Source organism: Salvelinus alpinus, chromosome 28 (assembly GCF_045679555.1).
Source record: "Salvelinus alpinus chromosome 28, SLU_Salpinus.1, whole genome shotgun sequence".
In the NCBI taxonomy this organism is placed as follows: Eukaryota; Metazoa; Chordata; class Actinopteri; order Salmoniformes; family Salmonidae; genus Salvelinus; species Salvelinus alpinus.
This window is the reverse complement of record NC_092113.1, coordinates 29,483,630-29,603,005: the sequence shown is the minus strand read 5'-3', so window position 1 is coordinate 29,603,005 and position 119,376 is coordinate 29,483,630. Positions and strand designations below refer to the sequence as shown.

General features: G+C 41.7%; 5 protein-coding genes across 6 annotated transcripts; 3 read left to right on the top strand and 2 right to left on the bottom strand.

Annotated features, from left to right (window-relative positions):
* Positions 1–382: 382 nt before the first annotated feature.
* ints11 (integrator complex subunit 11) lies at positions 383–9,664 on the bottom strand. The gene is made up of 17 exons (XM_071372707.1): positions 9,304–9,664; positions 8,968–9,065; positions 8,777–8,850; positions 8,373–8,601; positions 7,979–8,077; positions 7,847–7,881; positions 7,616–7,754; positions 7,459–7,523; positions 7,134–7,323; positions 6,197–6,280; positions 6,017–6,106; positions 5,711–5,873; positions 2,198–2,308; positions 2,044–2,105; positions 1,661–1,803; positions 1,319–1,448; positions 383–713 (listed from the first exon to the last, which is right to left on the bottom strand). The coding sequence occupies exons 1-17, from the start codon at positions 9,329–9,331 to the stop codon at positions 642–644; spliced, it is 1,812 nt and encodes a 603-aa protein (XP_071228808.1). The 5' UTR covers positions 9,332–9,664; the 3' UTR covers positions 383–641.
* LOC139557647 (ceramide-1-phosphate transfer protein-like) lies at positions 9,665–13,109 on the top strand. The gene is made up of 2 exons (XM_071372711.1): positions 9,665–10,044; positions 11,870–13,109. The coding sequence occupies exons 1-2, from the start codon at positions 9,917–9,919 to the stop codon at positions 12,390–12,392; spliced, it is 651 nt and encodes a 216-aa protein (XP_071228812.1). The 5' UTR covers positions 9,665–9,916; the 3' UTR covers positions 12,393–13,109.
* Positions 13,110–13,761: 652 nt separating this feature from the next.
* Positions 13,762–17,335, top strand: ubxn10 (UBX domain protein 10). The gene is given in 6 exon segments (XM_071370968.1): positions 13,762–14,026; positions 14,029–14,257; positions 14,260–14,430; positions 14,433–14,468; positions 17,148–17,178; positions 17,180–17,335. Coding segments are annotated over 6 exon segments (687 nt in total). The 5' UTR covers positions 13,762–13,867; the 3' UTR covers positions 17,241–17,335.
* Positions 17,336–19,439: 2,104 nt separating this feature from the next.
* Positions 19,440–38,457, bottom strand: ddx19a (DEAD-box helicase 19a). Of its 2 annotated transcripts, none has more exons than XM_071372709.1 (12): positions 37,967–38,457; positions 37,533–37,599; positions 37,380–37,424; positions 37,148–37,283; positions 36,857–36,949; positions 36,269–36,371; positions 35,755–35,869; positions 35,338–35,515; positions 21,586–21,823; positions 21,270–21,432; positions 20,966–21,157; positions 19,440–20,874 (listed from the first exon to the last, which is right to left on the bottom strand). In XM_071372709.1, the coding sequence occupies exons 1-12, from the start codon at positions 38,021–38,023 to the stop codon at positions 20,813–20,815; spliced, it is 1,449 nt and encodes a 482-aa protein (XP_071228810.1). In that variant the 5' UTR covers positions 38,024–38,457; the 3' UTR covers positions 19,440–20,812. The 2 variants fall into 2 exon arrangements, with proteins under 2 accessions (XP_071228810.1, XP_071228809.1); XM_071372708.1 differs by having other exon boundaries at positions 36,269–36,395; positions 37,967–38,160.
* A 667-nt stretch (positions 38,458–39,124) lies between these two features.
* vwa5b1 (von Willebrand factor A domain containing 5B1) lies at positions 39,125–107,662 on the top strand. Its single transcript, XM_071372666.1, has 22 exons — positions 39,125–39,418; positions 42,634–42,781; positions 43,020–43,181; positions 43,456–43,678; positions 44,836–44,993; positions 45,220–45,351; positions 48,213–48,337; positions 50,172–50,348; positions 56,851–56,961; positions 57,459–57,661; positions 63,299–63,413; positions 64,035–64,220; positions 73,582–73,789; positions 77,818–78,020; positions 80,797–81,064; positions 81,314–81,622; positions 81,872–82,009; positions 82,245–82,367; positions 85,898–85,969; positions 86,285–86,348; positions 90,616–90,739; positions 105,352–107,662. Exons 2-22 carry the CDS (start codon positions 42,643–42,645, stop codon positions 106,117–106,119), a joined length of 4,008 nt encoding a protein of 1,335 aa, XP_071228767.1. The 5' UTR covers positions 39,125–39,418; positions 42,634–42,642; the 3' UTR covers positions 106,120–107,662.
* Positions 107,663–119,376: the final 11,714 nt, after the last annotated feature.

The window sequence follows — 119,376 nt, the reverse complement described above, 5'->3', positions numbered from 1 at the left end:
TATATTTTTTTTTTATCTGCCATTTCCAGCTACAATAGTCATTTACAACATTACAATGTATCTCTGATCAATTTGATGTTATTTTAATGGATTTTTTTTGTTGCTTTTCTTTAAAAAACAAGGACACTTCTAAGTGACTCCAAACTTGCTTGCTTGAGAAATTGCTCTTTGCTAAGAAGCTATTTTTGTTTATTTTTTACCATTTTAATTGAAAACATTCACACGAAGGTACTTTATTATTACCCAGAAATTATTTGATATCGAGATAACTGCTGCATTGGACCTTTAAGAGCTCACATAATGACAATGCAATTACTTGATTGTTGCGTATTAACAATTAGTGACTTGGATTATATCAATATAAATAGAGTTCAGTAACACCTTCTTATAAAAAGATTTATTCAAATCAGCTTTGTACAACATTGAGACTAACCTTTACAGTAAGCTACACATTGGGATAGTTTACATTTGAGTCATTTAGCAGACACTCTTATCCAGAGCGATTTACAGGAGCAATTAGGGTTAAGTGCCTTGCTCAAGGGCACAGAAAACTTTTTCACCTACTCGGCTCAAGGATTCAAACCAGCGACCTTTCGATTACTGGCCCAACGCTCTGCCTCCTGCCACCGATCTGAACTACGTCACATTGAAGACAGCCCTGATGGAAGTCCTTTCTTCAGCAGAGTAGACAGAAAGCTCCCCAGATCTTCATCCTACAAATAACACAAGGTAGACATAATTTGTGTTGAAATAAACATTGGATAAAAGGATGGTGCAACTTGAGTCAAGTAAATCTATAGGGTATGTTTATTTTGATCAAATCATTGACATTTTAGATATTGTTGATATGTAAAAAGGTGTAGATTTTAGAAAGAACATGGCTTGTGGTTGCTACATACTCCTCTAAATAGACTTACTTGACGCCATCGCTAGCTGGTGGTTTTGGTTAACTAGAAGCGCGTCACAAGACATGGTGACTGACTTGTGCCACACAGTATAGAAACCCACCCACAGGCCCTCCAAGGGTGTGGGCTACACCTTAGTGTGTATAGTGTTACATACTGTAGTTCAGATCGGACCGTAAGCTCACTCCACAGCTTGAAATGCCTTCCCTCCTCACTGAATTGCTAGCTTTTCAGTGGAGCAAATGGCTAGTATGTTGTTGAATGTGTAGTCACGTGCGTTTGTTAGGCAGAGGACCCTAGTTCGATCCGTTGTACGGACAGTGTACCCAGACAGGGAGGAAGCTATACTGCTAAGCAGACACTGTGGTCCGTCACAATAGCTCACACTCATTTTCAACAGCCGCCCTCCTTACCTGGTAGCTCCAGGACAGCAGCAGCACCTTGGTGTTGGGCTCTTCAGCTGAGGAGGACACCTTGATCACAATAGACTCCACCATGACAGTCCCGTCTGGGAGGTGCTGGATGGTATAACCTTTCAGCACACTAGAACAGAGACAGAGAAGAAATAGTCATTAATATTATTATATGAAGGTGTGTTAGTGGATCAGACCTGAGTAGTGACTACCTCTTTTTGTGAATACAAATTATAATTTTTTTGCAGAAGACCAAACAAACTATGTGCCTTTTACGCCCATGCCTTGACCAAATAAGAACTTGAAAACACAATAAAAATTGTAAACTCGGTCTTACTGTACCTCTTGAGGTGTGTGTAGATTCTGCTGAGAGTGTCGGGGTCACTGTGTGGGTCCTGGAGCTGTACTCGGCAGGTGAAGCGGAGCTGGTGCTCGTTGAGGCCCAACTCCTTGAGAGCCTGTTCTGGAGAGACCAGCCGAAGACTCTACACCCAGGAGGAACACAGGAGGGAAAGGGGAGAACACGGGGTGAGAGAGAGAGAGCGGAACACAGGGCAACAAGAGGTCACTCACAAGGCAAGGCCAAAGGCAGAGAAAAAATAACTTGAATTACTAGCATATCTGAATTAGCTAGGCAAGGCCATAGTTAAGTTTTCTATCATAAATATATAAATCAGAGTATCACTACGTTGTATGAACGGCAGTTGGTGGAATTCAGAACTTACATTATCCTTCATGATCAGGGTCCCGTGCATGGTACGAGGCTTTTTCGGGTCAGGTAAGGGGCCTGTGGTGCATAGCAGTCAAACAGTGAATAACACACACATCAACTGGGAGAGTGGGCTAGATCAAGAATGACTAAGATGTACTGAACAATACCTCCAAGGGCCATCTCCCTCTTGAGCAGGTTGAGTGAGATGTCCACTGGGACACTGGGGTTGGTGATCACAGTGGTGGTCTCACCGTTGGCTGGCATGAAGCAGTTGATGGCTGTCATTCACAAAGAAAGACGAATGAGGCATAATACCAGAGCTGTGTTCAGTAGGGAGATTGTTTTTTTCAAATGGAGTTAAAACGAGGGAGGTTGAACATGCACTTGTCCAATAAGAAGACAGATTTTCGTTTTCTGTTGCATAACACTTTGCTACACTGTGTCCTACTGAACACTACCCAGTGCTCCTGACAAGATCCTCAAACACATTCCACATTTCTCCTTTGCCAGGATAATTCATCCACCTGACAGGTGTGGCATATCAAGAAGCTGATTAACAGCATGATTATTACACAGGTGCACCTTGTGCTGGGAACAATAAAAGGCCACTCTAAAATGTGAATTTGTGTCACATAACACAATGCCACAGATGTTTCAAGTTTTGAGGGAGTGTGCAATTGGCGTGTTGACTGCAGGAATGTCTAACAGAGCTGTTGCCAGAGAATTGTATGTTAATTTCTCTACCATAAGGGGGGAATGGTGCTGAGGAATATTTCTGTCTGTAATAAAGCCCTTTTGTGGGGAATAACTCATTCTGATTGGCTGGGCCTGGCTCCCCAGTGGGTGGGCCTATGTCCTCCCAGGCCCACCCATGGCTGCGCCCATTGCTCACTCAGGTGAAATAACAACACAATGTCATGGGGCGGCAGGTAGCTTAGTAGTTAGAGCATTGGGCCAGTAACCGAAAAGGTTGCTATATCGAATCCCGAAGCTGACAATATAAAAATGTGTTGTTCTGCCCCTGAACAAGGCAGTTCCTAGGCTGCCATTGTAAATAAGAATTTGTTCTAACTGACTTGCCTAGTTAAATAAAGGTAAAAATAAATAAATAATAATAATAATATCCCCAGGGTTACGCACAATGCCGTTGGGGGTACGCCAAATAAAAATGTGATTCACTTTTTTTCCAAGTTAAAAAATATTCACATTTTAAAAACGGTCTATTTAGATTTTCCCAATGGGGCTATACATTTGGATTCATTTTTTCTCTCTCACCTGAGCAGCCTCGTTTCACTGCTAAAAACAAAATAAAATCATAGTGTTCAGTGAAATAACAACACAATGTCAAATACAGGTAGCCTAGTCAAATAATTAACATCCAATCACATTAACCATTACTATCTCGCGGGAATTACACTAACACTGTAGCCAAACGTAGCTGCTGCTCATTCCGTTTACTCGAAATTGGATTTTTAAAAAGTACTACCAGCAGTCGACGACAAGTTGTTCTGCTTCCACGAGCACATCCAATGCTAGCATCAGTAATTCTACATTTGTTGTTAGCCCAGCTAGCATGGACACTGACAGTGAATCTGATGCAGCCAAAGAGCAACTGCCCCCTTACCCAGGAAAGCAACGAACAATCGACAGGGACGTTGGACCATCGAAGAGGCGCAAATATGATGAGAACTACATTGATTTGGGGTTCACTTATATTGGGAGTAGTGCCTTTCCTCAGCCACATTGTGTTATGTGCAAAAGTATTATCTCACAACTCGATGGGAAAAAAAACACTCTTGCGCAGACAAGAAACAAAACATGTCAATTTGAAAAACAAGCCACAGGAGTTTTTGGAGCGAGAATTAAGACACCTTTCCAGTAGTAAGACATGTATAAAAGCAACAGATATCATTAATAAGAAGGGTCTAGAAGCATCTTATATGGTGAGCTACCGAGTGGCTTGGACAGGCAAGCCCCATGCTATTTCACGATGCATCAGTGACATGGCAGGAGATGTTTTGAAACAATTACTGCTTTGCATACAAGCCAGTGAATTCTATGCGTTACAGCTGGATGACTCAACAGATGTGGCGGACCTGGCAAGGCTCCTGGTATATGTCTGTTATGTTTATGGGGGGTCAATTAAGGAAGACATCCTCTTCTGCAAACCAGGAGAGAATATTTTAAAAGTACTGGACAGCTTTGTGACATCAAATGGACTTTGGTGGTCAAGATGTGTTGGTATCTGTACTGATGGCGCAAAAGCCATGACAGGGAAACATAGTGGAGTGGTAACGCGCGTGCAAGCATTTGCTCCCGATGCCACTTGGGAACACTGCAGCATCCACCGAGAGGCTCTTGTTGCCTGACAGCTTGAAAGACGTTTTGGACACTAAAGTGAAAATGGTTAACTTTGTTAAAGCAAGGCCCATGTACTCTCGTGTATTTTCTGCACTATGCAATGATATGGGAAGCGACCATGTAGCACTTTTACAACATACAGAAGTGCGCTGGTTATCAAGGGGCAAAGTATTGACACGTTTTTTTCAATTGACAGACAAGCTTCAAGTTATTTTTTACGGACCATCATTTTCCACTTGTCTGACAGCTTGCATGATGATGAGTTTCTCACACGACTGGCCTATCTGGGTGATGTTTTTTCCTCGCCTGAACAATCTAAATCTAGGATTACAGGGACTCTCCGCAACTATATTCAATGTGAGGCTATGATTAAGAAGTTGGAGCTCTTCTCTGTCTGCATTAACAAGGACAACACACAGGTCTTTCCATCATTGTATGATATTGTGTGCAAATGAACTCAAGCTTACGGACAATGTCAAATGTGATATAGCGAAGCACCTGGGTGAGCTGGGTACGCAATTACGCAGGTACTGTCCCGAAATGGATGACACAAACAACTGGATTCGTTATCCCTTTCATGCCCTGCCTCCAATCCACTGACCGATATCTGAACAAGAGAGACTCATCGAAATTGCAACAAGCAGTTCTGTGAAAATGTTATTTAATCAGAAGCCACTGCCAGATTTCAGGATCGGGCTGCGCTCCGAGTATCCTGCCTTGGCAAATCGCGCTGTTAAGACACTGATGCCCTTTGCAACCACGTACCTATGTGAGAGTTGATTCTCGGCCCTCACTAGCATAAACTAAATACAGGCACAGACTGTGTGTGGAAAATGATTTAAGGCAGACTCTTTCCAATACAATATTTCAGAGTTATGTGCATCCTTTCAAGCACACCCATCTCATTAACCTGTGGTGAGTTATTCACAATTTTTGATGAACAAATAAGGTTTTATATGTAAGATGGTTAAATAAAGAGCAAAATGATTGATTATTATGATATTATTATTTGTGCCATGGTCCTATAAGAGCTCTTTGTCACTTCCCATGAGCTGGGTTGTGACAAAAACACAAATTCTTATGTTTAATAAATGTATCGTATAGTGTGTGTGTGGCAGGCTTACAATGATGGCAAAAAACATTTGAGAGTGCGCTGACCCTGGTGCTAGAGGAGGTACGCAGCTGGAGGTTGAATGTTTGAAGGGGTACGGTACTATAAAAAGTTAGGGAACCACTGGTACAGTATATATATCCTTCTCTCTGAAGCCCTAACATTCTTGAAGTAAATATTGTTACAAGGACATCCAGGTGTCACTCACTGAACTCCTGCTCGATCTTGTCCTTGAGGAACTCCATCTTCTTGGCCTCTCCGTGCACCAGCAGCATGTTGCGAGGCTCTGCCATGCGGATGAGCTGCATGATGCCCTTAGCGTCTGCATGGGCGCTGAACGACATGTACTCCACCTGCAGCTTCACCTCCAACTGTAGGGGTCACAGATGGCAAAGGTCAGCAGACAAACGACAACAGGCCGGCTCACATCTCTCAATTTCACTTTATCCATTTGATATCTGTTACTGCAGTAAAATCATGATTATACATGAAGTTAAATACAATCTTGCAATACCGTTTGTCTATTCTCCATCTCCAGTTTCTTTTGACCATTCAGGATCTTGTGTCCGATGGTGCCTTGCACACAATACCCAGGCATAATGATCTGATTAACAGAAAATGAAAAGTAGAATTGATTTTCGCCCAAATTCACAAAAACACACTCCGCAACTGACATATCTCAAATGGGACTTACCATATTCTTCTCGTTGCCAGCCCACTTCTTGAATATCTGTAGAGACTGACCAGCATGCAGCATTCCTGGGGTGGCAAAGACCACCTGACAGAACACACACATTTCAGTAGTGTTATTTCAACAATGCAATTCATAAAAACTATACAAATCAATAAAGTCACACACTCTACACTGAGTGTAGAAAACATTAGTAACACCTTCCTAATATTGAGTTGCACCCTCTTTTGCCTTTCGTAGGGGCATGAACTCTGTGTCGAAAGAGTTCCACAGAGATGCTGGCCCATGTTGACTCCTATGCTTCCCACAGTTGTGTCAAGTTGGCTGGATGTCCTTTGGGTGGTGAACCATACTTGACACACGGGAAACTGTTGAACGTGAAAAACCCAGCAGCGTTGCAGTTCTTGACACACTCAAACCAGTGCGCCTGGCACCTACTACCATATCCCATTCAAAGGCACTTAAATCTTTTGTGTTGCCCATTCACCCTCTGAATGGCACACCACAATCCATGTCTCAAGGCTTAAAAATCTTTCTTTAACCTGTCTTCTACACTAATTGAAGTGGATTTAACAGGTGACATCAATAACGGATCATAGCTTTCACCTGGATACACCTGTTTAAAAAAAAAAAAAAATTAGGTTTACCCATTACATTTTTGGGAGAATATAGTATGCTCTGGATTTTTATATAGTATACTCTCCATTAGTCAGCATCTTCACAAACATTTTTGGGTGTGCGTCAGATGTTTTACTTTTAGACAACGGGTCTCCAGTGACTATGTAGAATATTCACTGGGATAAGAAGAATAGCATCTATAATGGACAAATCATTGGACTTGTCTGTATCTAAAGCATATCAATGCCTAAACATAAAACTGTTCCAACTGTAAACAAGGTTTTAGTAGTAGCATGCAAAGATGATGGTGATGTTTCTCCACCATTGGTCCAGGGTTGTCTGCGTAGGAGCGATCAAAGGCCTTAATGTGTTTGAACTCAAACATGTTTCTCTGTACAAAGGTTTTTCTGATCTTCTGATTGGTCCAGGTGATGAAGAGTTTGTAGTAGTGATTGGCTTTCTCTGTGAGCCCCGTGGAGAAGTAGATGGGGGCCTTCATGTTCATCCGCTCCCTGTGGAAGGAGAGGAGAGGCTTTTACATCATTCCCTGATTGCTTATCCAGTCATCAAGACACAAAATGAACATCATCTTAACAAAAGAACATTAGCTAGACTAATGCTAATCGAATTTGGAATAGAAACCTTACCAGAATGTTTCCAATAGAATGCACAGTTCCTGAGCTCTACCCAGGGCAAAGACCGGAATCAGAACCTGAGAGCACAACATTTAATCCTTTAGGACACGAGTACTGGAGAGACAGAATGAGCTATAGGGACAGAAAAAACCTGTGTGGTGGCCCTCACCTTCCCCCCTCTCTCCACTGTCTCGTGTACTTTCTTCAGGAAGTCCCTCTCCCTGCACCTCTTGGAGTCACGGATGGTGGTGGCGTAGGTAGACTCTGAGATGAGGATGTCTGGCCGACACTTATCGATCCACGCAGCCCTATGACAACAAAATAAAAATGGTTTATTATAGAACACATAGGCATTGATCTAAATCATGTTACATGAAACACAAAATAAATCACCACTTACCCTAAATGTCTGTCTGGCGTCATGTTATAGTCACCCTGCAAAAGCAAGTAAGGATAAGTTACTTCAAGGAAATCACATGATTCATGCATTGATCAATAATAAGACCAGTTCTATTAATAGGCTAATACTCACAGTGTAGACCACAGACTCAGATCCTACTTTGATCTGCACCATAGCAGCTCCTAGGACGTGGCCTGCATAGTAAGCCTTGATCTCCAGCTCATCATCTACCTAAGAAACCATGATAGAATCAACGCAATACATCATTCCATACACTAATACTACCTCCAAATGTGGTTTCTTGGCCATCATTGAGAAAGTAATGCACTATATGTTATACCCTTGGAGTAGCCTGGTTCCAGGTCTGTTTGTTCTGTCTTGCCAACTGCTACGATCATTGTCATACCAAACAATGACCATGGGAGTTGGCAAGACCACACAAATAGATATGGAACCAGGCTACACTTGGAGTACTTCTAAGACCTGACTTTATCAATTAAAAAAGGTACATATCAGGACTGTATACCTGGACAGTCTGGTGGAGGTTCAAAGGGACTACTTTCTTCATGCAATCCTTGATCATCTGGGATGTGAAGAAGTTGGTTTCGCCCTTCTTGTCCACAGTGATCTTCCTGAAGTCTTCCAGCAAGATAGGGCAGATGGCCTTGGTGGGGTGGGTCATGTAGATGGGGCCATCGTAGCCCACCATCTCACTCATGTACGGCAGAGCACCACAGTGGTCCAAGTGGAAATGACTAGGAGAGTTAGTGTGAGTAATCAGTTAAAATATAGAAGATAAAATCAATCAAAAGATAGAATGCCCTTGAGTGGGAGAAAGCTCTTTCTCTTTGTGTGGAGTCTGATAAGGTTGTTTCTCTTGCTGAAGAGTAGTACCTAGATATAGCTAAGTGCCATAAAAAGACCACAAACCTGATAATTACACAGTCCAAGAATTCTGTCAGGCGTCCTTGTTGTGTTATGTAAGAGAAATCTGGGAATCTTCTCTGAAAAGAACAATGGCACAATAACGGAACCTAAAGTGTATTTGACTGTCAAATTGAGAACAGTGGATCTACTGACATATAATTGCATAATTCTTAGCACCCTGTGGATCTACTTACGTCATCATTGAAGCCCATGTGCATCCCACAGTCAAGCATAATGTTTTTGCCCCCAATAGAGACAAGGATACAGCTACGGCCAACATCTTGTCCAGCACCTGAGAGGAAACAATAGGACGAGATACACAAATGAACATCTCATCCATGCTAATTTCACAACATGTCATTTAGCTGACCTTCAAGATTGGAAGTTCTTCATGTAACGTTCCCGTTATAATCAAAGAGAGTACCACCATAGATCTGCTCTAAGATATTGTATGCATGCGCAACAAAGTCATTATTTCGTGTTTGGGAGAAATGTCTGCCCGTGCATGCAGATAAAAATGTGATACTTACCCAGTGGTGTAACTTTTATCTCAGGCATCCTGGCTGGGTATTCAAACTAATGTGGTCGATAAAGTAGCTACCTAGAAATCTAAAGTTAGCCAACTTTACTAACGTTAGCTAGTTCAAGTAGCTACTAGCTAGCTGGTTAGTTAGCTAGCTAGAAATTAAAACGTAGACGTGCCAACTAGGTGACACTAGCGGCTAAATTGTGGTGGATAAAGCCTCCTCTGTAAAGTATATAATAAATATATATATATTTAGCTCGCTGGATAAATGGCTGCCAGAAGCTGATTTGTTTTTGAACGATGGGATAGCAGCGTGTGTTTTTGCTAGTGCTACTAGTGACTGTTCTTCTACTGTTTCACAACGCACTTCACGCGCCATTATCGACTCTCTTTGGAACTGCAGTTCTCACGCGCTTCGGACCTGCGCAGACCTGCGCACTGTGGTTTGGTTATCTGGACAAACAGGGTCTGCAAGGGGTTATCAGAATGCATAATTTTGGTAGAAATGTGTTATTATGATCGGTTATCAAAGATCAGAGGTTAAATAGAACCCAGTCAAGCTTCTAAAATCGCTACTGTTTATTATTGATCATTTTTAGACGTACTTCCGGGTAGCCATGGCTGTAGCATCGGAGGATCTGAAATTCACTTTACAAGAGGTTCTTGACACTTTTAAGTCATGCCTCTCTGAACACAAAGAAGTATTCCTTGAACATTACGTAGCAGGGTGGCGTGGTCTCGTAAGGTAAGTCGTTTAAATGCTACAGTAAGCCTAGATGCTCAGGTAATTACTGGTAGCTGGTAAACTACCTACCCTCCAGGACATCTAATGTTACAGCACCCGGTGTCACAGCAAGGCCAAGAAGATCCCTAAGGAGGACCTTGGGCACCCGAGCCATGGCCTGGAGACAGTAGAGGTGCATCAAAGCTGGGACCAAAAGACTGATAAACAGCTTCTATCTCCAGGCCATCCGACTGTTAAACAGTCACCACTAGCCGGCCTGCGCCCAGTAACCTGCCATGCACCTTAGACACGCACTAACCGTCTACTACCCTGTACTTTACCCTGGAACTTAGACTGCTGCCCTATGCACCTAGAGCCATTGAACACTGCTCACTTTTGTTTTACCCACTTTATATGTATATACTGTATTTTATTCATGACTCATCCTATATAACTACTTATATCCACACCTTTTTATTCACATACTGTTTATTCACATACATTTGCACTACCGTTCAAAAGTTTGGGGTCACTTATAAATGTCCTTCTTTATGAAAGAAAAGCAATTTTTTTTGTCCATTAAAATAACATCAAATTGATCAGAAATACAGTGTAGACATTGTTAATGTTGTAAATCACTATTGTAGCTGGAAACGGCTGATTAAAAAAATAAAATAATAATATCTACATAGGCGTACAGAGGCCCATTATCAGCAACCATCACTCCTGTGTTCCAATGGCACGTTGTGTTAGCTAATCCAAGTTTATAATTTTAAAAGGCTAATTGATCATTAGAAAACCCTTTTGCAATTATGTTAGCACAGCTGAAAACTGTGGTTCTGATTAAAGAAGCAATAAAACTGGCCTTCTGGCCTTCTTTAGACTAGTTGAGTATCTGGAGCATCAGCATTTGTGGGTTCGATTACAGTCTCAAAATAGCTAGAAACAAACTTGTCAGTCTATTCTTGTTCTGAGAAATGAAGGCTATTCCATGCGAGAAATTGCAAAGAAACTGAAGATCTTGTACAACGCTGTGTACTACTCCCTTCACAGAACAGCGCAAACGGGCTCTAACCAGAATAGACAGAAGAGTGGGAGGCCCCGGTGCACAACTGAGCAAGAGGACAAGTACATTAGAGTGTCTAGATTGAGAGACAGACACCTCACAAGTCCTCAACTGGCAGCTTCATTAAATAGTACCCGCAAAACACCAGTCTCAACGTCAACAGTGAAGAGGCAACTCCGGGATCCTGGCCTTTGGGTTGTTAATTGGATTCATTCTTACATTTCTTGATTTTATTTAAAAAAAAATACTTTTTGTGTACTTGTCGCTCGGAGCTAGTAACATAAGCATTTTGCTGCACCTCCTATAACATCTGCTAAACTGTGTACGTGACCAATAAACTTTGATTTGGACACTTCCAGTTTCATTTATACAGTTTTTCACAATGTGTATTCATATATGTCTACTGTATTCTCACATAGCTAATTTTAATATACTGTATCTACTACTGTACATTGCATTTTTGTTACACTGTTTATACACACAATAAACTTTAATTTGATTTAGCCTTGGCATTGGGCTAATGTAAATAAATCCTTGATTCTGGCATAGTTGGCAAGCCGTACTAATCAGTTTATGCACATAATCTAGTTAAATTATGACTTTTTCTAAGGATACTTATCTCAATGTAAATGACTGGTTGTTTCAAAATAAAGCCGTTTAGAATAATGACATATTTGAAGACTTGGGTTGGGTAGGCTAATATAAGAATGCATCATGGTAGTCCAATAAAATGGCTTTTATGTGTCTGATTAAAATGTGTTTATTGTCCTTTATTTCCAGATTCATGAACTGCCTGGGGAGTGTGTTTTCCTTCATCTCCAAGGATGCTGTCAACAAGATCCAAATCCTGGTCAACCATCTGAATGGTGAGAATGGGGCCCACTACGTCACCATCCAGTCTATGGTCAAGTATGAACTGGACAGCCAACTGGTGGACCTGACTAAGAGAGGCAGTTTCCCAGAGTCCGGCTGCCGCACCCTCCTGAGGCTGCACCGTGCCCTACGCTGGCTGGAGCTATTCCTGGAGAGGCTACGAACCAGCACTGAGGACAGCAATACCTCGGTCATGTGCTCTGAGGCCTATAATGAGTCCCTCGCCCAACACCATGCATGGATCATCCGCAAGGCTGCCGGCACAGCGTTCTGGGCTCTCCCAGGTCGTGCTACGTTCTTTGATGTGTTGAATGTAGGTAGCCCAGAGCAGGTGATGGCTGTGCTAGGGGACACACTGCCTCTCATCTCTGAGGTATACAAAGTGACAGAGGACCTCTATGCCCAGAACAACATACTGGAGTTGCCCTAGTAGGCAGAAAGTACTGTAGTAGTAGCCTGGTGGTCCTAGATCTGTTTGTGTCTTACCAACTCCAATGGAATTGTTCATAGGAGTTGGTAAGACTGCATGAACCGATCTGTGACCACCAAGCTACTGTAGCTCTAGTGGTCCAACCAGCACATCAATGCTGGCAAGCCATGCTGCTCTCGTTCTTTTCTTGGTGACCATTTATAGTGTATAAGGAGGGGATTATTATTGTATATAATATGTACATTATACATTATGATATAAGGCAACATTACCCATATGTTTCTTTCTAAATGTAATTCTATGGCTTCCAGTGCTGTTTTTGTTCAACACACGTTTCTGGCATTACATTTTCTCCTTAATGTACTTTAATTATGCATCATAGTTTATCTCTCAAAGTAGGTTTTGTATCATTACAAATGCACTAGCAGATTTAAAAGTTGTGTGCCTGTCTTGTTAAATCTCAAGATAGACATTTTATTTTTAGAAATATAATCCAGTTATTTTACAGTTTTAAATGTTTTCTGTTGACTATGAATTAAGTTAAACATTATACACTGTGACATGATAGGCCTAAGCTATGTTGTTTTTGTTCTATTTCTGCAATGATTGATGTATCTCTATCATTTTGTCGTGATGTTATATAACCTAAGATTGAAGAAGGATATTAGTGTTAAATCTGGTGTAATGTTTCAATTACAGTTCTTGCACAGTGCAAAACATCTCTGTTTGGACTGGAGGCAGTTGTGATAGAAATGGAATGGATGCTACTGATTCTGCACGCTCCTTGGCTTGCACCAGGGGGCACCTTTTGATGTGGGAGCGTGCGAGGCGAGCAGCGTTGTCAAGGTAACGATAGCTGTGTTGATAGTTTGAGTGACGCTGCCTGCTGAAAAAGCCTCAACTTCCCGCTGGAGTGTTGACAAACAAAAGCGAGACTTATCTATCTGCTAAAATGCAAGGTATGCTGCAGATATGTTTGCTATTATTCCTATCTTGCACTGTTATTCTAGAGGCAAGTATGTCCCCTCTTTGTTAGCTACTTGGATCTGACAGCTTAGCTAGCTAACACTAGCTAATTTGCTAGCTACTGTTACTGGTCAACAAGGAAATCAAGTGCAGTAACGTTACATGTTCTCTCACTAGCATGTCAATACGATTAGCTAGCTCAGCTTGCAAGTTGGCCAGTGCTCTCAAAAGGGGTGGCCAGTCTCCTCCTGAGCAGCTACCGGGTATGAAGACTTTTGCTCCAACCCTGAGGAGCAGACATATAGTTAGCTAGCTAGCCATGTTTTATTTCACCAGTGATTGTACAAAAGTCTGAACACCCAGTGGCTTTCTGCAAGAATGCCATCACAGTGACTATGATGAGAAAGAATGTAGAGGAATAACTTCAATGTATTTTCAGGTCTCTCTTGACTATCTCCCATCTTTCAGAGTTGAGTCGCATATAAACCATTCTACTCCTGTGGAGAAGAATGCATTTGACCAGGCCAAAGTCCTCGAAAGGGCGTTGTCAACCCAGTTTGAGCCACACTCCAAACGTGGACGTGGCTGCCAGCTTCCACGACACACCAATGATCCCCAAGCCTCCTTCAATGGGCTACAACAGGTCAGATCGCTGCCTCCTTCTTGCTATCACAGCCAGCTGAGTGTGGACGAAGTCCCATACTACCTAGATAATGTTCCTGAGCTACCCTCTCTTCCCTTCCCTTGGAACAAATACAAGCCCCTCCCCTCAATTGAGAAGAAGGCGTCAGAGGAGGGTGTCTGAGTGGTGTGGAGGAGAAGAAATCCAAGCTGTCTGTCCGACAACCAACTGTCCTCAGTGAGGACCCGGGCATCATCCCAGAGCAACCCGGAGATAGGCAAGGTCTGCCCCACCCCAACCCTCTGGACCTCAGTGTGATGGCCACAACCCCAGAGACCGAAAGCCCACCAGTATTCCCCCCTGGCACTCCCGATCCTAGGAGTTTACTCCTTGCCATCCGAGCCCCATGTGGGAGGAGGTTTGAGCACCACTTCCTGCCCACAGACACCCTGCTGCAGAGGCCAGATATGGATCCAGATATAAGCATGGTTACAAATCAAAGTTTATTTGTCACGTGCGCCGAATACAACAGGTGTAGGTAGACTTTACAGTGAAATGCTTACTTACAGGCTCTAACCAATAGTGCAAAAAAGGTGTTAGGTGAACAATAGGTAAGTAAAGAAATAAAAACAACAGTAAAAAGAGGGACTATATATATACAGTAGCGAGGCTATAAAAGTAGCAAGGCTACATACAGACACCGGTTAGTCAGGCTGATTGAGGTAGTATGTAGATATGGGTAAAGTGACTATCCATATATGATGAACAGAGTGTAGCAGTAGCGTAAAAGAGGGGTTGGCGGGACACAATGCAGGTAGCCCGGTTAACCAATGTGTGGGAGCACTGGTTGGTCGGCCCAATTGAGGTAGTATGTACATGAATGTATAGTTAAAGTGACTATGCATATATGATAAACAGAGAGTAGCAGCAATGTAAAAAGAGGGGTTGGGGGGGGGGGCACACAATGCAAATAGTCCGGGTAGCCATTTGATTACCTGTTCAGGAGTCTTATGGCTTGGGGGTAAAAACTGTTGAGAAGCCTTTTTGTTCTAGACTTGGCACTCCGGTACCGCTTGCCATGCGGTAGTAGAGAGAACAGTCTGGGGTGGATGGGGTCTTTGATAATTTTTAGGGCCTTTCTCTGACACCGCCTGGTGTAGAGGTCCTGGATGGCAGGCAGCTTAGCCCCAGTGATGTACTGGGCCATACGCACTACTCTCTGTAGTGCCTTGCAGTCAGAGGCTGAGCAATTGCCGTACCAGGCAGTGATGCAACCAGTCAGGATGCTCTCGATGTTGCAGCTGTAGAACCTTTTGAGGATCTCAGGACCCATGCCAAATCTTTTTAGTTTCCTAAGGGGGAATAGGCTTTGTCGTGCCCTCTTCACGACTGTCTTGGTGTGTTTGGACCATTCTAGTTCGTTGTTGATGTGGACACCGAGGAACTTGAAGCTCTCAACCTGCTCCACTACAGCCCCGTCGATGAGAATGGGGGCGTGCTCGGTCCTCCTTTTCCTGTAGTCCACAATCATCTCCTTAGTCTTGGTTACGTTGAGGGATAGGTTGTTATTCTGGCACCACACGGCCAGGTCTCTGACCTCCTCCCTATATGCTGTCTCGTCGTTATCGGTGATCAGACACTGTTGTGTCGTCTGCAAACTTAATGATGGTGTTGGAGTCATGCCTGGCCATGCTGTCGTGGGTGAACAGGGAGTACAGGAGGGGACTGAGCACGCACCCCTGTGGAGCTCCAGTGTTGAGGATCAGCATGGCAGATGTGTTGCTACCTACCCTCACCACCTGAGCTTTTATGTAGCTTTTGATTGTTTCATCGTGTCATATTTGATTTTTTATTCGTTTTATTTTTTTTCCCAGGATCCAGTTGCAGAGGGAGGTGTTTAGAACCAAGATCCTTAGCTTAGTGATGAGCTTTGAGGGTACTATGGTGTTGAACGCTGAGTAGTCAATGAATAGCATTCTCACATAAGTGTTCCTTTTGTCCAGGTGGGAAAGGGCAGTGTAGAGTGCAATAGAGATGGCATCATCTGTGGATCTGTTTGGGCGGTATGCAAATTGGAGTGGGTCTAGGGTTTCTGGGATAATGGTGTTGATGTGAGCCATGACCAACCTTTCAAAGCACTTCATGGCTACGGACGTGAGTGCTACGGGTCTGTAGTCATTTAGGCAGGTTGCCTTTGTGTTCTTGGGCACAGGCACTATTGTGGTCTGCTTGAAACATGTTGGTATTAGAGACTCAATCAGGGACATGTTAAAAATGTCAGTGAAGACACCTGCCAGTTCGTCAGCACATGCCCGGAGCACACGTCCTGGTAATCCGTCTGGCCCCGCATCCTTGTGTATGTTGACCTTTTTAAAGGTCTTACTCATGTCGGCTACAGAGAGCGTGATCACACAGTCGTCCGGAACAGCTGATACTCTCATGCATCCCTCAGTGTTGCTTGCCTCGAAGCGAGAATAGAAGTGATTAAGCTCGTCTGGTAGGCTCATGTCACTGGGCAGCTCGCAGCTGTGCTTCCCTTTGTAGTCTGTAATAGTTTGCAAGCCCTGCCACATAAGACGAGCGTCGGAGCCGGTGCAGTATGATTCAATCTTAGCCCTGTATTGACGCTTTGCATGTTTGATGGTTCGTCGCAGGGCATAGCAGGATTTCTTGTAAGCTTCCAGGTTAGAGTCCCGCACCTTGAAAGCGTCAGCTCTACCCTTTAGCTCAGTGTGAATGTTGCCTGTAATCCATGGCTTCTGGTTGGGGTATGTACGTACAGTCACTGTGGGGACGACGTCCTCTATGCACTTATTGATAAAGCCAGTGACTGATGTGGTGTACTCCTCAATGCCATCGGAAGAATCCCGGAACATGTTCCAGTCTGTGATAGCAAAACAGTCCTGTAGTTAAGCATCTGCTTCATCTGACCACTTTTTTATAGACTGGTGCTTCCTGCTTTAATTTTTGCTTGTAAGCAGGAATCAGAAGGATAGAGTTGTGGTCGGATTTACCAAATGGAGGGCGAGGGAGAGCTTTGTACGCGTCTCTGTGTGTGGAGTACAGGTAATCCAGAATTTTTTTCCCTCTGGTTGCACATTTAACATGTTGATAGAAATTTGGTAGAACTGATTTAAGTCCGTGGATGGTTACATCGAGGTGACCCCTCCGCAGAACATTCACGGACCTGAACATGACTTTGTGGCATCTTGAATAGATCAGTACTGTGCATCTTTCAGGAGGACATGGACTCTGCCTAAGCTCAGATGAAAGACAGAATAACAAACAACAGTGTTTTTATCCGAAAAATATACACTGAGTATACCAAACATTAGGACCCCTCCAGAACCGCCTTAATTCGTCAGGGCATAGACTCTACAAGGTGTTCGAAAGCGTTCCACAGGGATACTGGCCTATGTTGACTCCAATGCTTCCCACAGTTTTGAAGTTGGCTGGATGACCTTTGGGTGGTGGGACATTCTTGATCACACAGGACACTGAGTGTGAAAGACCCAGCAGCATTGCACTTCTTGACAGAAACCGGTGCGTCTGGCACCTACTACCATACCCCGTTCAAAGGCACTTATATTTTTTGTATTGCACATGCACGCTCTGAATGGCACACATACATATTTCACGTCTCAAGGCTTACAAATCATTCTTTATCCTCTCCTTCCTTTCATCTAAATTGATTGAAGTTGATTTATCAAGTGACATCAAAAAGGGATCATAGCTTTCACTTGGTCAGTCATGGAAAGAGCACGTGTTTTTTATGTTTTGTATACTATATATATATATGTATTATATAGATAGTACCAGTCAAAAGTTTGGACACATCTACTCATTCCAGGGTTCTTCACAATTTTTTACATTGTAGAATAATAGTGAAGACATCAAAACTATGAAATAACACATATGGAATCATGTCGTAACCAAAAAAGTGTTAATTCAAAATATATTTTATATTTGAGATTCTTCAAAGTAGCCACCCTTTGCTTTGATGACAGCTTTGCACACTCTTGGCATTCTCTCAACCAACTACACGAGGCAGCGTTTCAATTAACAGGTGTGCCTTGTTAAAAGTTCATTTGTGGAATTCTTTCCTTAATGCGTTTGAGCCAATCAGTTGTATTGTTACAAGGAAGGGGTCGTACACAGAAGATAGCCCTATTTGGTAAAAGGCCAAGTCCATATTATGGCAAGAACAGCTCAAAAAACAAAGAGAAATTACAGTCCATCATTACTTAACATGAAGGTCAGTCAATCTGGAACATTTTGAAAGTTTCTTTAAGTGCAGTCGCAAAAAACATCAAGCACTATGATGAAACTGGCTCTCATGAGGACTGCCACAGGAAAGGAGGACCCAGAATTACCTCTGCTGCAGAGGATACGTTCATTAGAGTTACCAGCTTCTAACAGCCCAAATAAATGCTTCACACAGTTCAAGTAACACACACATCTCAACATCAACTGTTCAGAGGAGACTGCGTGAATCAGGCCTTCGTGGTCAAATTTCTGCAAAGAAACCACTACTAAAGGAAACCAATAAGAAGAAGAGACTTGCTTGGGCCAAGAAACACGAGCAATGGGCATTAGACCGGTGGAGTCCAAATCTGAGATTTTTGGTTCCAACCACCGTGTCTTTGTGAGACGCAGAGTAGGTAAACAGATGACTTTGTGGCATCTCCTCCGTTATGTGTGGTTCCCACCGTGAAGCATGGAGATGGTGTGGGGTGCTTTGCTGGTGACACTGTCAGTGATTTATTTAGAATTCAAGGCACACTTAACCAGCATGGCTACCACAGCATTCTGCAGCAATACACCATCCCATCTGGTTTGCGCTTAATGGGACTATAATTTGTTTTTCAAAAGCACAATGACCCAAAACACTCCTCCAGGCTGTGTAAGGGCTATTTGACCAAGGAAAGTGATGGAGTGCTGCATCAGATTACCTGGCCCCCACAATCACCTGACTTCAACCCAATTGAGATGGTTTGGGATGAGTTGGACCGTAAAGTGAAGGAAAAGCAGCCAACAAGTGCTCAGCTGTGGGAATTCCTTCAAGACTGTTGGAAAAGAATTCCAGGTGAAGCTGGTTGAGAGAATGCCAAGTGTGCAAAGCTGTCATCAAGGCAAAGGGTGGCTACTTTGAAGAATATAAAATATATTTTATTTGACACTTTTTTGGTTACTACATGATTCCATGTGTTATTTCAGTTTTAGTGAACACAAATAAAAAATAAAAAACTTGAATGAGTAGGTGTGTCCAAACTTTTGCCTGGTACTTATATAGTTTTTTTTAATTATTATTACTAAAATAGTGCTTGTTTCCATTGTTCAACGGCAATTTGTAAAGAACCTTTGGCTCGATCGGGTCTGGCAAGATGTGTTTTACATTTTCAATCAACCATGTATATTGCAAGGGAAAACAAACCTGAATAATGACCAGACAGACATACTTTAGGTAGGTAATCTTTATTGCGGCAATTTAGAACAATAAAACCAAAAAGTGCAGACAAGTATAAGAGAATAGATTCAGCAGAGGCTATGTATTGCTTCCATAGCCAAGGTAAACACTCTAAACACTTAAGTTTAGTTCAAGCACAGTCCAAATATAAATAACATTCACTAAGGTACAAAAAACATTATTAAATGGTGTTTTGCTCAATAAAGCTTGTTTCTCTATAAATAAATCTATTCCTAACAATTTAGGTACATTCCATACAATCTTATTTTACTTGGTAAAAGTGCCCAATTTGTCAGTTGACAGAATAAGCATGCCAATAGTTTAAGGAAAATATTAACCAATCAATTCTGACACAAACCTTCATGTTAGTTTCAAACTAATTGAATGTGACTGGAAACAAGTTTTGTTCACCGAAACAACCTCCCATCAGAGATTTGCAGAGCCTTATTGGGAAAACTTAAAATACAAGATGGTGCAACCGCTCTAATACTCACAGTATTATTACAATGGAATCTTAGGATTACCGTGAAACACCCGTGTATCCAAACTATCAAGAATGTATTTAGTGTTGCAATACTGAAATTCTGTAAATCTCTCAAGGATTGTAGGTCGACTAGATTGATCATGAGTTGCCTTCTCATTAATAAGGAATGGACATTTCTCCAGTTTAGTTAGTACAGTACTTCTCATTTGCTCAACTTCAAATCACATTACCTTTCCACTCTTATGATTCTATAAAATAAAGGGTTTTAAGACAAATCAGCACAGCAAACTTCTCCCATTAGTCTAACTTTTGCAAAGTGTTCTCTGTTTTATTCAATATACTGTATAATGCTGCAAACAACCATATGGCCAATGCGTACACCTATGCATTCCTCTGAGGAGAGCACCTGATCAAGAGGGTAAAATATTAGTTTAGTGTAACCCCTCGATGAAAACCAACTGTAATCCTAATAGTCTCAAAGAGCAGAATCTATGAAATCTAAATGCTTAAGGCATGGCTAACATATACTGTCATTTCATGTAAACTGTAAGGCTGTTGTGTAAAACACCTGTCTCCGTATTACATCTTAAAACTAAGGCAACCATGGCATCCGTGACAGAGGGAGAAGCATCCATCCATGTATATGGGTAAGAGAGTCTAGCTAGTTACATTTTCAGATATCATTATTTCTAATTTTGTCAGAAAGTTGTTTTCATTTCAAGTTAAAGTTTATTGTTAGCTAGCTAGCGAACATTAGCTGGCTGGCTCGCTAGCTAACCTTACGTGTATGATCTGTCTAGTAATATTAATGTGAGGCAACAGTCCCACCTGCATAAATATTAGATGCATTCAATTATGATTTATAAAGGATAGCATCCTCTTCAGTTGCTGATTTTCTCGATTTCATCCAGATCGTCAGTGTCAAGTTTGTTTATCTTCTTATCTGTGGGGAAAAAACGAGACGAAAGGTTAGGTTACTAATGAGATATATAGATCAATATGTACAATTAATTGTTCTAGAGACAGAAACGTACTAAAATGCTCCTCGATTTGGTTGAGAATGTTCATGCTTTGTTTGCTGTCAATCATATTGACGGCAAGCCCCCTCTTGCCGAAACGTCCTGTTCGGCCAATCCGGTGAAGGTATGTCTCGTTGTCAGCGTTTCCGTCTTTGTCCATGGGCAGGTCAAAGTTGATCACCACGGAAACTTGCTCAACATCAATGCCTATTGAAAAAGAAAAGCATGTTATAATCTAAAATGTTCAATGTCAAAGCGAATCTTCCTACATAAATACAATTGGTTACATTTATCATGCTTTAATTTTCTTGATGTTCACCTCTGGAGCATACGTTGGTGGTCACAAGGACTTTCTCTTTGCCCTCCCTGAAGCGTTCAATGATGGCCGCTCTCTGCTCAACAGTCATCTCCCCACTCAGCAGTGCAACCACATGGCCCTCTTTGGTCAGCTCAGCAGACAGCCAGCCAGCTGTCCTTCGGGTCTACAAAGGCAAAGACCATTGACCATTATTTCTGTTACTTTATGTACCATACAAACACCTTTATTTCTTTACTTTATTAGGCTAGTTCATGTACCATATCAACCCAAATCCCCCAGAAATGTAATTCCTATGATACGTTGAGGACAGACTCACATGACAGAAGATCATAGCCTGGGCGATGGTGATGGCTCCGTAGATATTACAGAGGGCTGTGAACTTCTCGTCCTTATCATTGCAGAGCACGTAATACTGCTTGATGGTGTCCAGAGTCTCCTCTTCACGTTTCAGCTTGATGATGTTGGGGTCTGGCACAACCCTCTCGGCAAACTTCCAGACTGAGTCCTCAAACGTGGCCGAAAACAGCAGCATCTGACATTCATTTGGCAACATTCTGCGTGGGGTGGGGAGGGAAAAGTCAGAGTTTCTCCAGGTGGATAATGAATAGATGCTTAGTATTAGCCGTCATCATTTAGTTAGCTAAGAACACAGTTTATTAGCATCAGAAAAAGACATCACAACAGGAAAAGTCCTCAAGATAACCAGCTGAAGAAGCTAAGGTAACTAATCACCATCAGTGGTCATTAAAGCGATGCACCAGTACTTTTTTTTGGAAATACTTTGTTTTTATTGTAGGAACACAAAGAAAGTACAAATAAAGAAAAATAAAAGAACAAAAAAGATCTGGCAGTTAGTGCACGTCATACCTTCATCATATTAGTTACATTGACATCTTTGAATTAGACCTTTTCAAGTACAAAACCCATTTTCCCAGTATTCCTGACCTCCTCGTGTTCTTAAAGCAAAGGTCATATGCTCCATGTGGTGTATTTCTTTTACAATGTCTATCCATTGTGTCACTGTGAGAGGGTCTTTTGTAGCCATTTCCTAGTGATAGCCTTTTTACTGGCTGCCAGTAGGACCTTCAAGAGGTACTTTCTCTTAAGTCATCAGGTATTTCACCCAAGTACAAAGAAATTTATGTTTGTTCTATGTCCAATCCCATTATTTTTTCCAATGTTAGATCTTATTTCTCCCCAGTAAGTTTCGATTGCGGGGCAAGTCCAAAAGATATGAGAGTGATCCACCCTCAATAGACCGCATTCTCTCCAACAAGGGTGTAGTGAGCCAGCCTGTTTTGATTTCAGTTTAGGTGTTATGAAGAAACGTATAACATTCTTCCAACAGAATTCTCTCCATGACCTTGAGTTGGTGGAGCTTTGTTGAGTCTCTAATATGTTCAACCATGTTTCATCAGTTATTTCAATGTTAAGTTCCTCCTCCCATTTCTTTTTAATATAGTTTGTAGAATGTTTCTTTGAGGATTGAATACCCAAGTAGAGATTTGAAGTTGTTTTTTTGTTACTCCAAGTTGTATGCGTTAGTGAATACTTGGATTAATTTTGGAGGTGCTCGAGGGTCAGTCACTTTTATCTCCCTTAAGAAATAGTGTCGAACTTGTAGGTATCTGTAAAAATCTTGTTTATCCAAGCCATGTTTTTTTTACTTAGGTCCTGGAAGTTATCTAGGTCCCCATTCCTTATAATTGTACTGAATGATGTGATGCCTTTCTGCGTCCATTGTTTAAATCTGCTGTCCTGAGTTGCAGGGATGAAGCTATGCGGGCCAACTCAGCAGTTTGATCTCTCTGTCTAAATTATTTCGCTTAACTACCCTAAACCATGTCTTCAGAGAGAAATTAATCCACTGATTTTGTCTACTGTATATTTCTATTACCATGTCCTTATTTCCCAAAACTGACTGTATGGGTATCTCTGTCAAAGTAGTCTCAATGTCTTTCCATTTGGATTCGTATTCTGAATTGCACCAACACACCAGAGGTCTCATTGGGCTGACACAAAATAATCTTTTAGGTTTGGTAAGGCCACACCCCCACAGTTGTTTGGTAATTGTAATGTTGTATATCTAGTTCTTGGTCTCTTACTGTTCCAGATAAACCTTTTTTTTCTCCCGTTTATCCCATTCACTAAACTGTTTAGGTAGTATTTCTATGATTGGAACAAATACAGAAAAAACCTTGGCAGGATGTTCATTTTGATTGTTTCAATTCTACTATTAAGATCTAAGGGAAGTGAATTCCACCTGTCTAGGTCATCATTTATTTTCTTGTTGATGTGATCGTAATTCATGCAATAAAGTTTGGGTGTATCTTTTGGTAGATATACTCCAAGATATTTAATGGATGAAGAGGTCCAGTGGAGGTTATACCTACTCTTCAGCTCTTCCTGTGCGGTATAATTATATACCAGGGCTTGGGTCTTGTGTACGTTAAGCACATGCTCTGAATATGTTCCAAATGTTTGTAAAACATCCATCAATCTAGGTACACTTGAGCCTGGATCTTTAAGGAATAACAGAACATCATCAGCATACATGCATATCTTATGTTCACTGCCTCTCATTGTTATTCCCTCTAAGGTTGGGTCTTTTCTTATTGCCTGTGCTAATGGTTCGAGGTACAAGGAGAAGAGCGTGGGTGAAAGATTACAGCCGTGTCTTGCTGCTCGCTCTAATTTGATCATTTGTGACAAATGTCCATTTATCTTTATTCTAGCGGTCGGACATGAATACAGTGTTTTGATGCACTGTATCACTTCTTTGTTGAAACCAAATCCTTCCATAACTTGGAATAGATAATCCCATCCCACTGAATCAAATGCTTTTTCTGCATCTAGACGGATTAATATTGCACTTGTCTTATTCTGAGTAATGTGGTCCATGACATGTAGTGTTCTCCTTATAATTGTCCTGTGTCTGCCTATTTTGTATGAAACCAGTTAGATCTCCGTCAATCAATTCTGGGATTATGTTCTCCATTCTTTTGGCTATTATTGATGCTTATAGTTTATAATCCGTGTTAAGAATTGCGATAGGTCTATATGAACTGCATTCCTTCTTATGTTTACCCTCTTTTGGGATTACAGATATGATGGCCTCTCTCCATGACGGTGGGAGACCACCCTCCCGCAATGTCCAGTTAAAACAGGCCTTAAGTCGAGGTGTTAGTTGTTCTCTGAAGGTCTTGAACCATTCTGAAGGGAAGCCATCAGGGCCTAGAGACTTGTTTACTTTTAGATTAGATATTGCTTTATTAATTTCTTCGGTGGATATTTCTAAAGTTAGTCTATCATCATTTTGCTCTGTCCCAATTGAGGGGAGATCAAGTGAGTTCAAAAAATGCTCTATTGTCTGTGCATCTGCCTTCTCTGGTTGCTTGTATAGATGTGTAATATGATTCAAATGCATTCTGTATTTCATCTAATTTGCATGTGATCTTCTTTGTTTTGGGGTCTTTTATTTTGAAAATGGTATTCTGTGCTTGTTGTTTCCTGAGTTTCCAGGCTAGTAATTTGGTTGCCTTTGAGCCTGCTTCATAATATTGTTGTTTCAGGAACCTGAGCTTTTTCTTTACTTCTTCTCTATAAATCTGGTCAATTTCCTGTTTTACCTTTTGATTCTCTAATAATATAAGAGGGTCTTGTATTGACTATGAGATCATTCTAAGTTTCTTAATGTTTCCTGTAATTTCAGCAGTTTCTGTGCTTTAATCTTTTTCTTGAGAGATGATGTGGCTATGATCTTCCCTCTAATAACCGCCGTAGCTGCATCCCACAATGTAGCAGGAGATACTTCCCCATTATCATTATTCTCCAGATAGATGTTCAATTCTGTCTTTATTGATTCCTTGAATGCTGGATCATTCAGCATGCTTGTATTTATTTGTATTTATTTATTTCACCAGGTAGGCAAGTTGAGAACAAGTTCTCATTTACAATTGCAACCTGGCCAAGATAAAGCAAAGCAGTTCGACACATACAACAACACAGAGTTACACATGGAGTAAAACAAACATACAGTCAATAATACAGTAGAAAAATAACTCTACATACAATGTGAGCAAATAAGGTGAGATAAGGGAGGTAAAGGCAAAAAAGGGCCATGGTGGCGAAGTAAATAGAATATAGCAAGTAAAACACTGGAATGGTAGATTTGCAGTGGAAGAATGTGCAAAGTAGAAATAGAAATAATGGGGTGGAAAGGAGCAAAATAAATAAATACAGTAGTGGAAGAGGTAATAGTTTGAGCTAAATTATAGATGGGCTATGTACAGGTGCAGTAATCTGTGAGCTGCTCTGACAGTTGGTGCTTAAAGCTAGTGAGGGAGATAAGTGTTTCCAGTTTCAGAGATTTTTGGAGTTCGTTCCAGTCAGTAGCAGCAGAGAACTGGAAGGAGAGGCAGCCAAAGGAGGAATTGCTTTTGGGGGTGACCAGAGAGATATACCTGCTGGAGCACGTGCTACGGGTGGGTGCTGCTATGGTGACCAGCAAGCTGAGATAAGGGGGGACTTTACCTAGCAGGGTCTTGTAGATGACCTGGAGCCAGTGGGTTTGGCGACGAGTATGAAGCGAGGGCCAGCCAACGAGAGCGTACAGGTCGCAGTGGTGGGTAGTATATGGGGCTTTGGTGACAAAACGGATGGCACTGTGATAGACTGCATCCAATTTATTGAGTAGGGTATTGGAGGCTATTTTGTAAATGACATCGCCGAAGTCGAGGATCAGTAGGATGGTCAGTTTTACGAGGGTATGTTTGGCAGCATGAGTGAAGGATGCTTTGTTGCGAAATAGGAAGCCAATTCTAGATTTAACTTTGGATTGGAGATGTTTGATGTGAGTCTGGAGAGTTTACAATCTAACCAGACACCTAGGTATTTGTAGTTGTCCACATATTCTAAGTCAGAACTCTGGACGGGCGGGCAGGTGCAGGCAGCGATCAGTTGAATAGCATGCATTTAGTTTTACTTGTATTTAAGAGTAGTCGGAGGCCACGGAAGGAGAGTTGTATGGCATTGAAGCTCGTCTGGAGGGTTGTTAACACAGTGTCCAAAGAAGGGCCAGAAGTATACAGAATGGTGTCGTCTGCGTAGAGGTGGATCAGAGACTCACCAGCAGCAAGAGCGACATCATTGATGTATTAAGTCTCCATATAGTATTTCTTGGTTTGCTATCAAGGTGTAGAGTAAGGTAAACTCCATTATGATCTGATAAGTCGCTCTGCCCGATCCTACACTCCTTAAGCCTGTATCTATCTGCACTGTACATGAAAAAGTAGTCTAACCGTGAGTATTCAGTGTGGCGGGCTGAGTAAAAAGTATATTCCTTATCGGTCTTGTCGGTGTCACGCCATACATCGAGCAGTCCTAGATCCTGCAATATCCTATTGATCTTTTTAGCAACTAGACTCATTTTCCTATTTTGATTTGTGCTGTCCAATTTTGAGTTTAAAATTGTGTTCAAATCCCCTCCACATAAAAGAGTGCCAGAGGTTTCTGTGGCAATTAAATCAAACACCTTCCTGTAGAAGACCATGTCACTCCCTGGGGGTGCGTATACATTAAATAATGTAACTTCCTTGTTATCCAGTTTACATTTAACAAGTATATATCTACCCTCCTTGTCTTTTATTTCTGACAAACTCAAAATTAACTGCATTTGGGATCAAGATTGCAACTCCCCTTCTACCCCTTTTGTAAGAAAAAAAAGTGTTCCTATATACCATTTACTTTAGTTTCTCGTGTTCAGGTGTGGATAAGTGAGTTTCCTGCCAGAATAGTATGTCAACTCTCCCGTTTCATCTTTGCTATTACCTTACTTCTCTTGATGGCACTCCCCAGTCCGTTTACATTGAGACTTATGACCTTAAATTCCCGATGATGCATCGATATAAATAAAAAAACCTGTGCACCATATCTGCCTGCTTATCATGAGCCTAAAAATGAACAAAAAATCAAGAACGATAATTAAGTAAACCAAAGTGGGAAAATACTTTGGTATTTGGACTCCCATGTCAGAGGACTGTCTCTTGCCTCTGGGGATTGAGGGGATGAGCCTGTCCGCAGGAGGGACCCCTCGCTCAGATATGAAAATGCGTGATGTAGTCACAAACAAGACCTGTTGGAACCGAAAATAATAAGGGCGCCTATTCTGTCGCTTATACACATCGGTTAATTACAAGTGAAAACTATATTGGTCATGCGTGCATGTCATGAATCCTCCCCTTGATATGCCCTTCTGTCATTAATCCTTAGCTAATATATATGTTATTAACGTGACGCTTAGTTTGTTCATAAAGAACACATACCTTTGGCTACTCACCCTTGTTTAGCATTGGGGGAAAATAGGGGAGATATTTTACCTATTGGAATGTCAACCGTAACAACCCAACGTCTTAACAGCTCGCGATAACTATTAATTCTGTTAAATCCAATTCAGTGTCTTCCATCTTCCCGTTGGAAATGCCCGAGTCTCTCTCGGATGTGAACGTCCTCTCGCCGAGGTGGTTTCCATCTTTGTCCATGACTCTGCTTGTCGACAACAATCCATGGGAGAGCCTGCTCGAGTCTCCGCCGGTGATGTCGCCTTTCTCCTGGCGGTATACTCCACTGGGAAGCCCCTTGACTTCAGGTCCTCAGCCGCCTCGTCTGCATGCTCGTATGTAACCGGGCCATTTTCCAGAAATACCCACATTTTTACTGGGAATGGTGTTTGGAAGCGAATACCCTTCTCTTTAAGTGCTTGGGGGTGTGGGGGGGGGGGTGAATGGGGGTGTATTCTTTCCTTCTTTTCAGTATCTCTCCCGCGTAGTCATGATCAAAGAACACTCATTGGCCTTGGAAGTTAACAGGCTTTTTCCAGGTTGCATGTAAGATTTTCTCTTTGACTGAGAATTTTAGGAACCATACTACTATGGATCTTGGAGGGGCACCGCTGGGGTGTTTTGGGGCCAGAGCTCGGTGTGCTCTCTCGATTCCCAGGTCAGTGTCATCTTCAAGTATGTCTTTGAATAGACCCTCCACGAATTTGGGCATAGAGTATTTTTCTGCGCCCTCTACTACGTTATAAAGTCTAATGTTGTTTCGACGTGAAAAACTGTCACTTTTGCCTGTAGTGCGTGTTGGCTTTTCAGTGACTTCAAGTATTTCCTTGACTGGAGTTCCATGTGTCCGTTTCCCCAATGTGCTGTTCTGCATCCCCCATTCTTGTAGATATGCTGTGAAGTTCTTCTTTGTTTTCTTCAAGTTTCTGGTTAATGTCCTTCTTGAACTCATTTTAGTTATTTTCTTACATCTTCTCGAAGTTCCTCTCGTAAGCCTGTGAGCGCCTCGAGCAATTCCTCCATTATCACCTCACGAAATGAGGGTTCTTTTGCTGCTGCTATCTTATTTGCGCTAGCATTAGCCATCTCGGGTTCATCGACGATTATATCTTCTGCGGTCTTGTTACGGGCTGTTGTTGTAGCTCCGTGACCTTTTCCTATTTTCCCCTTTTCCGTAAGTTATTACAATGCTCTGAGTAAATACTTGAATTTAGGGGGGGAAATACCCAACCGATGTGCAGTACGAAAAACTAGGCAGCCATTTCCTAAGTTACGTCACCGGAAGCCGATGCTCCATTACTTTTGTATACTTTTCAGACAGTAGTTCTGAAAGTAGTGCTCACAAGATAAGTGGTCCCCGAAAATTGCTTACTAGGTCACATGTGCAGATACAGTATGTGCACCACGTCATTGCTCTCCCTCTCGTTCTACTGTGTGTGCGTCTTCCTAGCTGTCACTCAAATGGCGAGGGGCTGAAGCTCTTTGGTTGAACTTTAATTGCTAGGGGGCTGGCCGACGTGGGGCAAAATGTTGGGAAAATGGTGCAGTATTTTCTGGCCTATCCAGGCAAAGGAACAATTTCCTGTGCCTGTGAAACTCACAGCTATGCTTCCAATAGCACATATGAAGTGGGAGACTAGCGGATACAATATAACTTCTATCTCGCTGTGATATTCTCAGACAGATTGAGCTCTCAACATGAAAAAAATACCAAATCATGTCATAGAATTTAAACAAGACCACTTTCTATAGGTCACAGACAAGCGGAAGTTGTAACGAGTCTGCACAAATTTGAATGGTGTCTCTGTGCCCCTCAGTGGACATTTAGAATTCTTGTCAGTTTTGTAAAATAGTGCCAATATTGTACTGTCACTAAGTACGATCATATTTATATGACAGTTATAAGAAAAGGTGAAATCTATAGTAAGTTGTTTACAAAGTACTTTATTTAGAAAGTATCATATCAAGCCCTATTGCCCCACTTTTGTTGAATAGAAAAAATAGATTTTTCATATTTTCCTAATATATTTGTACTATGTACTTGAGGTTGTGTCCTCAAAAGTGAGTACACCTCAACAATTTGTAACTATTTTTACCAGAAAGGTGAGTTCCCAAACTTTCTAAAACTATGCAACATTACCAGTTATTGTTTATGGACATCTCATGAAAGAATGTATTTGCATATGTATATTTAGGCAGAAATGGCAGTTGCTTGTATAGATGTGTAATATGATTCAAATGCATTCTGTATTTCATCTAATTTGCATGTGATCTTCTTTGTTTTGGGGTCTTTTATTTTGAAAATGGTATTCTGTGCTTGTTGTTTCCTGAGTTTCCAGGCTAGTAATTTGGTTGCCTTTGAGCCTGCTTCATAATATTGTTGTTTCAGGAACCTGAGCTTTTTCTTTACTTCTTCTCTATAAATCTGGTCAATTTCCTGTTTTACCTTTTGATTCTCTAATAATATAAGAGGGTCTTGTATTGACTATGAGATCATTCTAAGTTTCTTAATGTTTCCTGTAATTTCAGCAGTTTCTGTGCTTTAATCTTTTTCTTGAGAGATGATGTGGCTATGATCTTCCCTCTAATAACCGCCGTAGCTGCATCCCACAATGTAGCAGGAGATACTTCCCCATTATCATTATTCTCCAGATAGATGTTCAATTCTGTCTTTATTGATTCCTTGAATGCTGGATCATTCAGCATGCTTGTATTTATTTGTATTTATTTATTTCACCAGGTAGGCAAGTTGAGAACAAGTTCTCATTTACAATTGCAACCTGGCCAAGATAAAGCAAAGCAGTTCGACACATACAACAACACAGAGTTACACATGGAGTAAAACAAACATACAGTCAATAATACAGTAGAAAAATAACTCTACATACAATGTGAGCAAATAAGGTGAGATAAGGGAGGTAAAGGCAAAAAAGGGCCATGGTGGCGAAGTAAATAGAATATAGCAAGTAAAACACTGGAATGGTAGATTTGCAGTGGAAGAATGTGCAAAGTAGAAATAGAAATAATGGGGTGGAAAGGAGCAAGATAAATAAATACAGTAGTGGAAGAGGTAATAGTTTGAGCTAAATTATAGATGGGCTATGTACAGGTGCAGTAATCTGTGAGCTGCTCTGACAGTTGGTGCTTAAAGCTAGTGAGGGAGATAAGTGTTTCCAGTTTCAGAGATTTTTGGAGTTCGTTCCAGTCAGTAGCAGCAGAGAACTGGAAGGAGAGGCAGCCAAAGGAGGAATTGCTTTTGGGGGTGACCAGAGAGATATACCTGCTGGAGCACGTGCTACGGGTGGGTGCTGCTATGGTGACCAGCAAGCTGAGATAAGGGGGGACTTTACCTAGCAGGGTCTTGTAGATGACCTGGAGCCAGTGGGTTTGGCGACGAGTATGAAGCGAGGGCCAGCCAACGAGAGCGTACAGGTCGCAGTGGTGGGTAGTATATGGGGCTTTGGTGACAAAACGGATGGCACTGTGATAGACTGCATCCAATTTATTGAGTAGGGTATTGGAGGCTATTTTGTAAATGACATCGCCGAAGTCGAGGATCAGTAGGATGGTCAGTTTTACGAGGGTATGTTTGGCAGCATGAGTGAAGGATGCTTTGTTGCGAAATAGGAAGCCAATTCTAGATTTAACTTTGGATTGGAGATGTTTGATGTGAGTCTGGAGAGTTTACAATCTAACCAGACACCTAGGTATTTGTAGTTGTCCACATATTCTAAGTCAGAACTCTGGACGGGCGGGCAGGTGCAGGCAGCGATCAGTTGAATAGCATGCATTTAGTTTTACTTGTATTTAAGAGTAGTCGGAGGCCACGGAAGGAGAGTTGTATGGCATTGAAGCTCGTCTGGAGGGTTGTTAACACAGTGTCCAAAGAAGGGCCAGAAGTATACAGAATGGTGTCGTCTGCGTAGAGGTGGATCAGAGACTCACCAGCAGCAAGAGCGACATCATTGATGTATTAAGTCTCCATATAGTATTTCTTGGTTTGCTATCAAGGTGTAGAGTAAGGTAAACTCCATTATGATCTGATAAGTCGCTCTGCCCGATCCTACACTCCTTAAGCCTGTATCTATCTGCACTGTACATGAAAAAGTAGTCTAACCGTGAGTATTCAGTGTGGCGGGCTGAGTAAAAAGTATATTCCTTATCGGTCTTGTCGGTGTCACGCCATACATCGAGCAGTCCTAGATCCTGCAATATCCTATTGATCTTTTTAGCAACTAGACTCATTTTCCTATTTTGATTTGTGCTGTCCAATTTTGAGTTTAAAATTGTGTTCAAATCCCCTCCACATAAAAGAGTGCCAGAGGTTTCTGTGGCAATTAAATCAAACACCTTCCTGTAGAAGACCATGTCACTCCCTGGGGGTGCGTATACATTAAATAATGTAACTTCCTTGTTATCCAGTTTACATTTAACAAGTATATATCTACCCTCCTTGTCTTTTATTTCTGACAAACTCAAAATTAACTGCATTTGGGATCAAGATTGCAACTCCCCTTCTACCCCTTTTGTAAGAAAAAAAAGTGTTCCTATATACCATTTACTTTAGTTTCTCGTGTTCAGGTGTGGATAAGTGAGTTTCCTGCCAGAATAGTATGTCAACTCTCCCGTTTCATCTTTGCTATTACCTTACTTCTCTTGATGGCACTCCCCAGTCCGTTTACATTGAGACTTATGACCTTAAATTCCCGATGATGCATCGATATAAATAAAAAAACCTGTGCACCATATCTGCCTGCTTATCATGAGCCTAAAAATGAACAAAAAATCAAGAACGATAATTAAGTAAACCAAAGTGGGAAAATACTTTGGTATTTGGACTCCCATGTCAGAGGACTGTCTCTTGCCTCTGGGGATTGAGGGGATGAGCCTGTCCGCAGGAGGGACCCCTCGCTCAGATATGAAAATGCGTGATGTAGTCACAAACAAGACCTGTTGGAACCGAAAATAATAAGGGCGCCTATTCTGTCGCTTATACACATCGGTTAATTACAAGTGAAAACTATATTGGTCATGCGTGCATGTCATGAATCCTCCCCTTGATATGCCCTTCTGTCATTAATCCTTAGCTAATATATATGTTATTAACGTGACGCTTAGTTTGTTCATAAAGAACACATACCTTTGGCTACTCACCCTTGTTTAGCATTGGGGGAAAATAGGGGAGATATTTTACCTATTGGAATGTCAACCGTAACAACCCAACGTCTTAACAGCTCGCGATAACTATTAATTCTGTTAAATCCAATTCAGTGTCTTCCATCTTCCCGTTGGAAATGCCCGAGTCTCTCTCGGATGTGAACGTCCTCTCGCCGAGGTGGTTTCCATCTTTGTCCATGACTCTGCTTGTCGACAACAATCCATGGGAGAGCCTGCTCGAGTCTCCGCCGGTGATGTCGCCTTTCTCCTGGCGGTATACTCCACTGGGAAGCCCCTTGACTTCAGGTCCTCAGCCGCCTCGTCTGCATGCTCGTATGTAACCGGGCCATTTTCCAGAAATACCCACATTTTTACTGGGAATGGTGTTTGGAAGCGAATACCCTTCTCTTTAAGTGCTTGGGGGTGTGGGGGGGGGTGAATGGGGGTGTATTCTTTCCTTCTTTTCAGTATCTCTCCCGCGTAGTCATGATCAAAGAACACTCATTGGCCTTGGAAGTTAACAGGCTTTTTCCAGGTTGCATGTAAGATTTTCTCTTTGACTGAGAATTTTAGGAACCATACTACTATGGATCTTGGAGGGGCACCGCTGGGGTGTTTTGGGGCCAGAGCTCGGTGTGCTCTCTCGATTCCCAGGTCAGTGTCATCTTCAAGTATGTCTTTGAATAGACCCTCCACGAATTTGGGCATAGAGTATTTTTCTGCGCCCTCTACTACGTTATAAAGTCTAATGTTGTTTCGACGTGAAAAACTGTCACTTTTGCCTGTAGTGCGTGTTGGCTTTTCAGTGACTTCAAGTATTTCCTTGACTGGAGTTCCATGTGTCCGTTTCCCCAATGTGCTGTTCTGCATCCCCCATTCTTGTAGATATGCTGTGAAGTTCTTCTTTGTTTTCTTCAAGTTTCTGGTTAATGTCCTTCTTGAACTCATTTTAGTTATTTTCTTACATCTTCTCGAAGTTCCTCTCGTAAGCCTGTGAGCGCCTCGAGCAATTCCTCCATTATCACCTCACGAAATGAGGGTTCTTTTGCTGCTGCTATCTTATTTGCGCTAGCATTAGCCATCTCGGGTTCATCGACGATTATATCTTCTGCGGTCTTGTTACGGGCTGTTGTTGTAGCTCCGTGACCTTTTCCTATTTTCCCCTTTTCCGTAAGTTATTACAATGCTCTGAGTAAATACTTGAATTTAGGGGGGGAAATACCCAACCGATGTGCAGTACGAAAAACTAGGCAGCCATTTCCTAAGTTACGTCACCGGAAGCCGATGCTCCATTACTTTTGTATACTTTTCAGACAGTAGTTCTGAAAGTAGTGCTCACAAGATAAGTGGTCCCCGAAAATTGCTTACTAGGTCACATGTGCAGATACAGTATGTGCACCACGTCATTGCTCTCCCTCTCGTTCTACTGTGTGTGCGTCTTCCTAGCTGTCACTCAAATGGCGAGGGGCTGAAGCTCTTTGGTTGAACTTTAATTGCTAGGGGGCTGGCCGACGTGGGGCAAAATGTTGGGAAAATGGTGCAGTATTTTCTGGCCTATCCAGGCAAAGGAACAATTTCCTGTGCCTGTGAAACTCACAGCTATGCTTCCAATAGCACATATGAAGTGGGAGACTAGCGGATACAATATAACTTCTATCTCGCTGTGATATTCTCAGACAGATTGAGCTCTCAACATGAAAAAAATACCAAATCATGTCATAGAATTTAAACAAGACCACTTTCTATAGGTCACAGACAAGCGGAAGTTGTAACGAGTCTGCACAAATTTGAATGGTGTCTCTGTGCCCCTCAGTGGACATTTAGAATTCTTGTCAGTTTTGTAAAATAGTGCCAATATTGTACTGTCACTAAGTACGATCATATTTATATGACAGTTATAAGAAAAGGTGAAATCTATAGTAAGTTGTTTACAAAGTACTTTATTTAGAAAGTATCATATCAAGCCCTATTGCCCCACTTTTGTTGAATAGAAAAAATAGATTTTTCATATTTTCCTAATATATTTGTACTATGTACTTGAGGTTGTGTCCTCAAAAGTGAGTACACCTCAACAATTTGTAACTATTTTTACCAGAAAGGTGAGTTCCCAAACTTTCTAAAACTATGCAACATTACCAGTTATTGTTTATGGACATCTCATGAAAGAATGTATTTGCATATGTATATTTAGGCAGAAATAAAAATGTTGCCCTATCATTCAAGAGGTTAATGTTTTATTTTATTTAACTAGGCAAGTCAGTTAAGAAGAAATTCTTATTTACAGTGACGGGCTACCCCGACCAAACCCTAACGCGCTGGGCCAATTGTGCGCCGCCCTATGGGACTTCCAATCACGGCCGGTTGTGATACAGCCTGGAATTAAACCAGGGTCTGTAGCGACGCCTCTAGCACTGTGATGCAGTGCCTTAGACCACTGCTCCACTCGGGAGCAATACTTAATAGCAACACTCATGTAATTACTGGCCTGCAAGACGAGCTTGTCTTGTAGAACTTAGGTTATGCTAGATGAGAGTACTGTACATTTACAACTTTCAACTTATGAGAAAACTCACCTTTGGATCCGGATGCTCTGGTCCTGGTGACCTTGTGTGGCAATCATGACGTCAGCCTCGTCCAGGACGAAGACGCTGATCTTCTTGGGGTCGATGATCTTCAGTTTGGAGCACCAGTCTAGGACCGTGCCAGGTGTCCCGATGACAATTTGCTCCTGAATCTTCGTCCCTCGGTCCACTGCTCAGCACCCAGAGACATATAGGGCAGTTAATTATGATTCTCATTAGCATCTTTTACAGAACATCCACTTTATAATACAACTTAAGATGTGGCATTCGCTTCATTGAAAGTTATGCTTCCGCCATGACATTTGTGTGAGAGCACCGGCATTGATTACAATTTCCCCAGTGAAATTATGCACCATAACATTACAGATTGTATTCAGAATAAAAAAGCATGAATGTTTTGACACTTACATTTATTGCCACGAATGGCATATGCCAATTTGACCTCAGGATAGAATTTCCCCATCTGTTCAATGACTTTACCAGTCTGCAAGGCTAGCTCGTACGTTGGGGCAATGCAAAGACACTGAGGGGGCAAAATAAGGAGTTTCAGTAATATGAGGCTTTTATCTACAAAATCAACAAACTAAAAAAGCAACACACTGTGATGGAAGTGTTCTATACTAAGGCACTTTCCTTTTACCTGCTACCCTGATCTGCAGTCGCTCTTAATAAAACAAACCCATGAAAACTCTTTCTGAACTTGCTGATTACCTGACCGCTGAGTACCTGTATCAGAGGTCTAGCTTCTTAAAGCTAAGACCATAGCCTGAGTAATGCTAATGGCACTATTGTAAAGTGGTTGTTCCACTGGATATCATAAGGTGAATGCACCAATTTGTAAGTCGCTCTGGATAAGAGCGTCTGCTAAATGACGTAAATGTAAATGTATATATCAGTGCTGAAGATGGAGATGTCAACTCACCTGAGTCCATTTGTTAGCTGGGTCAACATGGCTGAGCATGGCCAGCGCAAAGGCAGCTGTTTTACCTGTGCCGGACTGTGATTGGGCAATCAGGTTCTGAGGTCTGGAACCAGAGGGATAATACACGCTGAAGAGAGAACAATGGGGGACTAAAAGGTAGATCATGTAGATTCCATTAATTTCACATCAAAATCCAATCAAACAACTATATTACTGTATACATAACGTGATAATTGTTAATAACTAGTTTGACTACATCTGACTGAAGGTTAAAATGAAATGTTTAATATCAGAACACACAACCCCTTCAAATATGCAGAATATCTAGGCTATTTCCTCTATTAATGAGCTTAATCACAAGGAGCATTGCGCTAAATGGGGCGGCAGCGTAGCCTAGTGGTTGGACTAGTAACCGAAAGGTTGCAAGTTCAAATCCCTGAGCTGACAAGCTACAAATCTGTCGTTCTGCCCCTGAACAAGGCAGTTAACCCACTGTTCCTAGGCCGTCATTGAAAATAAGAATTTGTTCTTAACTGACTTGCCTAGTTAAATAAAGGTTAAAAAAAAAAGAATGAAATGGGTACTCACGGCTCTGCCAGCATCATGGGCAGGGCATTCTCCTGGATCTTAGAGGGTCTGTTGAAACCCATGTAATACACTCCTCTTAGCAGCTCATCTTTCCTGAGATGGAAGAACATTTAAAAGACCACATAAAAAAAGGCCAACCAAACATGTTGAACACGATACTGTAAAAAAGTGATGTTGTAGATCCTAACTCGGGTTAAAATACACTTTATAGTGTAGGTTTCATGTGAGGTAGGCCTACACACATTTGTAAATTAGTAAGCAATGGTGAATTTGAACACCGAGATAACGCACAGTCTCAGCTCTTCAAATGTCTTGACCGAGTAAAGAGGAGAGTTTGGATCCCTCTGAAGAACCTCTACTTGATTGGTAGTGTTCACAAGGCTGGTGTGGATCATCTTATTCAACAACGACTGGGCCGCTTTGTCCTCTACAAGGCAAGAGTGACAGGTGAATGGCCTGTTGTAGTAACTGAATGGAGACATGATGATGGGGAGATTAAAATAAACCCTGGGAAATCACACACCTTTTTCTTCCCCTTCGGTGCCATTCTCCACTTGTTTTGTGGTACCTGAAGGAACAACAAAAACTCATCACCCCATTTTATCACAAAAAGGTCATAAACAATAATACATGGATATCACGTGCAAAGTTTTATTATTGATAACAGTGATTTTACCTTTTGCCTTTCTAGGTGCAGCATCACCTCCACCTCGAGGTGGAGATCTTATCACCAAGGAGCCGAACTTGTAAAATAAACATGTTGTTAGTACGCAAATATCTACGTTTTCCCTCATCAAATATAGGCAAGTAACGTGACGTGTGTCTGCACTGAAGTGTCAAATTATGCCAACAACTTCAAAGGCATAACAAACACCGCTACAGTCATTCAGAAGGTGTGTCAGTTAACAGTTGCACACCATCAGCACATGGTTAGCTAGCTAACCTCTGACAGTTCAGTAGCTAACCTCTGACAGTTCAGCCACAAATTGCCTCAGCTACAGTTGGCTGCGCTAGCAAGCTTGCTAGGTAGCAGCATAAAGTCTGATGCTTTTCGTCATGCATGGTTGGGAATTCAACTAGCTAATGAGCTAGCGAAACATTTAAACTTACAGAGTCAGTCGTAGATTCCTGTTTATCGACAGCCAGAGCCCAGGAGTCAGTAGCCATTGTTCACGTTTAATGTATATTATTTTACACCAATTTTCAGCTACAGAACAAACTATGAAATGAAGCTGGGCGTCGAAAGGGATGCTGCTGCCTGCTAAGCAAAAGAAGCTGCCGCTGTTGCGCACCTAGCTGCACTCTTTCTGATGGGAACTCGGAAGTGGAATTCTGAGTTCCCATGAACTTTGTTTACCCCATTAGTTTGTGTAGGCCTTCGTTGAAAATGTGCAATACTACAGGCTCTATTATAATAATACATTCTGTTATCAGATAAACAGGTTTGGCTATTGTTTTGTTTATTAATCGTCCACTTATTACAGCTATAAAGGATGTGTAATTTCTAGCTAATTTGGCTTTTTCTTTTGATTTGTCATCTGGTCCCAGAAAATCTGAGTAGGAGAAGAGATGGCGGTCCTGATGAGTGACCCAGCCAGGTAGAAGAGACCTGTCAGTCCACATAAAGAGAGAGGGTGAGATGAGGCTGGGGGGAGGGGATTGATTAATTGTGGAGCGGATGCAGCTTCAGCCAATAACTCCCACCCACATCATCCCTCCCTCACAAATGTGTTTTAAAATGCCATTAGAGGTCTACATCGATTGTCGTGGTTACGTCCTCAGTAAAAACAACACCAAAAAAACAGGTGGATCAGATTAACAGTGGCCACAACGCAGACAGCCAAAATCCTATCAACCACATTAGAATCTAAACATTATAGGCTTTGCAATAAAGCAGAGACAGAGCACTGGACTGGTGAGGGGGAAGGTTGATGCCTGGATGGAGGCGAGACGAGCTTTATGTTCCCCCCTCCCACTATTTATTGTTCTCCACGCCTGGCGTTGCATTTAATTTAGTCTGATCCCCCAGCTATCAAAAAGGATGCATGAATGGGGTCTCTCGTCATCGATTGCAGGGAAGAAGGAGAGTGGGTGGTGCTGATGCTATGAATGCAGAGGGGAGGAGTAGTAGGGGAAGGGGAGGGCGGAATGCTAATCTGTTACACAGGTTTCTCGCTCTGTATCTCTGTCTGTCTCTCTCTCTCTCTCTCCCTTTCTTTCCCCGTCAGTGAAAACCTCTAACTCCAGCCACAGGGAGGGGGGAGAGACTGAGCTGAGATACTTTGTATAACCACATGTTGCTGTGCTGACTATATTGCTGCCAAGGTTGCTGCCTAGTGTCCACTGTCCTTCTCTGTTTTTGTTTAGTTCCTCTGTGAAAAGCCAGAGACATTTAATTAATAGTTTATTTCCCCACCTCTGGTAGCTGGCATTTTCCACATACTCTAGAGGAAAGAAAAAAGGGATGGAAAAGAAATAGAGGCGAAAAGGACATATTTCATGAAAAGTGGGTATCCAAAAGACAGAAATCATCATCTCACCCCCAAATTACACAAATGAAAGGTAAGACTTCAGTATTTCTGTAGTTGTTGCTGAATATTGTGCATGTATATTGTATATTGGCATTGATATGTTTGCAATTATATCAGCCAGCAATGAAATCCAGCAATAGCAATACAAACCATTCTGTATTATCAACAGATGGTTATTTCTGACCTGTTTCCTTGGAAAGCTGCTGTTATTGTGGTGTTATCATGACTGTACTGTATGGTGACTATGTGGATGATATTAGGCTATGTTTGGATGAGCCTTTCTGAAGAGCTCAAGACAATTCATACGACAAGGAGAGGGTCTCATGGGGTCTGTCACTTGGACACACTCATTATCACAGCCTGTCAGACTGAAAAAAAAAACTCCCATTAAGAGACAAACACTAATGGATTACCTTTAGGATTTTGCCATTATTGAAAAGGGCATAATATCAATCAACTTAATTGTGAACATTTTATGATTTTGCCCCAACATTTTTATTCCTCTTCTCATTTTTGGATATATTATATTATTTTTTAAAGTAGATTTAGGTTATTAATCACGGTTATTAATTATAGGTTATTAATCAATATGAGGCTGAATAATCTGATTGCACAATGCATTTCTGTATTGTCACAGCTAAAACAGTTTACAGTCCAGTTATGCTGTTCAATTTGTTTTTAGAATAAGGGAAGAATAATGGCATTGTGATGTGAGAGATGTTGCATTTTAGAGGAACAAGACACTGCATCTGCTTGTTCCCATCTTGTGTCCCTTAGGACACGTGGTGGCACTGTTGACACTGATTGCAGAGCAGGTGTGCGCAGTGAGCACTGTGGGTGCATCTGTCTGGCCTATTCCTTTTCACTAAATGACAACCCTGTGCCGGGCCAGCCAAAACCTCCTTTTGATTAATTAGTATGAGGAGGTGGCACACTTAAAATATATTTTTTAAATGAATTATGGATCCTGTAAATTGTGGATGCATTATGACAGCAGACAGTCATCTTGTCCAGGCAGGGAGTCAGGAAGACCAATGATCTTGAGATCCATCATGTAGATAATTCACAAAAATACTATTTGGCTGAAGGAGCAGTTTGGAGTTTTTCACTCTGTCTAAGTATTGTACTGTATGTAGTCTTACAGCCACTAATATTGGCATATTAGTTTGGAGAGTCTCTATGGAAATTTGCTGTCGTCACAACACCACGCATAAAGGCTGTGTTAGAGGCTCAGGGTATGGCTCTCTGAACACAACAGAAACCCAGGACACCACAACATAATAAAGTCTGGGTTGCTATATACAGTGCCTTTGGAAAGTATTCACACCCCTTGACTTTTTCCACATTTTGTTAAGTTAAATCAAATCAAATCAAATTACAGCCTTATTCTACAATCTATTAAATATTATATTTTTCTGAGCAATCTACACACAATACCCCATTATGACAAAACAAAAACAGGTTTTTAGATTTTAAAAATATAAGTGCATCCTGTTTCCATTGATCATCCTTGAGATGTTTCCACAACGTCATTGGAGTCCACCTGTGGTAAATTAAATTGATTGTACATGATTTGGAAAGGCACACACCTGTCTATATAAGGTCCCACAGTTGACAGTGCATGTCAGAGTAAAAACCAGGCCATGAGGTTGAAGGAATTTTCCGTAGAGCTCCGAGACAGGATTGTGTCGAGGCACAGATCTGGGGAAGAATACCAAAACATTTCTGCAGCATTGAAGGTCCCCAAGAACACAGTGGCCTCCATCCTTCGTTTGGAACCACCAAGACTCTCCTAGAGCTGGCCAACCAAGGCCGGACGGAAGCCACTTCTCAGTGAAAGGCACATGACAGCTCACTTGGAGTTTGCCAAAAGGCACCTAAAGACTCTTAGACCATGAGAACTCTTTGGCCTGAATGCGTAGCGTCACGTCTGGAGAAAACCTGGCACCATCCCTACGGTGAAACATGGTGGTGGCAGCATCATGCTATGGGGATGTTTTTCAGCGGCAGGGACTGGGAGATTAGTCAGGATCAAGGCAAAGATGAACGGAGCAAAGTACAGAGAGATTCTTGATGAAAACCTGTTCCAGAGCACTCAGGACCTCAGACTGGAGCGAAGGTTCACCTTCCTACAGGAGTGGCTTCGGGACAAGTCTCTGTCTTTGAGTGGCCCAGACTTGAACCCGATCGAACATCTCTGGAAGAGACCTGAAAATAGCTGTGCAGCAACGCTCCCCATCCAGACGGACAGAGCTTAAGAGGATCTGCAGAGAGGAATGGGAGAAACTCCCCAAATATAGGTATACCAAGCTTGTAGCGTCCTACCCAATGAAGACTCAAGGCTGTAATCTCTGCCAAAGGTGCTTTAACAAAGTACTGAGTAAAGGGTCTGAATACTTATGTAAATGTGATATTTCAGTTTTTTTTATATATACATTTGCAGAAATGTCTGAAAACCTATTTTTGCTTTGTCATTATGGGTTATTGTGTGTAGATTGATGAGGGGAAAAAACGATCTTACCAATTTTAGAACAAGGCTGTAATGTAACACAATGTGGAAAAAGTCAAGGGGTCTGAATACTTTCCGAATGCACTGTAGGATGACATTTGCATGAAAATACAGGTCGGCCATAAGCATTGTCCACTTCTCACAGCCCAATCTCATCTCGCACCCTCATTCATGCAATATTCTACCAGACCAGTGCACCTTTGGTGTTGATCATCTGTTTGATGGATGAGTCATGCTTTTTCTATAGTGGGAATTTGAAATGTTGTGTCCTGAATATAACCTTGAAAAATGTATATGTCTTCACTTGCTGCCTTTGCCTTGCATGTACAGTAGATCAGAGGCCCCCAACCATACTACATTAAAAATATCTCTCTCTAATGTTTTTGTTTTCATTTTCACCAATCACCTTTGTAGTCTAAGCATAGTCTAAGCATGCAAGGACTGAACTGATAGTTTAAATTCTCCTGTGGTTTTATTGTCTGGGCCTGCCCTGCAGGGATGTAATGTTTTTGCTGATCAGAATTCTGGACAGCAAAAGACATGATTCTACTTCAAAGGCACTACAAAGGCCCTTACTGTTGTCTTTGATGTTATTGCTGGACAACAATGCAAGGGTGAGGATATCAGAGCTAGACTTATACTGATGTTTGCTTGTTTGTTGAATTATTGTACAAGTTATTCAAAAAGATTCTGAACATGATGTTTTTTACCCTCTGTCTATGATTGGCAATGAAAAGAAACTCACCATGCCAGGCCTGATCAACAAGGGGAGTCAGAATGCTCTGCCTCTCAGTGTCTGCGAGATCACTTCCTGTGTCAGAGGTTACACCCTGGCCCTGACAGCATCCATGACCTACAATAACTTCGAGGACAATCCTATTGAGGGTGAGAACCTCATTTGTTATTACAAATATAAAAGTTATCATGAACATTCTCTGGGGGCCTTATACAAGTGTGTTTAGAATTATGATTCTGAATTTCCTTCCCTTGTCTCTGAGGTAGCCTCCAGAGCTTCCACAGTGCTTCTCAATATCAATCATTACTTTTAGTTAGTTTAGTTAGTTAGTTTGTTTTACTTAATTGCCTGTTTGTCTCTGGTTAATGTTAACTGTATTTGATGTAGGTGTCTTCATTTACCCGCTGGAAGAATGCTCTACCGTGGTGGGATTTGAAGCTATGATCTCCAACCAGATAATAACCGTGCAAATCAAAGACAAGTCCAAGATTGATGACTGTTACTTTGATTGCTGCACTACAACTAATGGTGCCCTTCAGAGTGGCAGTGGTAAGGATGGGTCTCATGTGAAGTGCTGTGGTCAGTGGTTGTGTAGTTTGGTCCCAGATCTGTTTGCACTGTCTTGCCAACTCCTATGGTCATTTGTATGACAATGACAGTAGGAGATGGAAAGACAGCACAAACAGAGACCAGGCTAGTGGTTTTGGGTCCAACTATCTTGATTCCTAGTCTAATCAATAAGGATAACATTTCTCTGAAAAATACAAAACATTACCATTTATGTGAGTTGTTCATTTATGTGAGTTGTTCTGTCCTCATCCAGGACATATTGTGCTGGATGAGGACTTGGAGAGGACAGTTTTGGTGGTGAACCTGGGGGTCATCCCCCCTCTGGAGACGGTCAACGTGTTGGTCAGCACCTCCTCTGAGCTGCCCACCCTGCCCAATGGGGGTATCCGGGTCACCTCACCCACCGTGTGCACCCCCAGGGTCCAGAGGACCATCAACGAGGAGCAGGGACTCTCCCCAAACTTCCACAACAGAGCGTAAGAATACCGTGACAGAGTGTCATCATCATAACCACAACTGAATATCATCACTGTGCCACAGCTGAATGTCAATGCTGTCTTGTCCAAATTAAATATCTATAGTGCCATTTTGATCTTTAAAGGAAACTTGAACTTTAACTGGTAACTTGGAGGTAAGTTATTCACAGCATGCATGCATGCATCAGACATCAATTATTTCAAATGTTGGGCTCCCGAGTGGCACAGCGGTCTAAGGCACTGCATCTCAGTGCTAGAGGCGTCACTACAGACACCCTGGTTCGAATCCAGGCTGTATTACATTTTACATTTAAGTCATTTAGCAGACGCTCTTATCCAGAGCGACTTACAAATTGGTGCATTCACCTTATGATATCCAGTGGAACAACCACTTACAATAGTGCATCTAACTCTTTTAAGGGGGGGGGGGTTAGAAGGATTACTTTATGCTATCCTAGGTATTCCTTAAAGAGGTGGGGTTTCAGGTGTCTCCGGAAGGTGGTGATTGACTCCGCTGACCTGGCGTCGTGAGGGAGTTTGTTCCACCATTGGGGTGCCAGAGCAGCGAACAGTTTTGACTGGGCTGAGCGGGAACTGTACTTCCTCAGAGGTAGGGAGGCGAGCTGCTCTCTGTATCACAACCGGCCGTGATTGGGAGTCCCATAGGGCGGCGCACAATTGGCCCAGCGTCGTCCCAGCGTCGCCCAGCGTCATTGTAAATAAGAATATGTTCTTAACTGACTTGCCTAGTTAAATAAAGGTTCAATAAAAAAATATATAATAACACAGACAGAGAGATAGCCGATTGGTGGACAAGTGTAACGTAGACGCTGGGAGTTGAGAAGCAGGTGGTAAGTTTAATATAAAAAACATGGAATGATACAACATAGGAGTAGCATCTAGACATGAACAACAGAAACAATAATGCCTGGGGAAAGAACCTAAGTCAGTGTCAGATAAAGGGGAGGTAATGAGTGAGGTAATGGAGTCCAGGTGTGCTTAATGATGAATGCCAGGTCCGTGTAATGATGGTTCCCAGGACCGGTGGTTAGTAAACCGGCAACGTTGAAGCCGGAGGGGAGGAGCGGGAGTAGATGTGACAACAAGACTATGAATTAAATGACTATGATTTTCTATTGTGGTATTTTCTGGCACAGGAGGGACAGCAGGCATAATTGTGCCCTGGATCCAAATGAGCAGACTCCTATCACCCCCCAGCTGTACATGGCTCAGCTGCTGGAGGAAGAGGCCATCAACTCCATTGACTATGAGTTTAGCTTCCAGCTGGAAATCAGAGCCCCGTATCTCCTTGCAGGTCAGAGACACAACATACAACCATCTACACATTGCAGTTTATTTGTACTATATTACAATTTATGTTCCACTGACCAACAGACATCTTTCCTCTATGAGTACAAAGCTACCTCTGTTCACACAAACAAGATTAATTTGAGTTTTTTTGTGATATCTTGTTCTAGTATTTTCATGTGATTCCACTGTTTATTCTACACTGTAGATGCTTTAGAGGTGTCTTTGTGCAGGTGTGGAAAGCCCCTCTCATGCCATCCGGGCCGACGCAGACCCCCTGGCCCGCTCAGCCACCAGCGTCGTCATCACACTGGCTGACAAGTACACCTACGACTGCCCTGTGGAGATCATCATCTACCCCAGTGGTGGGTACTGTACTGTTGTGGACACACCACCCACCATTCAGCCTGCCAGGGACTACCATTACTCACGCCTCTTCAAATACAATATCACATACACAGAATAGGCCAGTGTTACATTTTACGTTTTAGTCATTTAGCAGATGCTCTTATACAGAGCGACTGGATAGCTAAGTGAGACAATGACACATCACAATCGTATCATGTACATTTTCCCTCAACAAAGTATTCATCAGCAAAGTCAGTGCTAGTGGGAAAATCATTGACTATCCGCTGCAAACAATTCGCCCTGTTATTTATATGTGGACAGTTCATCAGATCACACGGGAGTTGAGTCATCAGCCTTCGTCTGAGGGCATAGCGGGATTTCTTATAAGTGTCCGGATTAGTGTCCCGCTCTTTGAAAGCGGCAGCTCTAGCCTTTAGCTCGATGTGGATGTTGCCTGTAATCCATGGCTTCTGGTTGGGATATGTACGTACGGTCACTGTGGGGATGATGTCGTTGAGGCACTTATTGATGAAGCCGATGACTGAGGTGGTATACTCCTCAACGCCATTGGATGAATCCCGGAACATATTCCAGTCTGTGCTAGCAAAACAGTCCTGTAGCATAGCATCCGCGTCATCTGACCACTTCCGTATTGAGCGAGTCACTGGTGCTTCCTGCTTTAGTTTTTGCTTGTAAGCAGGAATCAGGAGGATAGAATTATGGTCAGATTTGCCAAATGGAGGGTGAGGGAGAGCTTTGTACGTGTCTCTGTGTGTGGAGTGAAGGTGGTCTAGAGTTTTTTCCCCTCTGGCTGCACATGTGACATGCTAGTAGAAATGTGGTAAACATGATTTAAGTTTGCCTGCATTAAAGTCCCCGGCCACTAGGAGCGCCGCTTCTGGATGAGCTTTTTCTTATTTGATTATGGCTTTATAGAGTTGGTTGAGTGCGGTCTTAGTGCCAGCATCGGTCTGCGGTTGTAAATAGACGGCTACGAATAATATAGATGAGAACTCTCTTGGTAGATAGATGTCTAATACTAGACATCGCGCACCAGCTGTTATTGACAAATAGACACACACCCCCACCCCTCGTCTTACCAGACGTAGCTTCTCTGTTCTGCCTGTGCATGGAAAATCCCGCCAGCTCTATATTATCTGTGTCGTCGTTCAGCCACGACTCGATGAAACATAATATATTACAGTTTTTAATGTCCCGTTGGTAGGATAATCTTAATCGTAGGTCATACATTTTATTTTCGATATGATTGCACGTTAGCCAATAGAACGGATGGCAGTGGGAGTTTACTCGTTCGCCTACGGATTCTCAGAAGGCAGCCCGACCTGCGACCCTTTTTCCTCCGTCTTTTCTTCACGGAAATGACAGTGATTTGGGCCTGTTCTGGGGAAAGCAGTATATCCTTCTTGTCGGACTCATTAAAGGAAAAAGGAAAAAGCTTCTTCCAGTTCGAGGTGAGTAATCGCTGTTCTGATGTTCAGAAGTTATTTTCGGTCATAAGAGATGGTAGCAGAAACATTTTGTACAAAATAAGTAAAAAAACAAGTTACAAACAACGCAGAAAAACTAACAAAATAGCACAGTTGGTAAAACATCATCCATCCTCTTTGGCGCTATCTTATCATGATTCCATATGTTATTTCATAGTTTTGATGTCTAAACTACTACAATAAAAAAAATTGTAAAAATAAAGAAAAACCCTTGAATGAGTAGGTGTTATAAAACTTTTGACCGGTAGTGTATATTTACAGTATATACTGTATATATCTCTCTCTCTATCCTTATTTTCTTCTCTCTCTCTCTTTCTTTAAACCCCCATCCTCCCTTCTCTCTCTTTCTCTATCTTAGTCCTCTCCTGGTTGTCTTAATCTCTGCCTGAGCCAGTTGTCTCCCAGAGACAGGAATGAGTCCCCAGATTGCTTGTCCAATAAGGCTCTAAAGAGAGGGCTTTGTTTACAAACGGCCCTGGGGACAGTGGCTTGCTGTGCAATTCAATTCAGTCCACTGTGGGACTGGGGTTTCAATCTCATCAAGGAGACTGCTGAGCACAACCAGATGGCCATGGCAATAGAGAGATGTATGGAGTGCTTGCCGGAAGCAGTTTTCCCTCAGTATAGTGAAATTAACTTAAAATGATTTTGAAAAGTGACTGTTGGACGGTTTTCATCAAAAGCTTGATTTACTAAATGGTCAATAAAAACAGCTCGCCATGAACTTCACTGCAGAGAGATGTATTGATGGATGCCTGTGGAGAGAAGAATATGAGCAGAAAATAGCAAAGCACTTTCAATCACAGTAGTGGAGCTGGCATATTGACTTGACAGCCACAGCATTTCTCTGGAATCAAAATCCAAGAGGGACCTCAGTCTGTGACTAATCACTCATGGACAGACTACGTAAGCATAAATGGTACCATATATCTGTCATGATAAAACGGGATGCGTGAGATAACAAGCAGCATTGTTCCTGTGCTCAGGACATATCACGATTTCGCAAGTATTAGCATTTTTTTTTATTTTGGAAGGGGAGGGGACATTTGGCCCATAGACTTGCCCGTAACTTGCAAAGAGAGTGGGAGGAGCTCTTCGTTACGGTTCCGCTCCTCGTTCTATCACTTCTTTTAACACCCAGAACTTAATTGAGCACCTGACCAATTACGCAAGACTTTAGTTATGGGTTAACCGAGATTAGTCTGTGACAGAAATATATACTACTTGGCCACGTCTGCCTTTTCTCTGACAGGTGTTTGCAGGAATTGCGTATTGTACCCTTCTATCAGTGTTATGGCTCATACTGAAACCTGCTTGTTGTCAAGGTGATACTGTACCATATTAGTCTAGTGTCCATTGTTTCCTACTAGATCCTCATCTGCCTCTTGTGCTGATTGAGGATGGAGACATGACACTGGAGGAGTATGATGAACACCTCACAGGGAAGAGTGACTACATCAAGGCCATGAAGAAGGACTCCAGTAATGAAAAGAAAGTGAGTGCTGCATCTGATCTGATGTGATCTGTGTCTTACCCAGTAGCCTTATTGAGTGACAAAGAGGCAGCTGTCTGAGAGGACTCATATAGATTAAAGAGGCTTTGTAAAATGGCAAGATGCTGCTTATAATTAGAGGAGACAAGCATATAGCATCATGAATATTCAATAACAACAGATAATGAGACCTCTCTTATAAGAAAAGATAGCAGTTTTGAAACTAAAGTAAAAGTGCAGTAACTGCAGTCGACTGTGGTATTTTGGATGCAGTAATTGCAGAATACTGCAAAATAAACTGTGTTATTTTCGACGCAGTACTTGAAGCATACTGCAAAATAAACTGTTATTTTGGACGCAGTACTTGAAGTATACTGCAGTTATACTGCGCGCTGACTACAGTTATTCTACAGTGTACAGCAGTCATACTGCACTCTGACTACAGTTATACAACAGTGTACTGCAGTTATACTGCACACTGACTACAGTTGTACTACAGTGTACTGCAGTTATTCTGAACATTAACTACAGTTATACTAGTGTACTGCAGTTATACTACAGTATACTGAAGGTATACTGCACACTAACTACAGTCATACTACAGTGTACTGCAGTTATACTGCACTCTGACTGCAATTTATTTTTCGTAAGGGCTGCGTATCCACACCTTTTGCCAGTTTTGTGTGATTTGTTAGACCTGGTTTGGCCTGTATTAGTAGTGCATTCCAGTATTCCTGTGTCCATTATTATTATATGAAAGCAATTTATTTATTTCAACCTCTCTGAGATCATTTTAAAACCACACATGAATGATACACATTGGAGTTACAGTATGTTGTTTGAATGGTGAGTTTATTATTTTTCTTGAGGTGAAATCGTGTCGGTACAGATTGTACCTTATTCTCCACATGTCTGAATGGCACTACGGTGGTAGATACAATTACATCCTTAAGTGACCAGTAGACCTCAATGGGAGGGAGAGAGAGGACACTTAGCCTAAAATGATGTGTGGGATTAAAAGGGGTTACTATGGAAACCACAAAAGGTCCTCAGTGTTCTGCTTGGAATTTCTACCTGCAAGAACACATGCACCAGTTGACTGAGTGTCCTTTCTCTTTCAAATCATTTGGGTGTCATTAAAAACAAATTCCCAACCGTAACTTCCTTGAATTGTACATTTCTATTTAAGAAGCATAGCTGAAATCAGCTTATCAAAAACGTTCCGTATGGAGAATATTTTAGTGTTAGATCTACGTATCTAATGGATCTTAGCATGAAGGAAACAGCTGTGTTGTAGTTTAGGGGAACGCTGCCTTGTAGAGCTATAGCTAATTTTAATAAAATTATAATTATTTTCTTATCAGATGTGATATGTAAGATATGTATAAAAAAATGACATGTACAAAGTCATTGCTGTATGTGAATATTGCTTTTATTCAAAGCTTGCATGATGTGATCTCATTCTCTTTCTTTAATACTGTTCTTACTGTATCCTCTGACCATGTTATCCTCTCACCATGTTATCCTCTCACCATGTTATGCTCTGACCATGTTATTGTCTGACCATGTTATCCTCTGACCATGTTATCCTCTGACCATGTTATCCTCTCACCATGTTATCCTCTCACCATGTTATGCTCTGACCATGTTATTGTCTGACCATGTTATCCTCTGACCATGTTATCCTCTGACCATGTTATCCTCTCACCATGTTATGCTCTGACCACATTATCCTCTCACCATGTTATCCTCTGACCATGTTATTCTCTGACCATGTTATCTTCTGGTCATGGTATCCTCTCACCATGTTATCCTCTGACCATGTGGCAAAGTGAAGGTGGATATCATTCGTAAGCGTCTCCACAAGGACATCCTCCACAACCCTGCGGTTATGCTCAACTTCTGCCCAGACCTCAAGTCCATGACCTCTGACCTGAGGAAGGTGCATGGAGAGTTCATCTTCCTCATCGACCGCAGTGGGAGCATGAGCGGGGTCAACATCAGCTGTGTCAAGGTACTGTCATGACTTCATAACACATTGAAAACCCATTCGTAATCTATTCTTAATAAGGGCATAAACATAATGAACTGAGTAGTTTCGCAAAACTAAACCTGGAGGATGGAGACTTATGGACAACTAAAGTAATGGAATGAATTATGAAGGAATAACATAGTTTACTAATTAGATATGTAAGATGTGCTATTAATGACTCAATGACTCACTGGTAATTTGATGGAAAGGTCAATGGAAACTCATCTCAGCTCAGCCTTTATTTCCAGTGCATCTGACTGTAATGTTACATGATTGGACTGGGCTGAGAGTGGTGATGTTTGACTAACCCCTGTTGGTCTGTCACGCACAGCAGGGAAGCGTGACTCATACTCAGAAATCTTCTGATTGGGGAGAGATGGGCATCCTCTCCCTCTGACACCCCAAAGCCTGACTTAAATCAAATTGTATTTGTCACATGAGCCGAATACAACAGGTGTAGACCTTACAGTGAAATGCTTACAAGCCCTTAACCAATGATGCAGTTTTAGGAAAATACCTAAAAAATAAAAAGTAAAAAAAAGTAAGAGATAAGATTTTTTTTTTTTTTAAGAGCAGCAGTAAATAACAATGGCGGGGCTATATACAGGGGGTACCGGTACAGAGTCAATGTGTCAATGTGCGGGTGCACCGGTGTCGAGGTATTTGAGATAAATATGTACATGCAGGTAGGGTTGTTAAAGTGGCTATGCATAGATAATAACAGAGAGTAGCAGCAGTGTAGTGGGGCGGTGCAAATAGTCTGGGTAGCCATTTGATTAGCTGTTCAGGAGTCTAATGGCTTGGGGGTAGAAGCTGTTTAGAAGCCTCTTGGACCTAGACTTGGCGCTCCGGTACCGCTTGCCGTGCGGTAGTAGAGAGAACAGTCTATGACTAGGGTGGCTGGAGTCTTTGACGATTTTTAGGGCCTTCCTCTGACACCGCCTGGTATAGAGGTCCTGGATGGCAGGAAGCTTGGCCCCGATGATGTACTGGGCCTTACGCACTACCCTCTGTAGTGCCTTGTGGTCAGAGGCCGAGCAGTTGCCATTCCAGGCAGTGATGCAGCCCGTCAGGATGCTCTCGGGTGCAGCTGTAAAATCTTTTGAGGATCTGAGGACCCATGACAAATCTTTTTACTCTCCTGAGGGGGGATCGATCTGACCTGACCTGGCCCAGCCAGTCCGATGATGATGAAATCATTTCTCCTCGGTTTCTTTGATCTGCCAGAAACTCCCCCAAAATGCCAGGCCCCAATTTGATAGCATCTTTGACTGAATATAAGGAGAAAGAGAGATTTCTATGACACCAAAATGCCAGTGACCCCAAAATGCTAGCGAGCACCAATTTGATAGCACCTTTGAAAATGGGAGAAAGAGCAGTGGAGATTTTCTATGACACAACGACTTGAAATTGACACGTTTCCTGTGAGCTGACTCTCTAATCAATCTCTGCAATAACATGCAGCAACAATCTCTGTATTGTTGCATGTCATGAAGAAAGTCCATTACATATAACAAGTGCTTCATACGTGCATGCTTTATGACAGAGAAAATGCCATTACTGTTACTCAATGGGTCAGAGGAGGATTGTAAAAGAAAGGAAATCATGTAATTTCTGTCAACTTTTTGTCATAGCAACACAGAAATGACAGGATTTACTTTCTCTTCACCATTATACACTGAGTGTAAATAAAACATGACATAGACTGACCAGGTGAATTCATATAAAAGCTATGATACCTTATTGATGTCACCTGTTAAATCCACTTCAATCAGTGTAGATGAAGGGGAGGAGATGGGTTTAAGAAGGATTTTTAAGCCTTGAGACAATTGAAACATGGATTGTGTAGGTGTGCCGTTCAGAGGGTAAATGGGCAAAACAGTATGCAGTATGAGAAAATTCAAAGTAGCCACCTGTCACGACATAATTGACCGACTCCCACCACGGTAAAGGAGGTGCAGCGGTTCTTAGTGTTTGCCAACTACTACCGGAGGTTTATCCAGCGTTTTGGTCAGGTGGCGGCTCCCATTACCTCACTGCTGAAGGGGGGCTCGGTGTGCTTGCAGTGATCAGCTGAGGCGGACAGGGCTTTTAGTCACCTGAGGGCTCTGTTTACCTCGGCTCCCGTGTTGGCCCATCCGGATCCCTCTTTGGCGTTCATAGTGGACGCGTCCAAGGCTGGGATAGGAGCGGTGCTCTCTCAGCGCTCGGGTACGCCACATAAGCTCCGCCCCTGTGCATTCTTCTCGAAGAAGCTCAGCCCGGCGGAGCGAAACTATGATGTGGGGGACCGGGAGCTGTTGGCTGTCGTCAAGGCCTTGAAGGCGTGGAGACATTGGCTTGAGGGGGCTAAACACCCTTTTCTCATCTGGATTGACCACCGCAATCTGGAGTACATCCGGGCGGTGAGGAGACTGAACCCTCGCCAGGCAAGGTTTTTCACCCGTTTTGTGTTTACCCTTTCCTACCGACCAGGCTCTCAGAACGTTAAGGCAGATGCATTGTCCCGGCTGTATGACACAGAGGAGCGGCCCATGGATCTCACTCCCATACTCCCGGCCTCTTGCCTGGTGGCACCGGTAGTGTGGGAGCTGGACGCGGACATTGAGCAGGCGTTGTGTAAAGAGCCCGCTCCCCTTCAGTGTCCGACTGGGCATCTGTACGTTCCGTCTGCTGTCCGCGACCGGCTGATCTATTGGGCCCATACGTCACCCTCCTCTGGTCATCCTGGTATCGGTGGGACGGTGCACTGTCTTAGTGGGAAGTACTGGTGGCCCACTTTAGCTAAGAACATGAGGGTTTATGTTTCCTCCTGCTCGGTGTGCGCCCAGTGCAAGGCTCCTAGACACCTGCCCAGAGGTAAGTTACAACCCTTACCCGTTCCACAACGGCCATGGTCGCAACTGTCGGTGGATTTCCTGACTGATCTTCCTCCTTCACAGGGTAACACCACGATCCTGGTCGTTGTGGATTGTTTTTCTAAGTTCTGTTGTCCCCTCCCGTTGCCCGGTCTCCCTACGGCCCTACAGACTGCGGAGGCTCTATTTACACACGTCTTCCGGCACTACGGGGTGCCTGAGGATATAGTGTCTGATCGGGGTCCCCAGTTCATGTTGAGGGTCTGGAAGGCGTTCATGGAACGTCTGGGGGTCTCGGTCAGCCTTACCTCAGGTTTTCACCCCGAGAGTAACGGGCAGTTGGAGAGAGTTAATCAGGATGTGGGTAGGTTTCTGCGGTCTCATTGCCAGGACCGGCCGGGGGAGTGGGCAGCGTTTGTGCCCTGGGCAGAGATGTCCCAGAACTCACTCCACCACTCCTCCACTAACCTTTCTCCCTTCCAGTGTGTATTGGGGTATCAGCCGGTTCTGGCTCCTTGGCATCAGAGTCAGGATGAGACTCCTGTGGTGGACGACTGGTTCCGGCGCGTGGAGGAAACATGGGAGGCCGCCCATGTCCACCTTCAGCGCGCCGTACTTCGCCAGAAAGTGGGCGCAGACCGTCACCACAGTGAGGACCGGGTCTGGCTCTCGACCCGAAACCTGCACCTCCGCCTGCCCTGTTGGAAGCTGGGTCCGCGGTTTGTGGGGCCATTTAAAGTCCTGAGGAGAGTGAACGAAGTATGTTACAGGTTACAGCTTCCCCCCAATTACCGCATTAACCCCTCGTTCCATGTGTCTCTCCTCAGGCCGGTGGTGGCTGGCCCGCTCCAGGAGTCTGAGGTACGGGAGGTTCCTCTGCCCGAGGGGGCCCCGGCATACTTTCGTTCATTCCATACTGGATTCGAGATGTCGGGCGAGGGGCCTTCAGTACCTCGTGGACTGGGAGGGGTATGGTCCGGAGGAGATATGCTGGGTTCCGGTGGAGGACGTGTTGGATCCTTCTATGCTGCGAGATTTCCACCGTCTCCATCCGGATTGCCCTGCGCCTCGCCCTCCGGGGCGTCCCCGAGGTCGGTGCCGACTTCCGCCGAAGTCGGTCCCTCTCCTTGTTCGGGCGGTGTTTGGCGGTCGACGTCACCGATCTTCTTGCCATCACTGATCCATTTTTTATTTTCCATTGGTTTTGTCTTGTCTTCCTTCACACCTGGTTCCAATCCCATCAATTACATGTTGTGTATTTAACCCTCTGTTTCCCCTCATGTCCTTGTCGGAGATAATTTTATTGTATGTGATTGTGCTAGTATGTGTTGGTGTGCGACGGGTTTTGTACCCACTTTGTTATTTTTTATATATTTTGGTTTTTGAAACGCTAATAGTCACTCGCTCTGAGACGTGAAGTAGTTGTTCCCCTTGGCTTTTTTGGCACGATGGGTAACGAAGCTTCGTGGGTGACTGTTGTCTGTGTGCAGAGGGTCCCTGGTTTAAGCCCAGGTAGGGGCGAGGAGAGGGACAGAAGCTATACTGTTACATTGATGCTGTTGACCCGGATCACTGGTTGCTGCGGAAAAGGAGGAGGTCAAAAGGGAGGTGAGTGTAGCCGATGTGAAATGGCTAGCTAGTTAGCGGTGGTGCGCGCTAATAGCGTTTCAATCGGTTACGTCACGCGCTCTGAGACCTTGAAGTAGTTGTTTCCCTTGCTCTGTAAGGGCCGTGGCTTTTGTGGCGCGATGGGTAACGATGCTTCGTGGGTGTCAGTTGTTGATGTGTGCAAAGGGTCCCTGGCGAGAAGAGCACTTATTAAACGACTCCGTTTATACCAAGTTCGTTCTCCTGAGCCTGACTTCCCTGCAGCCAACACACACCCATTAAACACCCCTTTGCCTTGATGACAGCTTTGCACACTCTTGGCATTCTCTCAACCAGCTTCACCTGGAATGCTTTTCCAACAGTCTTGAAGGAGTTCTCACATACGCTGAGCACTTGTTGACTGCTTTTCCTTCACTCTGCGGTCCACCTCATCCCAAACTATCTCAATTGATTGATAGATCTCCCGGGTGGCGCAGTGGTCTAGGGCACTGCATCGCAGTGCTAGCTGCGCCACCAGAGTCTCTGGGTTCGCGCCCAGGCTCTGTCGCAGCCGGCCGCAACCGGGAGATCCGTGGGGCGACGCACAATTGGCATAGCGTCGTCCGGGTTAGGGAGGGTTTGGCCGGTAGGGAGGGTTTGGCCGGTAGGGATATCCTTGTCTCAGTATGTAAAAAAAAAAATGTAATAAAAATGTATGCACTCTACTGTAAGTCGCTCTGGATAAGAGCGTCTGCTAAATGACTCAAATGTAAAATGTAAATGTAATTGGGTCATTGTGGAGGCCAGGTCATCTGATGCAGCACTCCATCCCTCTCCTTCTTGTTCAAATAGCCCTTACATAGCCTGGAGGTTTGTTGGGTGATTGTCCTGTTGAAAACAAATGATAGTCCCACTAAGCGCAAACCAGGTGGGATGGCGTATCACTGCAGAATGCTGTGGTAGCCATGCTGGTTAAGTGTGCCTTGAATTAAAAAAAAGAATCACTGACAGTGGCACCAGCAAAGCACCATCACACCTCCTCCTCCCTTCATCACGATTGGAACCACACATGCTGAGATCATCCTTTCACCTACTCTGCATCTCACAAAGACACGGCGGTTGGAACAAAAAATCTCAAATTTTGACTCATCAGATTTCCACCGGTCTAACATCCATTGCTCGTGTTTCTTTGCCCAAGCAAGTCTCTTCTTCTGATTGGTGTCCTTTAGTAGTGGTTTCTTTGCAGCAATTCGACCATGAAGGCCTGATTCACGCAGTCTCCTCTGAACAGTTGATGTTGAGATGTGTCTGTTACTTGAACTGTGTGAAGCATTTATTTGGGCTGCAATTTCTTGTAACTTTAATGAACTTATCCTCTGCAGCAGAGGTAACGCTGTGTCTTCTTTTCCTGTGGAGGTCCTCATGAGAGCCAGTTTCATCATAACGCTTGATGATTTTTGCGACTGCACTTGAAGAAACTTTCAGTTCTTGAAATGACCAATAAACTTTGATTAGATTTTTTTCAGTCATAAATAAATGAAACATTCACAAAGAAAAGGTATTAAATACACAATTTGGTGTAAAAAAACAACAACATAATACAGTGAAATATTATTACAGCCAAACTTGAAATAAATGGTTGTTATTGAGCATACTCTTTCTAATAATACACTGGCCCGTCCCTCTGTCACAAAGAGATAATAATAATAATAACACAATGGATTATGTTGCACTTCTCTAGTGCACCACAAAGATGCTCTCCAGTGTATAGTAACTAGCCTGCTGACAGAGAAGATGGAGATAAAGTTGTAATCTGGTCATACTGCCGCAGCCGAAAATGTTTAAAGGTCAAGAATGACACTTGCAGCCAGGTGAACAAGGCTGGTTGTTAGAGAGTGTCTTAAAGATTGACCGCCTTGTCTGCCTGTCTTGTTCTTTTTCCTTTTCATTTCCAGCTCTCTCCCTCTCTTTCCCTCTTTTCTCATTCTCCTCTCCTTCGTATTGACGTTGTGTTTCTATCATTTCTGTTATGTTCCCAGGATGCCATGGTGGTGATCCTGAAGAGCATTGTGCCTGCCAGCCTCTTCAACATCATCGGCTTTGGCTCCACATTCAAAACACTGTTTTCTACCAGTCAGAGCTATGATGAGGCAAGCAGAACATAGTGTTTCTTTTTTCAGGTCAATATTATTGAACTGCATGTCAGTGATAAAATCTCTATTAGTAAATGCTTCATCTTGCGTGACAGATTTCACAGCTACAGGTAGTACAGGTAGGGGTGACAGGTAGCATAGTGATTAAGAGCGGCGGGTCAGTAACCCAAAAAATAGCTGTTTCGAAAAATCTGTTGATGTGCCCTTGAGCAAGGCTCTTAACCCTAATTGCTCCAGTAAGTCGTTCTGGATAAGAGCGTCTGCTATATGACAAAAAGTTAAAAAAAAAAGTAAATGTAGTCGGAGTACGACTATAATTCACAGACACACTTGTCTGCCTCTGTTAGATGACTAAATGTTATTGTGTGTATTCTTATAATAAATGCTGCTATAATATGCTTCCCCCCTGTCTTTTCTCTGGGCAGCTACAAGTGTCTGTCACAAGAGACTCAAGACTAGTAAAATGCTTCTCTCCTGTCATCTCCATGCTTCAGGAAACAGTAACCATGGCTTGTGAGTACATCAGAAAGATCCGAGCTGACATGGGCGGCACCAACATCCTGGCACCACTCAACTGGATCCTGAGGCAGCCCATGCACGCGGGTCATCCACGCATACTCTTCCTGCTCACAGATGGGTCCGTCAGCAACACAGGGAAGGTCATCGAGCTGGTCCGCAGCCATGCCCGCTACACCAGGTTAACACACCATCAACTTACTTAACTTGTCTCCAATTGCTATGGACTACCGTATTCAAAATTATGGTATTTCCATGTAAAAGATCCCATGAGCACCAACATGTGAAGTTCATAGGAGCATATTAAAGTGGGTGTCAAATGAAAGCTAAGAGTCTATATTTTGGGGAAATTAAGATCCATTTTCCATCTTATGTAAAGGCTTTGATTTCTGGATAAACATACAGAAAAAGGGGTCTTAGATAACATCTACCAGAAAAAGTCTTAAAAGGTATTAGAAATTCTTCAAAATACAATAATGTTTAAGTAGAGATCCCTGCCCACTAATATCAACACAAATGTTTGCCATCTGTAAGTTTAAGAAACATTGCCTTGTGCCTTGAAATTCCGTTACCAAAAATCCACATATCTTTAAGATATTTTCTAATTTCTCTCCCTTGTGAGGTGGGAGGATAATGAAAGTTCACAGAAGTAACAAGTAATGATAGACATAATTATATTTAATGCTATCAATCTAGTTTATGAATTATTAAGTGATTAAAACTCGTAATTCCATTGCCAAATTGGTAACTGAATTACCCAAAAATCAGTAACGGAATTACTGCAACTGAATTGGCTACAATGGGAAATCATAATAATACTCACAGTTGGGTCTCCTGATACTGTCCTCCCTTCCACTGGCATACTGTTATGTTCAGCTCATAGGGTCTCCTGATACTGTCCTCCCTTCCACTGGCATACTGTTATGTTCAGCTCACAGGGTCTCCAGCTACTGTCCTCCATTCCACTGGCATACTGTTATGTTCAGCTCATAGGGTCTCCTGCTACTGTCCTCCATTTCACTGGCATACTGTTATGTTCAGCTCATAGGGTCTCCTGCTACTGTCCTCCATTTCACTGGCATACTGTTATGTTCAGCTCATAGTGTCTCCTGCTACTGTCCTCCATTCCACTGGCATACTGTTATGTTCAGCTCATAGTGTCTCCTGTTACTGTCCTCCATTCCACTGGTATACTGTTATGTTCAGCTCATAGTGTCTCCTGCTACTGTCCTCCATTCCACTGGCATACTGTTATGTTCAGCTCATAGTGTCTCCTGCTACTGTCCTCCCTTCCACTGGTATACTGTTATGTTCAGCTCATAGTGTCTCCTGCTACTGTCCTCCATTCCACTGGCATACTGTTATGTTCAGCTCATAGTGTCTCCTGCTACTGTCCTCCATTTCACTGGCATACTGTTATGTTCAGCTCATAGCTATTTTCTTTCTCTTTCTGTTGTCTGCTGGTCAAACCAAGTGTGTTAAAACAGTCTGACCCACTGAGCACCAACCGACAAGTAGTTGTAATTTGGTCAGTCCATAGATTAATTGATTACGATTGAACTGATTTAGTTACGTGCATTCGGAAAGTATTCAGACCCCTTGACTTTTTCCACATTTTGTTTAGGTTTACAGCCTTATTCTAAAATATATATATTTTTAAATGTCCTCATCAATCTACACACAATACCTAATACATTTTTGCAAATGTATTCTAATAAATAAAAAACAGAAATGTCACATTTACATTTAAGTATTCAGACCCTTTACCCAGTACTTTGAAGCACTGTTAAGAGAATTTTGTTCTCAATGTTCATAAACTGAACTTCAATTAAACTACTCTGTCTGTTACTAAGAATTTGTAAGGTTCTTATTGAAATGTAACAGACAGAGGACAGTCTACAATAGTCAGAATGTTTATTTACGAGAGCTCTGCTGTTCATATACAAAAACTTTCCTTTTATAATATTCTCTTAACCTACGCACATACATACACACTAATATTTGGATTCTCTCTTTTTCTCCTGGAGTCTCACCACAGTTTATTACCACTCAGCTGACAGAGTTATAGCCGGGTCGGTTCAAACATAGTTTAATGATCCACTTTGTTTTCTTTAGGCACACACATACCTTCCTCTCTTCCTAGGTACATGCTACATAACCTCTTTCTTATGAACTAACATTATTAACTTCTCACGAGTCACCAACCCTGATCCGGTAGCACCCCCCCCCCCCCCCCCCCACTGAGTAGCATAGCTAGCATAGCGTCACAAGTAACTTGTAGCATCTAAATATCATTAAATCACAAGTCCAAGACACCAGATGAAAGATACAGGTCTTGTGAATAAAGCCACCATTTCAGATTTTTAAAATGTTTTACAGGGAAGACACAATATGTAAATCTATTAGCTAACCACGTTAGCAAAGGACACGATTTTTTTACTCCCAATAGTTTTTTCCTGCGTCAGTAGCTATCACTAATTCGACTAAATAAAAATATATATAGCCACTAACCAAGAAACAACTTCATAAGATGACAGTCTGATAACATATTTATGGTATAGCATAGTTTTTTTTTTGAAAAATGTGCATTTTTCAGGTATAAATCACAGTTCTACATTGCAGCTGCAATCTGAAATAGTGCTGACCCAGCCAGAACAATTACAGAGACCAACGTCATATAACGAATTACTCATCTTAAAACATTTCAGAAAAATACACAGCGTACAGATATTGAAAGCCCAACATCTGGTGAATCCAAACAATATTTCAGATTTATTAAATGTTTTATAACGAAAACAAAATGTAGCGCTAAATTAGCATAGCTATACCAGGCAGATTCGGCTAGGCACCCACGGCCAGTTCACATGCACAACAGATATGATATAACATCGTAAATTGGGTCTTACTATGGCTGATCTTTCATCAGAATGTTGATCAAAGTGTCCTTTGTCAAGATGAGTCGTTGGTTCCGTTCAGAATTGTTCCTTTCCCACTCCATTTAGCACAGGTACTGGTCGAGTGGCACGGATCTCTCAAACGTAAATAAAATCAGACAACGGAACACCACAAAACTCCCGAAAAAATTCAAATAATCTGATTAAACTATATTGAAAAAACATATATTACGATGATATGGTCACATGTATCAAACAAAATTCGACACGGAGATAGTTTTCATCCATAACGCCAGCAAAACAGTACACAATCGCAGCTCCAACTCGTGCGAATCAGAAAACAGGAAGTTGTCGGTCACGCCAAAGAAATAGGTCTTATTTCACGTCAGTACCAGATAAACAAAGAATTTCTCCTCTGACGTCCTCTTGACACCCAGAGGAAGGCGAATGAAGTGTGTTTCTGGTCATAGGGGTCATGACCATATATAGGCAGAGCGTTGAAGCGAGCATAGACTTCTTGCATTCTACTTCTTGGTCAGGGAAAGTGCTGTCAAATGACTTGTGTATCACTCAGAGACATAATTGAAACGGTTTTAGAAACTAGAGATTGTTTTCTTTCCAATGGTATTATTTATATGCATATAGTAAGAGCAATAATTGAATAAGAGGCAGTTTAATCTGTAGAGCAAATTATGCTAATGGGAAAATAGCACCCCCTGTATTCTCAAGAAGTTAATCAATATAGAAAAACAGGGTAGAATTCAGTTAGTTATAGTTCTACGTTAAATGTATACATCATTTAGTCATTATTCATAAAAATCATAACAAGCACCTTTGGCAGAGATTACAGCCTCGAGACGTCTTGGGAATGGAAGGTTCTCCCATCTCCACAGAGGAACTCTGGAGCTCTGTCAGAGTGACCATCAGGTTCTTGGTCACCTCCCTGATGCAGTATTGTGTGTAGATTGAGGAGGATATTTAAAAATTGTATCCATGTTATTTCATAGTTTTGATGTCTTTGCTATTATTCTTCAATGTAGAAAATAGTCAAAATTAAGAAAAACCCATGAATGAGTAGGTGTGTCCAAACTTTATATATATATATATACAGTGCCTTGCAAAAGTATTCATCCCCCTTGGCGTTTTTCCTATTTTGTTGCATTACAACCTGTAATTTAATTTGATTTTTATTTGGATTTCATGCAATGAACATACACAAAATTTCCATTCATACAACGTGTTAGGTAAATTGCCACAGTAGATTTGTACAGAAGTCTGCTCAAAAAATGACTGTTGTTCCGATAATAATTCCAACCAGAGGGCGAAATAGTCTTGAAAAATATTGGCTGCAATCAAGACTAAAAGAAAATTTAGACATCCGTTAGAGAGCGGTAAATGACTGGCCAATGTTGTTTGCAATTGAGATCAGCTGTGCGGGTGATTTCAGAGCGTATTAATGGTTTAACAAGAGATCAGATGGCGATAATCTGGTGGCTTTCGATGGTTGCAATTAGCCCATTCAATATGATGGAGCCTGCTAATGCATGTCCTCTCTTGTTAATGATTATTTTGCTCACAGCATTTGCACAACAAGCCATTCAGACATGTAATCAAGGCTAGAGGATTGGAGGGAGCTTAAGTGCAAAACCTTGTTATTGCTCAGTAATCCTTTTAAAATGAAGCTTGGAAATATGCACCTAATATTTGCACACTTCTTGATATTATTAGGTGTGACTACAAAAAACTAAATCGGCGTTGGGTATGGTAAAGTCAAATCAACTCACTGTGTCAACAATGTCATATAGTGTTGGTAATAGTAATATTTTCAAACACTGCAACACGCTGACGCTCTGAACATGCCCCTACAGAATCAAAACACCAGCTGTTGATAGACCAAGAAAGGCAATAACACAGTACACTCTGCAGGGAATGGGATATTGTTTCACTTTGTTTGTTGCATCTGCAATCTCAGTCCGCAGTCATCCTCTCCTGAACTACTCCTGATTTAATGACTTTAAGTCTTCTCCTTTTTTAATGGATGAATGCCCCTAGATGATTGGATTAGATACACAGTGGTCCGGCCAATCCGTCCACGCGTCCAGATTGATTATCGCTCCACTCTCACAAATCAGCACACCCCCGGTCAGTGGACAGAGCAAATACTAATGAATCTCTGCTACCAGGGCTGCGTCCCAAATGGCACCCTATTCCGTACCTAGTGCACTACCTTTGACCAGAGCCATGGGCCCTGGTCAAAAGTAGGGCACTATAAGGAATAGGGTAGCAGTTGAGACATATCCCAGGAGTCTACGTCAGACATGTAGCTATGCTAAATGTTGCGTTTCCTTTTTAATCCCCACTGTTTGACCTCATCAAATATGCAGAGGAGCCATCGCTGGTGCATCTGCTGGTGTTGAGACGGAGATCATCTCAGCCATCTCTAATTCATCCTCAGTATGAGCTGTGAAGTGTAATTGACAAACCTAATGAGAAAACTGATGAGATACAACATTAGACTGGATGATGAAAATAGACCATCAGCCAAGTCTGACCATTTCTCTCTCTCTTTATCAATCTCTCTCTCTCTCTCTCTTTCTCTCTCCTTTTCAAGAATCTCACTCCCCAGGCACGTCTTGGCTTTCAAGACTGAAATACAATTTCCAATTTGGCATCATCTTAGTTTTCTGCTACGATGCGCAACAAATTACATTACTGATATAACCCAATACTTTGAGGGGGCTGTTTTGTAATATAGCATCACCTATATGTACCACCGGACCATCTCGATAGACATGCATTCCCTCACAGAGAAAGCCCTATCTGAGAGAAAAGGTGTGTGACTTTTATTAGGCTCAGATAGCTATAGATCTTTTCAGGTCTTTCTCTAAGCCTGAGCTGAGGAGATGTGTATCTTGTTTTGGCAGGTGCTACACTTTCGGCATCGGTCAGAGTGCTTGCAGGAGACTGGTGACTGGACTGGCTACTGTTTCCAAAGGAACGGCAGAGTTCTTGGCAGAAGGGGAGAGACTGCAGCCCAAGGTCTTAATTTCCAATGACATGTTTATCCTCCTCTTTGCGACAACCAGCTATTCTGAATGTCATAGAGGAGGGTCATTATGCAGTGGATGCAGAACTACTGTTACCAATTAACAATTCATTTTGTTGAGCAAAACACCCATTAGAATCAGTCTGCTTCACAGCATACTTTTGAAATAATTAATTATTCTATTCTCACAGGCTCACAGGCTTACAGGCTTGTTTTCTCATTACCGGTATGTAAAACTCAAGGCAACAGAGACATGCAGACATACAATGTCACAATTGTATTGTACAGGCAGAGGGTTTCTGGGTATGTCGTAATAATTTCAATAGATCTCTATTCTATGCCATCTGTAGTCTCACGAGCCCAGACGCGCAATGCTGTGTTTTTGCAATCCGTACTGAACTTCTATAACGCTGGAACTCAATGCTATGTTACCTGCATTTCTCTGTCTATATGCAGCAGGTAGCCTAGCGGTTAGAGTCTGAATGTGTGAAATAGGACAAATATATGTACCCACCAAATTATTATTAAGTCACTGAAAAACATAATAATAATTTCAATAGATCTCTCTTTCTATTCTATTTCAACTGTATATCTCTCTGTTTATATTCTCCCAGATGATCAAGTCTCTGAAGAAGACCATGGCCCCAGTGCTGAGTGACATTGCCATTAACTGGTTGTTCCCTGAGACCAAGGAAGTGTTGCTCTCCCCTGTAGGCTCCAGCTTCCTGTTCCCTGGGGACCGTCTGATTGGCTACAGTGTTGTCTGTGACACCACACGCTACCATCCCAACCCCAAGTCTGTAAGTAGGCCTACACCTTGACATAAAGTGGCTATGTAATATGTATTCATATAGTGTGTTTAACATATTGAGTCTTCTCACTCCTGAATGTGACTGTATATGTTCCCCTGTGTTTCAATTCAGTAGGTATTCTCTGGGCTCTATTTTCAGCTGACATTAAGGCGCACATTAGTTTGCAATTTCGTCACGTAAAAACTGCCGCACTGGCATTTTCCAGCCCAAACGCCAGGTTCAGCAATTTACCTGTCAAACATCAGCACGCTTGCGCCCAGATGGGAGGGGTGGAAATGTTTGAGGCGTGTCCTTAAAACATGATCCAAAGTGCTAATTTCAGGCAGCGTTGGTAGGGATATTTAAGACCAACCAAAAGCTTGTTTTAGCAGTAATGCAGTTGGTTATTGCATGAATTTTTACAGCGGAAACGCAGCCTATCCAGCAGTGACGCACACTGCCCAATATGTGATTTGGTGCCTGTATACTTGGTGTTAAAAAAATACTTAATTGAAAGGAGGGACTATGTTTGTTTTTTAATCAAATGAAATGGGGGAAAAACATTAGTGTTTTATGTTTCTACATTTTAGAACCATAAAACACTAATGTTTTTTCCCCATTTTATTTGATTAAAAACCAAACATAGCCTCCCCTTCTTTCAATTAAGTATTTTCTTATTTGTGTCCTGCCCGATGTAATCATGTAGACTAGTTAAGACCACCAGTAAAGTGTTTGGCTCGTCATGAGACTGCTTGGAAATAAATCTTAATCACCAAAGCTTTATTAAAATATGAAGTTTGAGATGAGCAAAACAGTGACTTGACATTTCCTTTTTATCTATGTATTGTAGGCATGCCTACATTATTTTATCTATGTATTGTAGGCATGCCTACATTATTTTATCTATGTATTGTAGGCATGCCTACATTATTTTAGCTATGTATTGTAGGCATGTCTACATTATTTTATCTATGTATTGTAGGCATGCCTACATTATTTTAGCTATGTATTGTAGGCATTGGCTACATTATTTTAGCTATGTATTGTAGGCATGTCTACATTATTTTATCTATGTATTGTAGGCATGCCTACATTATTTTAGCTACAGTGGGGAGAACAAGTATTTGATACACTGTCAATTTTGCAGGTTTTCCTACTTACAAAGCATGTAGAGGTCTGTACTTTTTATCATAGGTACACTTCAACTGTGAGAGATGGAATCTAAAACAAAAATCCAGAAAATCACATTGTATGATTTTTAAGTAATTAATTTGCATTTTATTGCATGACATAAGTATTTGATCACCTACCAACCAGTAAGAATTCCGGCTCTCACAGACCTGTTAGTTTTTCTTTGAGAAGCCCTCCTGTTCTCCACTCATTACCTGTATTAACTCCACCTGTTTGAACTCGTTACCTGTATAAAAGACACCTGTCCACACACTCAATCAAACAGACTCCAACCTCTCCACAATGGCCAAGACCAGAGAGCTGTGTAAGGACATCAGGGATAAAATTGTAGACCTGCACAAGGCTGGGATGGGCTACAGGACAATAGAAAAACAGCTTGGTGAGAAGGCAACAACTGTTGGCGCAATTATTAGAAAATGGAAGACGTTCAAGATGACGGTCAATCACCCTCGGTCTGGGGCTCCATGCAAGATCTCACCTCGTGGGGCATCAATGATCATGAAGAAGGTGAGGGATCAGCCCAGAACTACACGGCAGGACCTGGTCAATGACCTGAAGAGAGCTGGGACCACAATCTCAAAGAAAACCATTAGTAACACACCACGCCGTCATGGATTAAAATCCTGCAGTGCACGCAAGGTCCCCCTGCTCAAGCCAGTGCATGTCCAGGCCCGTCTGAAGTTTGCCAATGACCATCTGGATGATCCAGAGGAGGAATGGGAGAAGGTCATGTGGTCTGATGAGACAAAAATAGAGCTTTTTGGTCTAAACTCCACTCGCCGTGTTTGGAGGAAGAAGAAGGATGAGTACAACCCCAAGAACACCATCCCAACCGTGAAGCATGGAGGTGGAAACATCATTCTTTGGGGATGCTTTTCTGCAAAGGGGACAGGACGACTGCACTGTATTGAGGGAAGGATGGATTTGGCCATGTATCGCGAGATCTTGGCCAACAACCTCCTTCCCTCAGTAAGAGCATTGAAGATGGGTCGTGGCTGGGTCTTCCAGCATGACAACGACCCGAAACACACAGCCAGGGCAACTAAGGAGTGGCTCCGTAAGAAGCATTTCAAGGTCCTGGAGTGGCCTAGACAGTCTCCAGACCTGAACCCAATAGAAAATCTTTGGAGGGAGCTGAAAGTCCGTATTGCCCAGCGACAGCCCCGAAACCTGAAGGATCTGGAGAAGGTCTGTATGGAGGAGTGGGCCAAAATCCCTGCTGCAGAGTGTGCAAACCTGGTCAAGAACTACAGGAAACGTATGAACTCTGTAATTGCAAACAAAGGTTTCTGTACCAAATATTAAGTTCTGCTTTTATGATCTATCAAATACTTATGTCATGCAATAAAATGCAAATTAAATACTTAAAAATTATACAATGTGATTTTCTGGATTTTTGTTTTAGATTCTGTCTCTCACAGTTGAAGTGTACCTATGATAAAAATGACAGACCTCTACATGCTTTGTAAGTAGGAAAACCTGCAAAATCGGCGGTGTATCAAATACTTGTTCTCCCCACTGTATGTATTGTAGGCATGCCTACATTATTTTATCTATGTATTGTAGGCATGTCTACATTATTTTATCTATGTATTGTAGGCATGCCTACATTATTTTAGCTATGTATTGTAGGCATGCCTACATTATTTTAGCTATGTACTGTAGGCATGTCTACATTATTTTATCTATGTATTGTAGGCATGCCTACATTATTTTAGCTATGTATTGTAGGCATGCCTACATTATTTTAGGTATGTACTGTAGGCATGTCTACATTATTTTATCTATGTATTGTAGGCATGCCTACATTATTTTAGCTATGTATTGTAGGCATGTCTACATTATTTTAGCTATGTATTGTAGGCATGCCTACATTATTTTAGCTATGTATTGTAGGCATGTCTACATTATTTTATCTATGTATTGTAGGCATGCATACATTATTTTAGCTATGTATTGTAGGCATGTCTACATTATTTTAGCTATGTACTGTAGGCATGCCTACATTATTTTAGCTATGTACTGTAGGCATGTCTACATTATTTTATCTATGTATTGTAGGCATGTCTACATTATTTTATCTATGTATTGTAGGCATGCCTACATTATTTTAGCTATGTATTGTAGGCATGTCTACATTATTTAGCTATGTACTGTAGGCATGCCTACATTATTTTAGCTATGTACTGTAGGCATGTCTACATTATTTTATCTATGTATTGTAGGCATGTCTACATTATTTTATCTATGTATTGTAGGCATGTCTACATTATTTTAGCTATGTATTGTAGGCATGCCTACATTATTTTAGCTATGTACTGTAGGCATGCCTACATTATTTTAGCTATGTACTGTAGGCATGTCTACATTATTTTATCTATGTATTGTAGGCATGTCTACATTATTTTATCTATGTATTGTAGGCATGTCTACATTATTTTATCTATGTATTGTAGGCATGCCTACATTATTTTAGCTATGTATTGTAGGCATGCCTACATTATTTTAGCTATGTATTGTAGGCATGCCTACATTATTTTATCTATGTATTGTAGGCATGCCTACATTATTTTATCTATGTATTGTAGGCATGCCTACATTATTTTATCTATGTATTGTAGGCATGCCTACATTATTTTATCTATGTATTGTAGGCATGCCTACATTATTTTATCTATGTATTGTAGGCATGCCTACATTATTTTATCTATGTATTGTAGGCATGTCTACATTATTTTACCTATGTATTGTAGGCATGCCTACATTATTTTATCTATGTATTGTAGGCATGTCTACATTATTTTAGCTATGTATTGTAGGCATGTCTACATTATTTTATCTATGTATTGTAGGCATGTCTACATTATTTTAGCTATGTATTGTAGGCATGCCTACATTATTTTATCTATGTATTGTAGGCATGCCTACATTATTTTAGCTATGTATTGTAGACATGTCTACATTATTTTAGCTATGTATTGTAGGCATGCCTACATTATTTTAGCTATGTATTGTAGGCATGCCTACATTATTTTAGCTATGTATTGTAGGCATGCCTACATTATTTTAGCTATGTATTGTAGCCATGTCTACATTATTTTAGCTATGTATTGTAGGCATGTCTACATTATTTTATCTATGTATTGTAGGCATGCCTACATTATTTTAGCTATGTATTGTAGCCATGTCTACATTATTTTAGCTATGTATTGTAGGCATGTCTACATTATTTTATCTATGTATTGTAGGCATGCCTACATTATTTGATCTATGTATTGTAGGCATGCCTACATTATTTTATCTATGTATTGTAGCCATGTCTACATTATTTTAGCTATGTATTGTAGCCATGTCTACATTATTTTATATATGTATTGTAGGCATGCCTACATTATTTTAGCTATGTATTGTAGGCATGCCTACATTATTTTAGCTATGTATTGTAGGCATGTCTACATTATTTTAGCTATGTATTGTAGGCATGCCTACATTATTTTATCTATGTATTGTAGGCATGCCTACATTATTTTATCTATGTATTGTAGGCATGCCTACATTATTTTAGCTATGTATTGTAGGCATGCCTACATTATTTTAGCTATGTATTGTAGGCATGCCTACATTATTTTAGCTATGTATTGTAGGCATGCCTACATTATTTTAGCTATGTATTGTAGGCATGCCTACATTATTTTATCTATGTACTGTAGGCATGCCTACATTATTTTAGCTATGTACTGTAGGCATGTCTACATTATTTTATCTATGTATTGTAGGCATGTCTACATTATTTTATCTATGTATTATAGGCATGTCTACATTATTTTAGCTATGTATTGTAGGCATGCCTACATTATTTTAGCTATGTACTGTAGGCATGCCTACATTATTTTAGCTATGTACTGTAGGCATGTCTACATTATTTTATCTATGTATTGTAGGCATGTCTACATTATTTTATCTATGTATTGTAGGCATGTCTACATTATTTTATCTATGTATTGTAGGCATGCCTACATTATTTTAGCTATGTATTGTAGGCATGCCTACATTATTTTAGCTATGTATTGTAGGCATGCCTACATTATTTTATCTATGTATTGTAGGCATGCCTACATTATTTTATCTATGTATTGTAGGCATGCCTACATTATTTTATCTATGTATTGTAGGCATGCCTACATTATTTTATCTATGTATTGTAGGCATGCCTACATTATTTTATCTATGTATTGTAGGCATGCCTACATTATTTTATCTATGTATTGTAGGCATGCCTACATTATTTTATCTATGTATTGTAGGCATGCCTACATTATTTTATCTATGTATTGTAGGCATGTCTACATTATTTTACCTATGTATTGTAGGCATGCCTACATTATTTTATCTATGTATTGTAGGCATGTCTACATTATTTTAGCTATGTATTGTAGGCATGTCTACATTATTTTATCTATGTATTGTAGGCATGTCTACATTATTTTAGCTATGTATTGTAGGCATGCCTACATTATTTTATCTATGTATTGTAGGCATGCCTACATTATTTTAGCTATGTATTGTAGGCATGTCTACATTATTTTAGCTATGTATTGTAGGCATGCCTACATTATTTTAGCTATGTATTGTAGGCATGCCTACATTATTTTAGCTATGTATTGTAGGCATGCCTACATTATTTTAGCTATGTATTGTAGCCATGTCTACATTATTTTAGCTATGTATTGTAGGCATGTCTACATTATTTTATCTATGTATTGTAGGCATGCCTACATTATTTGATCTATGTATTGTAGGCATGCCTACATTATTTTAGCTATGTATTGTAGGCATGCCTACATTATTTTAGCTATGTATTGTAGGCATGCCTACATTATTTTAGCTATGTATTGTAGCCATGTCTACATTATTTTAGCTATGTATTGTAGCCATGTCTACATTATTTTATCTATGTATTGTAGGCATGCCTACATTATTTTAGCTATGTATTGTAGGCATGCCTACATTATTTTAGCTATGTATTGTAGGCATGTCTACATTATTTTAGCTATGTATTGTAGGCATGCCTACATTATTTTATCTATGTATTGTAGGCATGCCTACATTATTTTATCTATGTATTGTAGGCATGCCTACATTATTTTAGCTATGTATTGTAGGCATGCCTACATTATTTTAGCTATGTATTGTAGGCATGCCTACATTATTTTAGCTATGTATTGTAGGCATGCCTACATTATTTTATCTATGTATTGTAGGCATGCCTACATTATTTTATCTATGTATTGTAGGCATGCCTACATTATTTTATCTATGTATTGTAGGCATGCCTACATTATTTTATCTATGTATTGTAGGCATGCCTACATTATTTTAGCTATGTATTGTAGGCATGCCTACATTATTTTAGCTATGTATTGTAGGCATGCCTACATTATTTTAGCTATGTATTGTAGGCATGCCTACATTATTTTAGCTATGTTTTGGACGTGTGTAAAATCCGCTCCATGATGTAGGCTACGTGTTTCCATGCCCATCATTAAACAAGAGATGAGAACCTCAGTGTTTGTTTTTCGTTTAATGTTTTTAAAACCCAAGCTCTTTGTAGGCTCCCCTTACTCTAGGCCTACTATAACGAAGGCTGGTTCAACAGCAATGCATCCTGTCTTTTTTATGATGGGGATTTCATGATATCATTTATTCATTTATTGTTGAAAAACCAAACTTATTAGAATGATTCACTGTCCTAGTTTTATGTTGAGAATGTTGCTGGCATGCATGCAATACAGCTTTTGGAGGTGTGACTACAATCTGTAAGATGGTTCCAATATGTACACTAAACGAAAATAGAAATGCAACATGTAAAGTGTTGGTCCCATATTTCATGACCTGAAATATACGATCCCAGAAATGTGCACTAAAAGCTTATTTCTCTCATATTTTGTGCACACATTTGTTTACATCCCTGTTAATGAGCATTTCTCCTTTGCCAAGATAATCCATCCACTTTACAGGTGTGGCATATCAAGAAGCAGATTAAACAGCATGGTCATTACAGAGGTGCACCTTGTGCTTGGGACAATAAAATACAACTCTAAAATGTGCAATTTGTCACACAACACAATGCCAAAGATGTCTCAAGTTTTGAGGGAACGTGCAATTGGCATGCTGACTGCAGGAATGTCCACCAGAGCTGTTGCCAGATAATTGAATGCTCATTTCTCTTCCATAAACTGCCTCCAACGTCGTTTTAGAGAATTTGGCAGTACGTCCAACCGGCCTCACAACCGCAGACCACGTGTAACCATGCCAGCCCAGGACCTCCACATCCGTCTTCTTCACCTGCGGGATCGTCTGAGTCCAGCGACCCTGGCAGCCGATGAAACTGGGTTTGCTCATCCAAAGAATTTATGCAAAAACTGTCAGAAACCGTCTCAGGGAAGCTCATCTGCGTGCTCATCGTCCTCACCAGAGTCTTGACCTGACTGCAGTATCGTAACCGACTTCAGTGGGCAAATGCTCGCCTTCGATGGCTGCTGGCACCCTGGAGAAGTGTGCTTTTCATGGATGAATCCCGGTTTCAACTGTACCGGTCAGATGGCAGATTGCGAGCGTGTATGGTGTCGTGTGGGTGAATGGTTAGCTGATGTCATCATTGTGAACAGAGTGCCCCATGGTGGCGGTGGGGTTATGGTATGGGCAGACATAAGCTACGGACAACGAACACAAACACACACAGATACTGTGACGAGATCCTGAGGCCCATTGTCGTGCCATTCATCCTCCGCCATCACCTCATATTTCAGCATGATAATGCACGGCCCCATGTCGAAAGGATCTGTACACAATTCCTGGAAGCTGAAAATGTCCCAGTTCTTCCATGGCCTGCATACTCACCAGACATGTCATCCATTGAGCATGTTTGGGATGCTCTGAATTGACGTGTACGACAGCGTGTTCCAGTTCCTGCCAATATCCAGAAACTTCACACGGCCATATTGAAGAGGAGTGGGACAACATTCCACAGGCCACAATCAACAGCCTGATCAACTCTATGTGAAGGAGATGTGTCGCACTGCATGAGGCAAATGGTGGTCATAGCAGATACTGACTGGTTTCCTGATCCACGCCCCTACCTTTTTAAAAAGTTATATGTGACCAACAGATGCATATCTGTATTCTCAGTCAAGTGAAATCCATAGATTAGGGCCAAATGAATTAATTTCAACATGAACTGTAACTCTGTAAAATCTTTGGAATTTTTGCGTTTATATTTTTGTTCAATGTATATAAAACGTTATATTTAGAAGTAGTATAAAGGTGAGTGGACATTCTCCTTTCTCTTTATATTGGATCTTTGTCCAGCTGCTGTGAGAGGTTTGTATGTGCATAACACACTCCAATTATGGTGGTGCCTGTTAGTGTATTTAGACAGCCTATTTAAAACAAGTCGTTGTTTTGTTTAGAATTTGATTCGAATTATTCACTCTCTTTTTAGGCCTTATTAATAATACATTTAATCTTGCTAATAATGTATTTTATCTTGCTTATTGACAACATTTGGCATGTCCATGCTCAGCCATAATGCAATTTACAGTAGGCCTAACCCCTATATTAATTTTTTTATTAAACTAGGCAAGTCAGTTAAGAACAAATTCTTATTTACAATGACGGCCTACCAGGGAACAGTGGGTTAATGGCCTTGTTCAGGGGCAGATTTTTTACATTGTCAGCTTAGCAAAGATTTTGGACTCAGAAGCTTCTAAAGCCATGACATAATTTTCTGGAATTTTCCAAGCTGTTTAAAGGCACAGTCAACTTAGTGTATGTAAACTTCTGACCCACTGGAATTGTGATACAGTGAATTATAAGTGAAATAATCTGTCTGTAAACAATTGTTGGAAAAATTACTTGTGTCATGCACAAAGTAGATGTCCTAACCGACTTGGTCAAACTATAGTTTGTTAACAAGAAATTTGGGGAGTGGTTGAAAAACTAGTTTTAATGACTCCAACCTAAGTGTATGTAAACTTCCGACAACTGTATATCCTCTTTGAAAATGTGTCGAAAAACAATATCTTGAAATGAATGTCTCTGTCAGCAACTGTCAATTACTGTCTCTCAAGTGGTGTAGATATACAGGACTCACACATTTCCCATTCAACTCTTCCACCAGGATAAGAGGAAGCACTACAGTATGATGCGTTCCAATGACTCAGCCAGCTCTGTGTTCTACCACTCCCAAGAGGAGGACACAGGGACGACTACGGGCTTCTCTGACTGTCAGGGAACCCACAGGGACATACACTTCAGCCCTCTGTTTGACTCCTACCAAGACTCCATGTCAGAGAGCAGCCCTGGCCCCACAAAGCATAACGCCATGGGTAAGAATCCAGAGGTTTAATCATCTCTGCATTTCCACTGGTTTAAATGTCATCCAATGCGCACAGTAACGATCACTCAGTCAGACATCAAATCAAATCACATTTTATTGGTCACATACACATGGTTAGCAGATATTAATGCAAGTGTATAGAAATGCTTGTGCTTCTAGTTCCGACAGTGAAGTAATATCTAACAAGTAATCTAACAAATTCACAATGACTACCTTATACACACAAATGTAAAGGAATGAATAAGAATATGTACATGTAAATATATGGATGAGCGATGTCAGTGCGACATAGGCAGATGCAGTAGATGGTATTGAATACAGTATATACATATGAGATGAGTAATGTAGGATATTTATTTATTATTAAAGTGGTGTTATTTAAAGTGACTAGTGATACCTTTATTAAATCCATGTATTAAATTCATTAAAGTGGCAAGAAATTTGAGTCTGTATGTTTGCAGCAGCCACTCTATGTTAGTGATGGCTGTTTAACAGTCTGAAGGCCTTGACATAGAAGCTGTTTTTCAGTCTCTCGGTCCCAGCTTTGATGCACCTGTACTGACCTCGCCTTCTGGATGATAGCGGGCTGAATAGGCAGTGGCTCGGGTGGTTGTTGTCCTTGATGATATTTTTGGCCTTCCTGTGACATCAGGTGCTGTAGGTGTCCTGGAGGGCAGGTAGTTTGCCCCCGGTGATGCGTTGTGCAGACCGCACTACCCTCTGGAGAGCCTTGCAGTTGTGGGCGGAGCAGTTGCCGTAATAGGTGGTGATACAGCTCGACAGGATGCTCTCGATTGTGCATCTGTAAAATTTGGGGAGTACAGGAGAGGGCTGAGAATGCACCCTAGTGGGGCCCCAGTGTTGAGGATCAGCTCGGTTGAGATGTTGTTTCCTACCCTCACGACCTGGGGGTGGCCCGTCAGAAAGTCCAGGACCCAGTTGCACAGGGTGGGGTCGAGACCCAGGGTCTCGAGCTTAATGACGAGTTTGGAGGGTACTATTGTGTTAAATGCTGAGCTGTAGTCAATGAACAGCATTCTTACATAGGTATTCCTCTTGTCCAGATGGGATAGGGCAGTGTGCAGTGTGATGGCGATTGTGTCATCTGTGGACCTATTGGGGCGGTAAGCAAATTGGAGCGGGTCTAGGGTATCAGGTAGGGGGGAGGTGATATGATCCTTGACTAGTCTCTCAAAGCACTTCATGATGACAGAAGTGAGTGCTACGGTGTCGATAGTCATTTAGTTCAGTTACCTTAGCTTTCTTGGGAACAGGAACAATAGCGTCCATCTTGAATCATGTGGGCACAGCAGACTGGGATAGGGATTGATTGAATATGTTCGTAAACACACCAGCCAGCTGGTCTGCGCATGCTCTGAGGACACGGCTAGGGATGCCGTCTGGGCCGGCAGCCTTGCGAGGGTTAACTTCTCTGATCTACGGATCCCGGATACGGGTTTGAATTCGACAACATACGGTGATCGCCACAAATAGTCATATTAAACATTCCTGAAAATACATGTGTCTCACATGCTTCAAAAGCCTAGAATCTTGCTAATCCAACTGCGTTGTCAGATTTAAAAAATGATTTACTGTGAAAGAATACGATGCGATTATCTGAGCACAGAGCCCCATACCAAACTACTTTTTCAACCAGCACTGCCGTAACAGAATCACAGATTGCAGTGAAATAAATCGTTTACCTTTGAAGATCTTGCTCTGTTTGCAATCCCAAGGCTCATTGTTACACAATGAATGGTCTTTTGTTCGGTTAAATCCATTTTTATAGCCTAACACGAAACATTTTGTGAACGCTTATCTCGTTGAATTTCGTGTCATTCAATTTTCAACGAAACATTCAAAGTAAATACACAGACTTAACCTGACTTTATCCAGTCATGTTTAGTTTCCTTGCAATCAACTGTTTGTTTGTAACACAACCAAACTTGATGGGTCATTTCGCGGGACGTATTGACCCGAAAAAAAACGATTGGAAAACAAGAAGTAACGACCTCATTGTGCACCAATTATATGACCGCTGTTTCGTTGATTGACTGTATTTTAACCCAATGACCACTGATCGTCTTGAAATCTAGCTGGGTAGATAGCCAATGAGCAGAGGTAAACGGCAATATCTAATGGTTCTTGTTGGAAGACCAACCCATATAGTGAACTCCGGAGTAACGAAGGTCTTTCGCCATTGCATTTTAGTACTGGAAGGAGCCAAGCTTATTACGCACAGCAGTATTTCGGTAACTTGCATCTTCAGCTGTTTATTTATCCAACATCATGGCGAATAAGTCAGGGAAAGCTAAATCTAAGACTAGATATACGAATGTAGACAAAATTATAGAGGAAATTGATCGTGAAAGTGAGACAGATCTGCTTTTTATAAGAGGACTCCATTAGCGACCATAGCCATAGCTATGATTCTGAAACGGAGGCATATTTTTTGAACGGAGAGGACATTGTTTTGGACTGGTAAGTTCTTCTCATGCTAATGCCGTTGTTTGAAATTAATAATATAAAATATTATTTGTGATTGTTTTTACATTTTATTTGCAATATATAAAAATGTAATGAAATGTGTAAAGTACACGTTGGCTATTCATTGTGAGTGAGGGTATGTTTGTATGTATGTGAACGACCCATAGCCTATGTTTGTGTGTGTATATATATATAGGTTTCTTCCTAGGTTTTGGCCTTTCTAGGGAGTTTTTCCTAGCCACCGTGCTTCTACACCTGCATTGCTTGCTGTTTGGGGTTTTTGGCTGGGTTTCTGTACAGCACTTTGAGATATTAGCTGATGTACGAAGGGCTATATAAATTGATTTGATTTGATAGAGGACTGAGGGTCTTCCAAATATTGAAACTGTGTATATAGTTACCCATGTTATTTTGTAAATGTATATATTTTTTTCCCTCATATTTTTTTTTCAAAAAATTTCAAATTTGTTCCTTTTTTTTCTCTTTTTTTTCTAAATTTTTTGGGGGGGTGTGTTAGAATACCATTTTGGTATTTTGTATATAGTTATTTGTTTCAAAATGTATACCTTCACCAATGTCTCGTGTTTGAGCCATTGAATTGCGACTCTACTTTGTCTCTATACTGACGCTTTGCTTGTTTGATTGCCTTGCGGAGGGAATAGCTACACTGTTTGTATTTGGTCATGTTTCCAGTCGTCTTGCCATGATTAAAAGCGGTGGTTTGCGCTTTCAGTTTTGCGCAAATGCTGCCATCAATCCACGGTTTCTGGTTAGGAAAGGTTTTAATAGTCACAGTGGGTAAAACATCACCAATGCACTTGTTAATTAACTCGCTCACCGAGTCAGCGTATACATCAATGTTGTTGTCTGAGGCTACCCGGAACATATCCCAGTCCACACGTGATCGAAGCAATCTTTAAGCGTGGAATCCGATTGGTCAGACCAGCGTTGGATAGACCTGAGCACGGGCGTTTCCTGTTTTAGTTTCTGTCTATAGGCTGGGATCAACAAAATGGAGTCATGGTCAGATTTGCCGAAGGGAGGGCGGGGGAGGGCTTTGTATGCGTCGCGGAAGTTAGAGTAGCAATGGTCGAGAATGCTATCAGCCCGTGTCGCGCATTCGATATGCTGATAGAATTTAGGAAGCCTTGTTCTCAGATTAGCTTTGTTAAAATCCCCAGCTACAATAAACGCAACCTCAGGATGTATGGTTTACAGTTTACATAGAGTCCAGTGAAGTTCTTTCAGGGCCGTTGATGTATCTGCTATACACAGCTGTGACTATAATCGAAGAGAATTCTCTTGGAAGATAATGCGGTCGGCATTTGATTGTAAGGAATTCTAGGTCAGGTGAACAAAAGGACTTAAGTTCCTGTATGTTGTTATGATCACACCATGAGTCGTTAATCACAAGGCATACACCCCCGTCCTTCTTCTTACCTGAGAGACATGATAACTCAGTCAGACATGATCACTCAGTCATGTTTATTTGTGCACAAAACTGATTGTAATCTTTTCACAAACCCATAGGTATGGACAGTAAAACGTCACCTAGAAGACATGGGTATAGCACCAACCAGATAGTGGACTACAACCCCAATATGAAGAAGACCTACACTCCCAGTGACCCCAGCTCTGTAGAGGGGAAGAACCCGCTGAGGAGAGCTAAGGTCCAGGAGCTGATTGGACAGACCAGCCCTGACTATGGAGCACAGTGGAAGACTGAATGCCAGGTGAGTGCAGAGTCTGTAATCTTGTTGCACTGGCAACAGATCTGGCTCTCGACTCTGGAGACTGGGGTTTGATCCCTGTGTCCACTGTTCCTACTGTGTCTCTCTCTTCTTCATCTATCTCCCACTCTACTTTTAATTTGAAGAACAATGACTATGAGGGGAATTTTTCTAGAAAATAAAAACATGTATAGAATACGTTAGAAACATGTCTTTATGATCCACGGTTCAATCTTCAATTTATTGTTCATTCTTAACCACACAAAGCCATTTGAGAACACCACAGAATATGTAAGACATTGGAGCAAAAATAATATTCTTTCATAGGGAAAGTAAGAACCAGGTTGGTTTTTACAGGTTGATATTTCTGCATCAGGTGTTTTGGGTGCGCATGTACACGGATATTAAAATCTCAACTCTCTTTCGCTATGCCGGGCAGCAATACAACCCAGGCAGTCAATGTTGATATTACAGTGGCATTGGAGAAGTACAAAAGGGCTGGGAGAAAGCTATCTGACCTTGGGATGAGTTGGAGTGTAATCAAGAATACAAAAGAAGAAGGTGCTCTCATCACTAATGAGGGCCACAATCATTTCACGATTGACAATATAGGGTCTGAAAGTTGCCCGAAGAATATTGGCATAATCAAGACAAGGCTCACCTGTCTCTCAATGGTACCTGTCCTTGTACAAATGATTTACTTGTCACGACTTCCACCGAAGTCGGCTCCTCTCCTTGTTCGGGCGGTCGACGTCACCGGCTTTCTAGACATCGCCGCTCCATTTTTCATGTATCCATTTGTTTTGTCTTGTTCCCTGCACAACTGGTTTTCATTCCCCAATCAATCTACATGTATTTATTCCTCTGGTCCCCATCATGTCTTTGTGTAAGATTGTTTGTGTTACGTGTGTATTGTTGACGCGCCAGACTGGCTTGTTTTTCCGTGTTATTTTTCACGAAGATGTTTATTGTTAAACATAATTCTTGTGACTGTTTTGCGCGTTTTGCACTTTTGCCTAAATAAAGTGTGCGCCTGTTCACAAATCTCTGCTCTCCTGCACCTGACTTCGCTACCAGTACGCACACATCTGACATTACTTGGGAATTGACATTGATCTGCAAACTGTGATAGTTACCAGTGATTTGGTACTGGGTGCTGAGATTATTGATCTGCTTATTAAAACAAACAGGTTTTATGGTACCAGTTAAAAGTTTGGACACACCTACTCATTCAAGGGATTTTCTTTATTTTTACTATTTTCTAAATTGTAGAATAATAGTGAAGACATTAAAACCATGAAATAACACATGGAATCATGTACAGTAGTAACCCAAAAAGTGTTAAACAAATCAAATATATTTGAGATTCTTCAAAGTAGCCACCCTTTGTCTTGATGACAGCTTTGCACACTCTTGGCATTCTCTCAACCAGCTTCATGAGGAATGCTTTTCCAACAGTCTTGAAGGAGTTCCCACATACGCTGAACAATTGTTGGCTGCTTTTCCTTCACTTTGCGGGCCAACTCATCCCAAACTATCTAAATTGGGTTGAGGTTGGGTGATTGTGGAGGCCAGGTCATCTGATGCAACGCTCCATCACTCTCCATCCTGGAGGTGTGTTTTGGGTCATTGTCCTGTTGAAAAACTAATTATAGTCCCACTAAGCACAAACCAGATGGTGATGGCGCATCGCTGTAGAATGCTGTGGTAGCCATCCTGGTTAAGTGTGCCTTGAATTCTAAATAAATCACTGACTATGTCACCAGCAAAGCACCCCTACACCATCCCATCGAAATCGAAAATTTGGACTCATCAGACCAAAGGACAGATTTCCACTGGTCTAATGTCCATTGCTCATGTTTCTTGGCCCAAGCAAGTCTCTTCTTTTTATTGGTGTCCATAAGTAGTGGATTCTTTGCAGCAATTTGACCATAAAGGCCTGATTCACGCAGTCTCCTTTGACCAGCTGATGTTGAGATGTGTCTTACTTGAACTCTGTGAAGCATTTATTTGGGCTGCAATTTCTGAGTCTGGTAACTCTAATGAACTTATCCTCTGCAGCAGAGGTAACTATGGGTCTTCCTTTCCTGTGCCGGTTCTCATGAGAGCTGGTTTCATCATAGCGCTTGATGGTTTTTGCGACTGCACTTGAAGAAACTCTCAAAGTTCTTGACATTTTCCTGATTGACTGATCTTCATGTCTTAAAGTAATGATGTGATGGACTGTAATTTCTCTTTGCTTATTTGAGCTTTTCTTGCCATAATATGGACTTGGTCTTTTACAAAATAGGGCTATCTTCTGTATACCACCCCTACCTTGTCACAACTCAACTGATTGGCTCAAACACATTAAGAAGGAAAGAACTTCCACAAATTAACTTTTAACAAGGCACAATTGAAATGCATTCCAGGTGACTACCTCATGAAGCTGGTTGAGAGACTTACCAAGAGTGTGCAATGCTGTCAAGGCAAAGGGTGGCTACTTTGAATAATCTCAAATATAAAATATATTTTGAATTGTTTAACCCTTTTTTGGTTACTACATGATTCCATATGTGTTATTTTATAGTTTAGATGTCTTCACTATTATTCTACAATGAAGAAAATAGTAAAAATAAAGAAAACCCCTTGAATGAGTAGGTGTGTCCAAACTTTTGACTGGTACTCTATGACAAAACATTTGATACAAATTGACATCGACTCATTTAAATTGTGGTGCAAGCAATATCATAACAGATAATCAGAATGTATCTGGCGTTTTATGTCTAACCCCTGACAGCCACAGCTGGTGAGCCTGTGTGCGACATCTGCCACGGCCTTCAGGGGGTGCCCTACCAATGGGGCTTCTCATAGGCCCTCCCCCCAGCAGGAGGGGGCTCCCCAGGAGGCGGAGCCAGAGCAGGCCCACTCCCCCGGCTCCAAGCTGCAGGCCAGAGCCACCAGGAGCTGGGCTTATACAGAGCACGCCTTAGGAGGAGCCAGGAGCACTGTTGGGGAGGACGGCTCGTCCTCCACTGACCCCTCTGTCAGCAGCTTCGGAGACGCAGGTAGGTCCACAACCACAGCCCTCCCACTCACGCTAAAGATCGTGGTAGACACATACAGTCCCTCAAACCTTAATATTCTCTTCAAGTAAAGTAGTTTTAATGATGGGTATTAATGATGGGTAATTATCTGATAAGCACAGTAAATTAAATTCAGCCCATCACTGCATTTATGACTAGTAATGACCTAATATATTCAACAACTGATATCCAGACAAACAGCCTAACTACTCCTTATTGTTGTGTTACCAGACTGTTACCCTAATCAGCTGTGTGAGATCGAAACCCCCCAGGAGCCTCCAGCAACCCCAGACCTGATCTTAGCCCCTCAGGACAGGGACGTGGGGAAGGGGTTCTGTAAGGCTGTGGTGTCTGGCCTGCTCTGTGGGAAGCCAGTCAAGTGGGAGGTGACCTTTGACATAGAGCCCTACCTGAAGGGCAGAGAGCGGGAAGAGAAGGTTCATGAGGAACTCTGGAATGAAACGTTCCATCACCTGGCTGGACGTTCCATCATTCAGGACTTTGAGCACATGGTAGATCAGGAGTGTGAGATTGAGCATGGTATGTAAGACATGCGTAATATCTCAATGCTCAGATGGTGTCTTTTGGAGTGATTGGTGTCTTTAGGAGTGATTGGTGTCTTTATCGTCTTGTTTTGGTAATAGTTTGCTGTATCAAATAGTGACAACCTTGTGCTAATGATGAGGATTTCAGGTGAGAAATCAGATTGCGGATTTCTCCAAATATTTTTTTAATGGAATTTATGTAAATCATGAGATGATGAAGTGACAACAACATGTGATTTCTCAGGTTCTGGCAGAAGATACCAGTTATATGCCATTCACACCAGCAAGGCCTGTAACATTCTCAGTAAATACACTGCCTTTGTGCCCGTTGATCTGGACACTAATGAATATCTACAGACCTATATCGACTACATCAACCCAGGTGAGACACTCCTGTTCATGGTATGCATACATGCCTTGTATGGCAGGGAGTTTTTATATATTTTTTGATCCATTGTCATGACACTTCTTCTGACCTTTATTAAAGATAACATAACTTTGTCCTTTAATAACCCTAACCCTAACCCTACAAAAGGGTAGAGTTCTAAGACCATAATAGCACTGTTGGTTAGGAAATAAATGATGTCTGTGTTGAAACCTGCTGTTGGGTGTTTCAGGTAAAGGTCTTAAAAAGGGCTCTCGCTCTGGGAACAGGAAGAACCGGGGTTACTCCATCGGACTGGGACGCTCCCAGTCTGGCTGCATGTCAGAGGAGGCTGAGGACGGACACCTGCCCACCAGTAAGATCTTCACCACACCACTTCACTACATACTAATCAACATTTGTATGTGAGAGGAAGAATGTTTGAAAATGTGTGACAACTCAAATCAAATTTTATTAGTCACATGGGCCAAATACTACAGGTGTAGACCTTACAGTGAAATGCTTACTTACGAGCCCCTAACCAACAATGCAGTTAAAAAAATAGGGATAAGAATAAGAAATAAAAGTAACAAGTAATTAAAGAGCAGCAGTAAAATAACAATAGCGAGACTATACACAGGGGGCTACCGGTACAGAGTCAATGTGCAGGACACCGGTTAGTTGAGGTAATATTACACATGTAGGTAGAGTTATTTAAGTGACTATGCATAGATGATAACAACAGAGATTAGCAGCGGTGTAAAGGGGGGGGGGGGGACTGCAAATAGTCTGGGTAGCCATTTGATTTAGGTGTTCAGGAGTCTTATGGCTTGGGGGTAGAAGCTGTTTAGAAGCCTCTTGGACCTAGACTTGGCGCTCCGGTACCGCTTGCCGTGTGGTAGCAGAGAGAACCTTCTATGACTAGGGTGGCTGGAGTCTTTGACAATTTTTAGGGCCTTCCTCTGACACCGCCTGGTATAGAGGTCCTGGATGGCAGGAAGCTTGGCCCCAGTGATGTACTGGGCCTTACGCACTACCCTCTGTAGTGCCTTGCGGTCAGAGGCCGAGCAGTTGCCATTCCAGACAGTGATGCAACCAGTCAGGATGCTCTCGATGGTGCAGGTGTAGAAGCTTTTGAGGATCTGAGGACCCATGCCAAATCTTTTCAGTCTCCTGAGGGGGAATAGGTTTTGTCGTGCCTTCTTCACCACTGTCTTGGTGTGCTTGGACCATGTTAGTTTGTTGGTGATGTGGACACCAACGAACTTAAAGCTCTCAACCTGCTCCACTTTCTGCCCCGTCGATGAGAATGGGGACTTGCTCGGTCCTCTTTTTCCTGTAGTCCACAATCATCTCCTTTGTCTTGAACACGTTGAGGGGGAGGTTGTTGTCCTGGCACCACACTGCCAGGTCTCTGACCTCCTCCCTATAGGCTGTCTCGTCGTTGTCGGTGATCAGGCCTACCACTGTTGTGTCATCGGCAAACTTAATGATGGTGTTGAAGTTGTGCCTGGCCATGCAGTCATGAGGGAACAGTGAGTACAGGAGGGGACTGAGCACACACCCCTGAGTTGAGGATCAGCTTTGCGGATGTGTTGTTGCCTACCCTTACCACCTGGGGGAGGCCCGTCAGGAGGTCCAGGATCCAATTGCAGAGGGAGGTGTTTAGTCCCAGGGTCCTTAGCTTATTGATGAGCTTTGAGGGCACTATGGTGTTGAACACTGAGCTGTAGTCAATGAATAGCGTTCTCACATAGGTGCTCCTTTTGTCCAGGTGGGAAAGGGCAGTGTGGAGTGCAATAGAGATTGCACCATCTGTGGATCTGTTGGGGCGTTATGCAAATTTGAGTGGGTCTCGGGTTTCTGGGATAATGGTGTTGATGTGAGCCATGATCAGCCTTTCAAAGCACTTCATGGCTACAGACGTGAGTGCTACGGGTCGGTAGTATTTTAGGCAGGTTACCTTAGTGTTCTTGGGCACAGGCACTATGGTGGTCTGCTTAAAACATGTTGGTATTACAGACTTGGACAGGGACATGTTGAAAATGTCAGTGAAGACACTTGCCAGTTTGTCAGCACATGCTCGCAGTACACGTCCTGGTAATCCATCTGGCTCTGTGGCCTTGTGTTTAAAGGTCTTACTTACATCGGCTCCGGAGAGCGTGATCGCAGTCTTCCCGGAACAGCTGGTGCTCCCATGCATGTTTCAGTGTTATTTGCCTCGAAGCGAGCATAGAAGTAGTTTAGCTCGTCTGGTAGATTCATGTCACTGGGCAGCTCTCGGTTGTGCTTCCCTTTGTAGTCTGTAAGGGTTTGCAAGCCCTGCCACATCTGACAAGTGTCAGAGCCGGAGTAGTACGATTCAATCTTAGTCCTGTATTGACGCTTTGCCTGTATGACGGTTCGTTGGAGGGCATAGCGGGATTTCTTATAAGCTTCCGGGTTAGAGTCCCGCTCCTTGAAAGAGGCAGCTCTAGCCTTTAGCTCAGTGCGGATGTTGCCTGTTATCCATGGCTTCTGGTTGGGGTATGTACATACGGTCACTGTTGGGACGACGTCATCAATGCAGTTTTTGATGAAGTCAATGACTGATGTGGTGTACTGCTCAATGCCATTGGAGGAATCCCGGAACATATTCCAGTCTGTGCTAGCAAAACAGTCCTGTAGCTTTACATCTGCTTCATCTGACCACTTTTTTATTGATCTAGTCACTGGTGCTTCCTGCTTTAATTTTTGCTTGTGAGCAGGAATCAGGAGGATAAAATTATGGTCAGATTTGCCAAATGGAGGACGAGGGAGAGCTTTGTATGTGTCTCTGTGTGTAGAGTAAAGGTTGTCCAGAGTTTTTTTCCTCTGGTTGCACATTTAACATGCTGATAGAAATTTGGTAATTTGGTAAAACGGATTTAAGTTTCCCTGCATTAAAGTCCCCGGCTACTAGGAGTGCTGCCTCTGGGTGAGCGTTTTCTTGTTTGCTTATGGTGGAATGCAGCTCATTCAATGCTCTCTTAGTGCCAACCTCTGACTGTGGTGGTATGTAAACAGCTACTAAAAATACAGATTAAAACACTCTAGGTAGATAGTGTGGTCTACAGTTTATCATGAGATACTCTACCTCAGGCGAGCAATAGCTCGAGACTTCCTTAGATATCGTGCACTAGCTGTTATTTACAAAAATACATAGTCCGCCCTTGTCTTACCAGACGCCGCTGTTCTATCCTGCCGGTACAGCGTATAACCAGCCAGCTGTATGTTGATATTGTCTTTGTTCAGCCACGATTCCGTGAGCATAAGATATTACAGTTTTGAATGTCCCGTTGGTAGTTTAATTTTGCGCGTAGGTCATCGATTTTATTACCCCAAGATTGCACGTTTGCTAGCAGAATGGAAGGAAGTGAGGTTTTATTCGATCGCCTACGAATTCTCAGAAGGCAGCCCGCCCTCTGGCCCCTTTTTCTCCGCCTCCTCTTCACGCAAATCACAGGGATCTGGGCCTGTTCCCGAGAAAGCCGTGTATCGTTTACGTCGGGCTTGTCAGACTCTTTAAAGGAAAAAAAGGATTCTGCCAGTCCCTGGTGAGTAATCGCAGTCCTGATGTCCAGAAGTTATTTTCGGTCATAAGAGACGGTTATGTACAAAATAAGTAAAAGAATAAGTTGCAAAAAACGCAAATAAACCAACAAAAAAACGCACAATCGGTTGGGGACGGGTAAAACCTCTGCCTTCTTCTCCGTCGCCATTTTAACAAGTGATAGTTTGAAGAGGTCATCCGCCTGCCAAACAGACTTATCTGACAGGTTTTAATATCCATATGCGTTGAATGTTTTACACATATAGTATACTGTTCATGTTGTCCACAGTGATACTTTTCAAATGGCATTGACCTATCATTTTGGTGGGTTTTAGGTTTGGAAGATGGGGCCTCTCCATGTAGCACCCCCTCATCATCTGCCTGGGAAAGATGCAGCTTTACAGATGGTGAGTTTTTATCTGTCCTGTTTTGCTTTCAAGGAAAATGACTGGCTTCCAAATCGAGCAACTGAGAAAAGTGCATTTGTTTTCTTATGGTCTACATTGATAAGATGTAATCAACACACACACATACACAGCTGCTAGATTGTGTGTGTCCTCTGCTGTGGCTGCCAGGCCTCTATAGGTGTCTTTTATCTGTGATCTATGTGGCAGTGTTGTGTGGAGTGGAGTCTTGAGCTCAGGGGAGAGAGAAAATAGCTAAATGGAAAACTAGCGTGCCCCGTCTCTCTCTCTCTCTCTCTCTCTCTCTCTCTCTCTCAGCCTCTCAGAGGAGCCCGTCGGTGACCTCAGACCAGAGGTCGGTGGAGAGCCTCTTCTCAGCCAAGTGGGTGATGGAGAGGGCCAGGCTGGAGACTGTCAGGGACAATAACATACTAACTGTACCGCTAGTGCTGTTTCATGGCCAACTGATAATAGAAAATGGGGACAGCGGAGGGGTTTTCAATTCACTGAGTTACATTGTTTTGTGTAATCGGCATGCATAATACACTTTTGCAGTTATAATGATTGTTTGTATGATGTGATGCTACTTAGCAGAGGCGGGACCAAGTCATTGTTTTACAAGTCACAAGTAAGTCTCAAGTCTTAGCACTCAAGTCCCAAGTCAAGTCCCAAGTCAAGACAGGCAAGTCCGGGTCAAGTATCAAGTCAAGACCGTCACGTATCAAGTCAAGTCTCAAGTCCTAAACATTGAGTTTTGAGTCCTAAACAAGTCATAATGTGCTCTTCACCAAATGTAATACCATTTCATATTTTTAACAAGACTAATAGTTAGTATATTACATTTACGCAAATCATGAATGCTTTTAAAGATATCTATATATTTATTACTTTCCAAATAGACGTTATATTTCCATGTAAATACATGGGTAGCCATGAGAAAGTCACCCCCCCAATAGTGATCGACTATCGAGGATCGCTATGGGGCGATGTAGGCTTGTACACAATCGCCCAACCTTAACACACACAGGTTACAGTAGGCTAACATATGTCAATGGCTTTAGGAACAGCAGTAACATCAGGCAGAATTTCGGCTACCAACTGCCTAGCCAGTTGTAGCTCAATCATGAGTGCAATGATCACGTTCCCGCACTGACTGACTGTGTGGAGGCTCATTGATGTAACGTTAAGTTGCCTATATGCTACACTAGTAAAGTTATAAATTATATAGCTGTCGTCTATATTAGCCACGACTTACCATTCTCTGTGCAGCTTCAAATGACGAACAAAGTTGGAAATTGTTGCGCCTCCGTCTGTAATTTTCTTCCCGCATGTTTTGCAAGTTGCAATCCGTTTTTTGTTGATACAGCGTAGTCTTTATATCCGAAAATAATAATTTGCGGTATCATCTTTCCAAGGGCTCCATCTGAATTCACCCACCGACGTTCCTCTGCACTGCCACGCACAACTGTTTCTCAGCTGGTACACAATTTGATTGGCTGCTGTCCGATTCAATCTGTAATCCGTTAAATGAAGAGCTGCACGCTTTTTTTAATAGCATAATTTTTTATATTTGGGCTTGGGGAGGGTATCAAGTCAGGTCGAGTCAAAAGGCTCAAGTCCAAGTCAAGTCACGAGTCATTAGTGTCAAAGTCGAGTTGCAAGTCATCATATTTGTGACTCGAGTCCACACCTCTGCTATTTAGGGACCTACTAGATCTTATTTTCACTTCCTGTTACTATATAGTGAGCTCCAAAATTATTGGGACAGTGACACATCTTTGGTTGTTTTGGCTCTGTACTCCAGCACTTTGGATTTGAAATGATACAATGACTATGAGGTTAAAGTGCAGACTGTCAGTTTTAATTTGAAGGTATTTTCATCCATATCGGGTGAACCGTTTAGACATTACAGCACTTTTTGTACATACAGTAAAAATTCCCTGTCTTAGGTCAGAGAATGTTTTATTTCAGCTTTTATTTCTTTCATCATATTCCCAGTGGGTCACACGTTTACATACACTCAATTCGTATTTGGTAGCATTGCCTTTAAATTGTTTAACTTGGGTCAAGCGTTTCGGGTAGCCTTCCACAAGCTTCCCACAATAAATTGGGTACATTTTGGCCCATTCCTCCTGACAGAGCTGGAGTAACTGAGTCAGGTTTGTAGGCCTCCTTTCTCGCACACACCTTTTCAGTTCTGTCCACACATTTTCTATGGGATTGAGGTTAAGGCTTTGTGAGTGCCACTCCAATACCTTCACTTTGTTGTTCTTAAGCCATTTTGCCAAAACTTTGGAAGTATGTTTGGGGTCGTTATCTATTTGGAAAACCCATTTGCGAACCAAGATTTATCTTCCTGACTGATGTCCTGAGATGTTGCTTCAATAAATCCAGATGAGTTTGCTTCCTCATGATGCCATCTATTTTGTGATGTGCACCAGTCCCTCCTGCAGCAAAGCACCCCCACAACATGATGCTGCCACCCCCGTGCTTCATGGTTGGGATGGTGTTCTTCGGCTTGCAAGCATCCCCCTTTTTCCTCCAAACATAACGATGGTCATTATGGCCAAACAGTTCTATTTTTGTTTCATCAGACCAGAGGACATTTCTCCAAAAAGTATGATCTTTGTCCCCATGTGCAGTTGCAAACCGTAGTCTGGCTTTTTTATGGTGGTTTTGGAGCAGTGGCTTCTTCCTTGCTGAGCGGCCTTTCAGGTTATGTCGATATAGGACTCGTTTTACTGTGGATATAGATTATTTTGTACCTGTTTCCTCCAGCATCTTCACAAGGTCCTTTGCTGTTGTTCTGGGATGGATTTGCACTTTCCGCACCAAAGTACGTTCATCTCTAGTAGACAGAACGCGTCTCCTTCCTGAGCGGTATGATGGCTGCGTGGTCCCATGGTGTTTATACTTGCGTACTATTGTTTGTACAGATGAATGTGGTACCTTCAGGCGTTTGGAAATTGCTCCCAAGGATGAAGCAGACTTGTGGAGGTCTACAATTGTTTTTCTGAGGTATTGGCCGGTAGGGATATCCTTGTCTCATCGCGCTCCAGCGACTCCTGTGGCGGGCCGGGCGCAGTGCGCGCTAACCGAGGGGGGCGGGTGCACGGTGTTTCCTCCGACACATTGGTGCGGCTGGCTTCCGGGTTGGAGGCGCGCTGTGTTAAGAATTTGTTCCAATACTTTTGGTCCCCTAAAATGGCCGGATTATGCACCCGTTATGAATGAAAATACCCTCAAATTAAATCTGACAGTCTGCACTTTAACCTCATAGTCACTGTATCATTTCAAATTCAAGGTGCTGGAATACAGAGCCAAAACAACCAAAAATATGTCGCAGCACCAATACTTTTGGAGCTCACTGTATATTCTGGAGAGGGTACATGATAGGTTTAGTGACCACAGTTTATTGTTATTTATTATAACAGAGGGTTTTGTGATGCAATCTCCACAGCAGGAATAAAGTCATCCATATGATGTCTCTTATGTTAGAACAGCTATTAAAACATCTAAATCTCAATAAGTGACTGTTGAGCTACACAGAAATGTTAAATACTTTTATATAAAGAACGAACATGTTTAATATAGGTGCCATTGACTTGCATTGGATTTGCGCCACAATGATTGCGGATGATGTCACCCCTGCATGTACAGGGGAAAAAGGATGTGGCCCAGAATTGACCCCTGAGGGACATCATAGTGAATAGGTACTGGGGACAATACTGAACCACCCATGCTCACCGAGAAACGACTGGTTCAGGTCATAGATATGACCTGAACCAGTCGAGGGCAATGCTGGAGATTCCCACCCACCTCTCCAGCTGGTCAACAAGGATGTTACAGTATGATCAATAGTATCAAACTGAAATCCAAAATAACTAGAATATAGCTTTCACCGGCATCAGCAGCCAACAGAAGGTCATTACTGACTTTCAATAAATCATTTTCTGTGCTGTGAAGTGAGTGCAAGCCCAACTTACATTTTTCAAATAAGTTGTTCATACTCAAACAAGCCACCATTTGCTTGATAACAACTTTTTCAAAAATCTTGGATAAAAAAATACATTTAGAGAGAGGTCTATAATTACTCTTTGAGGAGGTAGAGCTTTAATAACAACACAGCTCAACAGAATTCTTTATACATCTCCTTTCTTCACCTCACCCCGATATCACCTTTATCTCTGAGGCACACATTACCACTCAGGTGCTTTTGTCCTCTAGACACCATTCATGCATTGCTCACTGTGAGGAAAAATGGCCCTTTTGCCACCCTTAAACAAAATGAAAACCACTTCACTGTGTGCCAGTGCCCTTGAGGTCCATTATATTCTTTAGAATGCTATTGAGTTCTATTGATGGAAAGATCTTAAAATTCGCATTGACCACTTATCCTGGAGCGTCCTTTTTTGTCATGAAATAACAAACGGAAGAGGCATTTGGTGTTTATTGAGTTCAGTTGTTATTTTATTGAGCTATATGTATGTGTTGAAAATGGCAGGGTTATGGTAAGACCATAATAAGGGCTGTGTATGCTCCTTTACATCGCAGAGAAATTCCAATGTATGTACTTGTACTCACAAATGGTAATGAATGAAAGGTAAAGTTGAACTGGAGGTGTTGTATCCCTCTCCTCTACTCTACAGGCTGACTCTCAACCGGACGAGACTCCTGACCCGGGCTGCCAGGGGCTTCATGTTTCGCTCACACAGCAAAACCAGCGACTCTGTGGGGGAGAGTGAGAACGAGAACAAAGACTACATTCCTCTGGTGCGTTGCTGCATAGGTGCACCATTAGTTTTAGTTAAAAGGCTGTTCGCTGGATCTAAATACAACCAACTGCCCATATGTTCTACATGGTTTTTAAGAATGTTTACTGTAATTCACCAGTGACAAAAGGGCATGTTTTTGAAAATATAAATGTTAAATGATAAACTCAAATCAAATTGTATTTGTCACATACACATGGTTAGCAGATGTTAATGTGAGTATAGCGAAATGCTTGTGCTTCTAGTTCCGACCATGCAGTAATATTGTCACGGCCGTCGAATGAAGTAGACCAAAGCGCAGCGTGGTGAGCGTACATATTCCTTTTATTTAGGATGACGCCGACAAAAACAATAAACCATACAAAAACGACCGTGAAGCTTAAGGCTATAGTGCCACAAACAAAGACAACTTCCCACACTGAAAGGAGGGAAAAGAGCTACCTAAGTATGGTTCCCAATCAGAGACAACGATAGACAGCTGTCCCTGATTGAGAACCATACCCGGCCAAAACATAGAAATACAAAATCATAGAAAACAAAACATAGAATGCCCACCCCAAATCACACCCTGACCAAACCAAATAGAGACATAAAAAGGCTCTCTAAGGTCAGGGCGTGACAAATATCTAACAAGTAATCTAACCTAACAATTTCACAACAACTACCTTATACACACAAGTGTAAATGAATGAATAAGATTATGTACATAAAAATATATGAATGAGTGATGGCCGAACGGCATAGGCAAGATGCAGTAGATGGTATAGAGTACAGTATATACATATGAACATATGAGATGAGTAATGTAGGGTATGTAAACATTATATAAAGTGGCATTGTTTAAAGTGGCTAGTGATACATTTATTACATCAATTTTTTCATTATTAAAGTGGTTAGAGTTGAGTCAGTATGCTGGCAGCAGCCACTCAATGTTAGTGATGGCTGTTTAACAGTCTGATGGTCTTGAGATAGAAGCTGTTTTTCAGTCTCTCGGTCCCAGCTTTGATGCACCTGTACTGACCTCGCCTTCTGGATGATAGCGGGGTGGGACAGGCAGTGGCTCGGGTGGTTGTTGTCCTTGATGATCTTTTTGGCCTTCCTGTGACATCGGGTGGTGTAGGTGTCCTGGAGGGCAGGTAGTTTGCCCCCGGTGATGTGTTGTGCAGACCGCACTACCCTCTGGAGAGCCTTGCAGTTGAGGGCGGTGCAGTTGCCGTACCAGGTGGTAATACAGCCAGACAGGATGCTCTCGATTGTGCATCTGTAAAAGTTTGTGAGGGTTTTAGGTGACAAGTCAAATTTCTTCAGCCTCCTGAGGTTGAAGAGGCACTGTTGCGCCTTCTTCACCACGCTGTCTGTGTGGGTGGACCATTTCAGTTTGTTCGTGATGTGTACGCCAAGGAACTTAAAACTTTCCACCTCCAATACTGTCCCGTCGATGTGGATAGGGCAGGGGTTCTTCAACTTGTTTAGCATGGGACCCAAATTAGGAATTCTGTGTTTTCCTGGGACCCAAGCTTACAAAAACATGCAACTATATGTAAATATCGGTACATTTCATTGCCCTTACGCCCATTAACACATAACTCACTACCCTCTGGAGAGCCTTACGGTTATGGGCGGAGCAGTTGCCGTACCAGGCAGTGATACAGCCCGACAGGATGCTCTCGATTGTGCATCTGAAAAGTTTGTGAGTGTCGAATTTCTTTGTCCGTGATGTGTACGCCGAAGAACTTAAAAATGTCCACCTTCTCCACTACTGTCACGTCGATGTGGATAGGTTGCTGCTCCCTCTGCTGTTTCCGGAAGTCCACAATCATCTCCTTTGTTTTGTTGACATTGAGTGTGAGGTTATTTTCCTGACACCACATTCCGAGGTCCCTCACCTCCTCCCTGTAGGCCGTCTCGTCTGGGCATACTTGAACTAGTCAGTAAAGATATAAAGGACTTGAAGACAAAAAAGCTGCAACAATGAGAGAAAATCTGGTACTTACTGGTATCAAAGAAAATGAGGGCGAAGATCTTAAGGTGTAGAGAATTAATTATTTCTGTAAGCACTACGATCCCAGGCGAGACTCGACAAAATCAAACTCAAACGTGTACACCGTTTGGGACAGAGAGGATAGAGATATGAGCGCCCAAATGTTGACAAATTTGCATTCTTTAAAGATAGAATATTAAAGATAAAATAACCGCTGGCATGAAAATAGGCATGAATGAGCAGTTCCCAAAGGAAATTGCAGAACGGTGCAAAGTTCTGTACCGACTCTTCAAGGTGAATAGATTAAAAGGGAAACGTGTAGCTCTCGTAGTCGATAAACTGTGTATTGATAACCAACTGTTCCAAGACACCAAGACTACTCATAGGCTATTCTAAATATTTCCCGGAGTCAAATAATGGAACGCCCAATACTAACCATGGTAGGGATTGTATTTTTTTTATTTTTACAATAAATACAACAAACTGATAAAGAAATAAACTACAATAGACTATACCGTTCAATTTTTTTATATAGCCCTTCTTACATCAGCTGATATATCAGCTGTACAGAAACCCAGCCTAAAACCCCAAACAGCAAGCAATGCAGGTGTAGAAGCACGGTGACTAGAAAAAACTCCCTAGAAAGGCCAAAACCTAGGAAGAAACCTAGAGAGGAACCAGGCTATGAGGGGTGGCCAGTCCTCATCTGGCTGTGCCAGATGGAGATCATAACAGAACATGGCCAAGATGTTCAAATGTTCATAAATGACCAGCATGGTCAAATAATAATAATCACAGTAGTTGTCGAGGGTGCAGAGAGTCAGCACCTCAGGAGTAAATGTCAGTTGGCTTTTCATAGCCGATCATTAAGAGTATCTCTACCGCTCCTGCTGTCTCTAGAGAATTGAAAACAGCAGGTCTGGGACAGGTAGCACGTCCGGTGAACAGGTCAGGGTTCCATAGCCGCAGGCAGAACAGTTGAAACTGGAGCAGCAGCACGGCCAGGTGGACTGGGGACAGCAAGGAGTCATCATGCCAGGTAGTCCTGAGGCATGGTCCTAGGGCTCAGGTCCTCCGAGAGAGAGAAAGAAAGAAAGAAAGAGAGAATTAGAGAGATCATACTTAAATTCACACAGGACACCGGATAAGACAGGAGAAATACTCCAGATATAACAGACTGACCCTAGCCCCCCGACACATAAACTACTGCAGCATAAATACTGGAGGCTGAGACAGGAGGGGTCAGGAGACACTGTGGCCCCATCCGATGATACCCCCGTACAGGGCCAAACAGGCAGGATATAACCCCACCCACTTTGCCAAAGCACAGTCCCCACACCACTAGAGGGATACCTTCAACTACCAACTTACCATCCTGAGACAAGGCCGAGTATAGCCACAAAGATCTCCGCCACGGCACAACCCAAGGGGGGGTTGGGGGCCCAACCCAGACAGGAAGGCCACGTCAGTGACTCAACCCACTCAAGTGACGCACCCATCCTAGGGACGGCATGGAAGAGCACCAGTAAGCCAGTGACTCAGCCCCTGTAATAGGGTTAGAGGCAGAGAATCCCAGTGGAGAGAGGGGAACCGGCCAGGCAGAGACAGCAAGGGCAGTTCGTTGCTCCAGAGGCTTTCCGTTCACCTTCACACTCCTGGGCCAGACTACCCTCAATCATATGACCTATTGAATAGATGAGTCTTCAGTAAAGACTTAAAGGTTGAGACCGAGTCTGCGTCTCTCACATTGGTAGGCAGACCATTCCATAAAAATTGAGCTCTATAGGAGAAGGCCCTGCCTCCAGCTGTTTGCTTAGAAATTCTAGGGACAATTAGGAGGCCTGCGTCTTGTGACCATAGCGTACGTGTAGGTATGTACGGCAGAACCAAATCGGAAAGATAGGTAGGAGCAAGCCCATGTAATGCTTTGTAGGTTAGCAGTAAAACCTTGATCAGCCCTTGCCTTAACAGGAAGCCACATTTTTTGGTTCTAGTCAGGATTCTAGCAGCCGTATTTAGAAATAACTGAAGTTTATTTTGTACTTTATCCGGGTAGCCGGAAAGTAGAGCGTTGCAGTAGTCTAACCTAGAAGTAACAAAAGCATGGATAAATTTTTCTGCATCATTTTTGGACAGAACTTTTCTGATTTTTGCAATGTTACGTAGATGGAAAAAAGCTGTCCTTGAAACAGTCTTGATATGTTCGTCAAAAGAGAGATCAGGGTCCAGAGTAACGCCAAGTTCCTTCACAGTTTTATTTGAGACGACTGTACAACCATCAAGATTAATTGTAAAATTCAACAGAAGATCTCTTTGTTTCTTGGGACCTAGAACAAGCATCTCTGTTTTGTCCGAGTTGAAAAGTAGAAAGTTTGCAGCCATCCACTTCCTTATGTCTGAAGACTTCTAGCGAGGGCAATTTTGGGGCTTCACCATGTTTCATTGAAATGTACAGCTGTGTGTCATCCGCATAGCAGTGAAAGTTAACATTATGTTTTCGAATGACATCCCCAAGTGGTAAAATATATAGTGAAAACAATAGTGGTCCTAAAACGGAACCTTGAGGAACACCGAAATGTACAGTTGATTTGTCAGAGGACAAACCATTCACAGAGACAAACTGATATCTTTCCGACAGATAAGATCTAAACCAGGCCAGAACTTGTCCGTGTAGACCAATTTGGGTTTCTAATCTCCAAAAGAATGCGGTGATCGATGGTATCAAAAGCAGCACTAAGGTCTAGGAGCACGAGGACAGATGCAGAGCCTCGGTCTGACGCCATTAAAAGGTCATTTACCACCTTCACAAGTGCAGTCTCAGTGCTATGATGGGGTCTAAAACCAGACTGAAGCATTTCGTATACATTGTTTGTCTTCAGGAAGGAAGTGAGTTGCTGCGCAACAGCTTTTTCTAACATTTTTGAGAGGAATGGAAGATTCGATATAGGCCGATAGTTTTTTATATTTTCTGGGTCAAGATTTGGCTTTTTCAAGAGAGGCTTTATTACTGCCACTTTTAGTGAGTTTGGTACACATCCGGTGGATAGAGAGCCGTTTATTATGTTCAACATAGGAGGGCCAAGCACAGGAAGCAGCTCTTTCAGTAGTTTAGTTGGAATAGGGTTCAGTATGCAGCTTGAAGGTTTAGAGGCCATGATTATTTTCATCATTGTGTCAAGAGATATAGTACTAAAACACTCGAGTGTCTCCCTTGATCCTATGTCCTGACAGAGTTGTGCAGACTCAGGACAACTGAGCTTTGGAGGAATATGCAGATTTAAAGAGGAGTCCGTAATTTGCTTTCTAATGATCATGATCTTTTCCTCAAAGAAGTTCATGAATGTATTACTGCTGTAGTGAAAGCCATCCTCTCTTGGGGAATGCTGCTTTTTAGTTGGCTTTGCGACAGTATCAAAAATAAATTTAGGATTGTTCTTATTTTCCTCAATTAAATTGGAAAAATAGGATGATCGAGCAGCAGTGAGGGCTCTTCGATACTGCACAGTATTGTCTTTCCAAGCAAGTCGGAAGACTTCCAGTTTGGTGTGGCGCCATTTCCATTCCAATTTTCTGGAAGCTTGCTTCAGAGCTTCATAACCAGAATAGAAAGAGGAGTGGGAGGCCCCAGTGCACAACTGAGCAAGAGGACAAGTACATTCGAGTTTCTAGTTTGAGAAACAAACGCCTCACAAGTCCTCAACTGGCAGTTTAATTAATTAGTACCGCAAAACACCAACGTCAATAGTGAAGAAGCGACTCCGGGGTGCTGGCCTTCTAGGCAGAGTTGCAAAGAAAGAGCCATATCCCAGACTGGCCAATAAAAAGAAAAGATTAAGATAGGCAAAAGAACACAGACACTGGACAGAGGAACTCTGCCTTGAAGGCCAGCATCCCGGAGTCGCCTCTTCACTGTTGACATTGAAAGTGGTGTTGCTTCAATAAATCCACATAAGTTTGCTTCCTCATGATGCCATCTATTTTGTGACGTGCACCAGTCCCTCCTGCAGCAAAGCACCCCCACAACATGATGCTGCCACCCCGTGCTTCACGGTTGGGATGGTGTTCTTCGGCTTGCAAGCCTCCCCCTTTTTTCCTCCAAACATAACGATGGTCATTATGGCCAAACAGTTCTATTTTTGTTTCATCAGACCAGATGACATTTCTCCAAAAAGTTATTCTTCTTCTTCCTTGCTGAGCGGCCTTTCAGGTTATGTCGATATAGGACTCGTTTTACTGTGGATATAGATTATTTTGTACCTGTTTCCTCCAGCATCTTCACAAGGTCCTTTGCTGTTGTTCTGGGATTGATTTGCACTTTCCGCACCAAAGTACGTTAATCTCTAGGAGACAGAACGCGTCTCCTTCCTGAGCGGTATGACAGCTGCGTGGTCCCATGGTGTTTATACTTGCATACTATTGTTTGTGCAGATGAATGTGGTACCTTCAGGCATTTGGAAATTGCTCCCAAGGATGAAGCAGACTTGTGGAGGTCTACAATTTTTTTTCTGAGGTATTGGCTGATTTCTTTTGATTTTCCCATGATGTCAAGCAGAGAGGCACTGAGTTTGAAGGTAGGCCTTGAAATACATCCACAGGTACACCTCCAATTGACTCAAAATATGTCAATTAGCCTATCAGAAGTTTCTAAAGCCATGACATCATTTTCTGGAATTGTCAAGCTGTTTAAAGCCACAGTCAACTTAGTGTATGTAAACTTCTGACCCACTTAGAATTGTGATACAGTGAATTGTAAGTGAAATACTCTGTCTGTAAACAATTGTTGGAAAAATTGCTTGTGTCATGCACAAAGTAGATGTCCTAACCAACTTGCCAAAACTATAGTTTGTTAACAAGAAATGTGTGGAGTGGTTGAAATTTTAATGACTCCAAGCTAAGTGTATGTCAACTTCCGACTTCAACTGTATGTGTCTCTATGGACGCGGGCCTTCCTTTTTTTAACCATTTATCAATTTTCGAGCAAACGGAATGAGCAGCAGCTACGTTTGGCTACATTAGTGGAATTCCCGCGAGAGATTAACGATTAATGTGATTGGATGTTAATTATTTGACTAGGCTCCTTGTATTTGACATTGTGTTCTTGTTACGCTGAACACTAGATGGTTTCATTTTATTGTGGGCAGTTAAACGTGGCAATACAGACGGAAAAAAAACTCACTCAAATGTATAGCCCCGTTGGAAAATATAAATGGACTGCTTGAAAATGTAAAAAAAACACAATTGAATCACATTTTTACTTGGCGTACCCTCGACGGCATTACGCGTACCCCAGTTTGGGAATACCTGAGTTAGAGGAAAAACAAAAAGAAATGCACAAACTTATTCAAGAAGGATCAAGTGTAATATATTATAAAAATAAATCAAACTGGATGGAATAGGGAGAAAAATGCTCAATGATTTTTTAATCTTCAACATAGAAATGCTATCAAAGATAATTTACTGAAACTTGTTACGAATGACAGAGTCACTCATGAGTCACCAAACAATATTTTGAAAGAGTAAACAAAGTGCTTTGTTTTAGTTTCAGTCTCCTCCATCTCAACTAACCGAAGTTAATTGTATGGATTTATTTTCTATTAATAATGTAAAATTAAGTGCTGTACAGAAAGACTAATGTGAAGGTCAAATTACAGAGGAGGAATTTATTGATGAAATTAAGTCCTTTAAGTCTGGGAAAACTCCAGGGCTGGATTGTTTACCAGTTGAGTTACACTACAGTTCAAAAGTTTGGTGTCACTTAGAAATGTCTTTGTTTTTGAAAGAAAATAAAACTTTTTATCCATTAAAACAACATCAAATTGATCATAAATACAGTGTAGACATTGTTAATGTTGTAAATGACTATTGTAGCTGGAAACGGCAGATTTCTTATGGAATATCTACATAGACGTACAGAGGCCCATTATCAGCAACCATCACTCCTGCGTTCCAATGGTACGTTGTGTTAGCTAATCCAAGTTTATCATTTTAAAAGGCTAATTGATCATTAGAAAACCCTTTTGCAATTATGTTAGCACAGCTGAAAACTGTGGTGCTGATTAAATAGGTAATAAAACTGTCCTTCTTTAGACTAGTTGAGTATCTGGAGCATCAGCATTTGTGGGTTCGATTTCAGGCTCAAAATGGCCAGAAATAAAGACCTTTCTTTTCAAACTCATCAGTCTATTCTTGTTCTGAGAAATGAAGGCTATTCCATGCGAGAAATTGCAAAGAAACTGAAGATCTCGTACAACGCTGTGTCTACTCCCTTCACAGAACAGCGCAAACTGGCTCTAACCAGAATAGAAAGAGGAGTGGGAGGCCCCGGTGCACAACTGAGCAAGAGGACAAGTACATTTGAGTGTCTAGTTTGAGAAACAAACGCCTCATAAGTCCTCAACTGGCAGCTTCATTAAATAGTACCCGCAAAACACCAGTCTCAACGTCAACAGTGAAGAGGCAACTACGGGATGCTGGCCTTCTAGGCAGAGTTGCAAAGAAAAAGCCATATCTCAGACTGGCCAATAAAAAGAAAAGTTTAAGATGGGCAAATGAACACAGACACTGGACAGAGAAAGATTGGAAGAAAGTGTTATGGACAGACGAATCTAAGTTTGAGGTGTTCGGGTCACAAAGAAGATTATTTGTTAGACGCAGAAAAAAATAAAAATATGCTGGAGGAGTGCTTGATGACATCTGTCAAGCATGGTGGAGGCAATGTGATGGTCTGGGGGTGCTTTGGTGGTGGTAAAGTGGGAGATGTGTACAGGGTAAAAGGGATCTTTAAGAAGGAAGGCTACCACTCCATTTTGCAACGCCATGCTATACCCTGTGGACGGCGCTTCATTGGAGCCAATTTCCTCCTACAACAGAACAATGACCCAAAGCACAGCTCAAAACTATGCAAGAACTGTTTAGTGAAGAAGCAGTCAGCTGGTATTCTGTCTGTAATTGAGTGGCCAACACAGTCACCGGATCTCAACCCTATTGAGCTGTTGTGGGAGCAGCTTGACCGTATGGTAGGTAAGAAGTGCCCATCAAGCCAATCCAACTTGTGGGAAGTGCTTCAGGAAGCATGGGGTGAAATCTCTTTAGATTACCTCAAGAAATTGACAACTAGAATGCCAAAGGTCTGTAAGGCTGTAATTGCTGCAAATGGAGGATTATTTGACCAAAGCAAAGTTTGAAGGACACAATTATTATTTCAATTAAAAATCATAATTTATAACCTTGTCAACATCTTGACTATATTTCCTATTTATTTTGCAACTCATTTTATGTATGTTTTCATGGAAAACAAGGACATTTCTAAGTGACCCCAAACTTTTGAATGGTAGCGTATACCAAACCTTTTTTGATGTACTCAGTGGTCCGTTATTAGCATGTTTTAACCACTCCTATAAAAATGGTAGATTATCAGACACTCAACAAGAAGGTCTGATTTCATTACTAGTGAAACAGGACCCAAGTGGTAAATATAAAGTCCAGTCCATTTAAGAAATTGGAGGCCCCTTACAATTCAGTGTTGTGATGCAAAAATTCGGGCAAAATGCATAGAATTAAAAAGGTATTGGCGGATTTTATTCATCCTAATCAGACAGGTTTTTTACATGGAGGATACATTGGAGATAACATAAGACAAGTATTGGAAACAATAGAACGCCATGAAAAATCAGGGAAACCAGGACTGGTATTCATAGCTGACTTTGAAAAGGCTTTTGATAAAGTACTACTGGAATTCATTAATAAATGCCTGGAATATTTAAATGTTTGAGAATCTCTTTGTATTATGTGTTAAAGTTACAGTATGTATAGTAATCCTAGTTGTAAAATATTAAATAATGGCTACTTCTCAGAAAGTATTAAACTGTCAAGAGGAGTTAAACAAGGTTGTCCTATATCGGCATATCTATTTATTATGGCCATCAGATCCAACGGGCTAGAAATCCAGGGCTTTAAAACAAAGGGGTCATTGTAAGATGATGACTGTTTTCTTTTAAATCCACAATTTAGATCCCTCCACAGCCTCAAAGGGTCTAGATAATTTTTCTAACCTCTCTGGATTACAACCAAGTTATTATATTACGTATTGAATCACAAAAAAATGAAACTTTTACATTACTGTGTAATTCACCAATAAAATGGTCTGATGTTGATGTGGACATACTTGATATTCATATCCTGAAATAAATTATCTCACTACAATAAATTTTAATAGAAAGTTAGAAAAAAAAGATAAGATCTTGCATCCATGGAAAGGAAAATACCTGTCTATTTGTGGGGGGAAAAAATCACCCTGTATCAGGTTTCAGGTGAGACCCAAGTAGTAGAAGTAACAATGTTTATTGTAACAACAGAGGCAGGAAAACGACAGGTCAAGGCAGGCAGGGGTCGATAATCCAGAGTAGTGGGGCCAAGGTACAGGACGGCAGGCCCATGGTCAGGTCAGGCAGAGGTCGGTAATCCAGAGTAGGGGCAAAGGAACAGGATGGCAGACAGGCTCAGGGCCAGGCAGAGTGGTCAGGCAGGTGGGCTTGGAGTCAGGACAGGCAGGAGTCAAAACCAGGAGGGTGAGAAAAGAGAGATTGGGAAAAAGCAGGCGCTGAGACACAAAACGCTGGTGCGCTTGAACAAACAAGACTAACTGGCACAGACAGACAGAAAACAGAGGTATAAATACCCAGGGGATAAGTGGGGAAGATGTGCGAGACCAGGAGGAGGGTGGAGACCAGCACAAGGACAGGTGAAACAGATTACGGCGTGACACCCTGATTAACTCTTTAGTCATAACCCAGTTTACCTATTTGCTTATGGCCTTGCCTACACCTAGAGACTTGTTTTTTTAATTATAAGAGCACAAACTATTCAATTTTATTTGGAACGGCAAGCTAGACAAAATTATACAGGCCTATTTATATAATTAATATGAATTCGGAGGGCAGGAATGATGAAATATTAAAGCATTAGACCTCTCACTAAAGGCTTCAGTCATACAAATGTTATACTTAAATCTGAACTGGTTCTCTAGCAGAATAGTAGGAATGTCTCACCCCTTGTTCAAGAATGGCCTTTTTCCCTTTATTCAGATTACAACCTCTCACTTTTGGTTATTTGAAAATTAAATCTTCTCCAAAATATCGCTATTTTTAAAACAAGCCATAAAAACTTTGTTGCAATTTCAGTTAAATTCACCCGAAAAGACAGAACAAATAATACAACAAATATTTTGAGTAAAAACATAATTTTTTATATTTTATTTAAAAAAAAATCTTTGTAGATGATATCATAAATAGGACTGGTGGAGTTATATGGAAAAATATATGGAAATGTCTGCTCTACCCAAAATGACAACCATCTAATTGCAGCATTACCACAAAAAATGGAAGGGTGAAAAAATAAGGAACTTGTCTGTCGGCTCTGCATTAAAGACCAAAATTGGTTTAAGAAAATTGTGACAAATAAAAAAAGTATACCAGTTTCATTTTAGGACCCAAAAAAGTGACACTTGTGCCATATAGATTGCAAAATAGTTGGGTAGAGATTTTTTATGTACCAATTCCATGGCACATGGTTTATTAGCTGAAACACGAAACACGTGATTCAATTTATTATACAAAATTCTTGCAACCAATAAAATGTTATATACAGTGGCTTGTGAAAGTATTCACCCCCCTTGGCATTTTTCCTATTTTGTTGCCTTACAACCTGGAATTAAATTGTATTTTTGGGGGGGTTGTATCATTTTGATTTACACAACATGTCTACCACTTTAAAGATACAAAATATGTTTTATTGTGAAACAAACAAGAAATAAGACAAAAAAACTAATCTTGAGCGTGCATAACTATTCACCCCCCCAAAGACAATACTTTGTAGAGCCACCTTTTGCAGCAATTACATCTGCAAGTCTCTTGGGGTATGTCTCTATAAGCTTAGCACGTCTAGGCACTGGGATTTTTGCCCATTCTTCAAGGCAAAACTGCTCCAGCTCCTTCAAGTTGGATGGGTTCCGCTGGTGTACAACAATCTTTAAACAAGTTCTTAGGGATATCCCCCTTTTTTCAATTTTCGCATAAAATGACATACCAAATCTAACTGCCTATAGCTCAGGCCCTGAAGCAAGGATATGCATATTCTTGGTACCATTTGAAAGGAAAAACTTTGAAGTTTGTGGAAATGTGAATGTAGGAATGTAGGAGAATATAACACAATAGATCTGGTAGAAGAAAATACACAGAAAAAACAACTTTTTTTCTACCACCATCTTTGAAATGCAAGAGAAAGGTCCCAGTTCTAGCCATCAATATGGTTGTAATTCCGATGGTGTCCACAAGATGGCAGCAGTGTATGTGCAAAGTTTCAGATGAATAACTTGAAGTATGAGCGAACCACATGACATTTAGTATGAAGTCACCCAGGGACGTTTGCATTCATATTACATTTATCTGTAAGAATATTGTCAAATCTGTATACTTGGACTTTGATTTAGCTTTTCCAGTATTAGTAGCCATATTATAAGTTCAACATTTGCAAACAATCAGTTTTCATAACTTCAAAATTGAATTCTCAGAATTTCTGTCCAAAAGGAAAAGGCATGCTGTCGTACAAGGTTAGTAGCTACATTTTATGACATATACAGGGTTTATGGATACTCCCATAAAGCCCAGCTCATTGGCTATATAGCTACATTTGTTTGACCCCGATTGGTGCTTATTTGACAAAGTTAGAGTCGTTCAAGTGAAGACCGGCTGCGTCATCGGCGTGCCATGAAGGCGTCGCTGTCTGACCAAATATGGTGTCCTATAGGATATACTACACTCCTAATGATATAGTGAAGTCTGGTTACGTTCTAGGATCTCTGAGGAATACATATGAATGTGATTTGGCTGGTTGAAACAACGTTTAGGGTTAGATTTTCACAGATTCCTTTCTTTGCAATTTGAACGAGTGGAAATACAAAATCGATTGTGTGTGCTATATGGACCTTTTTAGAATATGAAAAATGATTTTATCTAACAAAACGACACTTCATGTTATCTCTGGGACCCTTTGGATGATAAATCAGAGAAATATGTCAGAATGTAAGTACACATTTCACCTTCAGAGGTGAATTTATCAAACCTATCGCGGTGAAAAAAGTGTTTTGTTGTTAAGAGCTCTCCTCAAACAATAGCATGGCATTTTTTCGCAGTAATAGCTACTGTAAATTGGACAGTGCAGCTTTTTAACAAGACGTTTAGCTTTCAGCCGATATAAGACACTTATATGTACCGACATTTGTTGTTTCTCTAAAATCTGCAATCGTGACACAAGGCGCTGCATGATTTACAACTGTCCCGTTGTTAAGTCATACCACAGATTCTCAATTGGATTGAGGTCTGTGCTTTGACTAGGCCATTCCAATATATTTAAATGCTTTAGCAGTATGCTTAGAGTCATTGTCCTGCTGGGAGGTGAACCTCCGTCCCAGTCTCAAATCTCTGGAAGACTGAAACAGGTTTCCCTCAAGAATTTCCCTGTATTTAGCGCTATCCATCATTCCTCCAATTCTGACCAGTTTCCCAGTCCCTGCCAATGAAAAACATCCTCACAGCACGATGCTGCCACCACCATGCTTCACTGTGGGGACTTTATCCCTGACCTGTTTGGAAAGCTCCTTGGTCTTCATAGTGCTGCTTGCTTGGTGGTGCCCCTTGCTTAGTGGTGTTTCAGCCTTTCAGAACAGGTGTATGTATACTCAGATCATCTGACACTTAGATTGCACACAGGTGGACTTTATTTAACTAATTATGTGACTTCTGAAGGTAATTGGCTGCACCAGATCTTATTTAGGGGCTTCATAGCAAAGTGGGTGAATCCCTATGCACGCACCACTTTTCTGTTTTTTAAATGTTTTTATTTTTTAAACAAGTTATTTTTTAAATTTCACTTCACCAATTTGGACTATTTTGTGTATGTCCAATACATGAAATCCAAATAAAAATCCATTTAAGTTACAGGTTGTAATGAAACAAAATAGGAAAAACGCCAAGGGGGGTGAATACTTTTGCAAGGCACTGTATATGGGGGATAGAACCATCCTAGCTCTGCAGGTTTTGCTGCGAAGAAACAGAATCATTAGATAAATTGTTTTGATACTGTCCATATGTACGTACAGTAGCTTGTTTTTGGTTGCAGGTTCAGGAATGGCTGAAGAATTACAACATTTACCTGGAGCTAACTCTGCCAATAGCACTGCTGGGTGATTTGAAAAGTCATAGTCAATCGATCAATAATATAATAATACTTTTAGCAAAAATGTTTATCTTTAATTTACAATCTGTAGAAACTATGATAATAGAAAGGTTCAGAACTTTTGTGAAACATCACAGCACAGTTGAAAAATATAAAACTGGATGGTCTTCAGAGATAGATGGGAGGGGTTGAGAGTAGCTGAAGGATGGGATTAAAAACAAACAAAAGATACCTATTATAAAATACATGTATATAGTATGTATAAGCTTGGAGTAGAAGCCTATGTGTTGTTAGTTTACCATTAGTTTACTCCAATTAGGTGAGGGGTGTTAGGGTTAGGGGAACATAATAAAGGAAAATATATTTCACAATTTGTATTAAACTACCTCTCTCTGGTACAGGTGTCCTTACAGTTGGCATGTGGTGCGTTCTGCCTAGACAGCGCTCTGTGTGAGGCCATCAACGTGCCCATGGACAAGCTGAAGTGGACGTCTCCCTTCACCAGCCACCGGGTCAGTCTGGGTCACCACGTCTCCCACTCAGCCAGCCGCCGCTCAAACAGCAGAGCTGCAGACGACAGCCACAGGTCCACCTCTCCATCTCCGTTTGAGAGCTCAGCTAAGGAGACAAAAACCAGCCTGGCAGGCCACCACCAGCACCAGCCTGGAGACCTGGTCGTCAGCAGCCACAGACAGGGGGGGCACAGCCCCTCTCACCTGGCCAGGAGTCCACGGACTGAGGGTTGGCCTGGGTCTTCTCCTTCCTTCCTGGGCGGCTCCTCCACCCCTACCTCCTCCACCTATGCCGAGCACCCTCTCTCCCCTCACTCCCAGACAGACAGCGGAAGGGGCTCGGAGTCGGAGAGCGTGGAAACCCCCCCAGCAGCGCCCCCTGGTGGCCCGGGGTCCAGGAAGAGGCTGAATACGGAGGGCATGGTGTGGGCCACGGCTGTAGCCCTGGCCTGGCTGGAGCACAGCTCGGCCAGCTACTTCATAGAGTGGGAGCTGATAGCCGCTAAGGCTAGCATGTGGCTCAGTGCCCAGACCATCCCTGAAGGAAAGGACTTAGCCTCAGTCAAGTCTGCTGCCAACCAGCTCTTTATCATCCTCAGACACTGGGACGAGAACCTGCAGCTCAACATGCTCTGCTACAACCCCAACAGTGTCTGAGGCTGATTGCATCGCATGCACCATCATCCATCTGGACATATTCAACCATACTATGCTAACTGACTAACGCTTTATTTACTACTATTTATTTTTTGCCATTTTGAGTATTGCCGTATTTGTTAGTGCAGCTATTGTGAGCATTGTGTAGTTGAATTGATTCTGTTATGAGAACTTCTAAACATGTCAGAAGCTTCCCAGAGGCACAAACTTGCTTGTTGTCTCCCTTTGGGTGGATACATTCACCAGCTATGGGTCTGATTAAACATGATTCTATTCACATGGTGAAGGATATCAGAAGTGTAAGAGTAAACATACATATTCTAAAAAATAAGTTTATGAAAATATATGTATTGTTTTATTTATGTTTAATATTTCCATCATATTGATGTCCAATGATGAGAGAATATGCCAAAAGAATTCCCATGAGACTTTTCCAATTATTTATATTGCATCTAATGTGTTTGATCGTCACAATCATTTCAAAATCAATATTGTGATATATGAACATTTGCCTGGTCCCAGATCTGATTGTGCTGTCTTGCCAACTATGGCCAATTCCTCTTCTCATGCTTGATGTTTTCGTATTGGTTCAGAGACCGTCCTTTTATCGCTGTTTATTTTGTATTCATTATGTAGCCATAAGTGCCTAACAATGATTAAAGACAAACAAAGATTGGTTATCAGAAATACGTATTTAGATGTTTCTCTGCTGTTATTGTTTGATATCAAATGTGTTTCCATATAAAAAATGCTCAGCGTGTTTTCTTTTGTAGGTGTTCTGAATAATGTGATAGAAACTTTCAATTTGGATGAAAGAAATGTGAGTTTTTCTTTCCTTTGTCCTTACCTTTGTCCTTTCCTTTGTCCTTTTCTTTCCATTGTCCTTTCCTCTGTCCTTTCCTTTGTCCTTTTCTTTCCCTTGTCCTTTCCTCTGTCCTTTCCTTTGTCCTTTTCTTTCCCTTGTCCTTTCCTCTGTCCTTTCCTTTGTCCTTTCCTTTCCCTTGTCCTTTCCTTTGTCCTTTTCTTTCCTTTGTCCTTTCCTTTGTCCTTTTACTTCCTTTGTCCTTTCCTTTCATTTGTCTCTTTTGTAAGACATTGTACTCTGCTCTCATATTTCCTCAAAAACTTTGTTCATTTTACTCAGGTAGTATTCTTTTCCTAAGGCTTTGAAATTTTATCCATCCTACTGCATGAAAAACCAATGTTTGTGTTATAATATGTATCAACAGTGGGAGCAAAGCAATTCCCCCACAGCCAACCTGTTCTGCTGCATTTGGCCCAGGTCAAAAGTAGTGCACTATAGAGAGTCGGGTGCCATTTGGAACATACCTCTAGAAATATCGTAATTTAATTGTGATCTGTGTAAACTTATAGTGATTGTGGCGGCTGGCTTTACTTGTGTAGAACTCGATTGTTGCTGTGTGTTTTGAAAATATGATTGTTGACTGTTTTGAGGCTGGTAAAGGCTTCCATAGTCTCAGTTTGCTAAATGTCAGTGGTATGACTATGCAACTGCATGTAATAAAATATATCCACTCATGAAGCCGTAGAAGTTTGCATCAAGACAAATATAAAACTATTGGTCCTGTTCGCTACACAAACAATATAACAGATGTTACCCTGCATGGTGCAATAGTGGTTTATGTCCAGTTTTATGTTCAATTAATGATGCTTGACATTTAAACAGAATTGCACCCATAGGCAGCACTATTCATAGCCAGTAGATGATGCACCACACTTCAAAACACCATGAAGTTAAGAAGGTCTCTCATTGAACTTGACCAAATGAAAACAATTTCTATTTTACAGACGTTGGTGTGGTAAATTGGTGTGGTAAGCCGTACCTGACTGTCTGAGGGCCTCATTAACAACAAGTGTAGGAAGGAGCAACGGCTCAGAGAAAGCAAAGAGCCCATTAGGATAACAAGGATCTAGTCATGCTAGTAACACCATGACCTGGAAGCACATACCTTCTCTCTCTCTGTTAGAGATGCTGTATGAAAGAGAGGACCGGGGAGACAGCGTTGTAGGGATAGAGAGAAAGCGTGGGGGGAGAGAAAGAGAGTGAGAGAGAGATGGAGGTAGGGGAAAGAGGTGGGGAGAAAGAGAGTGAGAGAGATTGAGGTATGGAGAGAGAGAGAGAGGTATGGAGAGAGAGAGATAGAAGTATTGAGAGAGAGAGCATGAATGACGAAGAACCATGGCTCATTAGTGTTGTGACAGGTGATACATCTTGACCCTTCCTTTATACACAGAGCTACAAATGCTCCTGTTGCTGGTACACGAGGTACACACTGCACAGGGCACATGGTGCACACTACATGGTGCACATGGTACACACTACACAGGGCACATGGTACACACTACACAGTGCTTTGAAGAGCAATCCTCCAAAGCCAGTAGCCAAAAGGGGATTTGACTGTGACCCTCAAATCTCAGCAACACTTAAACTCTGCTGGAGAGTTTTTGTGCAAGCAACTGACTGTGGCTTCAGGGATTAGAGGCAAAGCACTGAATGACAGTTTGGTTTTCAGTTAGTTTATTGCCACTTTATTCCCTCATAATTATTTTTCTACTTTCTTAGTCAGAGAAAGGATGTGCATAAGGACTTCTGATGTTCATATTGTTACTAGGCTACTGCTTCTATATTCAGAGAAAATACCTGTGTAAGGGAGGTGTTAGAACAGACCAACCCATGTTTTGCTGTGTCTCTTTGCATGAACAAATGAGCATTGTCTATAGATAACATGGCTATTGGAGCATCTTTATGTTGTTTAACAAGGTTTCTGAGTCGATTGAGCAGCAATGATCAGGAAAAATCTAAAACTTGTAGTGTATTTGAGGTTTAAAAAGGCTTCTGCCTCCTGAGTGCCGTGGAAAATGTATCACCCCCTACAAAAATGTCCATTAATTATAATCCACATAACAATTCACATTTCCTTTTGCTGCAGGATTATTTTGCTGCTGTAGCAAGCTGGCTCAAATTAAGATCTACACCCTAATTAGGGCTAACTCGGTGGTCATGATACTGACAGGCCCATCGATAATATGACTGTTGTTCTATCTCTATGTACATGCCTACCAATGAATAAGCCTAAGTAAGAATACTGTTTGGAAAAGGATCCGATCACCACCCGAGTGGCGCAGCAGTCTAAGGCACTGCATCTCAGTGCTAGAGAAGTCACTACAGACCCTGGTTCGATTCCAGGCTGTATCACAACCATCCGTGATTGGGAGTCCCATAAGGCGGTGCACAATTGGCCCAGTGTCGACTGGGTTAGGGGAGGGTTTGGCCGGGATAGGCCGTCATTGTAAATAAGAATTTGTTCTTAAAACTTCTTTGGGCTGCAAGCCCGATGTCGGTACACTTATGACAACAGCCAGCTCAAGTGCAGGGCGCGAAATTCAAAATATATTTTTTAGAAATATTTAACTTTCACACATTAACAAGTCCAATACAGCAAATGAAAGATAAACATCTTGTGAATCCAGCCAACATGTCCGATTTTTAAAAAGTTTTACAGCGAAAACACCACGTATATTTATGTTAGCTCACCACCAAATACAAAAAAGGACAGACATTTTTCACAGCACAGGTAGCATGCACAAAACCAACCTAACTAACCAAGAACCAACCAAACTAACCAAGAAACAACTTCATCAGATGACAGTCTTATAACATGTTATTCAATAAATCTATGTTTTGTTCGAAAAATGTGCATATTTGAGCTATAAATCAGTTTTACATTGCAGCTACCATCACAGCTACCGTCAGAAATAGCACCGAAGCAGCCAGAGTAATTACAGACACCAACGTCAAATACCTAAATACTCATCATAAAACATTTCTGAAAAATACATGGTGTACAGCAAATGAAAGACAGGCATCTTGTGATTCCAGCCAATATTTCTGATTTCTTAAGTGTTTTACAGCGAAAACACAATATAGCATTATATTAGCTTACCACAATAGCCAGAAACACAAGCCATTTACCAGCAGCAAAAGTTAGCGATCGTGACAAACCAGCAAAAGATAAATAATTTTTGACTAACCTTGATAAGCTTCATCAGATGACAGTCCTATAACATCAGGTTATACATACACTTATGTTTTGTTCGAAAATGTGCATATTTAGAGCTGAAATCAGTGGTTATACATTGTGCTAACGTAGCATCTTTTTCCCACAACGTCCGGATATTTTTCTGACACTCACATATTCTGACCAAATAACTATTCATAAACATTACTAAAAAATACATGTTGTATAGGAAATGATAGATACACTAGTTCTTAATGCAATCGCCGTGTTAGAATTCTAAAAATAACTTCATTACGACATGCAGTTTACGTTATGGCGAGCGTGCCCAAAATCTGGGCGCAAACTACTAGTTCACATGTTCGACAGATATATGAAATAGCATCATAAAATGGGTCCTACTTTTGATGATCTTCCATCAGAATGTTGTACAAGGGGTCCTTTGTCCAGAACAATCGTTGTTTGGATTTAGAATGTCCTCTTCTCCAGTCAATTAGCACGGAAAGCTAGCAAAGTGGCGCGAAGCTCTCCTTCCTGAATATACGCAGACAAAGCAACACGCCTAACGTCCCGAAAAAATTTCAATAATCTAATAAAACTATATTGAAAAAACATACTTTACGATGATATTGTCACATGTATCAAATAAAATCAAAGCCGGAGATATTAGTCGTCTATAACGACCGCTTTACAGAAGGCAATACCAGGTCACTTCTCGCGCGTTCCAGAAAACAGGAAATTGGGGTCACGTCATGCCAAGAGCTTTTATTCGACCTCAGATCATGTTATACACTCCATTTCTTCTCTCACTGCCTGTTGACATCTAGTGGAAGGCGTATGAAGTGCATGTATACTAATAAATATCAAGCACATTTATAGGCAGGCCCTAGAACAGAGCATCGATTTCAGATTTTCCACTTCCTGTCAGGAAGTTTGCTGCAAAATGAGTTCTGTTTTACTCACAGATATAATTCAAACGGTTTTAGAAACTAGAGAGTGTTTTCTATCCAATAGTAATAATAATATGCATATTGTACGAGCAAGAATTGAGTACGAGGCCGTTTGAAATGGGCACCTTTTATCCAGGCTACTCAATACTGCCCCTGCAGCCCAAAGAGGTTTAACTGACTTGCCTAGTAAAATAAAGGTTAAATAAAATAAACCACTTGTGTGCCTTCAGAAAGTATTCAGACCCCTTGATTTTTTACACATTTTAATGTTACAGCCTTACTCTAAAACAGGTTTTTAGACATTTATAAAAAATAAAAAACGTAAATATCACATTTACATAAGTATTCAGACCCTTTACTCGATTACAGCATTAAGTCTTCTTGGGTATGACGCTACAAGCTTGGCACATCTGTATTTGGCGAATTTCTCCCCTTCTTCTCTACAGATCCTCTCCAGCTCTGTCAGGTTGGATGGGGAGCGTTGCTGCACAGCTATTTCCAGGTCTCTCCAGAGATGTTCGATAGCGTTCAAGTCCGGGCTCTGGCTGGGCCACTCAAGGACATTCAGAGACTTGTCCCGAAGCCACTCCTGCGTTGTCTTGGCTGTGTGCTTAGGGTCGTTGTCCTGTTGGAAGGTGAACCTTTGCCTCAGTCTGAGGTCCTGAGAGCTCTGGAGCAGGTTTTCATCAAGGATCTCTCTGTACTTTGCTCCATGAATCTTTGCCTCGAGTCTGACTAGTCTCCCAGTCCCTGTCCCTGAAAAACATCCCCACTGCATGATGCTGTCACTACCATGCTTCACTGTATGGATGGTGCCAGTTTTCTTCCAGACATGACGCTTGGCATTCAGGCCAAATAGTTCAATCTTGGTTTCATCAGAACAGAGAATCTTGTTTCTCATGGTCTGAGAGTCTTTAGTTGCCTTTTGGCTAACTCCAAGTGGGCTGTCATGTGCCTTTTACTGTGTGGTTTCCGTTTGGCCACTCTACCATAAAGGCCTGATTGTTAGATGGCAGCAGAAATGGTTGTCCTTCTGGAAGGTTCTCCCATCTCTACAGAGAAATTCTAGAGCTCTGGTCAGAGTGACCATCGGGTTCTTGGTCACCTCCCTGACCAAGGCCCTTCTCCCCTGATTGCTCAGTTTGGCCGGGCGGCCAGCTCTAGCATGAGTCTTGGTGGTTCTAAACCTCTGTGTTCTTGGGGACCTTCAATGCTGCATAAATGTTTTGGTACGCTTCCCCAGATCTGTGCCTCGACACAATTCTGTCTCTGAGCTCTACGGACAATTCCTTCGACCTATGGCTTGGTTTTTACTCTGACGTGCACTGTCAACTGTGGGACGTTATATTGACAGGTTTCCAAATCATGTCCAATCAATTGAATTGACCACAGGTGTAGAAACATCTCAAGGATGATCAATGGAAACAGGATGCACCTGAGCTCAATTTCGAGTCTCATAGAAAAGGGTCTGAATACTTAAGTAAATAAGGTACTTTTGCTTTTTTATTTTTAATACATTTGCAAGAATTAAAAAAAAACTATTTTCACTTTGTCATTATGGGGTATTGTGTGTAGATTGATGAGGATTTTTATTTTATTTAATCCATTAGAATAATGCTGTAACGTAAGAAAATGTGGAAAAGGTCAAGGGGTCTGAATAGTTTCCAAAGGCACTGTATGTCACTAATGACAGCTGTAGGCCTATTGGTCGAGATGTGTTAGAGCTTTAACCAGGCACCCCCATCTCAGGCAAAATGAAATATAAGCTAAGTATTTTGACATTAACAAAACTTTTATTTTGTTCTAAAAATTGTTTGGTTTTTGCTATTCATGACAACGTACAGGATTGTGTGGCAAACACTTAATTGATGATGGCTACTGTATACAGTATAAATACAATGCATCAACCCACATAGATATTATTAGAACGGAGGTTTTGTTCAAATGACATGATGTTGCTTTGAGAATGTATGAACCAAGGTCTTTTGGGGTAAAAAAACTGGTTGTCAAGCTTTCTCTAATGTCTCTGCCATTGCTGTTTGGAGCGTTGCCCTGTGGAATGAGTTTTATCAACCTATATTTATAAATCCTCCAAAAGCTCTTTGTTTGCAGATAAGATTATATTTCTGTGAAGGCTCTTTTAAATATGAGAATAGCAGTTAACTCTCTATGGTACGTTGTATTCATGTACCAAGAGGAACGGGCACCTCCTCTTCCATTAGAATACAGGTATCTGTTGACTCACTTTACAAAAAAGTTGCTATGGAAATATTAATAAGTAGGCCAAGTGTTACATAATTCCCTGTTAGAAATGATATTTTTGAAATGTTCTGTTCTAACACTCCCAGGAGTTTCATCGGAGAGGAAAAGGCGGAGTATACAGATACTCTTTGGTTTCATGAAGCTTTAGTGTTATTTTCTTATGGCGAGATGAGAGTGGATGGATCTTTTGGGAATAGGGTTGCTATTGAGTTCACGCTCAGCATCGAGAAGAACTATTAACTTAAGAACAAAACATGCAGATATATTTACATTTACATTTAAGTCATTTAGCAGACGCTCTTATCCAGAGCGACTTACAAATTGGTGCATTCACCCTATGATATCCAGTGGAACAACCACTTTACAATAGTGCATCTATCCCGAAAGATCTTTAAACTGTTAATTTTAAGACAATCAGAAAAGGGTAGTGTTCTTGTCACTGTTTTTTCTTTGGTATGTTTTATTTATTTTCTTTTCCAGGGGTTACAGACAGGTCAATACACACACAGCAGCACAACACAGGCCCAGTCACTCACTCACACCACATGCCCTCTTCTCTGACTGCAATCTGATTAGTAGATTGTTCCTTTGTTTTTAGTTTTTTTATATGGTGTTGCTACCAAGTCTTTAGCCATGTTGTCCCCATTCTGACTCTGAATCTAGCCATGAAGGTACATGCCAGTGAGGGGTCAATTCCATTAAAATTCCAATCAATTCAGAAAGTCAACCAAATTACATTTACACAATTCCACATTTTCCTGGAATTGGAGTTGGAATTTCATTGTACTTCCTGAATTGACTGGAATTGAACTGGAATTGACCCCAAACCTGGTACATGCGACAGTGAGATAAACCTGTTAACTCCAACTGTTCACAGGTGTAACAGCTGTAAGCACAGTGCAGCAATGTGTATCTGTACTGCTACACAAAACCTGTTGTATCTACCATGTAAAACATGCCTTAGCTTAACATGCCTTAGTTAAATTCAAGGCACATATTAAAGATGCACACCCAGAATAAAGCACATGCAAGGGACACAAACAGCCGTATCAAACCATGAAGGCATGGCAACAATGCGACCGTGGGAGCTCTGTCTGAATTAATCATGACTGACACATGAATGACTCAATTTGGCTCCAAGTCACGGTTGACATACAGGTCAAAGATTTCTATAACTAACTCAAGATAGACCAGAGCCTGTCGTTTCCAATGGGAACAAATTAATCATAGTGGGCCAACAAGCAAGGTGTGCAGAGCCAAGCACAAGCTAGCGAGATGCTATTGGCGCGTTCTAGCATGTATTTGCATATTTCCGTTAGGGAACGCCTTCTCTGTGAAATGCGCTTATGCAAAACTCAATTCGCCCTTGCACTCTTTCTAAAGAAATCCTTTTTTTACTTTGGCAAAGAGTAAAGACTACAAAACTTAGTCAAATCTGTTCGTAACAGATTCTTGTTTTGGAAACAGAGAACTGTATTGAGATCAAATGTTTCATCAATAAGAAAATGAGTAGAATGTCGGCCAAAATCCACTGCCAGTCACTGGGCTTCCTCTCATCACCATATTTAGTAGTGAGTGGAAGCACCAACCGGATGCTTCTCATTTATACATCAGGTGAAATATCTGGCTCATTGTTCTATTTGTGAATAGATGTTGAATCTTCATTTGATCACTCTGTTGCTGAAGAAATCTAAAACTTGTAGTGTATTTAAGGTTTAAAGAGGCTTCTGCCTCCTGAGTGGTGTGGAAAATGTATCATTCCCTACAAAAATGTCCATTCATTATAATCCACATAATAATTCACATTTCTTTTTGCTGCAGGATTATTTTTGTGTTGTAGCAAGCTGGCTCAAATTAGGATCTACACCTGTAAAGGAGGCTCAGATATCCCTGCTGTTTAGGCTGCGTTTACACAGGAATCCTAATACTGATATTTTGCCCTGATCTTTGAAAGAAATGCAGTTTTATAATGCTATTCTGTCATGAGGCTAAGATAAAATGTTGCGGTTTTAAAGCAAATTTCCTGCTATTCAATAATTGATTAAATATTTTTTTTTCACCAATGGTGGGGGCGACCTCCAGGTGGTCCACAACCCCCTAAAAAAAATCAAAAATTGGTTGGGGTCCCTCTGGAGGTCGGGGGCCCCGGGGCACGTGCCCTGCATCCCAATTCGGTAATCCGGCCCTGCATGTGAGTCACCATGGCAGAGGTAGTGGTGGCTGCCCTATAGGATGCCATGTAGCTGTAGGCAATTAACCCTGGGTTCAATATCATTTCAGAGATAATCATTTATTCAAGGGCGTAGTGACAGTTATTTCGCTTTTCACAGGCAAAGGGTAGATGCAGTACACTCCTCAATGATATCAGAGAAGAGCACCATTCACCTCATCATGTGGTACAGCTCATTGATCTTTTCAATGGTTACAATGTGCTAGTTGAAATAGTAGGACTGGGATGTGAATTTTCTAACTTTCTGGAATGTTTTTCAAACCTATTAACTGGTTTTCTATATCAGCCAGAAAGGTTATGCCCACACATACTATAGATAAATTCAATACCATTTTTTCAGTGTTATGTATAGCCACTTGACCACTTCATGCAATAGTCTAGTCTTGGGAGTTTTGTTATGTAATATAATATTCCATTACTGTATATCATAACAGCTTAACGTACACCACACACGTGCACACACACACACACACACACACACACACACACACACACACACACACACACACACACACACACACACACACACACACACACATACACACACACACAAACTGACCAAACAAAAGTAATTATGGGTTTTAGCTCCAAACAGCAGTCCAAAGAGAGGTCTCATGGTGCAAAAAAAAAAATCCTACATAGTCTCAGCTTAACAGCAACAACTGCGCTGGGAGCAGGAGCTAGAGGCTCTGAGCAGTTGCTAAGGCAACAGTCCTGACTTTGGCAATCCGTGGTGTGTTGTATTTTCCCAGCTCATGGTTGTCATACCAAGAGTTCCGCCATGTGTTACCCTTGTTTCCTGGGGAAATCACGGAACCCCAGGGTGTCTAGCATGATGTTCCCTTTCACATTTTTAATGATATCAGCCCGAAACCTCAAAATGGAAAGCTATCCACCAGTGGACCATGTAAATACTGTATCTTACACTCGGTGGCTCACAACTTTTTCCAACCAGATTTTGTCTTCATTGCTATAATTTCCCTGTAATGTTACCATAATATGTCACTTTCATTCAGTTATTATAATAATGTGTTGATGCTTTCTGCTGTGAGGTGGAGTTAAATTCTGACAGAAAAACACCGTCACAATGTCAAAAGAAATGTGAACCATGATGGTGAAGATGCTTTGAATCAGCTGTACCATCTGTGCTGTGCATTGAAACCTGAGAAACAAGCTCCCATACAAAGAAACCTCTTGGTAAATGTGGACATACAGTACCAGTCAAAGGTTTGGACACACCTACTCATTCAAGGGTTTTTCTTTATTTTTAAAATATTCTACATTGTAGAATAATAGTGTCACGCCTGCTCCCACTGTTCATCAGTTTGTTTCCCGTGTCTGCATTATTGTCGTTATGTTTCCCGTGTCCAGACACTGTCCTTGTTTGTTTCATGTCAGTTATTTATTAAATGTTCACTCTCTGTACTTGCTTCTCATCTCCCAACGTCTGTCCTTACACATAGTGAAGACATCAAAACTATGAAATAACACATATGGAATCATGTAGTAACCAAAAAAGTGTTAAACAAATCAAAATATATTTTAGATTCTTCAAAGTAGCCACCCTTTGCCTTGATGACAGCTTTGCACACTCTTGGCATTCTCTCAAGCAGCTTCATGATGTGGTCACCTGGAATGCATTTCAATTAACAGGTGTACCTTGTTAAAAGTTAATTTGTGGAATTTCTTTCCTTCTTAATGCGTTTGAGCCAATCAGTTGTGTTGTGACAAGGTAGGGTTGGTATACAGAAGATAGTCCTATTTGGTAAAAGACAAAGTCCATATTATGGCAAGAACAGCTCAAATAAGCAAAGAGAAACGACAGTCCATCATTACTTTAAGCCAATACGGAACATTTCAAGAACTGAACATTTCTTCAAGTGCAGTCGCAAAACCATCAAGTGCTATAATGAAACTGGCTCTCATGAGGACCGCCACAAGAAATGAAGACCCAGGGTTACCTCTGCTGCAGAGGATAAGTTCATTAGAGTTACCAACCTCAGAAATTGCAGCCCAAATAAATGCTTCAAGGAGTTCAAGTAACAGACACATCTCAACATCAGGCCTTCATGGTCAAATTGCTGCAAAGAAACCACTCCTAAAGGAAACCAATAAGAAGAAGAGACTTGCTTGGGCCAAGAAACATGAGCAATGGACACTAGACGAGTGGAAATCTGTCCATTGGTCTGATGAGTCCAAATTAGAGATTTTTGGTTTCAACCGGCGTGTCTTTGTGAGACGCAGAGTAGGTGAACGGATGATCTCGCATGTGTGGTTCCCACCGTGAAGCATGGAGGAGGATGTGTGATGGTGTGAGGGTGCTTTGCTGGTGACACTGTCAGTGATTTATTTAGAATTCAAGGCACATGTAACCAGCATGGCTACCACAGCATTCTGCAGCGATACACCATCCCATCTGGTTTGCGCTTATTTGGACTATCATTTGTTTTTCAACAGGACAACAACCCAAAACACACCTCCAGGCTGTGTAAGGGCTATTTGACCAAGAAGGAGAGTGATGGAGTGCTGCATCAGATGACGGCCTCCACAATCACCCGACCTCAACCCAAATGAGATAGTTTGGAATGGGTTGGATCACACAGTTAAGGACAAGCAGCCAACAAGTGCTCAGCATATGTGGGAACTCCTTCAAGACTGTTGGAAAGCATTCCAGGTGAAGTTGGTTGAGAGAATGCCAAGAGTGTGCAAAGCTGTCATCAAGGCAAAGGGTTGCTAATTTGAAGAATCTGAAATATAAAATATATATGTTTACACTTTTGGTTACTACATGATTCCATGTGTTATTTCATAGTTTTGATGTCTTCAGTATTATTTTACAATGTAGAAAATAGTAAAAATAAAGAAAAGGCCTTGAATGAGTAGGTGCATCCAAACCTTTGACTGGTACTGTATATAATGTGTCTTCAGTATGAAATGTCTTCAGTATGAAACCGGGACTGTGAGTTTCTCTTTTTCATCTTCTAACAAAGCCTCTATTATACAAAACCTCAAGTCCTACTGATTAATGATGCACATGTAGTACACGTTGATTGGCGGCATATAAGATGCTTGCAAGTGAGAGCTTGTTTTGATTATGCGTTGTGTGTTTTTGATAAAAATTACAGACCTCTACATGCTTTGTAAGTAGGAAAACCTTCAAAATCGGCAGTGTATCCAATACTTGTTCTCCCCACTGTATATCAATTGAGCAGTAAAGACGCTCCTAATTCAAAGCTAAAGCCACCATATACAATAACAGTAGCCTAGATGAGATTCAGGATACCAATCACAGGTCAATTTTCGATTGTAGTCTACCGTAATAATACAAGTACTCATAAGAGTCTCTCCATTATCTCTTTACCAGCCCAGATTACACAGTGATTTAATTTCCTATTTTGTCACTCACCTTGAGACCTGGGGCTCACCTGTGAGGTTATTGGCTTCACTGGTGTGTAATTACTCTCTCTCTTGCATGCATTCTCTGTCAGCCCGATTGGGCTGTATATTAGTAGATTTGAAAGGCTACAGCGATTTCTGGAGCAGTAGGTGAATTCAGGTGAATCTTTTGTTTTAAATGGATCTGTATTCCCATAGTACTGAGAGAAACACCAAGGAGCAAAGGGTGGGTTGTGAAGCAAATCGAATCTTGATAGTAAAAGATACAGTACGGTTGGTATGGGAACCACATTTCAGAGGCCACACTGAGAAGGGAAAAATAATAGGAAGAATGCTGGTAATTATACAGTAGATCTTCAAGAGGGAGCCTGCTGAATCAGTG

Coding starts and splice junctions, on each gene's coding strand:
- vwa5b1 (XM_071372666.1), top strand. CDS start 42,643: ATGCCAGGCCTGATCAACAAGGGGAGTCAGAATGCTCTGCCTCTCAGT. Junction 45,352..48,212: donor GATCATCATCTACCCCAGTG/GTGGGTACTGTA, acceptor GTTTCCTACTAG/ATCCTCATCTGCCTCTTGTG. Junction 63,414..64,034: donor GGGAGAGACTGCAGCCCAAG/GTCTTAATTTCC, acceptor ATATTCTCCCAG/ATGATCAAGTCTCTGAAGAA.
- LOC139557647 (XM_071372711.1), top strand. CDS start 9,917: ATGGCTGTAGCATCGGAGGATCTGAAATTCACTTTACAAGAGGTTCTT. Junction 10,045..11,869: donor GGGTGGCGTGGTCTCGTAAG/GTAAGTCGTTTA, acceptor CTTTATTTCCAG/ATTCATGAACTGCCTGGGGA.
- ddx19a (XM_071372708.1), bottom strand. CDS start 38,023: ATGGCTACTGACTCCTGGGCTCTGGCTGTCGATAAACAGGAATCTACG. Junction 35,516..35,754: donor TGCCATTCGTGGCAATAAAT/GTAAGTGTCAAA, acceptor GGTGCTGAGCAG/TGGACCGAGGGACGAAGATT. Junction 21,824..35,337: donor CAGAGCATCCGGATCCAAAG/GTGAGTTTTCTC, acceptor CACCCCACGCAG/AATGTTGCCAAATGAATGTC.
- ints11 (XM_071372707.1), bottom strand. CDS start 9,331: ATGCCTGAGATAAAAGTTACACCACTGG. Junction 8,602..8,776: donor TTGGACTGTGTAATTATCAG/GTTTGTGGTCTT, acceptor TAACTCTCCTAG/TCATTTCCACTTGGACCACT. Junction 6,281..7,133: donor CAGACAACCCTGGACCAATG/GTGGAGAAACAT, acceptor GTGTTCTGTCAG/GTGGTCTTTGCCACCCCAGG.